The sequence below is a fragment of the Heptranchias perlo genome, chromosome 29, assembly GCF_035084215.1.
Source record: "Heptranchias perlo isolate sHepPer1 chromosome 29, sHepPer1.hap1, whole genome shotgun sequence".
NCBI lineage: Eukaryota > Metazoa > Chordata > Chondrichthyes > Hexanchiformes > Hexanchidae > Heptranchias > Heptranchias perlo.
This window is the reverse complement of record NC_090353.1, coordinates 38,830,711-38,965,612: the sequence shown is the minus strand read 5'-3', so window position 1 is coordinate 38,965,612 and position 134,902 is coordinate 38,830,711. Positions and strand designations below refer to the sequence as shown.

Here is a 134,902-nt window from a genome sequence, read left to right as displayed (position 1 = left end):
CAAGGTGCATTCATTTGGACAACAGCAACAGTCTGAGGTGCGGGCCAGAACCAAGAGGCAGACAACATAGGGAGGGCGTTTCCCCCCTCTGCCCACCATTTTAAAACCTAACTTTTGCAAGTGACGCACTAAGGACTTGGTCTGTTTGTTTGTAGCTCCCTGATGAGCCGCAAGATGGCGAAACCGGTCGGAGTGTTCCAAGAAGGAACGATGGATGGTACTTAAGGCTGGAGGACGGGACACATTCAGTAGTAGCCAAGCAGGAACTCTGGATGGTGCCTAAAGCTAAGAGCACAAGGTGCATTCATTTGGACAACAGCAACAGTCTGAGGTGCGGGCCAGAACCAAGAGGCAGACAACATAGGGAGGGCGTTTCCCCCCTCTGCCCACCATTTTAAAACCTAACTTTTGCAAGTGACGCACTAAGGACTTGGTCTGTTTGTTTGTAGCTCCCTGATGAGCCGCAAGATGGCGAAACCGGTCGGAGTGTTCCAAGAAGGAACGATGGATGGTACTTAAGGCTGGAGGACGGGACACATTCAGTAGTAGCCAAGCAGGAACTCTGGATGGTGCCTAAAGCTAAAGCACAAGGTGCATTCATTTGGACAACAGCAACAGTCTGAGGTGCGGGCCAGAACCAAGAGGCAGACAACATAGGGAGGGCGTTTCCCCCCTCTGCCCACCATTTTAAAACCTAACTTTTGCAAGTGACGCACTAAGGACTTGGTCTGTTTGTTTGTAGCTCCCTGATGAGCCGCAAGATGGCGAAACCGGTCGGAGTGTTCCAAGAAGGAACGATGGATGGTACTTAAGGCTGGAGGACGGGACACATTCAGTAGTAGCCAAGCAGGAACTCTGGATGGTGCCTAAAGCTAAAGCACAAGGTGCATTCATTTGGACAACAGCAACAGTCTGAGGTGCGGGCCAGAACCAAGAGGCAGACAACATAGGGAGGGCGTTTCCCCCCTCTGCCCACCATTTTAAAACCTAACTTTTGCAAGTGACGCACTAAGGACTTGGTCTGTTTGTTTGTAGCTCCCTGATGAGCCGCAAGATGGCGAAACCGGTCGGAGTGTTCCAAGAAGGAACGATGGATGGTACTTAAGGCTGGAGGACGGGACACATTCAGTAGTAGCCAAGCAGGAACTCTGGATGGTGCCTAAAGCTAAAGCACAAGGTGCATTCATTTGGACAACAGCAACAGTCTGAGGTGCGGGCCAGAACCAAGAGGCAGACAACATAGGGAGGGCGTTTCCCCCCTCTGCCCACCATTTTAAAACCTAACTTTTGCAAGTGACGCACTAAGGACTTGGTCTGTTTGTTTGTAGCTCCCTGATGAGCCGCAAGATGGCGAAACCGGTCGGAGTGTTCCAAGAAGGAACGATGGATGGTACTTAAGGCTGGAGGACGGGACACATTCAGTAGTAGCCAAGCAGGAACTCTGGATGGTGCCTAAAGCTAAAGCACAAGGTGCATTCATTTGGACAACAGCAACAGTCTGAGGTGCGGGCCAGAACCAAGAGGCAGACAACATAGGGAGGGCGTTTCCCCCCTCTGCCCACCATTTTAAAACCTAACTTTTGCAAGTGACGCACTAAGGACTTGGTCTGTTTGTTTGTAGCTCCCTGATGAGCCGCAAGATGGCGAAACCGGTCGGAGTGTTCCAAGAAGGAACGATGGATGGTACTTAAGGCTGGAGGACGGGACACATTCAGTAGTAGCCAAGCAGGAACTCTGGATGGTGCCTAAAGCTAAAGCACAAGGTGCATTCATTTGGACAACAGCAACAGTCTGAGGTGCGGGCCAGAACCAAGAGGCAGACAACATAGGGAGGGCGTTTCCCCCCTCTGCCCACCATTTTAAAACCTAACTTTTGCAAGTGACGCACTAAGGACTTGGTCTGTTTGTTTGTAGCTCCCTGATGAGCCGCAAGATGGCGAAACCGGTCGGAGTGTTCCAAGAAGGAACGATGGATGGTACTTAAGGCTGGAGGACGGGACACATTCAGTAGTAGCCAAGCAGGAACTCTGGATGGTGCCTAAAGCTAAAGCACAAGGTGCATTCATTTGGACAACAGCAACAGTCTGAGGTGCGGGCCAGAACCAAGAGGCAGACAACATAGGGAGGGCGTTTTCCCCCCTCTGCCCACCATTTTAAAACCTAACTTTTGCAAGTGACGCACTAAGGACTTGGTCTGTTTGTTTGTAGCTCCCTGATGAGCCGCAAGATGGCGAAACCGGTCGGAGTGTTCCAAGAAGGAACGATGGATGGTACTTAAGGCTGGAGGACGGGACACATTCAGTAGTAGCCAAGCAGGAACTCTGGATGGTGCCTAAAGCTAAAGCACAAGGTGCATTCATTTGGACAACAGCAACAGTCTGAGGTGCGGGCCAGAACCAAGAGGCAGACAACATAGGGAGGGCGTTTCCCCCCTCTGCCCACCATTTTAAAACCTAACTTTTGCAAGTGACGCACTAAGGACTTGGTCTGTTTGTTTGTAGCTCCCTGATGAGCCGCAAGATGGCGAAACCGGTCGGAGTGTTCCAAGAAGGAACGATGGATGGTACTTAAGGCTGGAGGACGGGACACATTCAGTAGTAGCCAAGCAGGAACTCTGGATGGTGCCTAAAGCTAAAGCACAAGGTGCATTCATTTGGACAACAGCAACAGTCTGAGGTGCGGGCCAGAACCAAGAGGCAGACAACATAGGGAGGGCGTTTCCCCCCTCTGCCCACCATTTTAAAACCTAACTTTTGCAAGTGACGCACTAAGGACTTGGTCTGTTTGTTTGTAGCTCCCTGATGAGCCGCAAGATGGCGAAACCGGTCGGAGTGTTCCAAGAAGGAACGATGGATGGTACTTAAGGCTGGAGGACGGGACACATTCAGTAGTAGCCAAGCAGGAACTCTGGATGGTGCCTAAAGCTAAAGCACAAGGTGCATTCATTTGTAAAGCTAAAGCACAAGGTGCATTCATTTGGACAACAGCAACAGTCTGAGGTGCGGGCCAGAACCAAGAGGCAGACAACATAGGGAGGGCGTTTCCCCCCTCTGCCCACCATTTTAAAACCTAACTTTTGCAAGTGACGCACTAAGGACTTGGTCTGTTTGTTTGTAGCTCCCTGATGAGCCGCAAGATGGCGAAACCGGTCGGAGTGTTCCAAGAAGGAACGATGGATGGTACTTAAGGCTGGAGGACGGGACACATTCAGTAGTAGCCAAGCAGGAACTCTGGATGGTGCCTAAAGCTAAAGCACAAGGTGCATTCATTTGGACAACAGCAACAGTCTGAGGTGCGGGCCAGAACCAAGAGGCAGACAACATAGGGAGGGCGTTTCCCCCCTCTGCCCACCATTTTAAAACCTAACTTTTGCAAGTGACGCACTAAGGACTTGGTCTGTTTGTTTGTAGCTCCCTGATGAGCCGCAAGATGGCGAAACCGGTCGGAGTGTTCCAAGAAGGAACGATGGATGGTACTTAAGGCTGGAGGACGGGACACATTCAGTAGTAGCCAAGCAGGAACTCTGGATGGTGCCTAAAGCTAAAGCACAAGGTGCATTCATTTGGACAACAGCAACAGTCTGAGGTGCGGGCCAGAACCAAGAGGCAGACAACATAGGGAGGGCGTTTCCCCCCTCTGCCCACCATTTTAAAACCTAACTTTTGCAAGTGACGCACTAAGGACTTGGTCTGTTTGTTTGTAGCTCCCTGATGAGCCGCAAGATGGCGAAACCGGTCGGAGTGTTCCAAGAAGGAACGATGGATGGTACTTAAGGCTGGAGGACGGGACACATTCAGTAGTAGCCAAGCAGGAACTCTGGATGGTGCCTAAAGCTAAAGCACAAGGTGCATTCATTTGGACAACAGCAACAGTCTGAGGTGCGGGCCAGAACCAAGAGGCAGACAACATAGGGAGGGCGTTTCCCCCCTCTGCCCACCATTTTAAAACCTAACTTTTGCAAGTGACGCACTAAGGACTTGGTCTGTTTGTTTGTAGCTCCCTGATGAGCCGCAAGATGGCGAAACCGGTCGGAGTGTTCCAAGAAGGAACGATGGATGGTACTTAAGGCTGGAGGACGGGACACATTCAGTAGTAGCCAAGCAGGAACTCTGGATGGTGCCTAAAGCTAAAGCACAAGGTGCATTCATTTGGACAACAGCAACAGTCTGAGGTGCGGGCCAGAACCAAGAGGCAGACAACATAGGGAGGGCGTTTCCCCCCTCTGCCCACCATTTTAAAACCTAACCCTAACCCTAACCCTAACCCTAACCCTAACCCTAACCCTAACCCTAACCCTAACCCTAACCCTAACCCTAACCCTAACCCTAACCCTAACCCTAACCCTAACCCTAACCCTAACCCTAACCCTAACCCTAACCCTAACCCTAACCCTAACCCTAACCCTAACCCTAACCCTAACCCTAACCCTAACCCTAACCCTAACCCTAACCCTAACCCTAACCCTAACCCTAACCCTAACCCTAACCCTAACCCTAACCCTAACCCTAACCCTAACCCTAACCCTAACCCTAACCCTAACCCTAACCCTAACCCTAACCCTAACCCTAACCCTAACCCTAACCCTAACCCTAACCCTAACCCTAACCCTAACCCTAACCCTAACCCTAACCCTAACCCTAACCCTAACCCTAACCCTAACCCTAACCCTAACCCTAACCCTAACCCTAACCCTAACCCTAACCCTAACCCTAACCCTAACCCTAACCCTAACCCTAACCCTAACCCTAACCCTAACCCTAACCCTAACCCTAACCCTAACCCTAACCCTAACCCTAACCCTAACCCTAACCCTAACCCTAACCCTAACCCTAACCCTAACCCTAACCCTAACCCTAACCCTAACCCTAACCCTAACCCTAACCCTAACCCTAACCCTAACCCTAACCCTAACCCTAACCCTAACCCTAACCCTAACCCTAACCCTAACCCTAACCCTAACCCTAACCCTAACCCTAACCCTAACCCTAACCCTAACCCTAACCCTAACCCTAACCCTAACCCTAACCCTAACCCTAACCCTAACCCTAACCCTAACCCTAACCCTAACCCTAACCCTAACCCTAACCCTAACCCTAACCCTAACCCTAACCCTAACCCTAACCCTAACCCTAACCCTAACCCTAACCCTAACCCTAACCCTAACCCTAACCCTAACCCTAACCCTAACCCTAACCCTAACCCTAACCCTAACCCTAACCCTAACCCTAACCCTAACCCTAACCCTAACCCTAACCCTAACCCTAACCCTAACCCTAACCCTAACCCTAACCCTAACCCTAACCCTAACCCTAACCCTAACCCTAACCCTAACCCTAACCCTAACCCTAACCCTAACCCTAACCCTAACCCTAACCCTAACCCTAACCCTAACCCTAACCCTAACCCTAACCCTAACCCTAACCCTAACCCTAACCCTAACCCTAACCCTAACCCTAACCCTAACCCTAACCCTAACCCTAACCCTAACCCTAACCCTAACCCTAACCCTAACCCTAACCCTAACCCTAACCCTAACCCTAACCCTAACCCTAACCCTAACCCTAACCCTAACCCTAACCCTAACCCTAACCCTAACCCTAACCCTAACCCTAACCCTAACCCTAACCCTAACCCTAACCCTAACCCTAACCCTAACCCTAACCCTAACCCTAACCCTAACCCTAACCCTAACCCTAACCCTAACCCTAACCCTAACCCTAACCCTAACCCTAACCCTAACCCTAACCCTAACCCTAACCCTAACCCTAACCCTAACCCTAACCCTAACCCTAACCCTAACCCTAACCCTAACCCTAACCCTAACCCTAACCCTAACCCTAACCCTAACCCTAACCCTAACCCTAACCCTAACCCTAACCCTAACCCTAACCCTAACCCTAACCCTAACCCTAACCCTAACCCTAACCCTAACCCTAACCCTAACCCTAACCCTAACCCTAACCCTAACCCTAACCCTAACCCTAACCCTAACCCTAACCCTAACCCTAACCCTAACCCTAACCCTAACCCTAACCCTAACCCTAACCCTAACCCTAACCCTAACCCTAACCCTAACCCTAACCCTAACCCTAACCCTAACCCTAACCCTAACCCTAACCCTAACCCTAACCCTAACCCTAATGCAGCGTAACCCTAACCCTAACCCTAACCCTAACCCTAACCCTAACCCTAACCCTAACCCTAACCCTAACCCTAACCCTAACCCTAACCCTAACCCTAACCCTAACCCTAACCCTAACCCTAACCCTAACCCTAACCCTAACCCTAACCCTAACCCTAACCCTAACCCTAACCCTAACCCTAACCCTAACCCTAACCCTAACCCTAACCCTAACCCTAACCCTAACCCTAACCCTAACCCTAACCCTAACCCTAACCCTAACCCTAACCCTAATGCACTAACCCTAACCCTAACCCTAACCCTAACCCTAACCCTAACCCTAACCCTAACCCTAACCCTAACCCTAACCCTAACCCTAACCCTAACCCTAACCCTAACCCTAACCCTAACCCTGATGCACCCAACCCTACCCCTAAAACATAACCCTAACCCCACCCCACCCCTAAACACCTAACCCTAACCCTGATGCACCCCAACCTAACCCCAATATAGCCCTGAACCTAACTGCGACCCTGACCCTCACCTAACCCCAACACTAACCCCAGTGCAGCAACCCTAACCCTAACCTGAACCCCCCAACCTCAATACAACATAACCCTAACACTACGTAAAATAAAGGGTAGAGTTCCAACACCAATAATAATAACTAAATACGACATAGAGGCCATAAATTGGCAAAACCCAGGAACTGATTATAACCCCAGAGGGGGATCAAAGGATTACGGATCAAGAAATTACTAAGAAGCGATCGGCAAGAAAAAGAAGCCAGGTGGTAAGGTAAAGCGTGGGCCAACCAAAAGTGGCAGGTATAAGTGACAAGAAGCTCAAGGGATGAGTGAGAATACGAACACAAGAGGGTGTAACTACCCTCCTGCCCACACCATACAACCTAACATTCAGGAGTGACACGCTTTACATTACCACAGACAAAAAAAGATATAAATGCCAAGAAAAGAAAACCCAGAGAATATATCTTGCAAATACCTTAAATCTAAACTTGATCAGTGAGGTAGATGGTTAAATAACTTTTTGTTCCCCTTTTGCCCCCCCCCACAAAAAAAGCAGCAAGCAACTTATAAAAATAGGGAGCACCAAGGAGGTTTTTTTAAATTTTAAAATCTAAAATATTTAAAAGGTGCACTTAAAATAAAGCATGGCTGGAAATGTGGGTCTGACAGACATGGAACTCATCTTCCCAAACCCCCCCCCCCCCCCACGAGGTTTGGGACAGCAATAAGGGCACAAAAGATTACATATTTTTAAAAAAAGTTGTAGTTCCCATAGACACGGTCTCTGGACATGGATGCGGGGACGGCCCCTTTAAGAGATGCCTGGTGCTGCGGGGACGGCCCCTTTAAGAGATGCCTGGTGCTGCGGGGAACGCGACAGCAGGGAGCTGCTGGATATCGACCTCGGTTTTTTTAAAAGAAACCCTTTCCCCGGGGATCTGGAGGAGTTGGGGACACGGGTGAGAATCCGATAACTTTATCTAGTCTTTAGATTTTGAGCGTTCACCGGGTGATTTTTATCTTTGAAATCGGGTTTTTTTCTCAGCGACTGAAAAGCGAGCGCCGCGTGAGGCATTCTGGGATATGGAGTTCTCTCGGGTCAAACACGAGGGCAAGACCCGTAAATAAAAGGGTTTACTTGGTCTCTCTGGGGCTGGGGGACCTTTCTTTCCCCCTCCTCTCCCCCCGGGGGGCGGGTGGCAGCGGTTACGGGAGTTTTTATGGGGAATCGGACCTTGGAAATCAAAATTGTGTTCCACGCGGCCGCTGAAAAGCGAGCGCCGCGTGAGGCATTCTGGGATATGGAGTTCTCTCGGGTCAAACACGAGGGCAACGCTCTTAAATAAAAGGGTTTACTCTGGTTTTTTGGGGCTGGGGGACCTTTCTTTCCCCCTCCTCTCCCCCCGGGGGGCGTGGGTGGCGGCGGATTCGGGAGTTTTTTTTTTTTGGGGAATCGGACCTTGGAAATCGGTTTTTTTCTGCGCGGCCGCTGAAAAGCGAGCGACGCGTGAGGCATTCTGGGAGATTGAGTTTCGTTTAACGAGCGACCGGGTTTAAAAAGGAGGAAATCGGTGGGAAGTTTAATTAATTGTTTAAAATACCCTCATAATTAAAAGGCATAGCCGGAGGTGGGGGTTTGGAGAAGTAGCTTCATGTTTTTATTTAAAAAATGAGGTGAGGCGGACAGGTAATCAAGCCCCGGGGTCAGCAGACAGTCAGACTCCGTGGCGCCAGAATGACCTGGAGCATTAAAACAGATTCAAAGGTTAAAAAGCAATATTTTTAAAAACATTACCTCAAAAAAAATAACCACAAACATCTAAGATAAACTAAAGGAACATTAAAACATTAGGTTAAAAAAATATAATTTAAAAATAACGAACACGTGGAGCGAAGGGGGCGGGGCCAGCCCTGCATGAGACAGGACTCATTACATACAGGACAGAAATTCTAACCAATCCCAGGTCAAGGCTAGCCTGCTTGTGGGCGGGAACAAAACTTCAGCCAACAGTAGCACACAGGGGAGGGGCCAGTCCAAGGCTCCGTACTTATAAACAACTGTAAACAAAGTTAAAATCCTTTCTCCCTGATGAAGCTTAAGGATAAGCGAAACGTCGGAGAAAAAAAGATTCCAGGCCGGAGAACTTACTGAACGAAAGAGTTTTTGGATAGTACTGTTGCAGGCAGAGAACCATCGAAGCCAGAGAGCCACCGGAGGGGAGGTGAGACCGGTGGAAAAAGAGCCTTTCCAGGCGGGACAGCCGGCTGAGCTGGGGAGTGTTTGGAGGACGCAGTCCCAGGCAGGAGACCATCTGAGCCAGGGAGCCACCGTGGGGTGAGATTACAGTTACTAGCGGGGACCTCTATTACCAAATAGAAGCTAGTAACATCTTTTAAAACCTTTTGCACCTTTCTACACCCAGGGAATGGCTAACACTATGCGGAACACATGCAGGTTGTCTGACAACCGTACGCATATGAGGTCGGACCCTGGTACACATAGGTGTCTCCCCGTAGCCAGGGATGAATTTGCTACAACAGTGAGAATAATTTATAGAATTTTCCAGACAATCCACCATCTAATATTCTTAAAGGGCCAGAATCAGCCCCCTAAGGGCATCTTAAAACAAGCTGATAAACTAACATGCTTTATAAAACCGGCAAAACCGTCACAGGAAACCCTAACCAAATTGGCTTTGAATTCAGAAAATTGGGCAAAACAGACCAGACAGATTCTAATTGAGCACTATACAACAAACCTGGAAGAATTAGAAAATGAATTTGCTCAGGCTGCAGTGACAGAGCGCCTGGAAGAAATGATGGCGAAAGCCACTAATTGGATTAAAAAGAGTCTTAGACATAAATTCAAAATTCAATCAATTGATGAGGCAAAGAGACATGTGGTGGGATTAGCATCACGGTGGACAGAGCAAGGGACCAGCACACAATTGAGGACAGAACAGCGGACCGGCATACGGACTAGGACGCCCCCACGCCATAGGCCAAATACCTGGGCAGCCTTGTTCCACCAGCCTGCGATCACAGCCCCCTCATGCCGCAGACGGACTGAAAACCCCCCCCCACCCCGTGGGCCAGCTGCCACGACTTTGTCACGCCACCGACGGACACCCCCACCCCGTGAGCCAACTGCCACAACCTCGTCAAGCCACCGACACACCCCCCCACCCTTTGAGCCAGCTGCCATGACTTCAGCACGCCACCGGCAGACCCCCCCACCCCTTGCACCAGTTGCCACGACTTCGTCACACCACCAACACACCCCCCCACCCTTGGAGCCAGCTGCCATGACTTCGTCATGCCACCGATGGACCCCCCCACCCCTTGCACCAGTTGCCACGACTTCGTCACACCACCAACACACACCCCCACCCTTTGAGCCAGCTGCCATGACTTCGTCACGCCACCGACAGACCCCCCCACCCCGTGGGCCAGCGACCCCGACTTCATCACACCACCAGCAGACCACTGAAACCCCCCCTTCCTTGCGGTCCAGGGCAGTGACCCCCCCTTCCCCGCCATCCAGGGCGGCGACTAGCCCTACCCCACCCCACAGGCCAAGGACCAGGATTTCCAATGTGGCCATCATTAGGGACCTGGACATCACACTTGGCTCTCAAGAGCCTGAGCCACGTAGACCCCAGCACTACATGGGGAACCAACATCAGACCGTATTAAACCAAATCACTAGGGATTCCTCAGACCCAAAACAAACAGAAGGGAGAACCCCTCCTACACCAGGGACAAATCCATGCACAACATTCCTGTACCCCAAAACCAGGGTCATGTACCAACCGCTCCCACAGAGACAAAAGAAAGACTGTACCAAACCAACCATCCCAAGAAATACAGCAGTTCTAGAGCCCGAGATCAGTGTCACAAAACAACCCTTTCCACAGAAACAAAGGAGCGACCAGACCGGACAGGTAAACCCAATAGACACAGAAATGAGGACAGGAACAATGAGAGCCCAGACAGACAACACAGTAGGAGAGGCAGAAATAGCTGAAGCCGAGGTAGGGAACACAATAGGGGAGGCAGGGGTAGCAGACATAGAAACAGAAAACACACCAACAGGGGCAGAACCTGACTCTGAAGGGGAAGATGCACAGAGAGTGACGAGGCACCCCAACACCAGCCGAAAAAACATTACCTGGAAATTGGAACCCAGAAAATCAATTTTAATAATAGGAGATTCCAACCTCTCCAAGATAAAAAGATGCCCAAATCCCACCACCCAAATTGATAGCTTTCCAGGAGCTAAATTCATTCATGTCACAGCAATTCTGGACAAATTGGAACCCTGTCCGGAGACCAAAAAGGTGGTGCTCTCAGTTGGCATTAATAATCGAACGCAGAGACCACTGACTGCAACCAAGCAACTGCAGTCATTACTTAAATTGGCTAAGAGCACATTCCCAAATGCTCAGATCTGGGTACCGGAAATTAACTTCAGTAACTTACTTCCAGAAACAGAGAGGGATACAATCAGAGGAATTAACCAGCATATAAAAAAACAGAATTACATACCAGCAATTAATGCTAGATCCTTTAAAGTGGGGGCTGACCACATCCATTGGACAGATAGCACTGCCCATAACATAATAAACCAGTGGATGAAGTCTTTAAACTAAAAAGGACATTAACCCAAGAGAAGGGTAGATTACACCTGGGAAAAACTGTTATTAATATTTCCCAACTCTTTAACCCCACAGAGGTACAGGAGAGGGTTTTAAACAAGGGCCTTACATTTGTTCCAACCCCAAAACATTGTAAAGTACAAATTCAGGAAGATCTGAAAAGGTTTTACAGGAGAGTAAAACTGACCGATTACTTTAGCGATTCAGAAACAGACAAGCAACCTTTTACACCACCATCAGAATGGACCCCACCAAACAATAAAATAGAGCCAGAAATCCTAAACTTTATTAAACAGACTCAATCACAAATTGAAAAAATCCCTAAACAGACAGACAAGCAAAACCTCACTGGAAGAGAGAGACGGGCAATCATAGAACTTAGAAACAATCTAGATATAATCATAAAACCAGCAGATAAGGGCAGTAGTATAGTGATCATGGATAGGCAACAGTATCTACTTGAAGCTCACAGACAGCTTAATAATACAGCCCACTACACGAAATTAGCAGGACCAATTTACCAGGACACACGAAAAGAGATTGGAAACATTTTAACAGAACTAAAGAAATCTAAACACTTGAATCAGAAACAAGTGGAATACCTAAGGGGGGAACAACCACAACCCAGAAAATTCTACATACTACCCAAAATACACAAGCACCCTGACACATGGACTGTACCAGGAGAAATACCACCAGGAAGACCCATTGTGTCAGACTGTGGTAGTGAATCCTACAGGATAGCAGAATACATTGACTCATTCCTAAACCCCTTATCACAGAAGCACCCTAGCTACATTAAAGACACTTACCACTTCATAGAAATAGTGAACTCACTGACCGTACCCCCGAACGCAATACTCTTTACCATGGACATTGAAAGCCTATACACAAACATAGAAACAGACAGAGGCATACAGGCAGTGGAAAATATCCTTAGAAAGTTTCCCCAACCCCACAGACCAGATGCAGCCATAATCCAGCTATTACACCTAGGACTAACAAAAAATGACTTTGAATTCCAGGAGCAATTCTACCTACAGATTAAGGGCACGGCTATGGGCAAGAAATTTGCCCCGGCCTACGCAAACATATACATGGCAGACTGGGAAAACACAGTCTTTGAAAAGTGTTCCAAGCTCCCGATGTGTTATTACAGATACCTGGATGACATATGGGGAGTCTGGACTCACACAGAAACAGAATTGCAAGAATTTGTAGGTATTCTCAACAGTCACCACCAATCTATTAAACTTAAAGTTACAACACATAGAGAAAGTGTGGATTTCCTGGACACCACAGTATTTAAATTACAACAGGAGAATAACAGCCACAAGCTAGCAACAAAGGTATTCTTTAAAGAAACAGACACACACACACTCCTGCACATAAACAGCCACCATCCAAAACATACCTTTCGGGGGCTGGTGAAGTCACAACTGACACGTTTTCACCGCATATGCACAAACGGAGAGGACTTTAGGGAAGCCACCACAACCCTATTTACTGCACTGAGACAGAGAGGTTACACAAAAAGGTTCCTCAGGCACCTTAAGTCTGATTTCCTGAGGGGACTGAATAGCCCACGGCCAAACAGAGAAGTAGCAAGACTACCACTGATAACGACATACGATACAATGACCAAACTAATACACGGAGTGATTAAAACCCAATTTGGGAAACTAAAAGAGGATGTTGACACACTTAGTCGATACCACATAACGTCGGCATACAAAAGAACTCGGAACCTTCGCGACATGCTGGTTCGGAGCAGGATAAGAAAACAGACAACCCAGAACTGCACAAACCCAAAATGTGGGACGTGTAAATACCTAATAATCCGCAAAATGATACAAAATAGACACACAGGAAAAGCAGCCCTAATTAAACAAAGAATTACATGTGAACAGCACAATGCTGTTTATGCAATTCGATGCAAACAATGCCACATCTTGTATGTAGGAGAAACAGGGAATAGTCTAAGGATGAGGCTCACAGGGCACCTCAGTGCTATTAGAACAAAGGATGTATACAAACCTACCTCCCGACACTTCATGGAGCATGGTCTTGAATCCCTGGAATTTATGGGGTTGGAGACCAACATGAACTGGACAACCTCACAAAGGAAGAGGAGGGAAAAACACTGGATAACAACCCTACAAACTCAGTTACCAAAGGGCTTAAATCAGATCTAAAATGGGGGAAATCCAACATCAAAAAACAAAACTGCCCCGACCTTAATTACCACAAATCCCAACCCCAACTTGATAAACCTCCCAAACCGCAACCACACCACACCCTACCCTAATCACAATAAACAGAGCTAACCCCTACTGTTTAAGCTAACCAAAACCACTAAACCCCACACTGCCCACAACAAACAGACCAAAGCCCCAACCCTAACTACAAACAGACCACATCCATATCCCAAATCCTAACTCCAAATGCACCCCACTCTACCCCTAAAGCCTAACCGTAACTCTAATACAGCAAACCTAATCTCCCACCCCACCCCTAAAATCTAAGCCTAACACACCCCACCCTACTCCTAAACCCTGACCCTCACTTAACCCTACCCCTAATGCAACCCTAACCCATAACTCCAACCCCCCAGCCCTGAATCTAATCACAACTCTCCAAATGCACCCCACTCTACCCCTAAAGCCTAACCGTAACTCTAATACAGCAAACCTAATCTCCCACCCCACCCCTAAAATCTAAGCCTAACACACCCCACCCTACTCCTAAACCCTGACCCTCACTTAACCCTACCCCTAATGCAACCCTAACCCATAACTCCAACCCCCCAGCCCTGAATCTAATCACAACTCTCCAAATGCACCCCACTCTACCCCTAAAGCCTAACCGTAACTCTAATACAGCAAACCTAATCTCCCACCCCACCCCTAAAATCTAAGCCTAACACACCCCACCCTACTCCTAAACCCTGACCCTCACTTAACCCTACCCCTAATGCAACCCTAACCCATAACTCCAACCCCCCAGCCCTGAATCTAATCACAACTCTCCAAATGCACCCCACTCTACCCCTAAAGCCTAACCGTAACTCTAATACAGCAAACCTAATCTCCCACCCCACCCCTAAAATCTAAGCCTAACACACCCCACCCTACTCCTAAACCCTGACCCTCACTTAACCCTACCCCTAATGCAACCCTAACCCATAACTCCAACCCCCCAGCCCTGAATCTAATCACAACTCTCCAAATGCACCCCACTCTACCCCTAAAGCCTAACCGTAACTCTAATACAGCAAACCTAATCTCCCACCCCACCCCTAAAATCTAAGCCTAACACACCCCACCCTACTCCTAAACCCTGACCCTCACTTAACCCTACCCCTAATGCAACCCTAACCCATATCTCCAACCCCCCAGCCCTGAATCTAATCACAACTCTGACCCTGGACCCTAACCCTGATGCACCCTACCCTACCCCTAAACACCTAACCCTAACCCTGATGCACCCTACCCTACCCCTAAACACCTAACCCTAACCCTGATGCACCCAACCCTACCCCTAAAACATAACCCTAACCCCACCCCACCCCTAAACACCTAACCCTAACCCTGATGCACCCCAACCTAACCCCAATATAGCCCTGAACCTAACTGCGACCCTGACCCTCACCTAACCCCAACACTAACCCCAGTGCAGCAACCCTAACCCTAACCTGAACCCCCCAACCTCAATACAACATAACCCTAACACTACGTAAAATAAAGGGTAGAGTTCCAACACCAATAATAATAACTAAATACGACATAGAGGCCATAAATTGGCAAAACCCAGGAACTGATTATAACCCCAGAGGGGGATCAAAGGATTACGGATCAAGAAATTACTAAGAAGCGATCGGCAAGAAAAAGAAGCCAGGTGGTAAGGTAAAGCGTGGGCCAACCAAAAGTGGCAGGTATAAGTGACAAGAAGCTCAAGGGATGAGTGAGAATACGAACACAAGAGGGTGTAACTACCCTCCTGCCCACACCATACAACCTAACATTCAGGAGTGACACGCTTTACATTACCACAGACAAAAAAAGATATAAATGCCAAGAAAAGAAAACCCAGAGAATATATCTTGCAAATACCTTAAATCTAAACTTGATCAGTGAGGTAGATGGTTAAATAACTTTTTGTTCCCCTTTTGCCCCCCCCCACAAAAAAAGCAGCAAGCAACTTATAAAAATAGGGAGCACCAAGGAGGTTTTTTTAAATTTTAAAATCTAAAATATTTAAAAGGTGCACTTAAAATAAAGCATGGCTGGAAATGTGGGTCTGACAGACATGGAACTCATCTTCCCAAACCCCCCCCCCCCCCACGAGGTTTGGGACAGCAATAAGGGCACAAAAGATTACATATTTTTAAAAAAAGTTGTAGTTCCCATAGACACGGTCTCTGGACATGGATGCGGGGACGGCCCCTTTAAGAGATGCCTGGTGCTGCGGGGACGGCCCCTTTAAGAGATGCCTGGTGCTGCGGGGAACGCGACAGCAGGGAGCTGCTGGATATCGACCTCGGTTTTTTTAAAAGAAACCCTTTCCCCGGGGATCTGGAGGAGTTGGGGACACGGGTGAGAATCCGATAACTTTATCTAGTCTTTAGATTTTGAGCGTTCACCGGGTGATTTTTATCTTTGAAATCGGGTTTTTTTCTCAGCGACTGAAAAGCGAGCGCCGCGTGAGGCATTCTGGGATATGGAGTTCTCTCGGGTCAAACACGAGGGCAAGACCCGTAAATAAAAGGGTTTACTTGGTCTCTCTGGGGCTGGGGGACCTTTCTTTCCCCCTCCTCTCCCCCCGGGGGGCGGGTGGCAGCGGTTACGGGAGTTTTTATGGGGAATCGGACCTTGGAAATCAAAATTGTGTTCCACGCGGCCGCTGAAAAGCGAGCGCCGCGTGAGGCATTCTGGGATATGGAGTTCTCTCGGGTCAAACACGAGGGCAACGCTCTTAAATAAAAGGGTTTACTCTGGTTTTTTGGGGCTGGGGGACCTTTCTTTCCCCCTCCTCTCCCCCCGGGGGGCGTGGGTGGCGGCGGATTCGGGAGTTTTTTTTTTTGGGGAATCGGACCTTGGAAATCGGTTTTTTTCTGCGCGGCCGCTGAAAAGCGAGCGACGCGTGAGGCATTCTGGGAGATTGAGTTTCGTTTAACGAGCGACCGGGTTTAAAAAGGAGGAAATCGGTGGGAAGTTTAATTAATTGTTTAAAATACCCTCATAATTAAAAGGCATAGCCGGAGGTGGGGGTTTGGAGAAGTAGCTTCATGTTTTTATTTAAAAAATGAGGTGAGGCGGACAGGTAATCAAGCCCCGGGGTCAGCAGACAGTCAGACTCCGTGGCGCCAGAATGACCTGGAGCATTAAAACAGATTCAAAGGTTAAAAAGCAATATTTTTAAAAACATTACCTCAAAAAAAATAACCACAAACATCTAAGATAAACTAAAGGAACATTAAAACATTAGGTTAAAAAAATATAATTTAAAAATAACGAACACGTGGAGCGAAGGGGGCGGGGCCAGCCCTGCATGAGACAGGACTCATTACATACAGGACAGAAATTCTAACCAATCCCAGGTCAAGGCTAGCCTGCTTGTGGGCGGGAACAAAACTTCAGCCAACAGTAGCACACAGGGGAGGGGCCAGTCCAAGGCTCCGTACTTATAAACAACTGTAAACAAAGTTAAAATCCTTTCTCCCTGATGAAGCTTAAGGATAAGCGAAACGTCGGAGAAAAAAAGATTCCAGGCCGGAGAACTTACTGAACGAAAGAGTTTTTGGATAGTACTGTTGCAGGCAGAGAACCATCGAAGCCAGAGAGCCACCGGAGGGGAGGTGAGACCGGTGGAAAAAGAGCCTTTCCAGGCGGGACAGCCGGCTGAGCTGGGGAGTGTTTGGAGGACGCAGTCCCAGGCAGGAGACCATCTGAGCCAGGGAGCCACCGTGGGGTGAGATTACAGTTACTAGCGGGGACCTCTATTACCAAATAGAAGCTAGTAACATCTTTTAAAACCTTTTGCACCTTTCTACACCCAGGGAATGGCTAACACTATGCGGAACACATGCAGGTTGTCTGACAACCGTACGCATATGAGGTCGGACCCTGGTACACATAGGTGTCTCCCCGTAGCCAGGGATGAATTTGCTACAACAGTGAGAATAATTTATAGAATTTTCCAGACAATCCACCATCTAATATTCTTAAAGGGCCAGAATCAGCCCCCTAAGGGCATCTTAAAACAAGCTGATAAACTAACATGCTTTATAAAACCGGCAAAACCGTCACAGGAAACCCTAACCAAATTGGCTTTGAATTCAGAAAATTGGGCAAAACAGACCAGACAGATTCTAATTGAGCACTATACAACAAACCTGGAAGAATTAGAAAATGAATTTGCTCAGGCTGCAGTGACAGAGCGCCTGGAAGAAATGATGGCGAAAGCCACTAATTGGATTAAAAAGAGTCTTAGACATAAATTCAAAATTCAATCAATTGATGAGGCAAAGAGACATGTGGTGGGATTAGCATCACGGTGGACAGAGCAAGGGACCAGCACACAATTGAGGACAGAACAGCGGACCGGCATACGGACTAGGACGCCCCCACGCCATAGGCCAAATACCTGGGCAGCCTTGTTCCACCAGCCTGCGATCACAGCCCCCTCATGCCGCAGACGGACTGAAAACCCCCCCCCACCCCGTGGGCCAGCTGCCACGACTTTGTCACGCCACCGACGGACACCCCCACCCCGTGAGCCAACTGCCACAACCTCGTCAAGCCACCGACACACCCCCCCACCCTTTGAGCCAGCTGCCATGACTTCAGCACGCCACCGGCAGACCCCCCCACCCCTTGCACCAGTTGCCACGACTTCGTCACACCACCAACACACCCCCCCACCCTTGGAGCCAGCTGCCATGACTTCGTCATGCCACCGATGGACCCCCCCACCCCTTGCACCAGTTGCCACGACTTCGTCACACCACCAACACACACCCCCACCCTTTGAGCCAGCTGCCATGACTTCGTCACGCCACCGACAGACCCCCCCACCCCGTGGGCCAGCGACCCCGACTTCATCACACCACCAGCAGACCACTGAAACCCCCCCTTCCTTGCGGTCCAGGGCAGTGACCCCCCCTTCCCCGCCATCCAGGGCGGCGACTAGCCCTACCCCACCCCACAGGCCAAGGACCAGGATTTCCAATGTGGCCATCATTAGGGACCTGGACATCACACTTGGCTCTCAAGAGCCTGAGCCACGTAGACCCCAGCACTACATGGGGAACCAACATCAGACCGTATTAAACCAAATCACTAGGGATTCCTCAGACCCAAAACAAACAGAAGGGAGAACCCCTCCTACACCAGGGACAAATCCATGCACAACATTCCTGTACCCCAAAACCAGGGTCATGTACCAACCGCTCCCACAGAGACAAAAGAAAGACTGTACCAAACCAACCATCCCAAGAAATACAGCAGTTCTAGAGCCCGAGATCAGTGTCACAAAACAACCCTTTCCACAGAAACAAAGGAGCGACCAGACCGGACAGGTAAACCCAATAGACACAGAAATGAGGACAGGAACAATGAGAGCCCAGACAGACAACACAGTAGGAGAGGCAGAAATAGCTGAAGCCGAGGTAGGGAACACAATAGGGGAGGCAGGGGTAGCAGACATAGAAACAGAAAACACACCAACAGGGGCAGAACCTGACTCTGAAGGGGAAGATGCACAGAGAGTGACGAGGCACCCCAACACCAGCCGAAAAAACATTACCTGGAAATTGGAACCCAGAAAATCAATTTTAATAATAGGAGATTCCAACCTCTCCAAGATAAAAAGATGCCCAAATCCCACCACCCAAATTGATAGCTTTCCAGGAGCTAAATTCATTCATGTCACAGCAATTCTGGACAAATTGGAACCCTGTCCGGAGACCAAAAAGGTGGTGCTCTCAGTTGGCATTAATAATCGAACGCAGAGACCACTGACTGCAACCAAGCAACTGCAGTCATTACTTAAATTGGCTAAGAGCACATTCCCAAATGCTCAGATCTGGGTACCGGAAATTAACTTCAGTAACTTACTTCCAGAAACAGAGAGGGATACAATCAGAGGAATTAACCAGCATATAAAAAAACAGAATTACATACCAGCAATTAATGCTAGATCCTTTAAAGTGGGGGCTGACCACATCCATTGGACAGATAGCACTGCCCATAACATAATAAACCAGTGGATGAAGTCTTTAAACTAAAAAGGACATTAACCCAAGAGAAGGGTAGATTACACCTGGGAAAAACTGTTATTAATATTTCCCAACTCTTTAACCCCACAGAGGTACAGGAGAGGGTTTTAAACAAGGGCCTTACATTTGTTCCAACCCCAAAACATTGTAAAGTACAAATTCAGGAAGATCTGAAAAGGTTTTACAGGAGAGTAAAACTGACCGATTACTTTAGCGATTCAGAAACAGACAAGCAACCTTTTACACCACCATCAGAATGGACCCCACCAAACAATAAAATAGAGCCAGAAATCCTAAACTTTATTAAACAGACTCAATCACAAATTGAAAAAATCCCTAAACAGACAGACAAGCAAAACCTCACTGGAAGAGAGAGACGGGCAATCATAGAACTTAGAAACAATCTAGATATAATCATAAAACCAGCAGATAAGGGCAGTAGTATAGTGATCATGGATAGGCAACAGTATCTACTTGAAGCTCACAGACAGCTTAATAATACAGCCCACTACACGAAATTAGCAGGACCAATTTACCAGGACACACGAAAAGAGATTGGAAACATTTTAACAGAACTAAAGAAATCTAAACACTTGAATCAGAAACAAGTGGAATACCTAAGGGGGGAACAACCACAACCCAGAAAATTCTACATACTACCCAAAATACACAAGCACCCTGACACATGGACTGTACCAGGAGAAATACCACCAGGAAGACCCATTGTGTCAGACTGTGGTAGTGAATCCTACAGGATAGCAGAATACATTGACTCATTCCTAAACCCCTTATCACAGAAGCACCCTAGCTACATTAAAGACACTTACCACTTCATAGAAATAGTGAACTCACTGACCGTACCCCCGAACGCAATACTCTTTACCATGGACATTGAAAGCCTATACACAAACATAGAAACAGACAGAGGCATACAGGCAGTGGAAAATATCCTTAGAAAGTTTCCCCAACCCCACAGACCAGATGCAGCCATAATCCAGCTATTACACCTAGGACTAACAAAAAATGACTTTGAATTCCAGGAGCAATTCTACCTACAGATTAAGGGCACGGCTATGGGCAAGAAATTTGCCCCGGCCTACGCAAACATATACATGGCAGACTGGGAAAACACAGTCTTTGAAAAGTGTTCCAAGCTCCCGATGTGTTATTACAGATACCTGGATGACATATGGGGAGTCTGGACTCACACAGAAACAGAATTGCAAGAATTTGTAGGTATTCTCAACAGTCACCACCAATCTATTAAACTTAAAGTTACAACACATAGAGAAAGTGTGGATTTCCTGGACACCACAGTATTTAAATTACAACAGGAGAATAACAGCCACAAGCTAGCAACAAAGGTATTCTTTAAAGAAACAGACACACACACACTCCTGCACATAAACAGCCACCATCCAAAACATACCTTTCGGGGGCTGGTGAAGTCACAACTGACACGTTTTCACCGCATATGCACAAACGGAGAGGACTTTAGGGAAGCCACCACAACCCTATTTACTGCACTGAGACAGAGAGGTTACACAAAAAGGTTCCTCAGGCACCTTAAGTCTGATTTCCTGAGGGGACTGAATAGCCCACGGCCAAACAGAGAAGTAGCAAGACTACCACTGATAACGACATACGATACAATGACCAAACTAATACACGGAGTGATTAAAACCCAATTTGGGAAACTAAAAGAGGATGTTGACACACTTAGTCGATACCACATAACGTCGGCATACAAAAGAACTCGGAACCTTCGCGACATGCTGGTTCGGAGCAGGATAAGAAAACAGACAACCCAGAACTGCACAAACCCAAAATGTGGGACGTGTAAATACCTAATAATCCGCAAAATGATACAAAATAGACACACAGGAAAAGCAGCCCTAATTAAACAAAGAATTACATGTGAACAGCACAATGCTGTTTATGCAATTCGATGCAAACAATGCCACATCTTGTATGTAGGAGAAACAGGGAATAGTCTAAGGATGAGGCTCACAGGGCACCTCAGTGCTATTAGAACAAAGGATGTATACAAACCTACCTCCCGACACTTCATGGAGCATGGTCTTGAATCCCTGGAATTTATGGGGTTGGAGACCAACATGAACTGGACAACCTCACAAAGGAAGAGGAGGGAAAAACACTGGATAACAACCCTACAAACTCAGTTACCAAAGGGCTTAAATCAGATCTAAAATGGGGGAAATCCAACATCAAAAAACAAAACTGCCCCGACCTTAATTACCACAAATCCCAACCCCAACTTGATAAACCTCCCAAACCGCAACCACACCACACCCTACCCTAATCACAATAAACAGAGCTAACCCCTACTGTTTAAGCTAACCAAAACCACTAAACCCCACACTGCCCACAACAAACAGACCAAAGCCCCAACCCTAACTACAAACAGACCACATCCATATCCCAAATCCTAACTCCAAATGCACCCCACTCTACCCCTAAAGCCTAACCGTAACTCTAATACAGCAAACCTAATCTCCCACCCCACCCCTAAAATCTAAGCCTAACACACCCCACCCTACTCCTAAACCCTGACCCTCACTTAACCCTACCCCTAATGCAACCCTAACCCATAACTCCAACCCCCCAGCCCTGAATCTAATCACAACTCTCCAAATGCACCCCACTCTACCCCTAAAGCCTAACCGTAACTCTAATACAGCAAACCTAATCTCCCACCCCACCCCTAAAATCTAAGCCTAACACACCCCACCCTACTCCTAAACCCTGACCCTCACTTAACCCTACCCCTAATGCAACCCTAACCCATAACTCCAACCCCCCAGCCCTGAATCTAATCACAACTCTCCAAATGCACCCCACTCTACCCCTAAAGCCTAACCGTAACTCTAATACAGCAAACCTAATCTCCCACCCCACCCCTAAAATCTAAGCCTAACACACCCCACCCTACTCCTAAACCCTGACCCTCACTTAACCCTACCCCTAATGCAACCCTAACCCATAACTCCAACCCCCCAGCCCTGAATCTAATCACAACTCTCCAAATGCACCCCACTCTACCCCTAAAGCCTAACCGTAACTCTAATACAGCAAACCTAATCTCCCACCCCACCCCTAAAATCTAAGCCTAACACACCCCACCCTACTCCTAAACCCTGACCCTCACTTAACCCTACCCCTAATGCAACCCTAACCCATAACTCCAACCCCCCAGCCCTGAATCTAATCACAACTCTCCAAATGCACCCCACTCTACCCCTAAAGCCTAACCGTAACTCTAATACAGCAAACCTAATCTCCCACCCCACCCCTAAAATCTAAGCCTAACACACCCCACCCTACTCCTAAACCCTGACCCTCACTTAACCCTACCCCTAATGCAACCCTAACCCATATCTCCAACCCCCCAGCCCTGAATCTAATCACAACTCTGACCCTGGACCCTAACCCTGATGCACCCTACCCTACCCCTAAACACCTAACCCTAACCCTGATGCACCCTACCCTACCCCTAAACACCTAACCCTAACCCTGATGCACCCAACCCTACCCCTAAAACATAACCCTAACCCCACCCCACCCCTAAACACCTAACCCTAACCCTGATGCACCCCAACCTAACCCCAATATAGCCCTGAACCTAACTGCGACCCTGACCCTCACCTAACCCCAACACTAACCCCAGTGCAGCAACCCTAACCCTAACCTGAACCCCCCAACCTCAATACAACATAACCCTAACACTACGTAAAATAAAGGGTAGAGTTCCAACACCAATAATAATAACTAAATACGACATAGAGGCCATAAATTGGCAAAACCCAGGAACTGATTATAACCCCAGAGGGGGATCAAAGGATTACGGATCAAGAAATTACTAAGAAGCGATCGGCAAGAAAAAGAAGCCAGGTGGTAAGGTAAAGCGTGGGCCAACCAAAAGTGGCAGGTATAAGTGACAAGAAGCTCAAGGGATGAGTGAGAATACGAACACAAGAGGGTGTAACTACCCTCCTGCCCACACCATACAACCTAACCCTAACCCTAACCCTAACCCTAACCCTAACCCTAACCCTAACCCTAACCCTAACCCTAACCCTAACCCTAACCCTAATGCAGCGTAACCCTAACCCTAACCCTAACCCTAACCCTAACCCTAACCCTAACCCTAACCCTAACCCTAACCCTAACCCTAACCCTAACCCTAACCCTAACCCTAACCCTAACACTAACCCTAACCCTAACCCTAACCCTAACCCTAACCCTAACCCTAACCCTAACCCTAACCCTAACCCTAATGCAGCACAAGGTGCATTCATTTGGACAACAGCAACAGTCTGAGGTGCGGGCCAGAACCAAGAGGCAGACAACATAGGGAGGGCGTTTCCCCCCTCTGCCCACCATTTTAAAACCTAACCTTTGCAAGTGACGCACTAAGGACTTGGTCTGTTTGTTTGTAGCTCCCTGATGAGCCGCAAGATGGCGAAACCGGTCGGAGTGTTCCAAGAAGGAACGATGGATGGTACTTAAGGCTGCAGGACGGGACACATTCAGTAGTAGCCAAGCAGGAACTCTGGATGGTGCCTAAAGCTAAAGCACAAGGTGCATTCATTTGGACAACAGCAACAGTCTGAGGTGCGGGCCAGAACCAAGAGGCAGACAACATAGGGAGGGCGTTTCCCCCCTCTGCCCACCATTTTAAAACCTAACCTTTGCAAGTGACGCACTAAGGACTTGGTCTGTTTGTTTGTAGCTCCCTGATGAGCCGCAAGATGGCGAAACCGGTCGGAGTGTTCCAAGAAGGAACGATGGATGGTACTTAAGGCTGCAGGACGGGACACATTCAGTAGTAGCCAAGCAGGAACTCTGGATGGTGCCTAAAGCTAAAGCACAAGGTGCATTCATTTGGACAACAGCAACAGTCTGAGGTGCGGGCCAGAACCAAGAGGCAGACAACATAGGGAGGGCGTTTCCCCCCTCTGCCCACCATTTTAAAACCTAACCTTTGCAAGTGACGCACTAAGGACTTGGTCTGTTTGTTTGTAGCTCCCTGATGAGCCGCAAGATGGCGAAACCGGTCGGAGTGTTCCAAGAAGGAACGATGGATGGTACTTAAGGCTGCAGGACGGGACACATTCAGTAGTAGCCAAGCAGGAACTCTGGATGGTGCCTAAAGCTAAAGCACAAGGTGCATTCATTTGGACAACAGCAACAGTCTGAGGTGCGGGCCAGAACCAAGAGGCAGACAACATAGGGAGGGCGTTTCCCCCCTCTGCCCACCATTTTAAAACCTAACCTTTGCAAGTGACGCACTAAGGACTTGGTCTGTTTGTTTGTAGCTCCCTGATGAGCCGCAAGATGGCGAAACCGGTCGGAGTGTTCCAAGAAGGAACGATGGATGGTACTTAAGGCTGCAGGACGGGACACATTCAGTAGTAGCCAAGCAGGAACTCTGGATGGTGCCTAAAGCTAAAGCACAAGGTGCATTCATTTGGACAACAGCAACAGTCTGAGGTGCGGGCCAGAACCAAGAGGCAGACAACATAGGGAGGGCGTTTCCCCCCTCTGCCCACCATTTTAAAACCTAACCTTTGCAAGTGACGCACTAAGGACTTGGTCTGTTTGTTTGTAGCTCCCTGATGAGCCGCAAGATGGCGAAACCGGTCGGAGTGTTCCAAGAAGGAACGATGGATGGTACTTAAGGCTGCAGGACGGGACACATTCAGTAGTAGCCAAGCAGGAACTCTGGATGGTGCCTAAAGCTAAAGCACAAGGTGCATTCATTTGGACAACAGCAACAGTCTGAGGTGCGGGCCAGAACCAAGAGGCAGACAACATAGGGAGGGCGTTTCCCCCCTCTGCCCACCATTTTAAAACCTAACCTTTGCAAGTGACGCACTAAGGACTTGGTCTGTTTGTTTGTAGCTCCCTGATGAGCCGCAAGATGGCGAAACCGGTCGGAGTGTTCCAAGAAGGAACGATGGATGGTACTTAAGGCTGCAGGACGGGACACATTCAGTAGTAGCCAAGCAGGAACTCTGGATGGTGCCTAAAGCTAAAGCACAAGGTGCATTCATTTGGACAACAGCAACAGTCTGAGGTGCGGGCCAGAACCAAGAGGCAGACAACATAGGGAGGGCGTTTCCCCCCTCTGCCCACCATTTTAAAACCTAACCCTAACCCTAACCCTAACCCTAACCCTAACCCTAACCCTAACCCTAACCCTAACCCTAACCCTAACCCTAACCCTAATGCAGACAACATAGGGAGGGCGTTTCCCCCCTCTGCCCACCATTTTAAAACCTAACTTTTGCAAGTGACGCACTAAGGACTTGGTCTGTTTGTTTGTAGCTCCCTGATGAGCCGCAAGATGGCGAAACCGGTCGGAGTGTTCCAAGAAGGAACGATGGATGGTACTTAAGGCTGCAGGACGGGACACAATTCAGTAGTAGCCAAGCAGGAACTCTGGATGGTGCCTAAAGCTAAAGCACAAGGTGCATTCATTTGGACAACAGCAACAGTCTGAGGTGCGGGCCAGAACCAAGAGGCAGACAACATAGGGAGGGCGTTTCCCCCCTCTGCCCACCATTTTAAAACCTAACTTTTGCAAGTGACGCACTAAGGACTTGGTCTGTTTGTTTGTAGCTCCCTGATGAGCCGCAAGATGGCGAAACCGGTCGGAGTGTTCCAAGAAGGAACGATGGATGGTACTTAAGGCTGCAGGACGGGACACAATTCAGTAGTAGCCAAGCAGGAACTCTGGATGGTGCCTAAAGCTAAAGCACAAGGTGCATTCATTTGGACAACAGCAACAGTCTGAGGTGCGGGCCAGAACCAAGAGGCAGACAACATAGGGAGGGCGTTTCCCCCCTCTGCCCACCATTTTAAAACCTAACCCTAACCCTAACCCTAACCCTAACCCTAACCCTAACCCTAACCCTAACCCTAACCCTAACCCTAACCCAAGAAGGAACGATGGATCGTACTTAAGGCTGCAGGACGGGACACATTCAGTAGTAGCCAAGCAGGAACTCTGGATGGTGCCTAAAGCTAAAGCACAAGGTGCATTCATTTGGACAACAGCAACAGTCTGAGGTGCGGGCCAGAACCAAGAGGCAGACAACATAGGGAGGGCGTTTCCCCCCTCTGCCCACCATTTTAAAACCTAACTTTTGCAAGTGACGCACTAAGGACTTGGTCTGTTTGTTTGTAGCTCCCTGATGAGCCGCAAGATGGCGAAACCGGTCGGAGTGTTCCAAGAAGGAACGATGGATCGTACTTAAGGCTGCAGGACGGGACACATTCAGTAGTAGCCAAGCAGGAACTCTGGATGGTGCCTAAAGCTAAAGCACAAGGTGCATTCATTTGGACAACAGCAACAGTCTGAGGTGCGGGCCAGAACCAAGAGGCAGACAACATAGGGAGGGCGTTTCCCCCCTCTGCCCACCATTTTAAAACCTAACTTTTGCAAGTGACGCACTAAGGACTTGGTCTGTTTGTTTGTAGCTCCCTGATGAGCCGCAAGATGGCGAAACCGGTCGGAGTGTTCCAAGAAGGAACGATGGATCGTACTTAAGGCTGCAGGACGGGACACATTCAGTAGTAGCCAAGCAGGAACTCTGGATGGTGCCTAAAGCTAAAGCACAAGGTGCATTCATTTGGACAACAGCAACAGTCTGAGGTGCGGGCCAGAACCAAGAGGCAGACAACATAGGGAGGGCGTTTCCCCCCTCTGCCCACCATTTTAAAACCTAACCCTAACCCTAACCCTAACCCTAACCCTAACCCTAACCCTAACCCTAATGCACCCTAACCCTAACCCTAACCCTAACCCTAACCCTAACCCTAATGCAGCGTAACCCTAACCCTAACCCTAACCCTAACCCTAACCCTAACCCTAACCCTAACCCTAATGCAGCGTAACCCTAACCCTAACCCTAACCCTAACCCTAACCCTAACCCTAACCCTAATGCACTAACCCTAACCCTAACCCTAACCCTAACCCTAACCCTAACCCTAACCCTAATGCAGCGTAACCCTAACCCTAACCCTAACCCTAACCCTAACCCTAACCCTAACCCTAACCCTAACCCTAACCCTAACCCTAACCCTAACCCTAATGCAGCGTAACCCTAACCCTAACCCTAACCCTAACCCTAACCCTAACCCTAACCCTAACCCTAACCCTAACCCTAACCCTAACCCTAACCCTAACCCTAACCCTAACCCTAACACTAACCCTAACCCTAACCCTAACCCTAACCCTAACCCTAACCCTAACCCTAACCCTAACCCTAACCCTAACCCTAATGCAGCACAAGGTGCATTCATTTGGACAACAGCAACAGTCTGAGGTGCGGGCCAGAACCAAGAGGCAGACAACATAGGGAGGGCGTTTCCCCCCTCTGCCCACCATTTTAAAACCTAACCTTTGCAAGTGACGCACTAAGGACTTGGTCTGTTTGTTTGTAGCTCCCTGATGAGCCGCAAGATGGCGAAACCGGTCGGAGTGTTCCAAGAAGGAACGATGGATGGTACTTAAGGCTGCAGGACGGGACACATTCAGTAGTAGCCAAGCAGGAACTCTGGATGGTGCCTAAAGCTAAAGCACAAGGTGCATTCATTTGGACAACAGCAACAGTCTGAGGTGCGGGCCAGAACCAAGAGGCAGACAACATAGGGAGGGCGTTTCCCCCCTCTGCCCACCATTTTAAAACCTAACCTTTGCAAGTGACGCACTAAGGACTTGGTCTGTTTGTTTGTAGCTCCCTGATGAGCCGCAAGATGGCGAAACCGGTCGGAGTGTTCCAAGAAGGAACGATGGATGGTACTTAAGGCTGCAGGACGGGACACATTCAGTAGTAGCCAAGCAGGAACTCTGGATGGTGCCTAAAGCTAAAGCACAAGGTGCATTCATTTGGACAACAGCAACAGTCTGAGGTGCGGGCCAGAACCAAGAGGCAGACAACATAGGGAGGGCGTTTCCCCCCTCTGCCCACCATTTTAAAACCTAACCTTTGCAAGTGACGCACTAAGGACTTGGTCTGTTTGTTTGTAGCTCCCTGATGAGCCGCAAGATGGCGAAACCGGTCGGAGTGTTCCAAGAAGGAACGATGGATGGTACTTAAGGCTGCAGGACGGGACACATTCAGTAGTAGCCAAGCAGGAACTCTGGATGGTGCCTAAAGCTAAAGCACAAGGTGCATTCATTTGGACAACAGCAACAGTCTGAGGTGCGGGCCAGAACCAAGAGGCAGACAACATAGGGAGGGCGTTTCCCCCCTCTGCCCACCATTTTAAAACCTAACCTTTGCAAGTGACGCACTAAGGACTTGGTCTGTTTGTTTGTAGCTCCCTGATGAGCCGCAAGATGGCGAAACCGGTCGGAGTGTTCCAAGAAGGAACGATGGATGGTACTTAAGGCTGCAGGACGGGACACATTCAGTAGTAGCCAAGCAGGAACTCTGGATGGTGCCTAAAGCTAAAGCACAAGGTGCATTCATTTGGACAACAGCAACAGTCTGAGGTGCGGGCCAGAACCAAGAGGCAGACAACATAGGGAGGGCGTTTCCCCCCTCTGCCCACCATTTTAAAACCTAACCCTAACCCTAACCCTAACCCTAACCCTAACCCTAACCCTAACCCTAACCCTAACCCTAACCCTAACCCTAACCCTAATGCAGACAACATAGGGAGGGCGTTTCCCCCCTCTGCCCACCATTTTAAAACCTAACTTTTGCAAGTGACGCACTAAGGACTTGGTCTGTTTGTTTGTAGCTCCCTGATGAGCCGCAAGATGGCGAAACCGGTCGGAGTGTTCCAAGAAGGAACGATGGATGGTACTTAAGGCTGCAGGACGGGACACAATTCAGTAGTAGCCAAGCAGGAACTCTGGATGGTGCCTAAAGCTAAAGCACAAGGTGCATTCATTTGGACAACAGCAACAGTCTGAGGTGCGGGCCAGAACCAAGAGGCAGACAACATAGGGAGGGCGTTTCCCCCCTCTGCCCACCATTTTAAAACCTAACTTTTGCAAGTGACGCACTAAGGACTTGGTCTGTTTGTTTGTAGCTCCCTGATGAGCCGCAAGATGGCGAAACCGGTCGGAGTGTTCCAAGAAGGAACGATGGATGGTACTTAAGGCTGCAGGACGGGACACAATTCAGTAGTAGCCAAGCAGGAACTCTGGATGGTGCCTAAAGCTAAAGCACAAGGTGCATTCATTTGGACAACAGCAACAGTCTGAGGTGCGGGCCAGAACCAAGAGGCAGACAACATAGGGAGGGCGTTTCCCCCCTCTGCCCACCATTTTAAAACCTAACCCTAACCCTAACCCTAACCCTAACCCTAACCCTAACCCTAACCCTAACCCTAACCCTAACCCAAGAAGGAACGATGGATCGTACTTAAGGCTGCAGGACGGGACACATTCAGTAGTAGCCAAGCAGGAACTCTGGATGGTGCCTAAAGCTAAAGCACAAGGTGCATTCATTTGGACAACAGCAACAGTCTGAGGTGCGGGCCAGAACCAAGAGGCAGACAACATAGGGAGGGCGTTTCCCCCCTCTGCCCACCATTTTAAAACCTAACTTTTGCAAGTGACGCACTAAGGACTTGGTCTGTTTGTTTGTAGCTCCCTGATGAGCCGCAAGATGGCGAAACCGGTCGGAGTGTTCCAAGAAGGAACGATGGATCGTACTTAAGGCTGCAGGACGGGACACATTCAGTAGTAGCCAAGCAGGAACTCTGGATGGTGCCTAAAGCTAAAGCACAAGGTGCATTCATTTGGACAACAGCAACAGTCTGAGGTGCGGGCCAGAACCAAGAGGCAGACAACATAGGGAGGGCGTTTCCCCCCTCTGCCCACCATTTTAAAACCTAACTTTTGCAAGTGACGCACTAAGGACTTGGTCTGTTTGTTTGTAGCTCCCTGATGAGCCGCAAGATGGCGAAACCGGTCGGAGTGTTCCAAGAAGGAACGATGGATCGTACTTAAGGCTGCAGGACGGGACACATTCAGTAGTAGCCAAGCAGGAACTCTGGATGGTGCCTAAAGCTAAAGCACAAGGTGCATTCATTTGGACAACAGCAACAGTCTGAGGTGCGGGCCAGAACCAAGAGGCAGACAACATAGGGAGGGCGTTTCCCCCCTCTGCCCACCATTTTAAAACCTAACCCTAACCCTAACCCTAACCCTAACCCTAACCCTAATGCACCCTAACCCTAACCCTAACCCTAACCCTAACCCTAACCCTAACCCTAACCCTAATGCAGCGTAACCCTAACCCTAACCCTAACCCTAACCCTAACCCTAACCCTAACCCTAACCCTAATGCAGCGTAACCCTAACCCTAACCCTAACCCTAACCCTAACCCTAACCCTAACCCTAACCCTAATGCACTAACCCTAACCCTAACCCTAACCCTAACCCTAACCCTAACCCTAACCCTAATGCAGCGTAACCCTAACCCTAACCCTAACCCTAACCCTAACCCTAACCCTAACCCTAACCCTAACGCACTAACCCTAACCCTAACCCTAACCCTAACCCTAACCCTAATGCCCTAACCCTAACCCTAACCCTAACCCTAACCCTAACCCTAACCCTAACCCTAACGCACTAACCCTAACCCTAACCCTAACCCTAACCCTAACCCTAATGCCCTAACCCTAACCCTAACCCTAACCCTAACCCTAACCCTAACCCTAACCCTAACGCACTAACCCTAACCCTAACCCTAACCCTAACCCTAACCCTAATGCACTAACCCTAACCCTAACCCTAACCCTAACCCTAACCCTAACCCTAACCCTAACCCTAACCCTAATGCAGCGTAACCCTAACCCTAACCCTAACCCTAACCCTAACCCTAACCCTAACCCTAACCCTAACCCTAACCCTAACGCACTAACCCTAACCCTAACCCTAACCCTAACCCTAACCCTAATGCACTAACCCTAACCCTAACCCTAACCCTAACCCTAACCCTAACCCTAACCCTAACCCTAACCCTAACCCAGCGTAACCCTAACCCTAACCCTAACCCTAACCCTAACCCTAACCCTAACCCTAACCCTAACCCTAACCCTAACCCTAACCCTAACCCTAACCCTAACCCTAACCAAGCAGGAACTCTGGATGGTGCCTAAAGCTAAAGCACAAGGTGCATTCATTTGGACAACAGCAACAGTCTGAGGTGCGGGCCAGAACCAAGAGGCAGACAACATAGGGAGGGCGTTTCCCCCCTCTGCCCACCATTTTAAAACCTAACCTTTGCAAGTGACGCACTAAGGACTTGGTCTGTTTGTTTGTAGCTCCCTGATGAGCCGCAAGATGGCGAAACCGGTCGGAGTGTTCCAAGAAGGAACGATGGATGGTACTTAAGGCTGCAGGACGGGACACATTCAGTAGTAGCCAAGCAGGAACTCTGGATGGTGCCTAAAGCTAAAGCACAAGGTGCATTCATTTGGACAACAGCAACAGTCTGAGGTGCGGGCCAGAACCAAGAGGCAGACAACATAGGGAGGGCGTTTCCCCCCTCTGCCCACCATTTTAAAACCTAACCTTTGCAAGTGACGCACTAAGGACTTGGTCTGTTTGTTTGTAGCTCCCTGATGAGCCGCAAGATGGCGAAACCGGTCGGAGTGTTCCAAGAAGGAACGATGGATGGTACTTAAGGCTGCAGGACGGGACACATTCAGTAGTAGCCAAGCAGGAACTCTGGATGGTGCCTAAAGCTAAAGCACAAGGTGCATTCATTTGGACAACAGCAACAGTCTGAGGTGCGGGCCAGAACCAAGAGGCAGACAACATAGGGAGGGCGTTTCCCCCCTCTGCCCACCATTTTAAAACCTAACCTTTGCAAGTGACGCACTAAGGACTTGGTCTGTTTGTTTGTAGCTCCCTGATGAGCCGCAAGATGGCGAAACCGGTCGGAGTGTTCCAAGAAGGAACGATGGATGGTACTTAAGGCTGCAGGACGGGACACATTCAGTAGTAGCCAAGCAGGAACTCTGGATGGTGCCTAAAGCTAAAGCACAAGGTGCATTCATTTGGACAACAGCAACAGTCTGAGGTGCGGGCCAGAACCAAGAGGCAGACAACATAGGGAGGGCGTTTCCCCCCTCTGCCCACCATTTTAAAACCTAACCTTTGCAAGTGACGCACTAAGGACTTGGTCTGTTTGTTTGTAGCTCCCTGATGAGCCGCAAGATGGCGAAACCGGTCGGAGTGTTCCAAGAAGGAACGATGGATGGTACTTAAGGCTGCAGGACGGGACACATTCAGTAGTAGCCAAGCAGGAACTCTGGATGGTGCCTAAAGCTAAAGCACAAGGTGCATTCATTTGGACAACAGCAACAGTCTGAGGTGCGGGCCAGAACCAAGAGGCAGACAACATAGGGAGGGCGTTTCCCCCCTCTGCCCACCATTTTAAAACCTAACCTTTGCAAGTGACGCACTAAGGACTTGGTCTGTTTGTTTGTAGCTCCCTGATGAGCCGCAAGATGGCGAAACCGGTCGGAGTGTTCCAAGAAGGAACGATGGATGGTACTTAAGGCTGCAGGACGGGACACATTCAGTAGTAGCCAAGCAGGAACTCTGGATGGTGCCTAAAGCTAAAGCACAAGGTGCATTCATTTGGACAACAGCAACAGTCTGAGGTGCGGGCCAGAACCAAGAGGCAGACAACATAGGGAGGGCGTTTCCCCCCTCTGCCCACCATTTTAAAACCTAACCTTTGCAAGTGACGCACTAAGGACTTGGTCTGTTTGTTTGTAGCTCCCTGATGAGCCGCAAGATGGCGAAACCGGTCGGAGTGTTCCAAGAAGGAACGATGGATGGTACTTAAGGCTGCAGGACGGGACACATTCAGTAGTAGCCAAGCAGGAACTCTGGATGGTGCCTAAAGCTAAAGCACAAGGTGCATTCATTTGGACAACAGCAACAGTCTGAGGTGCGGGCCAGAACCAAGAGGCAGACAACATAGGGAGGGCGTTTCCCCCCTCTGCCCACCATTTTAAAACCTAACCTTTGCAAGTGACGCACTAAGGACTTGGTCTGTTTGTTTGTAGCTCCCTGATGAGCCGCAAGATGGCGAAACCGGTCGGAGTGTTCCAAGAAGGAACGATGGATGGTACTTAAGGCTGCAGGACGGGACACATTCAGTAGTAGCCAAGCAGGAACTCTGGATGGTGCCTAAAGCTAAAGCACAAGGTGCATTCATTTGGACAACAGCAACAGTCTGAGGTGCGGGCCAGAACCAAGAGGCAGACAACATAGGGAGGGCGTTTTCCCCCCTCTGCCCACCATTTTAAAACCTAACCTTTGCAAGTGACGCACTAAGGACTTGGTCTGTTTGTTTGTAGCTCCCTGATGAGCCGCAAGATGGCGAAACCGGTCGGAGTGTTCCAAGAAGGAACGATGGATGGTACTTAAGGCTGCAGGACGGGACACATTCAGTAGTAGCCAAGCAGGAACTCTGGATGGTGCCTAAAGCTAAAGCACAAGGTGCATTCATTTGGACAACAGCAACAGTCTGAGGTGCGGGCCAGAACCAAGAGGCAGACAACATAGGGAGGGCGTTTCCCCCCTCTGCCCACCATTTTAAAACCTAACCTTTGCAAGTGACGCACTAAGGACTTGGTCTGTTTGTTTGTAGCTCCCTGATGAGCCGCAAGATGGCGAAACCGGTCGGAGTGTTCCAAGAAGGAACGATGGATGGTACTTAAGGCTGCAGGACGGGACACATTCAGTAGTAGCCAAGCAGGAACTCTGGATGGTGCCTAAAGCTAAAGCACAAGGTGCATTCATTTGGACAACAGCAACAGTCTGAGGTGCGGGCCAGAACCAAGAGGCAGACAACATAGGGAGGGCGTTTCCCCCCTCTGCCCACCATTTTAAAACCTAACCTTTGCAAGTGACGCACTAAGGACTTGGTCTGTTTGTTTGTAGCTCCCTGATGAGCCGCAAGATGGCGAAACCGGTCGGAGTGTTCCAAGAAGGAACGATGGATGGTACTTAAGGCTGCAGGACGGGACACATTCAGTAGTAGCCAAGCAGGAACTCTGGATGGTGCCTAAAGCTAAAGCACAAGGTGCATTCATTTGGACAACAGCAACAGTCTGAGGTGCGGGCCAGAACCAAGAGGCAGACAACATAGGGAGGGCGTTTCCCCCCTCTGCCCACCATTTTAAAACCTAACCTTTGCAAGTGACGCACTAAGGACTTGGTCTGTTTGTTTGTAGCTCCCTGATGAGCCGCAAGATGGCGAAACCGGTCGGAGTGTTCCAAGAAGGAACGATGGATGGTACTTAAGGCTGCAGGACGGGACACATTCAGTAGTAGCCAAGCAGGAACTCTGGATGGTGCCTAAAGCTAAAGCACAAGGTGCATTCATTTGGACAACAGCAACAGTCTGAGGTGCGGGCCAGAACCAAGAGGCAGACAACATAGGGAGGGCGTTTCCCCCCTCTGCCCACCATTTTAAAACCTAACCTTTGCAAGTGACGCACTAAGGACTTGGTCTGTTTGTTTGTAGCTCCCTGATGAGCCGCAAGATGGCGAAACCGGTCGGAGTGTTCCAAGAAGGAACGATGGATGGTACTTAAGGCTGCAGGACGGGACACATTCAGTAGTAGCCAAGCAGGAACTCTGGATGGTGCCTAAAGCTAAAGCACAAGGTGCATTCATTTGGACAACAGCAACAGTCTGAGGTGCGGGCCAGAACCAAGAGGCAGACAACATAGGGAGGGCGTTTCCCCCCTCTGCCCACCATTTTAAAACCTAACCTTTGCAAGTGACGCACTAAGGACTTGGTCTGTTTGTTTGTAGCTCCCTGATGAGCCGCAAGATGGCGAAACCGGTCGGAGTGTTCCAAGAAGGAACGATGGATGGTACTTAAGGCTGCAGGACGGGACACATTCAGTAGTAGCCAAGCAGGAACTCTGGATGGTGCCTAAAGCTAAAGCACAAGGTGCATTCATTTGGACAACAGCAACAGTCTGAGGTGCGGGCCAGAACCAAGAGGCAGACAACATAGGGAGGGCGTTTCCCCCCTCTGCCCACCATTTTAAAACCTAACCTTTGCAAGTGACGCACTAAGGACTTGGTCTGTTTGTTTGTAGCTCCCTGATGAGCCGCAAGATGGCGAAACCGGTCGGAGTGTTCCAAGAAGGAACGATGGATGGTACTTAAGGCTGCAGGACGGGACACATTCAGTAGTAGCCAAGCAGGAACTCTGGATGGTGCCTAAAGCTAAAGCACAAGGTGCATTCATTTGGACAACAGCAACAGTCTGAGGTGCGGGCCAGAACCAAGAGGCAGACAACATAGGGAGGGCGTTTCCCCCCTCTGCCCACCATTTTAAAACCTAACCCTAACCCTAACCCTAATGCACTAACCCTAACCCTAACCCTAACCCTAACCCTAACCCTAACCCTAACCCTAACCCTAACCCAGAACCAAGAGGCAGACAACATAGGGAGGGCGTTTCCCCCCTCTGCCCACCATTTTAAAACCTAACTTTTGCAAGTGACGCACTAAGGACTTGGTCTGTTTGTTTGTAGCTCCCTGATGAGCCGTGAGATGGCGAAACCGGTCGGAGTGTTCCAAGAAGGAACGATGGATGGTACTTAAGGCTGGAGGACGGGACACATTCAGTAGTAGCCAAGCAGGAACTCTGGATGGTGCCTAAAGCTAAAGCACAAGGTGCATTCATTTGGACAACAGCAACAGTCTGAGGTGCGGGCCAGAACCAAGAGGCAGACAACATAGGGAGGGCGTTTCCCCCCTCTGCCCACCATTTTAAAACCTAACTTTTGCAAGTGACGCACTAAGGACTTGGTCTGTTTGTTTGTAGCTCCCTGATGAGCCGTGAGATGGCGAAACCGGTCGGAGTGTTCCAAGAAGGAACGATGGATGGTACTTAAGGCTGGAGGACGGGACACATTCAGTAGTAGCCAAGCAGGAACTCTGGATGGTGCCTAAAGCTAAAGCACAAGGTGCATTCATTTGGACAACAGCAACAGTCTGAGGTGCGGGCCAGAACCAAGAGGCAGACAACATAGGGAGGGCGTTTCCCCCCTCTGCCCACCATTTTAAAACCTAACTTTTGCAAGTGACGCACTAAGGACTTGGTCTGTTTGTTTGTAGCTCCCTGATGAGCCGTGAGATGGCGAAACCGGTCGGAGTGTTCCAAGAAGGAACGATGGATGGTACTTAAGGCTGGAGGACGGGACACATTCAGTAGTAGCCAAGCAGGAACTCTGGATGGTGCCTAAAGCTAAAGCACAAGGTGCATTCATTTGGACAACAGCAACAGTCTGAGGTGCGGGCCAGAACCAAGAGGCAGACAACATAGGGAGGGCGTTTCCCCCCTCTGCCCACCATTTTAAAACCTAACTTTTGCAAGTGACGCACTAAGGACTTGGTCTGTTTGTTTGTAGCTCCCTGATGAGCCGTGAGATGGCGAAACCGGTCGGAGTGTTCCAAGAAGGAACGATGGATGGTACTTAAGGCTGGAGGACGGGACACATTCAGTAGTAGCCAAGCAGGAACTCTGGATGGTGCCTAAAGCTAAAGCACAAGGTGCATTCATTTGGACAACAGCAACAGTCTGAGGTGCGGGCCAGAACCAAGAGGCAGACAACATAGGGAGGGCGTTTCCCCCCTCTGCCCACCATTTTAAAACCTAACTTTTGCAAGTGACGCACTAAGGACTTGGTCTGTTTGTTTGTAGCTCCCTGATGAGCCGTGAGATGGCGAAACCGGTCGGAGTGTTCCAAGAAGGAACGATGGATGGTACTTAAGGCTGGAGGACGGGACACATTCAGTAGTAGCCAAGCAGGAACTCTGGATGGTGCCTAAAGCTAAAGCACAAGGTGCATTCATTTGGACAACAGCAACAGTCTGAGGTGCGGGCCAGAACCAAGAGGCAGACAACATAGGGAGGGCGTTTCCCCCCTCTGCCCACCATTTTAAAACCTAACTTTTGCAAGTGACGCACTAAGGACTTGGTCTGTTTGTTTGTAGCTCCCTGATGAGCCGTGAGATGGCGAAACCGGTCGGAGTGTTCCAAGAAGGAACGATGGATGGTACTTAAGGCTGGAGGACGGGACACATTCAGTAGTAGCCAAGCAGGAACTCTGGATGGTGCCTAAAGCTAAAGCACAAGGTGCATTCATTTGGACAACAGCAACAGTCTGAGGTGCGGGCCAGAACCAAGAGGCAGACAACATAGGGAGGGCGTTTCCCCCCTCTGCCCACCATTTTAAAACCTAACCCTAACCCTAACCCTAACCCTAACCCTAACCCTAATTCACTAACCCTAACCCTAACCCTAATGCAGCGTAACCCTAACCCTAACCCTAACCCTAACCCTAACCCTAATGCAGCGTAACCCTAACCCTAACCCTAACCCTAACCCTAACCCTAACCCTAACCCTAATGCAGCACTAACCCTAACCCCTAACCCTAACCCTAACCCTAACCCTAACCCTAACCCTAACCCTAATGCAGCGTAACCCTAACCCTAACCCTAACCCTAACCCTAACCCTAACCCTAACCCTAATGCAGCGTAACCCTAATGCAGCGTAACCCTAACCCTAACCCTAACCCTAATGCAGCGTTACCCTAACCCTAACCCTAACCCTAACCCTAACCCTAACCCTAATGCACTAACCCTAACCCTAACCCTAACCCTAACCCTAACCCTAACCCTAACCCTAACCCTAATGCAGCGTAACCCTAACCCTAACCCTAACCCTAACCCTAACCCTAACCCTAACCCTAATGCACTAACCCTAACCCTAACCCTAACCCTAACCCTAACCCTAACCCTAATGCAGCGTAACCCTAACCCTAACCCTAACCCTAACCCTAATTCACTAACCCTAACCCTAACCCTAACCCTAACCCTAACCCTAACCCTAACCCTAATGCAGCGTAACCCTAACCCTAACCCTAACCCTAACCCTAACCCTAACCCTAATGCAGCGTAACCCTAACCCTAACCCTAACCCTAACCCTAACCCTAATGCAGCGTAACCCTAACCCTAACCCTAACCCTAACCCTAACCCTAACCCTAACCCTAACCCTAATGCAGCGTAACCCTAACCCTAACCCTAACCCTAACCCTAACCCTAACCCTAACCCTAACCCTAATTCACTAACCCTAACCCTAACCCTAACCCTGACCCTGACCCTGACCCTGACCCTGACCCTAACCCTAACCCTGACCCTGACCCTGACCCTGACCCTAACCCTAACCCTAACCCTAACCCTAACCCTAACTAACCCTAACCCTAATGCAGCACTAACCCTAACCCTAACCCTAACCCTAATGCACTAACCCTAACCCTAACCCTAACCCTAACCCTAATGCAGCGTAACCCTAACCCTAACCCTAACCCTAACCCTAACCCTAACCCTAATGCAGCGGTGCGGGCCAGAACCAAGAGGCAGACAACATAGGGAGGGCGTTTCCCCCCTCTGCCCACCATTTTAAAACCTAACCTTTGCAAGTGACGCACTAAGGACTTGGTCTGTTTGTTTGTAGCTCCCTGATGAGCCGTAAGATGGCGAAACCGGTCGGAGTGTTCCAAGAAGGAACGATGGATGGTACTTAAGGCTGGAGGACGGGACACATTCAGTAGTAGCCAAGCAGGAACTCTGGATGGTGCCTAAAGCTAAAGCACAAGGTGCATTCATTTGGACAACAGCAACAGTCTGAGGTGCGGGCCAGAACCAAGAGGCAGACAACATAGGGAGGGCGTTTCCCCCCTCTGCCCACCATTTTAAAACCTAACCTTTGCAAGTGACGCACTAAGGACTTGGTCTGTTTGTTTGTAGCTCCCTGATGAGCCGCAAGATGGCGAAACCGGTCGGAGTGTTCCAAGAAGGAACGATGGATGGTACTTAAGGCTGGAGGACGGGACACATTCAGTAGTAGCCAAGCAGGAACTCTGGATGGTGCCTAAAGCTAAAGCACAAGGTGCATTCATTTGGACAACAGCAACAGTCTGAGGTGCGGGCCAGAACCAAGAGGCAGACAACATAGGGAGGGCGTTTCCCCCCTCTGCCCACCATTTTAAAACCTAACCTTTGCAAGTGACGCACTAAGGACTTGGTCTGTTTGTTTGTAGCTCCCTGATGAGCCGCAAGATGGCGAAACCGGTCGGAGTGTTCCAAGAAGGAACGATGGATGGTACTTAAGGCTGGAGGACGGGACACATTCAGTAGTAGCCAAGCAGGAACTCTGGATGGTGCCTAAAGCTAAAGCACAAGGTGCATTCATTTGGACAACAGCAACAGTCTGAGGTGCGGGCCAGAACCAAGAGGCAGACAACATAGGGAGGGCGTTTCCCCCCTCTGCCCACCATTTTAAAACCTAACCTTTGCAAGTGACGCACTAAGGACTTGGTCTGTTTGTTTGTAGCTCCCTGATGAGCCGCAAGATGGCGAAACCGGTCGGAGTGTTCCAAGAAGGAACGATGGATGGTACTTAAGGCTGGAGGACGGGACACATTCAGTAGTAGCCAAGCAGGAACTCTGGATGGTGCCTAAAGCTAAAGCACAAGGTGCATTCATTTGGACAACAGCAACAGTCTGAGGTGCGGGCCAGAACCAAGAGGCAGACAACATAGGGAGGGCGTTTCCCCCCTCTGCCCACCATTTTAAAACCTAACCCTAACCCTAACCCTAACCCTAACCCTAATGCAGCTCCCTGATGAGCCGTAAGATGGCGAAACCGGTCGGAGTGTTCCAAGAAGGAACGATGGATGGTACTTAAGGCTGGAGGACGGGACACATTCAGTAGTAGCCAAGCAGGAACTCTGGATGGTGCCTAAAGCTAAAGCACAAGGTGCATTCATTTGGACAACAGCAACAGTCTGAGGTGCGGGCCAGAACCAAGAGGCAGACAACATAGGGAGGGCGTTTCCCCCCTCTGCCCACCATTTTAAAACCTAACCTTTGCAAGTGACGCACTAAGGACTTGGTCTGTTTGTTTGTAGCTCCCTGATGAGCCGTAAGATGGCGAAACCGGTCGGAGTGTTCCAAGAAGGAACGATGGATGGTACTTAAGGCTGGAGGACGGGACACATTCAGTAGTAGCCAAGCAGGAACTCTGGATGGTGCCTAAAGCTAAAGCACAAGGTGCATTCATTTGGACAACAGCAACAGTCTGAGGTGCGGGCCAGAACCAAGAGGCAGACAACATAGGGAGGGCGTTTCCCCCCTCTGCCCACCATTTTAAAACCTAACCTTTGCAAGTGACGCACTAAGGACTTGGTCTGTTTGTTTGTAGCTCCCTGATGAGCCGTAAGATGGCGAAACCGGTCGGAGTGTTCCAAGAAGGAACGATGGATGGTACTTAAGGCTGGAGGACGGGACACATTCAGTAGTAGCCAAGCAGGAACTCTGGATGGTGCCTAAAGCTAAAGCACAAGGTGCATTCATTTGGACAACAGCAACAGTCTGAGGTGCGGGCCAGAACCAAGAGGCAGACAACATAGGGAGGGCGTTTCCCCCCTCTGCCCACCATTTTAAAACCTAACCCTAACCCTAACCCTAACCCTAACCCTAATGCACTAACCCTAACCCTAACCCTAACCCTAACCCTAATGTACCCTAACCCTAACCCTAACCCTAACCCTAATGCAGCCTAACCCTAACCCGAACCCTAACCCTAATGCAGCGTAACCCTAACCCTAACCCTAACCCTAATGCAGCGTAACCCTAACCCTAACCCTAACCCTAATGCAGCGTAACCCTAACCCTAACCCTAACCCTAATGCAGCGTAACCCTAACCCTAACCCTAACCCTAACCCTAACCCCTCTGCCCACCATTTTAAAACCTAACTTTTGCAAGTGACGCACTAAGGACTTGGTCTGTTTGTTTGTAGCTCCCTGATGAGCCGCAAGATGGCGAAACCGGTCGGAGTGTTCCAAGAAGGAACGATGGATGGTACTTAAGGCTGGAGGACGAGACACATTCAGTAGTAGCCAAGCAGGAACTCTGGATGGTGCCTAAAGCTAAAGCACAAGGTGCATTCATTTGGACAACAGCAACAGTCTGAGGTGCGGGCCAGAACCAAGAGGCAGACAACATAGGGAGGGCGTTTCCCCCCTCTGCCCACCATTTTAAAACCTAACTTTTGCAAGTGACGCACTAAGGACTTGGTCTGTTTGTTTGTAGCTCCCTGATGAGCCGCAAGATGGCGAAACCGGTCGGAGTGTTCCAAGAAGGAACGATGGATGGTACTTAAGGCTGGAGGACGAGACACATTCAGTAGTAGCCAAGCAGGAACTCTGGATGGTGCCTAAAGCTAAAGCACAAGGTGCATTCATTTGGACAACAGCAACAGTCTGAGGTGCGGGCCAGAACCAAGAGGCAGACAACATAGGGAGGGCGTTTCCCCCCTCTGCCCACCATTTTAAAACCTAACTTTTGCAAGTGACGCACTAAGGACTTGGTCTGTTTGTTTGTAGCTCCCTGATGAGCCGCAAGATGGCGAAACCGGTCGGAGTGTTCCAAGAAGGAACGATGGATGGTACTTAAGGCTGGAGGACGAGACACATTCAGTAGTAGCCAAGCAGGAACTCTGGATGGTGCCTAAAGCTAAAGCACAAGGTGCATTCATTTGGACAACAGCAACAGTCTGAGGTGCGGGCCAGAACCAAGAGGCAGACAACATAGGGAGGGCGTTTCCCCCCTCTGCCCACCATTTTAAAACCTAACTTTTGCAAGTGACGCACTAAGGACTTGGTCTGTTTGTTTATAGCTCCCTGATGAGCCGCAAGATGGCGAAACCGGTCGGAGTGTTCCAAGAAGGAACGATGGATGGTACTTAAGGCTGGAGGACGGGACACATTCAGTAGTAGCCAAGCAGGAACTCTGGATGGTGCCTAAAGCTAAAGCACAAGGTGCATTCATTTGGACAACAGCAATAGTCTGAGGTGCGGGCCAGAACCAAGAGGCAGACAACATAGGGAGGGCGTTTCCCCCCTCTGCCCACCATTTTAAAACCTAACTTTTGCAAGTGACGCACTAAGGACTTGGTCTGTTTGTTTATAGCTCCCTGATGAGCCGCAAGATGGCGAAACCGGTCGGAGTGTTCCAAGAAGGAACGATGGATGGTACTTAAGGCTGGAGGACGGGACACATTCAGTAGTAGCCAAGCAGGAACTCTGGATGGTGCCTAAAGCTAAAGCACAAGGTGCATTCATTTGGACAACAGCAATAGTCTGAGGTGCGGGCCAGAACCAAGAGGCAGACAACATAGGGAGGGCGTTTCCCCCCTCTGCCCACCATTTTAAAACCTAACCCTAACCCTAACCCTAACCCTAACCCTAACCCTAACCCTAACCCTAATGCAGCGGTGCGGGCCAGAACCAAGAGGCAGACAACATAGGGAGGGCGTTTCCCCCCTCTGCCCACCATTTTAAAACCTAACCTTTGCAAGTGACGCACTAAGGACTTGGTCTGTTTGTTTGTAGCTCCCTGATGAGCCGCAAGATGGCGAAACCGGTCGGAGTGTTCCAAGAAGGAACGATGGATGGTACTTAAGGCTGGAGGACGGGACACATTCAGTAGTAGCCAAGCAGGAACTCTGGATGGTGCCTAAAGCTAAAGCACAAGGTGCATTCATTTGGACAACAGCAACAGTCTGAGGTGCGGGCCAGAACCAAGAGGCAGACAACATAGGGAGGGCGTTTCCCCCCTCTGCCCACCATTTTAAAACCTAACCTTTGCAAGTGACGCACTAAGGACTTGGTCTGTTTGTTTGTAGCTCCCTGATGAGCCTCAAGATGGCGAAACCGGTCGGAGTGTTCCAAGAAGGAACGATGGATGGTACTTAAGGCTGGAGGACGGGACACATTCAGTTGTAGCCAAGCAGGAACTCTGGATGGTGCCTAAAGCTAAAGCACAAGGTGCATTCATTTGGACAACAGCAACAGTCTGAGGTGCGGGCCAGAACCAAGAGGCAGACAACATAGGGAGGGCGTTTCCCCCCTCTGCCCACCATTTTAAAACCTAACTTTTGCAAGTGACGCACTAAGGACTTGGTCTGTTTGTTTGTAGCTCCCTGATGAGCCGCAAGATGGCGAAACCGGTCGGAGTGTTCCAAGAAGGAACGATGGATGGTACTTAAGGCTGGAGGACGAGACACATTCAGTAGTAGCCAAGCAGGAACTCTGGATGGTGCCTAAAGCTAAAGCACAAGGTGCATTCATTTGGACAACAGCAACAGTCTGAGGTGCGGGCCAGAACCAAGAGGCAGACAACATAGGGAGGGCGTTTCCCCCCTCTGCCCACCATTTTAAAACCTAACTTTTGCAAGTGACGCACTAAGGACTTGGTCTGTTTGTTTGTAGCTCCCTGATGAGCCGCAAGATGGCGAAACCGGTCGGAGTGTTCCAAGAAGGAACGATGGATGGTACTTAAGGCTGGAGGACGAGACACATTCAGTAGTAGCCAAGCAGGAACTCTGGATGGTGCCTAAAGCTAAAGCACAAGGTGCATTCATTTGGACAACAGCAACAGTCTGAGGTGCGGGCCAGAACCAAGAGGCAGACAACATAGGGAGGGCGTTTCCCCCCTCTGCCCACCATTTTAAAACCTAACTTTTGCAAGTGACGCACTAAGGACTTGGTCTGTTTGTTTGTAGCTCCCTGATGAGCCGCAAGATGGCGAAACCGGTCGGAGTGTTCCAAGAAGGAACGATGGATGGTACTTAAGGCTGGAGGACGAGACACATTCAGTAGTAGCCAAGCAGGAACTCTGGATGGTGCCTAAAGCTAAAGCACAAGGTGCATTCATTTGGACAACAGCAACAGTCTGAGGTGCGGGCCAGAACCAAGAGGCAGACAACATAGGGAGGGCGTTTCCCCCCTCTGCCCACCATTTTAAAACCTAACTTTTGCAAGTGACGCACTAAGGACTTGGTCTGTTTGTTTGTAGCTCCCTGATGAGCCGCAAGATGGCGAAACCGGTCGGAGTGTTCCAAGAAGGAACGATGGATGGTACTTAAGGCTGGAGGACGAGACACATTCAGTAGTAGCCAAGCAGGAACTCTGGATGGTGCCTAAAGCTAAAGCACAAGGTGCATTCATTTGGACAACAGCAACAGTCTGAGGTGCGGGCCAGAACCAAGAGGCAGACAACATAGGGAGGGCGTTTCCCCCCTCTGCCCACCATTTTAAAACCTAACTTTTGCAAGTGACGCACTAAGGACTTGGTCTGTTTGTTTGTAGCTCCCTGATGAGCCGCAAGATGGCGAAACCGGTCGGAGTGTTCCAAGAAGGAACGATGGATGGTACTTAAGGCTGGAGGACGAGACACATTCAGTAGTAGCCAAGCAGGAACTCTGGATGGTGCCTAAAGCTAAAGCACAAGGTGCATTCATTTGGACAACAGCAACAGTCTGAGGTGCGGGCCAGAACCAAGAGGCAGACAACATAGGGAGGGCGTTTCCCCCCTCTGCCCACCATTTTAAAACCTAACTTTTGCAAGTGACGCACTAAGGACTTGGTCTGTTTGTTTGTAGCTCCCTGATGAGCCGCAAGATGGCGAAACCGGTCGGAGTGTTCCAAGAAGGAACGATGGATGGTACTTAAGGCTGGAGGACGAGACACATTCAGTAGTAGCCAAGCAGGAACTCTGGATGGTGCCTAAAGCTAAAGCACAAGGTGCATTCATTTGGACAACAGCAACAGTCTGAGGTGCGGGCCAGAACCAAGAGGCAGACAACATAGGGAGGGCGTTTCCCCCCTCTGCCCACCATTTTAAAACCTAACCCTAACCCTAACCCTAACCCTAACCCTAACCCTAACCCTAACTAACCCTAACCCTAATGCAGCACTAACCCTAACCCTAACCCTAACCCTAACCCTAATGCACTAACCCTAACCCTAACCCTAACCCTAACCCTAACCCTAATGCAGCGTAACCCTAACCCTAACCCTAACCCTAACCCTAACCCTAACCCTAACCCTAATGCAGCGGTGCGGGCCAGAACCAAGAGGCAGACAACATAGGGAGGGCGTTTCCCCCCTCTGCCCACCATTTTAAAACCTAACCTTTGCAAGTGACGCACTAAGGACTTGGTCTGTTTGTTTGTAGCTCCCTGATGAGCCGTAAGATGGCGAAACCGGTCGGAGTGTTCCAAGAAGGAACGATGGATGGTACTTAAGGCTGGAGGACGGGACACATTCAGTAGTAGCCAAGCAGGAACTCTGGATGGTGCCTAAAGCTAAAGCACAAGGTGCATTCATTTGGACAACAGCAACAGTCTGAGGTGCGGGCCAGAACCAAGAGGCAGACAACATAGGGAGGGCGTTTCCCCCCTCTGCCCACCATTTTAAAACCTAACCTTTGCAAGTGACGCACTAAGGACTTGGTCTGTTTGTTTGTAGCTCCCTGATGAGCCGCAAGATGGCGAAACCGGTCGGAGTGTTCCAAGAAGGAACGATGGATGGTACTTAAGGCTGGAGGACGGGACACATTCAGTAGTAGCCAAGCAGGAACTCTGGATGGTGCCTAAAGCTAAAGCACAAGGTGCATTCATTTGGACAACAGCAACAGTCTGAGGTGCGGGCCAGAACCAAGAGGCAGACAACATAGGGAGGGCGTTTCCCCCCTCTGCCCACCATTTTAAAACCTAACCTTTGCAAGTGACGCACTAAGGACTTGGTCTGTTTGTTTGTAGCTCCCTGATGAGCCGCAAGATGGCGAAACCGGTCGGAGTGTTCCAAGAAGGAACGATGGATGGTACTTAAGGCTGGAGGACGGGACACATTCAGTAGTAGCCAAGCAGGAACTCTGGATGGTGCCTAAAGCTAAAGCACAAGGTGCATTCATTTGGACAACAGCAACAGTCTGAGGTGCGGGCCAGAACCAAGAGGCAGACAACATAGGGAGGGCGTTTCCCCCCTCTGCCCACCATTTTAAAACCTAACCTTTGCAAGTGACGCACTAAGGACTTGGTCTGTTTGTTTGTAGCTCCCTGATGAGCCGCAAGATGGCGAAACCGGTCGGAGTGTTCCAAGAAGGAACGATGGATGGTACTTAAGGCTGGAGGACGGGACACATTCAGTAGTAGCCAAGCAGGAACTCTGGATGGTGCCTAAAGCTAAAGCACAAGGTGCATTCATTTGGACAACAGCAACAGTCTGAGGTGCGGGCCAGAACCAAGAGGCAGACAACATAGGGAGGGCGTTTCCCCCCTCTGCCCACCATTTTAAAACCTAACCTTTGCAAGTGACGCACTAAGGACTTGGTCTGTTTGTTTGTAGCTCCCTGATGAGCCGCAAGATGGCGAAACCGGTCGGAGTGTTCCAAGAAGGAACGATGGATGGTACTTAAGGCTGGAGGACGGGACACATTCAGTAGTAGCCAAGCAGGAACTCTGGATGGTGCCTAAAGCTAAAGCACAAGGTGCATTCATTTGGACAACAGCAACAGTCTGAGGTGCGGGCCAGAACCAAGAGGCAGACAACATAGGGAGGGCGTTTCCCCCCTCTGCCCACCATTTTAAAACCTAACCCTAACCCTAACCCTAACCCTAACCCTAATGCAGCTCCCTGATGAGCCGTAAGATGGCGAAACCGGTCGGAGTGTTCCAAGAAGGAACGATGGATGGTACTTAAGGCTGGAGGACGGGACACATTCAGTAGTAGCCAAGCAGGAACTCTGGATGGTGCCTAAAGCTAAAGCACAAGGTGCATTCATTTGGACAACAGCAACAGTCTGAGGTGCGGGCCAGAACCAAGAGGCAGACAACATAGGGAGGGCGTTTCCCCCCTCTGCCCACCATTTTAAAACCTAACCTTTGCAAGTGACGCACTAAGGACTTGGTCTGTTTGTTTGTAGCTCCCTGATGAGCCGTAAGATGGCGAAACCGGTCGGAGTGTTCCAAGAAGGAACGATGGATGGTACTTAAGGCTGGAGGACGGGACACATTCAGTAGTAGCCAAGCAGGAACTCTGGATGGTGCCTAAAGCTAAAGCACAAGGTGCATTCATTTGGACAACAGCAACAGTCTGAGGTGCGGGCCAGAACCAAGAGGCAGACAACATAGGGAGGGCGTTTCCCCCCTCTGCCCACCATTTTAAAACCTAACCTTTGCAAGTGACGCACTAAGGACTTGGTCTGTTTGTTTGTAGCTCCCTGATGAGCCGTAAGATGGCGAAACCGGTCGGAGTGTTCCAAGAAGGAACGATGGATGGTACTTAAGGCTGGAGGACGGGACACATTCAGTAGTAGCCAAGCAGGAACTCTGGATGGTGCCTAAAGCTAAAGCACAAGGTGCATTCATTTGGACAACAGCAACAGTCTGAGGTGCGGGCCAGAACCAAGAGGCAGACAACATAGGGAGGGCGTTTCCCCCCTCTGCCCACCATTTTAAAACCTAACCCTAACCCTAACCCTAACCCTAATGCACTAACCCTAACCCTAACCCTAACCCTAACCCTAACCCTAATGTACCCTAACCCTAACCCTAACCCTAACCCTAATGCAGCCTAACCCTAACCCTAACCCTAACCCTAATGCAGCGTAACCCTAACCCTAACCCTAACCCTAATGCAGCGTAACCCTAACCCTAACCCTAACCCTAATGCAGCGTAACCCTAACCCTAACCCTAACCCTAATGCAGCGTAACCCTAACCCTAACCCTAACCCTAACCCTAACCCTAACCCCTCTGCCCACCATTTTAAAACCTAACTTTTGCAAGTGACGCACTAAGGACTGGGTCTGTTTGTTTGTAGCTCCCTGATGAGCCGCAAGATGGCGAAACCGGTCGGAGTGTTCCAAGAAGGAACGATGGATGGTACTTAAGGCTGGAGGACGGGACACATTCAGTAGTAGCCAAGCAGGAACTCTGGATGGTGCCTAAAGCTAAAGCACAAGGTGCATTCATTTGGACAACAGCAACAGTCTGAGGTGCGGGCCAGAACCAAGAGGCAGACAACATAGGGAGGGCGTTTCCCCCCTCTGCCCACCATTTTAAAACCTAACTTTTGCAAGTGACGCACTAAGGACTGGGTCTGTTTGTTTGTAGCTCCCTGATGAGCCGCAAGATGGCGAAACCGGTCGGAGTGTTCCAAGAAGGAACGATGGATGGTACTTAAGGCTGGAGGACGGGACACATTCAGTAGTAGCCAAGCAGGAACTCTGGATGGTGCCTAAAGCTAAAGCACAAGGTGCATTCATTTGGACAACAGCAATAGTCTGAGGTGCGGGCCAGAACCAAGAGGCAGACAACATAGGGAGGGCGTTTCCCCCCTCTGCCCACCATTTTAAAACCTAACTTTTGCAAGTGACGCACTAAGGACTTGGTCTGTTTGTTTATAGCTCCCTGATGAGCCGCAAGATGGCGAAACCGGTCGGAGTGTTCCAAGAAGGAACGATGGATGGTACTTAAGGCTGGAGGACGGGACACATTCAGTAGTAGCCAAGCAGGAACTCTGGATGGTGCCTAAAGCTAAAGCACAAGGTGCATTCATTTGGACAACAGCAATAGTCTGAGGTGCGGGCCAGAACCAAGAGGCAGACAACATAGGGAGGGCGTTTCCCCCCTCTGCCCACCATTTTAAAACCTAACTTTTGCAAGTGACGCACTAAGGACTTGGTCTGTTTGTTTATAGCTCCCTGATGAGCCGCAAGATGGCGAAACCGGTCGGAGTGTTCCAAGAAGGAACGATGGATGGTACTTAAGGCTGGAGGACGGGACACATTCAGTAGTAGCCAAGCAGGAACTCTGGATGGTGCCTAAAGCTAAAGCACAAGGTGCATTCATTTGGACAACAGCAATAGTCTGAGGTGCGGGCCAGAACCAAGAGGCAGACAACATAGGGAGGGCGTTTCCCCCCTCTGCCCACCATTTTAAAACCTAACTTTTGCAAGTGACGCACTAAGGACTTGGTCTGTTTGTTTATAGCTCCCTGATGAGCCGCAAGATGGCGAAACCGGTCGGAGTGTTCCAAGAAGGAACGATGGATGGTACTTAAGGCTGGAGGACGGGACACATTCAGTAGTAGCCAAGCAGGAACTCTGGATGGTGCCTAAAGCTAAAGCACAAGGTGCATTCATTTGGACAACAGCAATAGTCTGAGGTGCGGGCCAGAACCAAGAGGCAGACAACATAGGGAGGGCGTTTCCCCCCTCTGCCCACCATTTTAAAACCTAACTTTTGCAAGTGACGCACTAAGGACTTGGTCTGTTTGTTTATAGCTCCCTGATGAGCCGCAAGATGGCGAAACCGGTCGGAGTGTTCCAAGAAGGAACGATGGATGGTACTTAAGGCTGGAGGACGGGACACATTCAGTAGTAGCCAAGCAGGAACTCTGGATGGTGCCTAAAGCTAAAGCACAAGGTGCATTCATTTGGACAACAGCAATAGTCTGAGGTGCGGGCCAGAACCAAGAGGCAGACAACATAGGGAGGGCGTTTCCCCCCTCTGCCCACCATTTTAAAACCTAACTTTTGCAAGTGACGCACTAAGGACTTGGTCTGTTTGTTTATAGCTCCCTGATGAGCCGCAAGATGGCGAAACCGGTCGGAGTGTTCCAAGAAGGAACGATGGATGGTACTTAAGGCTGGAGGACGGGACACATTCAGTAGTAGCCAAGCAGGAACTCTGGATGGTGCCTAAAGCTAAAGCACAAGGTGCATTCATTTGGACAACAGCAATAGTCTGAGGTGCGGGCCAGAACCAAGAGGCAGACAACATAGGGAGGGCGTTTCCCCCCTCTGCCCACCATTTTAAAACCTAACTTTTGCAAGTGACGCACTAAGGACTTGGTCTGTTTGTTTATAGCTCCCTGATGAGCCGCAAGATGGCGAAACCGGTCGGAGTGTTCCAAGAAGGAACGATGGATGGTACTTAAGGCTGGAGGACGGGACACATTCAGTAGTAGCCAAGCAGGAACTCTGGATGGTGCCTAAAGCTAAAGCACAAGGTGCATTCATTTGGACAACAGCAATAGTCTGAGGTGCGGGCCAGAACCAAGAGGCAGACAACATAGGGAGGGCGTTTCCCCCCTCTGCCCACCATTTTAAAACCTAACTTTTGCAAGTGACGCACTAAGGACTTGGTCTGTTTGTTTATAGCTCCCTGATGAGCCGCAAGATGGCGAAACCGGTCGGAGTGTTCCAAGAAGGAACGATGGATGGTACTTAAGGCTGGAGGACGGGACACATTCAGTAGTAGCCAAGCAGGAACTCTGGATGGTGCCTAAAGCTAAAGCACAAGGTGCATTCATTTGGACAACAGCAATAGTCTGAGGTGCGGGCCAGAACCAAGAGGCAGACAACATAGGGAGGGCGTTTCCCCCCTCTGCCCACCATTTTAAAACCTAACTTTTGCAAGTGACGCACTAAGGACTTGGTCTGTTTGTTTATAGCTCCCTGATGAGCCGCAAGATGGCGAAACCGGTCGGAGTGTTCCAAGAAGGAACGATGGATGGTACTTAAGGCTGGAGGACGGGACACATTCAGTAGTAGCCAAGCAGGAACTCTGGATGGTGCCTAAAGCTAAAGCACAAGGTGCATTCATTTGGACAACAGCAATAGTCTGAGGTGCGGGCCAGAACCAAGAGGCAGACAACATAGGGAGGGCGTTTCCCCCCTCTGCCCACCATTTTAAAACCTAACTTTTGCAAGTGACGCACTAAGGACTTGGTCTGTTTGTTTATAGCTCCCTGATGAGCCGCAAGATGGCGAAACCGGTCGGAGTGTTCCAAGAAGGAACGATGGATGGTACTTAAGGCTGGAGGACGGGACACATTCAGTAGTAGCCAAGCAGGAACTCTGGATGGTGCCTAAAGCTAAAGCACAAGGTGCATTCATTTGGACAACAGCAATAGTCTGAGGTGCGGGCCAGAACCAAGAGGCAGACAACATAGGGAGGGCGTTTCCCCCCTCTGCCCACCATTTTAAAACCTAACCCTAATGCACTAACCCTAACCCTAACCCTAACCCTAACCCTAACCCTAACCCTAATGCAGCGGTGCGGGCCAGAACCAAGAGGCAGACAACATAGGGAGGGCGTTTCCCCCCTCTGCCCACCATTTTAAAACCTAACCTTTGCAAGTGACGCACTAAGGACTTGGTCTGTTTGTTTGTAGCTCCCTGATGAGCCGCAAGATGGCGAAACCGGTCGGAGTGTTCCAAGAAGGAACGATGGATGGTACTTAAGGCTGGAGGACGGGACACATTCAGTAGTAGCCAAGCAGGAACTCTGGATGGTGCCTAAAGCTAAAGCACAAGGTGCATTCATTTGGACAACAGCAACAGTCTGAGGTGCGGGCCAGAACCAAGAGGCAGACAACATAGGGAGGGCGTTTCCCCCCTCTGCCCACCATTTTAAAACCTAACCTTTGCAAGTGACGCACTAAGGACTTGGTCTGTTTGTTTGTAGCTCCCTGATGAGCCGTAAGATGGCGAAACCGGTCGGAGTGTTCCAAGAAGGAACGATGGATGGTACTTAAGGCTGGAGGACGGGACACATTCAGTAGTAGCCAAGCAGGAACTCTGGATGGTGCCTAAAGCTAAAGCACAAGGTGCATTCATTTGGACAACAGCAACAGTCTGAGGTGCGGGCCAGAACCAAGAGGCAGACAACATAGGGAGGGCGTTTCCCCCCTCTGCCCACCATTTTAAAACCTAACCTTTGCAAGTGACGCACTAAGGACTTGGTCTGTTTGTTTGTAGCTCCCTGATGAGCCGCAAGATGGCGAAACCGGTCGGAGTGTTCCAAGAAGGAACGATGGATGGTACTTAAGGCTGGAGGACGGGACACATTCAGTAGTAGCCAAGCAGGAACTCTGGATGGTGCCTAAAGCTAAAGCACAAGGTGCATTCATTTGGACAACAGCAACAGTCTGAGGTGCGGGCCAGAACCAAGAGGCAGACAACATAGGGAGGGCGTTTCCCCCCTCTGCCCACCATTTTAAAACCTAACCTTTGCAAGTGACGCACTAAGGACTTGGTCTGTTTGTTTGTAGCTCCCTGATGAGCCGCAAGATGGCGAAACCGGTCGGAGTGTTCCAAGAAGGAACGATGGATGGTACTTAAGGCTGGAGGACGGGACACATTCAGTAGTAGCCAAGCAGGAACTCTGGATGGTGCCTAAAGCTAAAGCACAAGGTGCATTCATTTGGACAACAGCAACAGTCTGAGGTGCGGGCCAGAACCAAGAGGCAGACAACATAGGGAGGGCGTTTCCCCCCTCTGCCCACCATTTTAAAACCTAACCTTTGCAAGTGACGCACTAAGGACTTGGTCTGTTTGTTTGTAGCTCCCTGATGAGCCGCAAGATGGCGAAACCGGTCGGAGTGTTCCAAGAAGGAACGATGGATGGTACTTAAGGCTGGAGGACGGGACACATTCAGTAGTAGCCAAGCAGGAACTCTGGATGGTGCCTAAAGCTAAAGCACAAGGTGCATTCATTTGGACAACAGCAACAGTCTGAGGTGCGGGCCAGAACCAAGAGGCAGACAACATAGGGAGGGCGTTTCCCCCCTCTGCCCACCATTTTAAAACCTAACCTTTGCAAGTGACGCACTAAGGACTTGGTCTGTTTGTTTGTAGCTCCCTGATGAGCCGCAAGATGGCGAAACCGGTCGGAGTGTTCCAAGAAGGAACGATGGATGGTACTTAAGGCTGGAGGACGGGACACATTCAGTAGTAGCCAAGCAGGAACTCTGGATGGTGCCTAAAGCTAAAGCACAAGGTGCATTCATTTGGACAACAGCAACAGTCTGAGGTGCGGGCCAGAACCAAGAGGCAGACAACATAGGGAGGGCGTTTCCCCCCTCTGCCCACCATTTTAAAACCTAACCCTAACCCTAACCCTAACCCTAACCCTAATGCAGCTCCCTGATGAGCCGTAAGATGGCGAAACCGGTCGGAGTGTTCCAAGAAGGAACGATGGATGGTACTTAAGGCTGGAGGACGGGACACATTCAGTAGTAGCCAAGCAGGAACTCTGGATGGTGCCTAAAGCTAAAGCACAAGGTGCATTCATTTGGACAACAGCAACAGTCTGAGGTGCGGGCCAGAACCAAGAGGCAGACAACATAGGGAGGGCGTTTCCCCCCTCTGCCCACCATTTTAAAACCTAACCTTTGCAAGTGACGCACTAAGGACTTGGTCTGTTTGTTTGTAGCTCCCTGATGAGCCGTAAGATGGCGAAACCGGTCGGAGTGTTCCAAGAAGGAACGATGGATGGTACTTAAGGCTGGAGGACGGGACACATTCAGTAGTAGCCAAGCAGGAACTCTGGATGGTGCCTAAAGCTAAAGCACAAGGTGCATTCATTTGGACAACAGCAACAGTCTGAGGTGCGGGCCAGAACCAAGAGGCAGACAACATAGGGAGGGCGTTTCCCCCCTCTGCCCACCATTTTAAAACCTAACCTTTGCAAGTGACGCACTAAGGACTTGGTCTGTTTGTTTGTAGCTCCCTGATGAGCCGTAAGATGGCGAAACCGGTCGGAGTGTTCCAAGAAGGAACGATGGATGGTACTTAAGGCTGGAGGACGGGACACATTCAGTAGTAGCCAAGCAGGAACTCTGGATGGTGCCTAAAGCTAAAGCACAAGGTGCATTCATTTGGACAACAGCAACAGTCTGAGGTGCGGGCCAGAACCAAGAGGCAGACAACATAGGGAGGGCGTTTCCCCCCTCTGCCCACCATTTTAAAACCTAACCCTAACCCTAACCCTAACCCTAACCCTAACCCTAATGCACTAACCCTAACCCTAACCCTAACCCTAACCCTAACCCTAATGTACCCTAACCCTAACCCTAACCCTAACCCTAATGCAGCCTAACCCTAACCCTAACCCTAATGCAGCGTAACCCTAACCCTAACCCTAACCCTAATGCAGCGTAACCCTAACCCTAACCCTAACCCTAATGCAGCGTAACCCTAACCCTAACCCTAACCCTAACCCTAACCCTAACCCCTCTGCCCACCATTTTAAAACCTAACTTTTGCAAGTGACGCACTAAGGACTGGGTCTGTTTGTTTGTAGCTCCCTGATGAGCCGCAAGATGGCGAAACCGGTCGGAGTGTTCCAAGAAGGAACGATGGATGGTACTTAAGGCTGGAGGACGGGACACATTCAGTAGTAGCCAAGCAGGAACTCTGGATGGTGCCTAAAGCTAAAGCACAAGGTGCATTCATTTGGACAACAGCAACAGTCTGAGGTGCGGGCCAGAACCAAGAGGCAGACAACATAGGGAGGGCGTTTCCCCCCTCTGCCCACCATTTTAAAACCTAACTTTTGCAAGTGACGCACTAAGGACTGGGTCTGTTTGTTTGTAGCTCCCTGATGAGCCGCAAGATGGCGAAACCGGTCGGAGTGTTCCAAGAAGGAACGATGGATGGTACTTAAGGCTGGAGGACGGGACACATTCAGTAGTAGCCAAGCAGGAACTCTGGATGGTGCCTAAAGCTAAAGCACAAGGTGCATTCATTTGGACAACAGCAATAGTCTGAGGTGCGGGCCAGAACCAAGAGGCAGACAACATAGGGAGGGCGTTTCCCCCCTCTGCCCACCATTTTAAAACCTAACTTTTGCAAGTGACGCACTAAGGACTTGGTCTGTTTGTTTATAGCTCCCTGATGAGCCGCAAGATGGCGAAACCGGTCGGAGTGTTCCAAGAAGGAACGATGGATGGTACTTAAGGCTGGAGGACGGGACACATTCAGTAGTAGCCAAGCAGGAACTCTGGATGGTGCCTAAAGCTAAAGCACAAGGTGCATTCATTTGGACAACAGCAATAGTCTGAGGTGCGGGCCAGAACCAAGAGGCAGACAACATAGGGAGGGCGTTTCCCCCCTCTGCCCACCATTTTAAAACCTAACTTTTGCAAGTGACGCACTAAGGACTTGGTCTGTTTGTTTATAGCTCCCTGATGAGCCGCAAGATGGCGAAACCGGTCGGAGTGTTCCAAGAAGGAACGATGGATGGTACTTAAGGCTGGAGGACGGGACACATTCAGTAGTAGCCAAGCAGGAACTCTGGATGGTGCCTAAAGCTAAAGCACAAGGTGCATTCATTTGGACAACAGCAATAGTCTGAGGTGCGGGCCAGAACCAAGAGGCAGACAACATAGGGAGGGCGTTTCCCCCCTCTGCCCACCATTTTAAAACCTAACTTTTGCAAGTGACGCACTAAGGACTTGGTCTGTTTGTTTATAGCTCCCTGATGAGCCGCAAGATGGCGAAACCGGTCGGAGTGTTCCAAGAAGGAACGATGGATGGTACTTAAGGCTGGAGGACGGGACACATTCAGTAGTAGCCAAGCAGGAACTCTGGATGGTGCCTAAAGCTAAAGCACAAGGTGCATTCATTTGGACAACAGCAATAGTCTGAGGTGCGGGCCAGAACCAAGAGGCAGACAACATAGGGAGGGCGTTTCCCCCCTCTGCCCACCATTTTAAAACCTAACTTTTGCAAGTGACGCACTAAGGACTTGGTCTGTTTGTTTATAGCTCCCTGATGAGCCGCAAGATGGCGAAACCGGTCGGAGTGTTCCAAGAAGGAACGATGGATGGTACTTAAGGCTGGAGGACGGGACACATTCAGTAGTAGCCAAGCAGGAACTCTGGATGGTGCCTAAAGCTAAAGCACAAGGTGCATTCATTTGGACAACAGCAATAGTCTGAGGTGCGGGCCAGAACCAAGAGGCAGACAACATAGGGAGGGCGTTTCCCCCCTCTGCCCACCATTTTAAAACCTAACTTTTGCAAGTGACGCACTAAGGACTTGGTCTGTTTGTTTATAGCTCCCTGATGAGCCGCAAGATGGCGAAACCGGTCGGAGTGTTCCAAGAAGGAACGATGGATGGTACTTAAGGCTGGAGGACGGGACACATTCAGTAGTAGCCAAGCAGGAACTCTGGATGGTGCCTAAAGCTAAAGCACAAGGTGCATTCATTTGGACAACAGCAATAGTCTGAGGTGCGGGCCAGAACCAAGAGGCAGACAACATAGGGAGGGCGTTTCCCCCCTCTGCCCACCATTTTAAAACCTAACTTTTGCAAGTGACGCACTAAGGACTTGGTCTGTTTGTTTATAGCTCCCTGATGAGCCGCAAGATGGCGAAACCGGTCGGAGTGTTCCAAGAAGGAACGATGGATGGTACTTAAGGCTGGAGGACGGGACACATTCAGTAGTAGCCAAGCAGGAACTCTGGATGGTGCCTAAAGCTAAAGCACAAGGTGCATTCATTTGGACAACAGCAATAGTCTGAGGTGCGGGCCAGAACCAAGAGGCAGACAACATAGGGAGGGCGTTTCCCCCCTCTGCCCACCATTTTAAAACCTAACTTTTGCAAGTGACGCACTAAGGACTTGGTCTGTTTGTTTATAGCTCCCTGATGAGCCGCAAGATGGCGAAACCGGTCGGAGTGTTCCAAGAAGGAACGATGGATGGTACTTAAGGCTGGAGGACGGGACACATTCAGTAGTAGCCAAGCAGGAACTCTGGATGGTGCCTAAAGCTAAAGCACAAGGTGCATTCATTTGGACAACAGCAATAGTCTGAGGTGCGGGCCAGAACCAAGAGGCAGACAACATAGGGAGGGCGTTTCCCCCCTCTGCCCACCATTTTAAAACCTAACTTTTGCAAGTGACGCACTAAGGACTTGGTCTGTTTGTTTATAGCTCCCTGATGAGCCGCAAGATGGCGAAACCGGTCGGAGTGTTCCAAGAAGGAACGATGGATGGTACTTAAGGCTGGAGGACGGGACACATTCAGTAGTAGCCAAGCAGGAACTCTGGATGGTGCCTAAAGCTAAAGCACAAGGTGCATTCATTTGGACAACAGCAATAGTCTGAGGTGCGGGCCAGAACCAAGAGGCAGACAACATAGGGAGGGCGTTTCCCCCCTCTGCCCACCATTTTAAAACCTAACTTTTGCAAGTGACGCACTAAGGACTTGGTCTGTTTGTTTATAGCTCCCTGATGAGCCGCAAGATGGCGAAACCGGTCGGAGTGTTCCAAGAAGGAACGATGGATGGTACTTAAGGCTGGAGGACGGGACACATTCAGTAGTAGCCAAGCAGGAACTCTGGATGGTGCCTAAAGCTAAAGCACAAGGTGCATTCATTTGGACAACAGCAATAGTCTGAGGTGCGGGCCAGAACCAAGAGGCAGACAACATAGGGAGGGCGTTTCCCCCCTCTGCCCACCATTTTAAAACCTAACTTTTGCAAGTGACGCACTAAGGACTTGGTCTGTTTGTTTATAGCTCCCTGATGAGCCGCAAGATGGCGAAACCGGTCGGAGTGTTCCAAGAAGGAACGATGGATGGTACTTAAGGCTGGAGGACGGGACACATTCAGTAGTAGCCAAGCAGGAACTCTGGATGGTGCCTAAAGCTAAAGCACAAGGTGCATTCATTTGGACAACAGCAATAGTCTGAGGTGCGGGCCAGAACCAAGAGGCAGACAACATAGGGAGGGCGTTTCCCCCCTCTGCCCACCATTTTAAAACCTAACTTTTGCAAGTGACGCACTAAGGACTTGGTCTGTTTGTTTATAGCTCCCTGATGAGCCGCAAGATGGCGAAACCGGTCGGAGTGTTCCAAGAAGGAACGATGGATGGTACTTAAGGCTGGAGGACGGGACACATTCAGTAGTAGCCAAGCAGGAACTCTGGATGGTGCCTAAAGCTAAAGCACAAGGTGCATTCATTTGGACAACAGCAATAGTCTGAGGTGCGGGCCAGAACCAAGAGGCAGACAACATAGGGAGGGCGTTTCCCCCCTCTGCCCACCATTTTAAAACCTAACCCTAATGCACTAACCCTAACCCTAACCCTAACCCTAACCCTAACCCTAATGCAGCGGTGCGGGCCAGAACCAAGAGGCAGACAACATAGGGAGGGCGTTTCCCCCCTCTGCCCACCATTTTAAAACCTAACCTTTGCAAGTGACGCACTAAGGACTTGGTCTGTTTGTTTGTAGCTCCCTGATGAGCCTCAAGATGGCGAAACCGGTCGGAGTGTTCCAAGAAGGAACGATGGATGGTACTTAAGGCTGGAGGACGGGACACATTCAGTAGTAGCCAAGCAGGAACTCTGGATGGTGCCTAAAGCTAAAGCACAAGGTGCATTCATTTGGACAACAGCAACAGTCTGAGGTGCGGGCCAGAACCAAGAGGCAGACAACATAGGGAGGGCGTTTCCCCCCTCTGCCCACCATTTTAAAACCTAACCTTTGCAAGTGACGCACTAAGGACTTGGTCTGTTTGTTTGTAGCTCCCTGATGAGCCTCAAGATGGCGAAACCGGTCGGAGTGTTCCAAGAAGGAACGATGGATGGTACTTAAGGCTGGAGGACGGGACACATTCAGTAGTAGCCAAGCAGGAACTCTGGATGGTGCCTAAAGCTAAAGCACAAGGTGCATTCATTTGGACAACAGCAACAGTCTGAGGTGCGGGCCAGAACCAAGAGGCAGACAACATAGGGAGGGCGTTTCCCCCCTCTGCCCACCATTTTAAAACCTAACCTTTGCAAGTGACGCACTAAGGACTTGGTCTGTTTGTTTGTAGCTCCCTGATGAGCCTCAAGATGGCGAAACCGGTCGGAGTGTTCCAAGAAGGAACGATGGATGGTACTTAAGGCTGGAGGACGGGACACATTCAGTAGTAGCCAAGCAGGAACTCTGGATGGTGCCTAAAGCTAAAGCACAAGGTGCATTCATTTGGACAACAGCAACAGTCTGAGGTGCGGGCCAGAACCAAGAGGCAGACAACATAGGGAGGGCGTTTCCCCCCTCTGCCCACCATTTTAAAACCTAACCTTTGCAAGTGACGCACTAAGGACTTGGTCTGTTTGTTTGTAGCTCCCTGATGAGCCTCAAGATGGCGAAACCGGTCGGAGTGTTCCAAGAAGGAACGATGGATGGTACTTAAGGCTGGAGGACGGGACACATTCAGTAGTAGCCAAGCAGGAACTCTGGATGGTGCCTAAAGCTAAAGCACAAGGTGCATTCATTTGGACAACAGCAACAGTCTGAGGTGCGGGCCAGAACCAAGAGGCAGACAACATAGGGAGGGCGTTTCCCCCCTCTGCCCACCATTTTAAAACCTAACCTTTGCAAGTGACGCACTAAGGACTTGGTCTGTTTGTTTGTAGCTCCCTGATGAGCCTCAAGATGGCGAAACCGGTCGGAGTGTTCCAAGAAGGAACGATGGATGGTACTTAAGGCTGGAGGACGGGACACATTCAGTAGTAGCCAAGCAGGAACTCTGGATGGTGCCTAAAGCTAAAGCACAAGGTGCATTCATTTGGACAACAGCAACAGTCTGAGGTGCGGGCCAGAACCAAGAGGCAGACAACATAGGGAGGGCGTTTCCCCCCTCTGCCCACCATTTTAAAACCTAACCTTTGCAAGTGACGCACTAAGGACTTGGTCTGTTTGTTTGTAGCTCCCTGATGAGCCTCAAGATGGCGAAACCGGTCGGAGTGTTCCAAGAAGGAACGATGGATGGTACTTAAGGCTGGAGGACGGGACACATTCAGTAGTAGCCAAGCAGGAACTCTGGATGGTGCCTAAAGCTAAAGCACAAGGTGCATTCATTTGGACAACAGCAACAGTCTGAGGTGCGGGCCAGAACCAAGAGGCAGACAACATAGGGAGGGCGTTTCCCCCCTCTGCCCACCATTTTAAAACCTAACCTTTGCAAGTGACGCACTAAGGACTTGGTCTGTTTGTTTGTAGCTCCCTGATGAGCCTCAAGATGGCGAAACCGGTCGGAGTGTTCCAAGAAGGAACGATGGATGGTACTTAAGGCTGGAGGACGGGACACATTCAGTAGTAGCCAAGCAGGAACTCTGGATGGTGCCTAAAGCTAAAGCACAAGGTGCATTCATTTGGACAACAGCAACAGTCTGAGGTGCGGGCCAGAACCAAGAGGCAGACAACATAGGGAGGGCGTTTCCCCCCTCTGCCCACCATTTTAAAACCTAACCTTTGCAAGTGACGCACTAAGGACTTGGTCTGTTTGTTTGTAGCTCCCTGATGAGCCTCAAGATGGCGAAACCGGTCGGAGTGTTCCAAGAAGGAACGATGGATGGTACTTAAGGCTGGAGGACGGGACACATTCAGTAGTAGCCAAGCAGGAACTCTGGATGGTGCCTAAAGCTAAAGCACAAGGTGCATTCATTTGGACAACAGCAACAGTCTGAGGTGCGGGCCAGAACCAAGAGGCAGACAACATAGGGAGGGCGTTTCCCCCCTCTGCCCACCATTTTAAAACCTAACCTTTGCAAGTGACGCACTAAGGACTTGGTCTGTTTGTTTGTAGCTCCCTGATGAGCCTCAAGATGGCGAAACCGGTCGGAGTGTTCCAAGAAGGAACGATGGATGGTACTTAAGGCTGGAGGACGGGACACATTCAGTAGTAGCCAAGCAGGAACTCTGGATGGTGCCTAAAGCTAAAGCACAAGGTGCATTCATTTGGACAACAGCAACAGTCTGAGGTGCGGGCCAGAACCAAGAGGCAGACAACATAGGGAGGGCGTTTCCCCCCTCTGCCCACCATTTTAAAACCTAACCTTTGCAAGTGACGCACTAAGGACTTGGTCTGTTTGTTTGTAGCTCCCTGATGAGCCTCAAGATGGCGAAACCGGTCGGAGTGTTCCAAGAAGGAACGATGGATGGTACTTAAGGCTGGAGGACGGGACACATTCAGTAGTAGCCAAGCAGGAACTCTGGATGGTGCCTAAAGCTAAAGCACAAGGTGCATTCATTTGGACAACAGCAACAGTCTGAGGTGCGGGCCAGAACCAAGAGGCAGACAACATAGGGAGGGCGTTTCCCCCCTCTGCCCACCATTTTAAAACCTAACCTTTGCAAGTGACGCACTAAGGACTTGGTCTGTTTGTTTGTAGCTCCCTGATGAGCCTCAAGATGGCGAAACCGGTCGGAGTGTTCCAAGAAGGAACGATGGATGGTACTTAAGGCTGGAGGACGGGACACATTCAGTAGTAGCCAAGCAGGAACTCTGGATGGTGCCTAAAGCTAAAGCACAAGGTGCATTCATTTGGACAACAGCAACAGTCTGAGGTGCGGGCCAGAACCAAGAGGCAGACAACATAGGGAGGGCGTTTCCCCCCTCTGCCCACCATTTTAAAACCTAACCCTAACCCTAACCCTAACCCTAACCCTAATGCAGCGTAACCCTAACCCTAACCCTAACCCTAACCCTAATGCAGCGTAACCCTAACCCTAACCCTAACCCTAACCCTAACCCTAATGCACCCTAACCCTAACCCTAACCCTAACCCTAATGCAGCGTAACCCTAACCCTAACCCTAACCCTAATGCACTAACCCTAACCCTAACCCTAACCCCAACCCTAATGCAGCGTAACCCTAACCCTAACCCTAACCCTAACCCTAATGCAGCGTAACCCTAACCCTAACCCTAACCCTAACCCTAATGCAGCGTAACCCTAACCCTAACCCTAACCCTAACCCTAATGCAGCGTAACCCTAACCCTAACCCTAACCCTAACCCTAATGCAGCGTAACCCTAACCCTAACCCTAACCCTAACCCTAATGCAGCGTAACCCTAACCCTAACCCTAATGCAGCGTAACCCTAACCCTAACCCTAACCCTAATGCAGCGTACCCTAACCCTAACCCTAACCCTAACCCTAACCCTAATGCAGCGTAACCCTAACCCTAACCCTAACCCTAACCCTAACCCTAATGCAGCGTAACCCTAACCCTAACCCTAACCCTAACCCTAATGCAGCGTAACCCTAACCCTAACCCTAACCCTAACCCTAATGCAGCGTAACCCTAACCCTAACCCTAACCCTAACCCTAATGCAACCCTAACCCTAACCCTAACCCTAACCCTAACCCTAATGCAGCGTAACCCTAACCCTAACCCTAACCCTAACCCTAACCCTAATGCAGCGTAACCCTAACCCTAACCCTAACCCTAACCCTAACCCTAATGCAGCGTAACCCTAACCCTAACCCTAACCCTAATGCAGCGTAACCCTAACCCTAACCCTAACCCTAACCCTAACCTAACCCTAACCCTAACCCTAACCCTAACCCTAATGCAGCGTAACCCTAACCCTAACCCTAACCCTAACCCTAATGCACTAACCCTAACCCTAACCCTAACCCTAACCCTAATGCAGCGTAACCCTAACCCTAACCCTAACCCTAACCCTAATGCAGCGTAACCCTAACCCTAACCCTAACCCTAACCCTAACCCTAATGCAGCGTAACCCTAACCCTAACCCTAACCCTAACCCTAATGCACTAGCACTAACCCTAACCCTAACCCTAACCCTAACCCTAATGCAGCCTAACCCTAACCCTAACCCTAACCCTAACCCTAATGCAGCGTAACCCTAACCCTAACCCTAACCCTAACCCTAATGCAGCGTAACCCTAACCCTAACCCTAACCCTAACCCTAATGCAGCGTAACCCTAACCCTAACCCTAACCCTAACCCTAATGCAGCGTAACCCTAACCCTAACCCTAACCCTAACCCTAATGCACTAACCCTAACCCTAACCCTAACCCTAACCCTAATGCAGCGTTTTCACTAACCCTAACCCTAACCCTAATGTACCCTAACCCTAACCCTAACCCTAACCCTAATGCACTAACCCTAACCCTAACCCTAACCCTAATGCAGCACTAACCCTGACCCTGACCCTAACCCTAACCCTAACCCTAACCCTAATGCATTCACTAACCCTAACCCTAACCCTAATGCAGCGTAACCCTAACCCTAACCCTACCCTAACCCTAACCCTAACCCTAATGCAGCGTACCCTAACCCTAACCCTAATGCAGCGTAACCCTAACCCTAACCCTAACCCTAATGCAGCGTAACCCTAACCCTAACCTTAATGCAGCGTAACCCTAACCCTAACCCTAACCCTAATGCAGCGTAACCCTAACCCTAACCCTAATGCAGCGTAACCCTAACCCTAACCCTAATGCAGCGTAAACCTAACCCTAACCCTAACCCTAATGCAGCGTAACCCTAACCCTAATCCTAACCCTAATGCATGCAACCCTAACCCTAACCCTAACCCTAACCTAACCCTAACCCTAACCCTAATGCAGCGTAACCCTAACCCTAACACTAACCCTAATGCAGCGTAACCCTAACCCTAACCTTAACCCTAACCCTAATGCAGCGTAACCCTAACCCTAACCCTAATGCAGCGTAACCCTAACCCTAACCCTACCCTAACCCTAACCCTAATGCAATAACCCTAACCCTAACTCTAACCTAACCTTAACCCTAACCCTAATGCAGCGTAACCCTAACCCTAACGATAACCCTACCCCTAATGCAGCGTAACCCTAACCCTAACCCTAACCCTAATGCAGCGTAACCCTAACCCTAACCCTAATGCAGCGTAACCCTAACCCTAACCCTAACGCAGCGTAACCCTAACCCTAATGCAGCGTAACCCTAACCCTAACCCTAATGCAGCATAACCCTAACCCTAACCCTCATTCACTAACCCTAACCCTAACCCTAATGCAACGTAACCCTAACCCTAACCCTAACCCTAATGCAGCGTAAACCTAACCCTAACCCTAATGCACTAACCCTAACCCTAACCCTAACCCTAATGCAGCGTAAACCTAACCCTAACCCTAATCCTAATGCATGCAACCCTAACCCTAACCCTAACCCTAACCTAACCCTAACCCTAACCCTAACCCTAATGCAGCGTAACCCTAACCCTAACCCTAACACTAACCCTAATGCAGCGTAACCCTAACCCTAACCCTAACCCTAATGCAGCGTAACCCTAACCCTAATGCAGCGTAACCCTAACCCTAACCCTACCCTAACCCTAACCCTAATGCAATAACCCTAACCCTAACTCTAACCTAACCTTAACCCTAACCCTAATGCAGCGTAACCCTAACCCTAACCCTAATGCAGCGTAAACCTAACCCTAACCCTAACCCTAATGCAGCGTAACCCTAACCCTAACCCTAACGCAGCGTGACCCTAACCCTAATGCAGCGTAACCCTAACCCTATCCCTAATGCAGCGTAACCCTAACCCTAATTCTAATGCAGCGTAACCCTAACCCTAAACCTAATGCACAAACCTTAACCCTAAGTCACTAACACTAACCCTAATGCAGCGTCACTACCCTAACCCTAACCCTAATGCAGCATAACCCTAACCTTACCCCGAATTCAGTGGACCCTAACCCTAATGCAGCATAACCCTAACCCTAATGCCCAAAACTACAGGTCAATGTACATTCATTTGGACAGCAGGAACAATCCAAATGTGGGCCAGCAGTCCCAAGTGGCAGACAACAAAGGGCGGGCCTGTTCCCCCCTCTGCCCAAAATGCTAAACCTAACACTAAGAGTGACACAGTTTGGATTCAGCTTGCTCTTGTCTCTCCCTGACGAGCCGCGAGGGCGGCGAAACCGGTTGGAGCAGTTCCAAGAAGGAACACACCGGTTGGAGCAGTTCCAAGAAGGAACAATGGATGATGCCTAAAACTACATGTCAAGGTACATTCATTTGGACAGCAGGAACAATCCAAAGTGTGGGCGAGCAGTCCCAAGTGGCAGACAACACAGGGCGGGCCTGTTCCCCCCTCTGCCCAAAATGCTGAACATAACGGTAACCCTAATGCAGCATAATCCTAGCCCTGACCTGAACCCCAACCCCAACCCCAAATCTTAACTCCTAACCCTAATGTAGCGTAACGCTAACCCTAATCCTAACCCAACTAAACAACTGTAGTCACTACTTAGAACCGGGTGCCTGAAATTAATTTTAGCAATTCACTTTCAGAAATGGAAATGAATACAATTAGAGATATTAACCAGTGTAAAAGAAAACAGAATTACATTCCGGCAATTAATGCCAGATCCTTTAAAGCAGGGGCTGACCACATCCATTGGATAGATGGTACTGCCCATAATATAATAAGCCAGTGGATGAAGTATTTAAACAGCAAAGTACATTAACCAAAGAAAAGGGGAAACTAAATTTGGGAAAAACTGTTGTTAATATTCCCCACAGAAATACAGGAACGGGTTTTAAACAAGGGCCTCACATTTGTACTAACCCCAAAACATTGTAAGGTACAAATTCAGGAGATCTGAAAAGGTTTTACAGGAGGATAAAATTGACGGATTACTTTAGTGACTCAGTAACAGACAAACAACCTTTTACACCACCGTCAGAATGGACCCCACCAAACAACAAGATAGAGCCAGAAATACTAAACTTTATTAAACAAACTCAATCACAAATTGAAAATATCCCAAAACAAAAAGACAAACAAAACCTCAATGGAAAAGAGAGAAGGGCAATCATAGAACTTAAAAACAACCTGGATATTATCATGAAACCAGCAGATAAGGGCAGTAGTTTTGTTATCATGGACAGGCAACAGTTATTATTTGAAGCTCACAGAGAACTAAATAATACTAACCACTACACTAAATTAACAAAACCAATATATGAGGAAACACAAAAAGAAATTGGAAACATTTTAACAGGACTGAAGAAATCCAAACACATTAATCAGAAACAAGTGGAATACCTAAGAGGGGTACCACCACAACCCAAAAAATTCTACATACCACCAAAAATACACAAGCACCCTGACACATGGACAGTACCAGGAGAAATACCACCAGGAAGACCTATTGTGTCATAAGGACATAAGAACATAAGAAATAGGAGCAGGAGTAGGCCAATCGGCCCCTCGAGCCTGCTCCGCCATTTAATAAGATCAGGGCTGATCTGATCCTAACCTCAAATCTAAATTCATGTCCAATTTCCTGCCCGCTCCCCATAACCCCTAATTCCCTTTACTTCTAGGAAACTGTCTATTTCTGTTTTAAATTTATTCAATGATGTAGCTTCCACAGCTTCCTGGGGCAGCAAATTCCACAGACGTACTACCCTCTGAGTGAAGAAGTTGCTCCTCATCTCAGTTTTGAAAGAGCTGCCCCTTATTCTAAGATTATGCCCCCTAGTTCTAGTTTCACCCATCCTTGGGAACATCTTTACCACATCCACCCGATCAAGCCCCTTCACAATCTTATATGTTTCAATAAGATCGCCTCTCATTCTTCTGAACTAAAATGAGTAGAGTCCCAATCTACTCAACCTCTCCTCATACGTCCACCCCCTCATCCCCGGGATTAACCGAGTGAACCTTCTTTGTACTGCCGCGAGAGCAAGTATGTCTTTTCTTAAGTATGGACACCAAAACTGTATGCAGTATTCCAGGTGCGGTCTCACCAATACCTTATATAACTGCAGCAATACCTCCCTGTTTTTATATTCTATCCCCCTAGCAATAAAAGCCAACATTCCGTTCGCCTTCTTGATCACCTGCTGCACCTGCATACTAACTTTTTGCTCTTCTTGCACTAGGACCCCCAGATCCCTTTGTACTGCAGTACTTTCCAGTTTCTCGCCATTAAGATAATAACTTGCACTCTGATTTTTCCTGCTAAAGTGCATAACCTCACATTTTCCAATATTGTATTGCATCTGCCAAATCTCCGCCCACTCACCCAGCCTGTCTATATCCCCTTGTACGTTTATGATGTCCTCCTCACTCTCTGCTTTCCCTCCCATCTTTGTATCATCTGCAAACTTTGATATGTTATACTCGGTCCCCTCCTCCAAATCGTTAATATAGATTGTAAAGAGTTGGGGACCCAGCACCGACCCCTGCGGAACACCACTGGCTACTGGATGCCAGTCCAAGAATGAACCATTTATCCCAACTCTCTGCTTCCTGTTAGATAACCAATCCTCCACCCATGCCAGAATATTACCCCCAATCCCGTGATTCTTTATCTTGAGCAATAATCTTTTATGTGGCACCTTGTCGAATGCCTTCTGGAAGTCTAAATACACTACGTCCACTGGTTCCCCTTTATCCACCCTGTACGTTATGTCCTCAAAGAACTCAAGCAAATTTGTCAGACATGACTTCCCCTTCATAAAGCCATGCTGACTTTGTCCTATTAAATTATGTTTATCCAAATGTTCCGCTGTTGTCTCCTTAATAACATTGTGTCAGACTGTGGTTGTGAATCCTATGGGATAGCAGAATACATTGACTCATTCTTAAACCCCTTATCACTGAAGCAACCTAGCTACATTAAAGACACTTACCACTTTATAGAATTAGTGAGACCGTACCCCCAAATGCAATACTCTTTACCATGGACATTGAAATCCTATACACAAACATAGAAACAGACAGAGGCATACAGGCAGTGGAAAATATCCTTAGAAAGTTCCCCCAACCCCACAGACCTGATGCAGCCATAATCCAGTTATTACACCTGAGACTAACAAAAAATGACTTTGAATTTCAAGAGGAATTTTACCTCCAGATTAAGGGCATGGCCATGGGCAAAATATTTGGCTGGGCCTACGCAAATATATACATGGCAGACTGGAAAAACACGGTCTTTGAAAAGTGTCCCACGCTCCCGATGTGTTATTACAGATACCTGGATGACATATGGGGAGTCTGCACTAACACAGAAACAGAATTGGAAGAATTTGTAAATATTCTCAACAACGACTACCCATCCATTAAATGTAAAGTTACAACACACAGAGAAAGCATGGATTTCCTGGACACCACAATATTTAAATTAGCACAGGAAAATAACAACCACACGTTAGCAACAAAGGTATTTTTTTAAAGAAACAGACACACACACACTCCTGCACATAAACAGCCACCATCCAAAACATACCTTTCGGGGACTGGTGAAGTCACAACTGACACGCTTCCACCACATATGCACAAACAGAGAGGACTTTAGGGAAGCCACCACAACCCTATTTACTGCACTGAGACAGAGAGGTTACAGAAAAAGGTTCCTCAGACACATTAGGTCAGATTTCTTGAGGGGACTGAATAGCCCACGGCCAAACAGAGAAGCAGCAAGACTACCACTGATAACGACATACGATACAATGACCAAACTAATACATGGAGTGATTAAAACCCAATTTGGAAAACTAAAAGAGGATGTCGACACACTTAGCCGATACAACATAACATCAGCATACAAAAGAGGTAAAAACCTACGGGACCTACTGGTCTGGAGTAGAGTAAGAAAACAGACAACCCAGAACTGTACAAACCCAAAATGTGGGACATGTAAATACCTAATTATCCGCAAAATGATACAAAATAGACACACAGGAAAAGTAGCCCTAATAAAACAAAGAATTACATGTGAACAGCACAATGCTGTCTATGCAATTCAATGCAAACAATGCCACATCTTGTAGGAGAAACAGGGAATAGTCTAAGGATGAGGCTCACAGGACACCTCAGGGCTATTAGAATGAAGGATGTATACAAACCTACCTCCCGACACTTCATGGAGCATGGTCTTGAATCCCTGGAATTCATGGGGTTGGAGACAAACATGAACTGGACAACCTCAAAAAGGAAAAGGAGAAACATTGGATTACAACACTACAAATTCAGTTACCAAAGGGTTTAAATCAGATGTAAATCAGGGAAAATCGAAAATTAAAACACAAAACTACCCCGACCCTAATTACCACAAATCCCAACCCCATCCTGCTAAACCTCTCAAACTGCAACCACACCCCACCCTAACCACAACAAACAGACCTAACCCCTACCACTAAACCTAACCAAAAGCCTAACCCTAATACCCTAACCCCTAACCCTGATCACCCAATCAGACCCTGGCCATCCAACCCCTAACCCCTACCTTTAAAACCTAACCCCTAACCAAAATCCTAACCCTAATACCCTACTACACCCCATCCTGCCCACAACAAACAGACCTAATTCCTACCCCTAACCTTAAATCTAATGCACCCCATCCGGCCCACAACAAACAGACCTAACCTTAATCCATCCATAGTCCTAAACCACAACCACATCCCACCTTGCCCACAACAGACCTAACCTTAATACCCTACCACACCCCATAACAAACTGACCCAACCCATACCCCTAAACCTATTGCTATTGCACCCAATCCTACTCCTAAAACCTAACCCTAACGCAGCACTAACCATAATGCATGCACTAACTCTAACTCTAACCCAAACCCTATTGCATGCACTAACCCTAACCCCTAATCCTAATGCTAACTCTTAACCCCACCCACAACAAAAACCTAAGCCCTAACCAAAACCCTAATACCCTACCACACCCGCCCAGCCCACAACAGACCTAACCCCTATCCCTAACCCTAACCCTGATGCAGCCCACCCTGCCCACAACAAACAGACTTAACCCCAATACCCTAACCCCAACCCACTCAGACCCTGGCCACCCAATTGGATCCTGGTCACCCACAGTCATGTAATCTTCCAAGAAAAAATACCCTGGAGGGTTCCTCTCCGACCCCCTCAGGCAATTAAAACTAGCCCGGGAGATCAGATTGACCATGTGCTCAATATCTGCCCCAACCAAGAGTGGTCCAGCTTCACCACACTATCCTGCCCTTTAATTATTGGATGTACATTCAAGCTCACACTACTCTAAATAAACCAAAGGGTATGATTCCAACACCAATAACAAAACACAAAATATGCAAGTAAGCAGATAACTACTACATAGAGGCCACAAGTTGGCAAAGCCCAGGAACTGATTATAACCCCAGAGAGGGATCAAAGGATTATTGATTAAGAAGCTACTAAGAAGAGGAGATAGGCAAGAAAAATAAGACAGGTGGTAAGGTAAAGTGTGGGCCAACCAAAAGTGGCAGGCATAAGTGACAAGAAGCTCAAGGGCTGAGCGAGAACATGAACACAAGAGGGTGTAACTACCCTCCTGCCTGCACTAAACAATCTAATCTTAACCCTAATGTAGCATGCCCTAACCCTAACACAGCGTAACCCTAACCCGAATCCCTAACCCTAAACCCATTCCCCCCTGCCCAAAATGCTAACCCTAACCTAGCATAACCCTAACCCCTAACCCCAACATTAAGAGTGACACACTTTGGATTTGGCTTGTTTTCGTCTCTTCCTGACGAGCCACAGGAGCGGCGAGACCGGTCCGAGCAGTTCCAAGAAGGAACAATGGATGATGCCTAAAACTACAAGTCAAGGTACATTTATTTGGACAGCAGGAACAATCCAAAGTGTGGGCCAGCAGTCCTAAGTGGCAGACAACACAGGGAGGGCTTGTTCCCCCACTGCCTAACATGCTTACCCTAACCCCTAACCCATCCATAATGCAGCATTACCCTAACAAAAGAGATTAACCCTTTAAACTCCCAAGTTGCTCACTCTGTGCCCGCTGCACTCAGTGCCAGTTGCACTCACAGGCCCCTGTATTTATACTGTTTGTGACTCAGATGAGTCAGCCCTGCTCGGCTACTGTTTCAGGAACCAGTTTAATCTAGCTAACTAATTATTAACTACAGCAGCTTTCCAGTAGGAGAGCTTGCTTGTTTGTCTCTGCTTAAGCCTGACAGAAATTTTAAAAAATTAAAGTTTAAAATTTAACTTAAACAGTTGATCTTACTTAAAGGCTAATAGCAATTAACAATAGCTAATAGCAACAGGGAGGGCCTGTTCCCCCCCTCTGCCCAAAATGCTAACTCTAACATTAAGAGTGACACAATTTGGATTCGGCTTGCTTTTGTCTCTCCCTGACGAGCCGCAAGGGCGGCAAAACCGGTCGGAGCAGTTCCAAGAGGGAACAATGGATGATGCCTAAAACTACAAGTCAAGGTACATTCATTTGGACAGTAGGAACAATCTAAAGTGTGGGCCAGCAGTCCCAAGCGGCAGACAACAAAGGGAGGGCCTGTTCCCCCCCTCTGCCCAAAACATTAACCCTAACCCTAATGTAGCATAACCCTAAACCTAAGAGTGTCAGACCCTAATAGTGTCAGACGCTAATACTAAAAGTGTCAGAACCTAATAATTAAGGTTTGACACTCTTAGGGTCTAACACTGTGTTACGGTCTGACACTGTTAGAGTTCTGACACTTAGTTGTAGGATCTGACACAGTGTAAGGGCCTGGCACTGTGTTCGGGCCTGATGCTTTTAGTATTAGCGAATGACACTATTATGGTCTGACACGGTGTTAGGGTCTGACACTGTTAGTGTTAATGTCTGACATTGTGTCAGGGTCGGACTCTGGGTTAGGGTTAGGGTCAGGGTCATCCCCCTGGTGCTTACCATTTCAACCCTTCTCCAGTCTCAGCTCTTAGATTCCTGGGCCTCAACCAACTTTCTATCTATGATGCAACATTTTCTCTTATATCAGAAGCCTGACATTTTCTAACAAGTATTGATCCAATTCCCTTTTGAAAGTTTCTATTGCATCTGCTTCCACCATTCCTTCAGGCAGTGCATTCCAGATCATAACAACTCACTGCTTAAAAGATGTTTCCTCATGTTGCCTCTGGCTCTTTTGCTGATCACCTTAAATCTGTGTCCTCTGGTTACCGACTCTTCTGCCACTGGAAAGAGTTTATCCCTATTTACTCTATCAAAACTGTTCATGATTTTGAACACCTCTATCAAATCTCTTCTGCAACCTCTATATGATCGTGACATCCTTCCAAAAGTGTGGTGCCCAGAATTGAACACAATGCTCCAGCTGAGGCCTAACCAGTGATTTATAAAGGTTTAGCATAACTTCCTTTCTATTGTACTCTATTCGTCTATTAATAAAACCAAGGATCCCATATGCTTTTTTAACAGCCTTCCCAACTTGTCCTGCCACCTTCTTCTTGAACAAGGGTGTTGCATCTGCCACTCTCCAGTCCCATGGTTAGACCACAATTGGAGTGGTACAAGGATGATACTAGAACTGAGAGGGTATAACTATCAGGAAGGCTGAACAGATTGGGACTCTTTTCTCCATAAGAGAAAGCTGAAGGGTGACCTAATTATGAAAGGTGGCAGGACAAGTCTTTAAAATTATGAAAGGGTTTGATAGGATAGATGTAAAGAAAATGTTTCCACTTGTGACTGTAAATATAAGATAGTCACTAATAAATCCAATAAGGAATTCAGGAGAACCTTCTTTACCCAGAGAGTGGTTAGAATGTGGAACTTGTCGTTGAGTTGAATAGCATAGATGCATTTAAGGGGAAGTGAGATAAGCACATGAGGGTGAAAGGAACAGCAGGATATGTTGATAGGGTGAGATGAGTAGGGTGGGAGGAGACTCACGTGGAGCATAAACGCCGGCATAGACCAGTTGGGCCAAATGGCCTATTTCTGTGCTGTACATTCTATGTAATTCTATGGCACAATTTGCATATTTAAGGAGCTGTGACCAGGACCTTTGCTATCTCCTCTCTGACTCCTTTCATCTGGTTCTGCCACCAGGGCCCAGTGGCTCTTCAGTAAAATGATACTGGAGCAATCTGAGCAAAATGATTTCAGGGTTAATGTGGTTTATATCAATAACTGGTGGAGTGATCATTATCTACATTTAAATAGATATCAGTCACATGCTGAGAATCGTATAAAAAGAGATCGGAATCTTGTGCTGGACTAGATTTGCAGGATGAAGTTTCTGGTGAAGCTGGTCGTTCTGTCTCTTTGGGCTGTGAGTAGATTTTTTTAACCAGTTTGTAACTATGCTTCTGTTCTGTGCGCCGTTGAAGTCAGAAATTTTGGTGATAGTTTCCACAACCTGCTACATGCCGGGTAGCAGGAGACATGACACAGTTACTGAACTCCCTGCAATGGATTTCCCAGGCCTATAATCAGGAGCGCAGTGTCTTTAGATTTGGGGTCAGGATTATACACTGCCTCTGTGTGGAATAAATCACACACCCTTGTAACCCCAATGCAGAACCTCATCGGGTCTTATCCTTATTTTGTCCTCTAGGTTGAGAGCAGGTGTACAATTGCTGAGACCAAGTTACCTTCACCCGTGCAGATCAGCTTATTCTATGAGACTCTCTGCTCCGACTGCCGAACATTCGTGGTAAATCATCTCTGCCCAACGTGGCTGCAGCTACAGGAGATTCTGAACGTAACGCTGATTCCATTCGGCAATGCTGAGGTAGCGCCGCACAATGTAGTTAGTGTAAAACATCCAGTCACCTGACAACCACTAACACCTGCAGTGAGGGATCCGTCTCTTTCTACAATAAAGAAATCTGTCAGCATTACACGATGTGCTACGACTATAGAAGATGATTTGTTGGTTTCAGATCATGAAAGTAGCTTTAAATATCATTTCTGTAAGAACAAACTGCAACGAAACACCAAACATTAAGAAATATGGAGATACAGATTCCCGGGATGAGTTACAGGCTGGAATCTAATCGAGGGGTTCGGGGGGTTTATATATAGAATAACAGATACCCGGGAGTGAGTTACAGGCTGGAATCTAATTGAGGGGTTCGGGGGGTTTATATATAGAATAACAGATACCCGGGAGTGAGTTACAGACTGGAATCTAATCGAGGGGTTCGGGGGGTTTATATACAGAATAACAGATACCCGGGAGTGAGTTACAGGCTGGAATCTAATCGAGGGGTTCGGGGGGTTTATATACAGAATAACAGATACCCGGGAGTGAGTTACAGGCTGGAATCTAATCGAGGGGTTCGGGGGGTTTATATATGAAATAACAGATACCCAGGAGTGAGTTACAGGCTGGAATCTAATCGAGGGGTTCGGGGGGTTTATATATGAAATAACAGATACCCGGGAGTGAGTTACAGGCTGGAATCTAATCGAGGGGTTCGGGGGTTTTATATATGAAATAACAGATACCCGGGAGTGAGTTACAGGCTGGAATCTAATCGAGGGGTTCGGGGGGGTTTATATACAGAATAACAGATACCCGGGAGTGAGTTACAGACTGGAATCTAATCGAGGGGTTAGAATCATAGAATCTCACAACACAGAAGGAGGTTATTCGGCCAATCACGCCTGTGCTGACTCTTTGAAAGAGCTCTCCAATTGGCCCACTCCCCTGCCCTTTCCCCATAGTCCAGTTGATTTTCCTTTTCAATTCAATTCTCTTTTGAAAGTTACTAATGAATCTGGTCCCACCATTCTTTGAGACAGTGCAATCCAGATCATAGTAACTCGCTGTGTAAAAAAAATTCTCTTCATCTCCCCTCTGGTTCTTTTGCCAATTATCTTAATTCCGTGTCCTCTGGTTACCCAACCCCCTACCAGTGGGAACAATTTCCCCCTATTTACTCCATCGAACCCTTCATAATCTTGAACATGTCTATTAAATTTCCGCTTAACCTTCTCTGCTCTGAGGAGAAAAATCCCAGCTTCTCTAATCCCTTCATATAACTGAAGTCCCACATCCCTCGTACCATTCTAGTAAATTTCCTCTGCACCCTCTCCAAGGCCTTAACATCTTTCCAAAGGTGCCGTGCCCAGAATTGGACCAAATACTCCAGCTGATGCCTTACCAATGATTTATAAAGGTTTAGATAACTTCCTTGCTTTTGTACTGTATGTCTCTATTTATAAAGCCCAGGATCCTGTATGCTTTTTTAACTGTCTTATCAACTTGTCCTGCCACCTTTGAAGGTTTGTGTACGTACAACCCCAGATCTCCATGTTCCTGCACCCCCTTTAAAATTGTACCATTTAGCTTATATTGCCTCTCCTCATTCTTCCTACCAAAATGCATGGCTTCACACTAAGCAGAATTAAATTTCATCTGCCATGTGTTTGCCCATTTCACCTGTCTGTCTATGTCCTCCACGTTGTATACTACATTTCCAAGTTTCGCCCCATCAGCAAACTTTGAAATTATGCCCTCAATACGCAAGTCCAGGTCATTAATATATATCATAAAGAGCAGTGGTCTCCAGAAGTTTCCCCATCAGTGACATTAGGCTGACTGGCCTGTAGTTGCTGGGTTTATCCCTCTCACCGTTTTTGAACAGGGGTGTAACATTGGCAATCCTCCAGTCCTCTGGCACCACTCCCATATCGAAGGAGACTGAAAGATTGTGGCCAGAGTCTCTGCAATTTCCATCCTTACTTCCCTCAGTAACTTAGGATGTATCTCATCTGGTCTGGGTGACTTCTACTTTGAGCACTGCCAACTTTTTAAGTACCTCTTTATCTATTTTCATCCTATCCAATTTCTCTACTACCTCTTCCTTTACTGTAACATCCTCTTCTCTAGTGATGCAAAGTATTCATTTAGTACCTCAGCCATGCTCTCTGCCTCCACAAGAAGATCTCCTTTTGGTCCCTGATCGGCCCTGCCTTTCCTTTGACTATCCTTTTACTCTTTATATATTTATAAAATACTTTAATGCTCTTTTTTATGTTAACTGCTAATCTTTTTTGATACACTCTCTTTGCCCCTCTTATTTCCTTTTTCAGCTCTCCTCTGCACTTTCTGTATTCTGCTTGGTTCCCTACTGTATTATGAACCTCTCATTTGTCATAAGCCTCCTTTTTCTGTTTCATTTTATTCTCAATATCTTCAGTCACCCAGGGAGTTCTAGCTTTGGATGGCCTTCCTCTCCCCTCGTGGGAATGTGTTTAGTCTGTACCTGAACTATCTCCTCTTTAAAGGCCTCCATTGGTCATTTACTGTTTTATCTGTCGATCTTTGCTTCCAATCCACCTGGGCAAGATCCCTTTTTAACTCACTGAAATTAGCCCTCCTCCAGTTGAGTATCTTCACCTTTGATTGTTCCTCGTCCTTTTCCATAACTACTCTAAACCAAGATGGTTTGGCAAATGATTAATATGTGGAAGAACATATACATGTGCTCCATGTCCCACATCACATTCTCTTAATTATAATTAGTCTCCTTACCTAAGGAGGTATTTGCCTTAGAAGGCATGCAACAAAGGTTCACCAGATTGATTCCTGGGATAAGAGGGTTGCCCTATGAGGAGAGATTGAGAAGAATGGGCCTATATTCTCTGGAGTTTAGAAGAAGTAGAGGTGATCTCATTGAAACGTATAAAATTCTTAGAGGGCTTGACAGGGTAGATGCTGAGAGGATGTTTCCCCTGGCTAGAGAGTCTAGGACTAGAGATCATAGTCTCAAGATAAGGGGTCGGCCATTTAAGACCAAGATGAGGAAATATTTCTTCGCTTAGAGGGTTGTGAATCTTTGGAATTCTTGACCCCAGAGGGCCATGGAAGCTCAGTTATTGAGTATATTCAAGACTGAGCTTGATATGAATGGAATTAAGGGATATGGGGATAGGGCGGGAAAGTGGAGTTGAGGTAGAAGATCAGCCATGATCGTATTGAACGGCAGAGCAGGATCGAGGGGCCATATGTCCTACTCCTGCTTCTATTTCTTATGTTCTTACGTTCTTTACTTTGGTTTTATTTCTCTCTCAGCTGCTGCTCGATTAGCAGTTTGTCCTTTTCTAGTCAAGACTACAAGTTGCAGTTTGATCAATAATATAAGGTTATGATGATATAATCTGTTTGGTGTCGACCCTCGCCTTTTTATGAGAACTTAGTCCAGCTCAGAATTGCAACAAATAGCAGTACCAGCATTGTGTGCTGGAGAGAGGTCAAGTTGACACTACCAGCAATGTTTGCCGACCTTTGATAAACAAACCTCAGGCGGTGCAAGTTACAAGGTTTATTTTCTGGATGTTAAAGAGCTGTTTCCCAAGATCAAACGCTACAAACTAAATCCAACATTTCTTGCCTCACCATCAGTGTTTTTATGTTAAAACATGGTGAGAAACAATTTGAAGTTTAACAATTTACTTGGGCCAGGGACCGAGGGTCGGGGGGGTTGGCAGAGGGGAGACGAGGGGAGGGAGAAGGGAAGGGGGACTGGGGGAGGGGGAAACGTGGGGCCGGGGGAAGGGGAATGGGGGACTGGATGGGGGGAGAGGAGGGACCTAGGGACCGGGGGACCCGGAGGAGCGAGATGGGGGACTGGGGGAAGAGTGCAAGGAAGGAACGAGGGGGATGGGGGACCGAGGGGCTGGGCAGAGGGAGGGGAGAAGGATCTCTGATCTGGCTGGGTGCTGATCTAAACCTTTATTTTTATTCGTTCATGGGATGTGGGCGTCGCTGGCGAGGCCGGCATTTATTGCCCATCCCTAATTGCCTTTGAGAAGGTGGTGCTGAGCCGCCTTCTTGAACCGCTGCAGTCCGCATGGTGAAGGTTCTCCCACAGTGCTGTTCGGAAGGGAGTGCCAGGATTTTGACCCAGCGACGATGAAGGAACGGCGATATATTTCCAAGTCGGGATGGTGTGTGATTTGGAGGGGAACGTGCAGGTGGTGTTGTTCCAATGTACCTGCTGCTCTTCTCCTTCTAGGTGGTAGAGGTCGCGGGTTTGGGAGGTGCTGTCGAAGAAGCCTTGGTGAGTTGCTTCAGTGCATCCTGTGGATGGTACACACTGCAGCCACTGTGCGCCGGTAGTGAAGGGAGTGAATGTTTAGGATGGTGGATGGGGTGCCAATCAAGCGGGCTGCTTTGTCCTGGATGATGTCGAGCTTCTTGAGTGTTGTTGGAGCTACACTCATCCAGGCAAGTGGAGAGTATTCCATCACACTCCTGACTTGTGCCTTGTCGATGGTGGAAAGGCTTTGGGGAATCAGGAGGTGAGTCACTTGCCGCAGAATACTCAGCCTCTGACCTGCTCTTTTGGCCACAGTATTTATATGGCTGGTCCAGTTAAGTTTCTGGTCAATGGTGACCCCCAGGATGTTGATGGTGGGGGATTAGGCGACGGTAATGCCGTTGAATGTCAAGGGGAGGTGGTTAGACACTCTCTTGTTGGAGATGGTCATTGCCTGGCACTTGTCTGGCACAAATGTTACTTGCCACTTATCAGCCCAAGCCTGGATGTTGTCCAGGTCTTGCTGCATGCGGGCTCGGACTGCTTCATTATCTGAGGGGTTGCGAATGGAACCGAACACTGTGCAATAATCTGCAAACATCCCCATTTCTGACCTTATGATGGAGGGAAGGTCATTGATGAAGCAGCTGAAGATGGTTGGGCTGAGGACACTGCCTTGAGGAACTCTTGCAGCAATGTCCTGGGGCTGAGATGATTGGCCTCCAACAACCAGTATCATCTTCCTTTGTGCTAGGTATGATTCCAGCCACTGGAGAGTTTTCCCGCTGATTCCCTTTGATTTCAATTTTACTCGGGCCCCTTGGTGCCACACTTGGTCAAATGCTGCCTTGATGTCAAGGGCAGTCACTCTCACCTCACCTCTGGAATTCAGCTCTTTTGTCCACGTTTGGACCAAGGCTGTAATAAGGTCTGGAGCCGAGTGGTCCTGGCGGAACTCCAAACTGAGCATCGGTGAGCAGGTTATTGGTGAGTAAGTGCCACTTGATAGCACTGTCGACGACACCTTCCGTCACTTTGCTGATGATTGAGAGTAGGCTGATGGGGCGGTAATTGGCCGGATTGGATTTGTCCTGCCTTTTGTGGACAGGACATACCTGGGCAATTTTCCACATTGTCGGGTAGATGCCAGTGTTGTAGCTGTACTGGAACAGCTTGGCTAGAGGCGCAGCTAGTTCTGGAGCACAAGACTTCAGCACTACAGCCGGGATGTTGTTGGGGCCCATCGCCTTTGCTGTATCCAATGCACTCAGCCGTTTCTTGATATCACGTGGAGTGAATCGAATTGACTGAAGACTGGCTTCTGTGATGGTGGGGATATCGGGAGGAGGCCGAGATGGATCATCCACTCGGCACTTCTGGCTGAAGATGGTTGCAAACACTTCAGCCTTGTCTTTTGCACTCATGTGCTGGACTCCACCATCATTGGGGATGGGGATGTTTGCAGAGCCTCCTCCTCCCGTTAGTTGTTTAATTGTCCACCACCATTCATGACTGGATGTGGCAGGACTGCGGAGCTTTGGATCTGATCCGTTGGTTGTGGAATCGCTTAGCCCTGTCTATAGCATGTTGCTTCCGCTATTTAGCATGCATGTAGTCCTGAGTTGTAGCTTCACCAGGTTGGCACCTCATTTTTAGGTACTCCTGGTGCTGCTCCTGGCATGCTCGTCTACACTCCTCGTTGAACCAGTGTTGATCCCCTGGCTTGTTGGTAATGGTAGAGTGAGGAATATGCCGGGCCATGAGGTTACAGATTGTGCTGGAATACAATTCTGCTGCTGCTGATGGCCCACAGCGCCTCATGGATGCCCAGTTTTGAGCTGCTAGATCTGTTCTGAATCTATCCCATTTAGCACAGTGGTAGTGCCACACAACACGTTGGATGGTGTCCTCAGTGCGAAGACGGGACTTCATCTCTACGAGGTCTGTGCGGTGGCCACTGGTGGTCACTCCAACCAATACTGTCATGGACAGATGCATTTGCGACAGGTAGATTGGTGAGGACGAGGTCAAGTAAGTTTTTCCCTTGTGTTGGTTCGGTCACCACCTGCCGCATGCCCAGTCTAGCAGTTATGTCCTTTAGGACTCGGCCAGCTCGGTCAGTAGTGGTGCTACTGAGCCACTCTTGGTGATGGACATTGAAGTCCCCCACCCAGAGTACATTCTGTGCCCTTGCTACCCTCAGTGCTTCCTCAACATGGAGGAGGACTGATTCATCAGCCAAGGGAGGGCGGTAGGTGGTAATCAGCAGGAGGTTTCCTTGCCCATGTTTGACCTGATGCCATGAGATTTCATTAGGTCCAGAGTCAATGTTGAGGACTCCCAGCGCCACTCCCTCCTGACTGTCGAGCACTGTACCGCCACCACTGGTGGGTCTGTCCTGCCGGTGGGACAGGACATACCCAGGGATGGTGATGGAAGAGTCTGGGACAGTGGCTGAAAGGTATGATTCTGTGAGTATGGCTATGTCAGGCTGTTGCTTGACTAGTCTGTGGGACAGCTCGCCCAATTTTGGCACAAGTCCCCAGATGTTAATGAGGAGGACTTTGCAGGATCGACTGGGCTTGGTTTGCCTTTGTCGTGTCCGGTGTCTAGTGGTCCGTCCGGTTTTATTCTTATTTTTGACTTTTTTTAAGCGAGATTTTACAACTGAGTGGCTTGCTGGGCCATTTCAGAGGGCAATTAAGAATCAACCACATTGCTGTGGGTCTGGAGTCACATATGGGCCAGACCGGGTAAGGACGGCAGGTTTCCTTCCCTGAAGGGTTTTTACGACAATCCGGTAGTTTCATGGCCACCATTACTGATACTAGTATTTTAATTCCAGATTTTATTTAATTAATTGAATTTAAATTCCCCAGCTGTCATGGCGGGATTTAAACTTATGACTCTGAATTATTGGTTCAGGCCTCTGGATTACTTATCCAGTAACATAACCACTATGCTACCATGCCCGTGGTCATATTTATATGGCTGGTCCAGTTAAGTTTCTGGTCAATGGTGACCCCCAGGATGTTGATGGTGGGGGTTTCGGCGATGGTAATGCTGTTGAATGTCAAGGCGAGGTGGTTAGACCCTCTGTTGTTGGAGATGGTCATTGCCTGGCACTTGTAACATAGAAATATAGAAAATAGGAGCAAAAGTAGGCCATTCGGCCCTCCGGGCCTGCTCCGCCATTCAAAATGATCATGGCTGATCGTTTAACTCAGTACCCTGTTCCTGCTTTTTTCCCATATCCCTTGATCCCTTTAGCATTAAGAAATATATCTATCTCCTTCTTGAATGCATCTAATGACTTGGCCTCCACTGCCTTCTGTGGTAGAGAATTCCACAGGTTCACCACCCTCTGAGTGAAGAAATTACTCCTCATCTTGGTTCTAAATGGCACACCCCGTATCCTGAGACTGTGACCCCTGGTTCTGGACTCCCCAGCCATTGGGAACATCCTCCCTGCATCTAGTCTGTCTAGTCCTGTTAGAATTTTATATGTTTCGATGAGATCACCTCTCATTCTTCTAAACTCTAGTGAATATAGGCCTAGTCGACCCAATCTCTCCTCATACATCAGTCCTGCCCTCTCAGGAATCAGTCTGGTAAACCTTCGTTGCACTCCCTCCATGGCAAGGACAACCTTCCTCAGATAAGGATACCAAAACTGCACACAATACTCCAGATGTGGTCTCACCAAGGCCCTGGACAACTGCAGTGAGACATGCCTGCTCCTGCACTCAAATCCTCTTGCAATGAAGGCCAACATACCATTCGCCTTCCTAACTGCTTGCTGCACCTGAATGCTCGCTTTCAGTGACTGGTGTACAAGGACACCCAGGTCTCGTTGCACCTCCCCTTTTCCCAATCTATCACCATTCAGATAATAATCTTTCTGTTTTTACAACCAAAGTGGATAACCTCACATCTATCCATGTTATACTGCATCTGCCATGTTCTTGCCCACTCACCCAACTTGTCTAAATCACATTGGAGCCTCTTTGCATCCTCCTCACAGCTCACATTCCACCTCAGCTTTGTGTCGTCTGCAAACTTGGAAATGTTACATTCCGTTCCTTCATCCAAATCATTGATAAATATTGTGAATAGCTGGAGCCCAAGCACTGATCCCTGCGGTACCCCACTAGTCACTGCCTGCCACCTGGAAAAAGACCCGTTTATTCCTACTCTCTGTTTCCTGTCTGTCAACCAATTCTCAATCCATGCCAGTATATTCCCCCCAATCCCATGTGCTTTAATTTTGCACACTAACCTCTTGTGTGGGATCTTTCAAAAGCCTTCTGAAAATCCAAATACACCACATCCACTGGTTCTCCCCTATCTATTCCACTAGTTACATCCTCAAAAAACTCCAGTAGATTTGTTAAGCATGATTTCCCTTTCATAAACCCATGCTGACTTTGTCCAATCCCGTTAATGCCTTCCAAGTGTTCTGTTATCACATCCTTTATAATAGACTCTAGCATTTTCCCCACTACTGATGTTAGGCTAACTGGTCTGTAATTCCCTGTTTTTTCTCTCCCTCTTTTTTTAAATAGTGGGATTACATTTGCCACCCTCCAATCTGTAGGAACTGCTCCAGAGTCTATAGAATTTTGGAAGATGATCACCAATGCATCCACTATTTCCAGGGCCACTTCCTTTAGTACTCTGGGATGTGGATTATCAGGCCCTGGGGATTTGTCAGCCTTTAGCTCCATTAATTTCCCAAGCACTTTTTTTACTAATACTGATTTCCTTCAGTTCCTCCCTCTCACTAGGCCCTTGGTTCCCTAACATTTCTGGCAGGTTATTTGTGTCCTCCTTTGTGAAGACAGAACCAAAGTATGTGTTTAATTGTTCTGCCATTTCTTTGTTCCCCATTATAATTTCCCCCATTTCTGACTGTAAGGGACCTACATTTGTCTTCACTAATCTTTTTCTCTTGACATATTTATAGAAGCTTTTACAGTCAGTTTTTATGTTCCCTGCTAGTTTACTCTCATACTCTATTTTTCCCATTTAATCAATTTCTTTGTCCTCCTTTGCTGAATTCTAAACTGCTTCCAATCCTCAGGCTTGCCGCTTTTTCTGGCAATTTTATATGTCTCCTCTTTGGACCTAATACTATCCCTAATTTCTTTTGTAAGCCACGGTTGAGCCACCTTTCCTGTTTTATTTTTGCGCCAGACAGGAATGAATAATTGTTGTAATTCCTGCACACGTTCTTTAAATATTAGCCATTGCCTATCCACCATCATCCCTTTTGGTAAAGTTCCCCAATCTATCCTAGCCAACCCACATCTCATACTTTCGTAATTTCCTTTATTTAGATTCAGGACCCTAGTTTCGGATTCGACTACTTCACTCTCCATCTTAATGAGGAATTCTATCATGTTATGGTCGCTCTTCCCTAATCAGGGAGAGCCAGCATGGATTTGTGAAAGGTAGGTCGTGCCTGACAAACCTGATTGAATTTTTTGAAGAGGTGACTAAAGTAGTGGACAGGGGAATGTCAATGGATGTTATTTATATGGACTTCCAGAAGGCATATGATAAGGTCCCACATAAGAGACTGTTAGCTAAGTTAGAAGCCCATGGAATCGAGAGAAAAGTACGGACTTGGTTAGGAAATTGGCTGAGCTAAAGGCGACAGACAGTAGGGATAATGGGTAAGTATTCACATTGGCAGGATGTGACTCGTGGAATCCCACAGGGATCTGTCTTGGGGCCTCAATTATTCACAATATTTATTAACGACTTAGATGAAGGCATAGAAAGTCTCATATCTAAGTTTGCCGATGACACAAAGATTGGTGGCATTGTAAGCAGTGTAGATGAAAACATAAAATTACAAAGGGATATTGATAGATTAGGTGAATGGGCAAAACTGTGGCAAATGGAATTCAATGTAGACAAATGTGAGTTCATCCACTTTGGATCAAAAAAGTATAGAACAGGGTACTTTCTAAATGGTAAAAAGTTAAAAACTGTGGATGTCCAAAGGGACTTAGGGGTACAGGTACATAGATCATTGAAGTGTCATGAACAGGTGCAGAAAATAATCAAGAAGGCTAATGGAATGCTGGCCTTTATATCTGGAGGACTGGAGTACAAGGGGGCAGAAGTTATGCTGCAGCTATACAAAACGCTGGTTAGACCACACCTGGAGTACTGTGAGCAGTTCTGGGCACCGCACCTTTGGAAGGACACATTGGCCTTGGAGGGACTGCAGCGTAGGTTTACTAGAATGATACCCGGACTTCAAGGGTTAAATTACGAGGAGAGATTACACAAATTGGGGTCGTATTCTCTAGAGTTTAGAAGGTTAAGGGGTGATTTGATCGAAGTTTATAAGGTATTAAGGGGAACGAATAGGGTGGATAGAGAGAAACTATTTCCGCTGGTTGGGGATTTTAGGAGTAGGGGGCACAGTCGAAAAATTAGAACCAGACCTTTCAGGAGCGAGATTAGAAAACACTTCTACACACAAAGGGTGGTAGAAGTTTGGAACTCTCTTCCGCAAACGGCAATTGATACTAGCTCAATTGCTAAATTTAAATCTGAGATAGATAGCTTTTTGGTAACCAAAGGTATTAAGAGATATGGGCCAAAGGCCAGTATATGGAGCGAGATCACAGATCAGCCATGATCTTATCAAATGGTGGAGCAGCCACGAGGGGCTGAATGGCCTCCTCCTGTTCCTATGTTCCTATGACCCTGCACAACAAGATTGTTAATTAATCCTTTCTCATTGCACAATACCCAGTCTGGCGCGAATGTTACTTGCCACTTATCAGCCCAAGCCTGGATATTGTCCAGGTCTTGCTGCATGCGGGCACGGACTGCTTCATTATCTGAGGGGTTGCGAATGGAACTGAACACTGTGCCATCATCAGCGAACATCCCCATTTCTGACCTTATGATGGAGGGAAGGTCATTGATGAAGCAGCTGAAGATGGTTGGGCCTAGGACACTGCCCTGAGGAACTCCTGCAGCAATGTTTTGGGGCTGAGATGATTGGCCTCCAACAACCACTGCCATCTTCCTTTGTGCTAGGTATGACTCCAGCCACTGGAGAGTTTTCCCCCTGATTCCCATTGACTTCAATTTTACTAGGGCTCCTTGGTGCCACACTCGCTCAAATGCTGCCTTGATGTCAAGGACAGTCACTCTCACCTCACCTCTGGAATTCAGCTCTTTTGTCCATGCTTGGACCAAGGCTGTAATGAGGTCTGGAGCCGAGAGGTCCTGGCGGAACCCAAACTGAGCATCGTTGAGCAGGTTATTGGTGAGTAAGTGCCGCTCGATAGCATTGTCGACGACCCCTTCCATCACTTTGCTGATGATTGAGAGTAGACTGATGGGGCGGTAATTGGCCGGATTGGATTTGTCCTGCTTTTTGTGGACAGGACATACCTGGGCAATTTTCCACATTGTCAGGTAGATCCCACTCTTGTACCTGTACTAGAACAGTTTGGCAAGAGGCGTGGCAAGTTTTGGAGCACAAGACTTCACCACTACAGCCGGGATGTTGTCGGGGTCCGTAGCCTTTGCTGTATCCAGTGCACTCAGCCTTTTATTGATATCACGTGGAGTGAATCGATGGTGGGGATATCGGGAGGAGGCCGAGATGGATCATCCACTCGGCACTTCTGGCTGAAGATGGTCGCAGACACTTCAGCCTTGTCTTTTGCACTAACGTGCTGGACTCCGCCATCATTGAAGATGGGGATGTTTACAGAGCCTCCTCCTCTGTTAGTTGTTTAATTGTCCACCACCATTCATGACTGGATGTGGCAGGACTGCAGAGCTTTGATCTTATCCATTGGTTGTGGAATCGCTTAGCTCTGACTGTAGCATGTTGCTTCCGCTGTTTAGCATGCATGTAATCCTGTGTTGTAGCTTCACCAGGTTGGCACCTCATTTTTAGGTAGCTGCTCTTTTGAGCAGGCAAGCGGGACACCTGCAGTAAGGAAGCAGGGTCCTACTATTTTAGTTTGAGGCCTGAATGGGGGAAGGGAGGATGGGGTGTGGGGGTAAGGGGGAGGAGCGAGGGAGAAGGGAATGGAGGGGCAGCGGTGGGTAGGGTGCATGGGGAGTGGTGGATGGGGAGTGGGATTGGTATTGGGGGGAGGGGATGTGGGGGAGGGAGGAGGGGGGATAGCGGGAACAGGGGAGCGGAGATGGGGAGATGGAGGACGGGGAGAGGGGATGTGGGGAGTGAGGGTGGGCGGAGAGGGGTTGGGAGGCAGGGGGAGCAGGGGTGGGGTAACGAAGCAGGGGGAATGGGGTGCGGGAGGGGGAGCGAGTGAGGGGGAGTGGGGGTGGGGAGAGGGAGGAGGGGGTCAGGGGAGTGGGAACGGGGTTAGGGGGAGGGGGTACAGGGACGGGTGATGGGGAGGTGCAGCGGGGGCGGGGTGATGGGGAGCGGAGGAGGTTGAGGTGAGGGGTGTGCAGGGTTGATGGGAAGGGGTTGAGGAGTGGGAGTGGGGTGAGGGGTGTGCAGGGGTGGTGGGAAACCACATCAACTGCATTGCCCTCATCAACCCTCTCTGTTACCTCATCAAAAATCTCAATCAAGTTAGTTAAACACAATTTGCCTTTAACAAATCCATGCTAGCTTTACTTAATTAACCCACACTTATCCAAGTGACTGTTAATTCTGTCCCGGATTATCGTTTCTAAAAGTTTCCTCACCAGTGAGGTTAAACTGACTAGCCGGTAGTTGCCGGGTTTATCCTTACACCCTTTTTTGAACAAGGATGTAATATTTGGAATTCTCCAGTCCTCTGGCACCACCCCTGTATCCAAGGATGATTGGAAGATTATGGTCAGTACCTCCGCAATTTCCACCCTTACTTCTCTCAGCAAGCTAGGATGCATCCCATCCGGACCTGGTGTCTTATCTACTTTAAGTGCAGCTAGCCTTTCTAGTACCTCCTCTTTATCATTTTTAACCCATCCAGGATCTCAACTACCTCCACTTTTACTGTGACTTTGGCAGCATCTTCTTCCTTGGTAAAAACAGATGCAAAGTACTCATTTAGTACCTCAGCCATGCCCTCTGCCTTTATGTGTAGGTCTCCTATTTGGTCCCTAATAGGCCCCACCCTTCCTCTTACTACCCGGTTACTATTTATATGGCTATAGAAGACTTCTGAATTCCCTTTTATGTTAGTTGCCAGTCTATTCTCATACTCTCTTTTTGCCCTTCTTATTTCTTTTTGCACTTCCCCTCTGAACTTTCTATATTTCAGCCTCGTTCTCACTTGTATTATCAACCTAACATCTGTCATATGCCCCCTTTTTCTGCTTCATCTTACTCTCTATCTCTTTTGTCAACCAGGCTGTGGTTGCCTTAGCTTTCCTCCTCATGGGAATGTACCTAGACTGTACATGAACCATCTCCTCTTTAAAGGCCATGATGTGGAGATGCCGGTGATGGACAGGGGTGGACAAATGTAAGGACTTGCACAACACCAGGTTCTAGTCCAACAGTTTTATTTTAAATCACAAGCTTTCGGAGCTTACCTCCTTCGTCAAGTGAGTGAAGGGTTCTAAAAACGCATAGCTATTGTTCGATTACAGTTTTGCCTGCCAATCTTTGATTCCAATTTGCCCAGGCCAGATCCGCTCTCAACCCACTGAAATTCGACCTCCTTCAATTAAGCATTTTTATTGTAGATTGCACCTTGTGCTTTTCCATAGCTAATCTAAACTTTATGATACATGATCACTGTTCCCTAAATGTTCCCCTACAGACACCTGCTCCACTTGACCCACCTCATTCCCCAGAACCAGATCCAGCAATCCCTCCTTCCATGTTGGGCCGGAAACGTACTGATCAAGAAAGTTCTCCCGAACACACTTCAGAAATTGTTCCCCCTCTCTGCCGTTTACACTATTACTATCTCAGTCTATATTGGGATAATTGAAGTCCCCCATTATCGCTACTCTATGGCTCTTGTAACTCTCTGTAATTTCCCTGCAAACTTGTTTCTCTATATCCTTCCCACTAGTTGGTGGCCTATAGAATACACCCAGTAGTGTAATGGCACCTCTATTGTTTCTTTACTCTAACCAAATAGATTCTGTCCTTGACCCCCCCCCAGGACATCCTCTCTCTCCAGCACTACAATAATCTCCTTAATCAATACTGCCACCCCACCCTCCTTTCTTTCCTTCCCTATCTTTCCTGAACACCTTATATCCAGGAATATTTAGTACCCAATCCTGCCCTTTTTTGTACCAGGCCTCCATTATCGCCACAACATCATAATCCCATGAGGCTACTTGCGTCTGCAGCAATCCAACCTTGTTTACTACGCTTCATGCATTTACACACATGTAAATCTATCTTAGACCTTCTTGTATTCTCTCTTAGTCTGATTCCACCTAATACTGTACTATTTCTTACTCTAATGCTTTCTGTCTCTCCCAATCCTTTGTGCACCTTGTTTCTCCTTTCCAATGCTACATCCTGGTGCCCATCCCCCTGCCAAATTAGTTTAAACCCTCCTCCACAGCACTAGTGAACCTCCCCGTGAGGACATTGGTCCCAGCTCTGTTGAGGTGTAAACCATCCAGGCCTGTACAGGTCCCACCTCCCCCAGAACCAGTCCCAATGCCCCGGGAATCTAAAGCCCTCCCTCCTGCACCATCTCTCCAGCCACACATTCATCTGCTCTATCCTCCTATTTCTATACTAGCACTAGCACGTGGCACCAGGAGTAATCCGGAGATTACTACCTTTTGAAGTTCTTCTTATTAATCTCTTTCCTAGCTCCCTGAAATTGGCCTGCAGGACCTCATCCCTCTTTCTATTATGTCATTGGTACCAATATGGACCATGACCTCTGGCTGTTCACCCTCCCCCTTCAGAATGTTCTGCAGTCGCTCAGTGACATCCTTGACCCTGGCACCAGGGAGGCAACACACCATCCTGGAATCACGTCTGCAGTTGCAGAAAGGCCTGTATGTTCCCCTGACTATAGAATCCCCTATCACTATCGCTTTCCCACTCTTCCTCCTCTTCCCACCGCCCCCCCCCCCCCACTGTACAGTTGAGCCACCCATGGTGCCGTGGACTTGGCTCTGGCTGTACTCCCCAGAGGAACCTTCGCCCTCACCAATACCAGTTAGAGAGTGAGATGCACTCAGCAGACTCCTGCATTACCTGCCTGGTCCTCCTTGTCTGTCTGGCAGTCACCCAGTCCCTCTCTGCCTGAACTTTCTTAAGCTGTGGGGTGACTACCTCCTGAAACGTGCTGCACACATAGCTCTCAGCCGCGTAGATGCACTGCAGTGACGCCAGCTGCTGCTCAAGCTCCGAAACCTGGAGCTCGAGCTCCTCCAGCTGACGACATTTCCTGCACCTGTGGTTGTCCAGGACATGGGAAGCGTCCTAGAGTTACCACATGGCACAAGATGTGCATTCGACGGGACTAAGGTGCTCTGCCATGTCTCTATTTATTAGATTACCAACTCAACTTAAAAGAAATTAACGAAACACTTTAAAAAAAACACTCACCAGCTACTCATCAGTCAGCTCCTTCCTTTGTGCTGATTTCACTTTAGTTTTTTTTTACCTCGCTCCCTGACATCCTTGCTCTTAATTCTCTCCCGAGCTCTGCTGCTCTGCCCCCATACTCCTTCAGGTCCGCGCTGCTTACCTCTGGGTTCTCCGATTCCTCTCCTGATCCCTCTCCCAATTCCTGCTCCTGATCCCTCTCCCAATTCCTGCTTCTGATCCCTCTTCCAATTTCATAAGAACATAAGAACATAAGAAATTGGAGCAGGAGTAGGCCAATCGGCCCCTCGAGCCTGCTCCGCCATTCAATAAGATCATGGCTGATCTGATCCCAACCACAAATCTAAAGAACACAAGAAGTAGGAGCAGGACCCGGCCACACAGCCCCTGGGCCCTCTGCGCCACCCACAGGGCATTGACCGATCCGAACTCAGCTTCATGTCCAATTTCCTGCCCGCTCCCCATAACCCCTAATTCCCTTTACTTCTAGAAAACTGTCTATTTCTGTTTTAAATTTATCTAATGATGTAGCTTCCACAGCTTCCTGGGGCAGCAAATTCCACAGACCTACCACCCTCTGAGTGAAGAAGTTTCTCCTCATCTCAGTTTTGAAAGAGCAGCCCCTTATTCTAAGATTATGCCCCCTAGTTCTAGTTTCACCCATCTTTGGGAACATCCTTACTGCATCCACCCGATCAAGCCCCTTCACAATCTTATATGTTTCAATAAGATCGCCTCTCATTCTTCTGAACTCCAATGAGTAGAGTCCCAATCTACTCAACCTCTCCTCATATGTCCGCCCCCTCATCCCCGGGATTAACCGAGTGAACCTTCTTTGTACTGCCTCGAGAGCAAGTATGTCTTTTCTTAAGTATGGAGACCAAAACTGTATGCAGTATTCCAGGTGCGGTCTCACCAATACCCTATATAACTGCAGCAATACCTCCCTGTTTTTATATTCTATCCCCCTAGCAATAAAAGCCAACATTCCGTTGGCTTTCTTGATCACCTGCTGCACCTGCATACCAACTTTTTGATTTTCTTGCACTAGGACCCCCAGATCCCTTTGTACTGCAGTACTTTCCAGTCTCTCGCCATTAAGAAAATAACTTGCTCTCTGATTTTTCCTGCCAAAGTGCATAACCTCACATTTTCCAATATTATATTGCATCTGCCAAATCTCCGCCCACTCACCCAGCCTGTCTATATCCCCTTGCAGGTTTTTTATGTCCTCCTCACTCTCTACTTTCCCTCCCATCTTTGTATCATCTGCAAATTTTGATATGTTGCACTCGGTCCCCTCCTCCAAATCGTTAATATAGATTGTAAAGAGTTGGGGACCCAGCACCGACCCCTGTGGAACACCACTGGTTACTGGTTGCCAGTCCGAAAATGAACCATTTATCCCAACTCTCTGCTTCCTGTTCGATAACCAATCCTCCACCCATGCCAGAATATTACCCCCAATCCCGTGATTTTTTATCTTAAGTAATAATCTTTTATGTGGCACCTTGTCGAATGCCTTCTGGAAGTCTAAATACACTATGTCCACTGGTTCCCCTTTATCCACCCTGTACGTTATATCCTCACAGAACTCAAGCAAATTTGTCAGACATGACTTCCCCTTCATAAAGCCATGCTGACTTTGTCCTATTAAATTATGCTTATCTAAATGTTCCGTTACTGTCTCCTTAATAATAGACTCCAAAATTTTACCCACCACAGATGTTAAGCTAACTGGTCTATAATTTCCAGCCTTCTGCCTACTACCCTTTTTAAATAACGGTGTTCCTAGAATCATAGAATCATAGAAAGGTTACAGCACGGAAGGAGGCCATTCGACCAATCGAGTCCGCGCCGGCTCTATGCAACTGCAATCCAGCTAGTCTCGCTCCCCCGCCCTACCCCGTAGCCCTGCAAATGTTTTCCTTTCAAGTACTTATCTAGTTCCCTTTTGAAGGCCATGATTAAATCTGCCTCCACCACCCCCTCGGGCAGTGCATTCCAGATCCTAACCAGTCTCTGTGTAAAAACGTTTTTCCTCATGTCCCCTTTGGTTCTTTTGCCAATCACCTTAAATCTATGTCCTCTGGTTCTTGACCCTTCCGCCAATGGGAACAGTTTCTCTCTATCTACTCTGTCTAGACCCTTCATGATTTTGAACACCTCGATCAAATCTCCTCGCAACCATCTCTGTTCCAAGGAGAACAATCCCAGCTTCTCCAGTGTATCTACATAATTAAAGTCCGTCATCCCTGGAATCATTCTAGTAAATCTCTTCTGAACCCTCTCTAAGGCCTTCACATCTTTCCTAAAGTGCGGTGCCCAGAACTGGACACAATACTGCAGTTGTGACCAAACCAGTGTTTTATAAAGGTTCATCATGACTTTCATACTTTTGTACCTCTATGCCTCCCATATGCTTTTTTAACTACTTTCTCAACCACCCTGCCACCTTCAACGATTTGTGCACATATACCCCCAGATCTCTCTGTTCCTGTACCCCTTTTAGAGTTGTGCCCTCTAGTTTAAATTGCCTCTCCTTGTTCTTCCTACCGAAATGTATCACTTCGCATTTTTCTGTGTTAAATTTCATCTGCAATGTGTCTGCCCATGCCACCAGCCTGTCTATATCCTCTTGAAGTCTATCACTGTCCTCCTCACTGTTTACTACACTTCCAACTTTTATGTTATCTGCAAATTTTGAAATTGTGCCCAGTACTCTGTAGGGTGTTTTGGGGTTGTTCTCACCCTATTGATTGGTGCAGATATCTGGTCCCCGGTCTAGCCAAGGAACACTATACCTCACAGATCGGGGGTTCAGGAAAATGGGACTTATGCTAACGCACCCGGTGATGGATCACGTAGTCGAATAGCACAGAGAACACACAAACTCGGTGTTTGAATTGAATTGGAATGTTGGTTTTATTATACCATCAACACGAAGAAAATAACGATAAAAATGGTCCTACACAGTACATTGAGTTACACACACCCACTACAGTACTTTATCCCGCTAAACTAAGAGGTTGGTGGGGACCCTGGAGACACCTATCACACACACACACGTATGGTCGAGGCTCACCAATCCTTTGCACTTGTAAGTTTGGCTGACCGGTTCTCTCACGTAGGGTTCGTTGGTTTCGCTGGTAGCTGCTCTCCTCCCTGGAGAGCTCGGGTGAAAGAAAAGAAACAAGCAGGAACTAAGAGGAAGAGAGAGAAAGAGAGAGAGAGAGTCAGAGCTGGAAAAGAGATGAGAGCTAAGAAGCAAGAGAGCAAGAACCAGAGACAGTAAAAGCAAGAGAGCAAAACAAGAGAGAGAGGGGTTTCGAGCTTCCACTTATATACCGCTCTCTTACAATAGTTTTCGTCGTTAAATGAGGCACTTCCTGTCTATTTAAACAGTTCTTACAAAGTCCTTAAGAGTACTTGATGGCTTTTGATGGTCTCTCATCATGTTGCAATTGCTTCTCTCAATGGGCCATTGTTCTACGAATTCATTCCGATTTGTTGAGCACTTGCCACACAAGGCTCCCTTTTCATCCCACCTAGGTGTCGATTGACTTTGCATCAAAACCCATGTCTGGGTTTTGATGCAAACCCACGACTGCCTCTCGAATTAGTGCTGACTGTTGACCACCTGCTGTAGGTTTTGCATTAAAACAGAGACATGTCTGAAGCAGTAATTCTCCCACCTTCCACTGTGTGCATTGTTGATTCGTCTGGTGACCTCTCACCTATCCTTCCATCTTAGGATTTTGGTCAATGGCCAAAGTTTTACATACTCAGGGAAAAGGTGGAATTCCCAGAATTCTTACAATCGCCCCTACGAGGAAGCGAGTCCCTCAAAGGACGTGGATTCCTTGAAAAGTACTTTTCCCTGGTTGATGCTTCTTGGTGTGGCGCGTGTGTGAGTCGGCCCCCCCCAGCGATTCCAACCAAGCTCTCCCACCCACCGTTGCACTAACTCGGGGAGGCATTGCCTCGTCCATTCCGCCCTCTCAGTTACGTACACATTTTCAAAATCAACTTAACTGTACATGTGAAACATTACATCACAAACACCGGCATCTGACCTTACGTTACAGAAGATGCCCTTTGGTCAAACTTTTGTCTACAGAGGATTGTACAAGCTTTTGAATTTTTCATTACAGAGAACTAAAAACCTTTAATTGCAGAGTTTAAAACAACTCATCATAGCTTGTCGTGCATCTCATGGGCTGTATATCGGGGCCCCGGAGGGTCTTTCCAGCAACCGGTCCCATCTGTGCCGGAGAATGTCTCGATTCCCCGCACAAGCTTTTCGTATCAGGTACAGAACCATGAGAAGCTGTAACATAACTAGAACATGTGAAATTATTCGGATCCAGGGTGGGATCTCTATATTTAAACCAAAGTCCCACCACGGTGGCGATACCACATCCAGGATCGCTGTCCCGATCTCTCTACTGTGCTGTTCCAGTTTGTAAAAATGAGTCTGAACCAGTTCCACTGCTTTAACCAAGGCTGTGAGGCGATCAGGCAGAGGTGGGATGTCGTACCCAAACGTGGCCAGATACCTCTGCAAGTCCCCCACAGAATCATTGATTTCTAACCGTAACTGCTTCCCTGCGATCGGAAGCAGTTGCTCATTCCCAATCTGTACTTTGGTGCTTTCAGTCCCAGGACACCACGTGTCCTCGTGAACCCTGTACCTGTCCACCCCCTGAGGCGATACGTGATCCCCACCCATCGCCTCCATGGTACAACGGCTCAGTTCCCTCTGATTTAAACCCACACACGGGTTGATCAAACGGGTTCAGATGCTGAGGGCACAAGACATGGTGTTCCCCATGCATCTGACATCCCTGCAGATCACTCCCACCCAGACCGTGCTCCCACTGAATCACGTATTCTGGGACCCCCCAACGTCGCACATGGATCACCGTTCCTTATTACCCCAATGTTCTCAACTCAGTATACCGGCGCAGGCCTCTGACCCCTGCTGAGGACTGGTAACCGTAACACTATCCCCATAATTGTGTGGTTTGACTGGCCGCAGTCCATCGGAACTGGGAACGCTTCCGAGGCCGACCGAAGCTGACACAAACTCAACTCATTGTGGTACGAACTGATCGCTGCGAGGTGCCTGTTCGTGACCCATGGAGGGACGCGACCTTCCCTAAGGTCTTCCAAATTACTGCGTCCTTCATTTAACAGCCAGGCACCGTAAAACACGCAGCGTCGTTCCGCGCCACCTGAGCAGAGGCATTCTTATCTACCATCATTAAAGTGTTTATGGTACTAGCATGAGACTCAAGCTGGGCGATCACTTCACGCAAGTGGATGGTCATTGCTTGGTCCTCATGCAACTCATTCGTAACAATCTCGTTCCCGTCCCCCAGGACCTTTCGCAACTGGTTCCTGAGGGTGTTTATCTGCACCTGTAACTCAGCATTATCCAGACTGTTAATCACCGATGTTCCCGTACTGAACGCAGTCGCCGCATTGTTTATCAGTCCACGCTTGGACCTACTAGAACCGGCACCTTCCCTGGAGCTTCTCTCAACATTTGAGTGATCCTCACCGTATCTTAATTCATAGAACTGATGGTACATGGTTCTGAGCAATGTCTCGTACAATTGCTCCGTCTCTACCGGGCACCATGATGGTAACTGGACTTGCGTGAGGTTCAGAATCACTGAGGCGATCTGATGGAGTACCTCGTGGTATAATACCCTTCCCGTGGGGACTAACACGAACCCATTCCCGGGACCCAGTGTGGTGTGCGGACAACCTATCTCATCTTCCCTAACCGGTCGGGGTGTTGGCGGGGGCCTCTTCTCCTGTGTCACAATCTCGGTGGCATTTATTGTGTTGTAGGGATCCAGAGACACACAAGAAATGTGACTCCCGTACCATCCCATACCTGTCCCTTCGTCCTGCCATTGCCTCTGGAAGGCAATCAATACACCCTTCGGACAGACCCACAACGATCCCCACACACACAAATAAATCTCTTGTTCCTCCTTCCACCACTTGTTCCAACACACTTCTACACCCCCTTGTTTCCCTGTGATAGTCCGGTAGGTGTCGTTCCCTAGCCTCTCCCAGGCTGCTGTGGCGTTGCCCATGTCCTGATCTAACTTCCTCAACCACCACCATATTCCCAGGGAATTGTGTCCCGCGCATCTGAGGCAGACGCTCTTGCCTTCAGCTACCCTGACCCTGTTGGCGACTATCCGAGTCCGGAGACATGGCACAGATGCTTCCCCGAAGGTATACCCAGTCTCATTCAGGTAGTGCGTCAAATTCGACCCTACCCACCCAGGCCACCTCCCCACATGGGAATACTGACCCTGTCCGTGCACTGTCCCCCCGCCCCCTTTAATCACCGTCGGTCCGAGTCCTCCAGTACATCCGTACACGAAGGATGCTACGGTAACTCCCCCCTTCGCGCTCCCGGTCTGGAGCATTCCCAGGATGGATGCCATTGTCAATATGGCGCCGTGTGCTGCCCTTTTCCGCGGGGCCTTCATGCTCTCCCAAAAACCCAAAAAACAAACAAACTCCACCATAATCCTCGGTGGAGGTGACTACCTCCACAGGTCCATGATTATAGAACAAACATTATTGTGAAACTGTACAACACAAACTGAAACTGTTATATACATGGTTATCGACAAAGCCAGTGCAGGTCTGGAGCTAACACTACCCACTGTGTCCCTCCTTTGTCTCGAACCGCCCCTACCGGGCCTATCGGATAGGGGTCCCATACTTCTCCCTCTCTGGCCCCCTTCTTGGCCAGCTCATCTGCCCTAGAATTCCCCTTCCCTCGGGGCTCATTCTTTGAGTGGGCCTTAACCCTATGGATATAAAACCCTTCCTTCCTCTCAACGGCGCTCAGGATTCTCCTCAATAATGGTGCTGTTACTGGGGGTTTCCCATCCACCGCTCTGAAACCACGGCCGCTCCAGATCGCCAGATACTCAGTACACAGTTACACGTGAACATGGAGTCTGAGCAAATGGTGTAAGGAGGGGGAAACAGCGCAGGGTGCGTGACCACGTCCGCTACCGCCGCGAGTTCGGCTTGTTGGGCGCTCAACTTTGCCGGGAGTTTAATCGCCCTTTCCACCTGGTTCTCAGGGTCATAAATCCCGCAACCTGTGAGCCTCTCGCACTTCACCACCGAACTGGACCCATCAACATAGATATCCCGGCCGGTAGGACAAATACCGGCCTTGAAACCTATGTCCTGGTCCCAAACCCCCTCGACCGAGCACCTATGGGGCTCTCCCGTATACAGGAGGTTCAGCGCCAAGCGGGGGCTCCGTGAGTCCCTGCACTTTCAGATTTAGCTGAAACAGAAGCAAGGTCTAGCGCGCAATGCGAGCACTGCTCACTGTGCCGTCCTTGATCCTGCCGTCCAGCAGCATCTGAGTGGGGGTGTGATGGGTTAATAGCGTTATCTGGAAGCGCTTCACGGTCCAATGAGTGGCCAAGAGGTGCCGCTCGCAGTTGGAGTCCCCCCGCTCTACATTCGTGAGGACTCGGGAGGCGTACACTACGGGCCTCAGCTTGCCATGCCGCTCCTGCAGCAGCACGGCCCCCAAGCTGTCCTCGCCCGCAGCCACCTCCAGTGAGAAGTCCTCCCACCCATTCACAGCCCCTAGTGCTGGCGCTGTCAGGAGATCCCTTTTGAGGCGCTCAAACGTTGCCTTGCAGTTGGAATCCCACTCCCGTTCGACTCCCATGTGGAGGAGCCAAAGTAGAGGGGCTGCTGTGGCGGCGTAGCCCTCAATAAAGTCTCGGCAGTACCCGGTGAGTCCCAGAAAAGACCTTACCCCCGTAATGCCCCTTGGCTCTGGCAACTCCCGCACCGCCTCCCTCCTTGCCTCATCTATCGCTCTCTCTCCTGCCCGTATGGTCAGACCCAGGAACTTGACCTCCTCCTGACCAATCTGGGCCTTTTTGGGGTTAACCTTCAACCCCGCCTCCCTGAGCAACCCAAGTAACTCGTCTAATAGGGCCCCATGCTCCTCCTCCCCTTCTGAGAAAAGCAAGAGGTCATCTACATACTGTACCAACTGGTGGGGCTGGCTGAACGCCTTCTGGGCTTCAGCCATGCTCTGATGGAAAATGGAGGGGCTATTGTGAAATCCCTGGGATAGGCACGTCCACGTGTACTGCTGTCCCTTGACCGTGAACGCGAACTTATACTGGTCCTCCCTTTTCAGGGTATGGACCAGAACCCATTGGAAATGTCCAGCACCGTAAACCCTGTAGCGGTGGCTGGAATTCCCCCTATCAACTCGGCTACGGCTGCGACCGTGGGCGCGCACGCTGGGATATTTTTGTTGAGGACGCGATAGTCCACCACGGCTCGCCATGACCCGTCCGGTTTCTTAACCGGCCACAATGGCGAGTTCACGTGGGCTGCTATCGTTCTCAACGCCCTTGACAAGGGATCCCAGCGCTGTCTCCAGGTCCGCTTCGGCTTCCTTCGGGAAGCCATACTGCTTCTGTGGCCGTGACATCGGGTCCCCCTCGACCCGGACTTTCATTCCCGTTATTCGGCCACAATTATGCTTGTGCGAGGCGAACGCTGCCGAGTTTGCCTGCACAATCCCTTGGAACGGGGCCGGGTGCTTGCGGCCAGATCCTCCAGGTCGTAGCTCCCATTCTGCCGCAAGGTGCAGCACCCCTCGCTATCCCTGGCCCCTGGGATAATTAACACTTCCTCCACCTTCTCGGATCCCCCTGCTCCCCACAAGCAGTGGTTCCGGAGATCCACTATTATCCGGTGGGTTAACATGAAGTCAGCCCCTAGGACTCCTGACTCTGGCTGTTCCCATTTTATTAGGACGCATTTCCACCTGGTGTGGAGGGATCCTAACTCTATGGCCAGGGGTTTTGAGATTGCCCCAGCCTGCTCATTCCCCATGAACCCCACGAGACTGAATTGGGCCTTGCTAGACCATGGTGAACTGATCGGGTCGCTTGCATGGATCACCGTGCTCGAAGCTCCAGTTTTCCCTTGTACTGTTTCCACCCCCATCTTCACACAAGGTCCACCCCACTCATCGTACGTGAGTGGACACAGGTCCTCAGGCTGGGCGCGCGCTGGTCAGGGTGATGGGCATACGGGAGCGGTCAGGATCACACTGCTCACGGCAGCGTCTACCCTCCCTTTCTCCTGCACAAAAACCGTGCGCAGGGCGGTTACCAGAACATCAAACGGATCACCGGTTGCCCCCTTCGCTTCGACGGCTTGTGGCCTCTGCATTGGAGGTTCCCCTCGCCTGGCCCTTTCTTCTGGGCCGGGCACTCTCGCCTCCAGTGTCCCGTCTTCCCACACTGAAACATGTCCTGGACTTGTTAATACTAACCCCTTCCTGTCACCATTCCTTCCTATTACTCTCACTGGCTTTCATTTCATGGACCCTCCCCTTTGGTTTGACCTCCTCCCCTGAACCGGCCTTAAAGGTCAGGTTCATCTTACGGAGCGCGCTGGCCTCCATATTCGCGAGGTCCTCGGAGTCAAACCAGGCTTCTGCCTTAGCCCTTACTTTTGGCAAACTGTTTGCCACGAGGGTCCTGAGCCAGTGAGTCCTGGGCTCCCCTTGCAACTGTAGTCTGTCCAGCACCCCACCCATGGCCTTTTCATATACAGGCCATAGCCTGTCTGCGAATGCCTGAGGTGCTTCGCCCACCAGCTGCAGCGTTCTCTCCACTCGAGGGAACGGACTACCCTGGGTATGCCCCATGGCTCTCAGGATTTCTTCCTTTAAACCTTCCGTGGTTCCCTGTCCCGGCCTAGTGGCTACGGACAGGGCCTGATACAACTGTCCGTCCAGGGAAAACAGTAACAGCTTGTGAACCTCTCCCTCACTACACCCATTGATCCCCCCGACTTGCTCTACTTCCATGAAGTGAACGGAGGGGTCCCCTTCCTTCTTGAGCTTGGGCACGCTCGCGATCATAGCCTGCAGTTATGGGGTGGTGAATGAGACCAGGTAATCGCTCTGCAGCGGACCCTGCGCACCGTCTGGTGCGGGTGGACCGTTACTTTTGCTGCCGCAGAGATCACATCGGTCCCGGTGGCGCTTCCGACGCCGGCCGGGCCTCCCGATCCCGGACCCAATCCTCAGTCTCCAGTCCCTCGTTTTCCCGGTCCACCCGAGCTTCCCCCGGGGTAACTAAGCTAACCATCCCTCTGGCTTTGGACAGGGCCTGTTTTAAACTGTGGATCTTTTCCTCGCCGGGTCCGTGGTTTAAATCCTCGTTCCCCCTGCTTCTGGCCACCCTGTAGGCTATTCTCATGTCTTTCAGCTGACCCTCCAACCCGTCAACTTCATCCGTTAAACGTGCATTTTCTTTCCTTACAGCCTGTTCATTGAGCTGGTCCTCGGTGACCTGGCATTGCAGGTACTCCCTGGTGTTACGGGAGGTTTCTTCTTGTGCACATCTTTCCTGCCTTTCCTCGTGCAATTCCTCTCCCAACCTGTTACACACTATCCCCCTCTCGTCTGACTTTTCTTGACTCCTTGAGCTCGGCCTGCAGCTTTCCAACCTGCTCCCTGAGCAGCTGGACCTGTTTCTGCCGGCACAGAAGCCAAATTGCCTTTTCTTTGGACCTTTTATGGTCTTCGGACGCCGTCCACGCTGCCGCACTCTGTTGTGGGCAGCTGGAGTGTACCGAGTCCAGAACCCACTGCTTAGCCACATTAATCTTCATGTAGGCATAGCCGTTAATCCGCCTTTCCATCCCTTCCAATTCTACTGTGCTATGACTCAGTGATCCAACGGGCACACTGCCTGTTTCTCCTGCCTCACTCGCCATTTTCTGTCGGGTGTTTTGGGGTTGTTCTCACCCTATTGATCGGTGCAGATATCTGGTCCCCGGTCTAGCCAAGGAACACTTATACCTCACAGATCGGGGGTTCAGGAAAACGGGACTTATGCTAATGCACCCGGTGATGGATCACGTAGCCGAATAGCACAGAGACCACACAAACTCAGTGTTTGAATTGAATTGGAATGTTGGTTTTATTATACCATCAACACGAAGAAAATAACGATAAAAATGGTCCTACACAGTACATTGAGTTACACACACCCACTACAGTACTTTATCCCGCTAAACTAAGAGGTTGGTGGGGACCCTGGAGACACCTATCACACACACACACGTATGGTCGAGGCTCACCAATCCTTTGCACTTGCAGGTCTGGCTGACCGGTTGTCTCCCGTAGGGTTCGTTGGTTTCGCTGGAAGCTGTTCTCCTCCCTGCAGAGTTCGGGTGAATGCCTCCCATTGCTCTGACACTGATTTACCTTCAAGTAGCTGTTTCCAGTCCATTTTTGCTAAATCACTTGTCAGCTTAGTAAAATTGGCTTTTCCCCAATTGAACTTTTACTCCTGTTCTATCTTTGTCCTTTTCCATAACTATGCTAAATCTAACTGAATTATGATCACTACCACCAAAATGCTCCCGCACTGATACTCCTTCCACCTGCCCAGCTTCATTTCCTAAAACTAAATCCAGAACTGCCTCCTCTCTTGTTGGGCTTGCGACGTACTGGCTAAAAAAGTTCTCCTGAATGCAATTTAGGAATTTTATTCTCGCCTTCTCGCCTCCTTTCGTGTGGCATGAAGGAGAAGGCCCAGGAATCCCAGCCCCCAGGGTTTGAAATTGCAAAATCTTTCAAAATGGAAGCCCGATGCTTCCTTGAAAGTTTCTAGTGACCAACCCGCATCCTGGGAGCAGGTTGGTTGTCTGTCCCTTGTCCCGCCCCGGTTAAAACTGGAAATGGGCAGGTTGGGGGCGGGTTGGAGGTGGGTCTGAAATTGTTCCGCTTTTCAATGCCCCCCGCCCCTCACCCACCCGATTTTCACTGTTAAAATTCTGCCCATTGAATTACATAGAATTTTACAGCACAGGACCGGGCCATTCAGCCCAACTGGTCTATGCTGCTGTTTATGCTCCACAAGAGCCTCCGCCCACCTTACTTCATCAAATCTTATCAATGTATCCTGCTATTCCTTTCTCCCTCAAATACTTATCTAGCTTCCCCTTAAATGCATCCATGCTAATTGCCTCAACCACTCCTTGTGGTAGCAAGTTCCACATTCTCACCACTCTCTGAGTAAAGAAGTTTCTTCTGAATTCCCTTTTGGATTTATTAGTGACTGTCATGTTTATGGCCTCTAGTTTTGGACTGCCCCACAAGTGGAAACATCGGGGGAAAAATTAGATAGGGGCTGTTTTTGGGTGCAGGTAGCGTGATGTGCTATTACCCCATGCTCAATGACCCCTGCGCAGGCAGGATGCAAGTTTCAGCCCATCCGAGGACTTACCTGCAATCAGCATTCCATTGCAGGCCTTGCACATGGAATCAGTGCAATTTTCACTTTCCACCACCAGAGGGAGCGCCATCTCTTAAAGAGAGGATGTTTCTTAGAAATCTCTTAAAGGTAGCTGGTACCTGTTATTTGCTGAAAATAACAGTCTACTGTCTGCACAGAGTCTGAACAGAGATCAGTCATCGCACACGTAAAACACAGATGCAGGTCCCATCCCTATGTTTACACACTGATGAGTTATGTTAAAACATTGACTAAAGGTTGTGCACTACTAAATCCATGATGTGGAGATGCCGGTGATGGACTGGGGTTGACAAATGTAAAGAATCTTACAACACCAGGTTATAGTCCAACAATTTTATTTGAAAATCACAAGCTTTCGGAGATTATCTCCTTCGTCAGGTGAGCGTGGGATTCCTTGAACGTTTCGCATTTATAGTCAGAGAACAATACCTGGTGATTACAGATAATCTTTCCAACTGCCCGTTGTCAAGGCAATCAAAGTGTTCAGACAGAGAGGTGTTACCTACAGGACCACCAAATATACCAACGGCCAGAACACAAGACAAAGAGAGAGAGGGAGAAACATCCGAAAGGAAGAGAAAGACAGAGAATGACCCGTTGTATTAAAAACAGATAACTTTTTCTCGCTGGTGGGGTTACGTGTAGCGTGACATGAACCCAAGAGGCCGTCCTCATGGGTGCGGAACTTGGCGATCAATTTCTGCTCGACGATTTTGCGTTGTCATGTGTCTCGAAGGCCGCCTTGGAGAACGCTTACCCGAAGATCGGTGGCTGAATGTCCTTGACTGCTGAAGTGTTCCCCGACTGGGAGGGAACCCTCCTGTCTGGCGATTGTTGCATTCGTTCATCCGTTGTCGCAGTGTCTGCATGGTCTCGCCAATGTACCATGCTCCTAAACTACTAAATCCCACATCCTCCAATCTGCACGCTAGATCACACCAATCTGCCGATCTGAGTTGGTACCAAGCCTGCGAGAGTGCATGCACCAAGGTTCTCTGTTGATGCACTGGAGACCTTGGTGCAAGAGGTGGACAGAAGGAGGGACATCCTATATCCACAGGAGGTGGGGGTGGGGGTGGGGGTGGTGGGCACGAGGCCCTCCAGACATATATCCAAAAGGCAGTGGGAGGCATCGGGGGATGAAGTCAATGACAGGCGCACATGGATGCAGTGCAGAAAGGAGTTTAATGCTTTGACATGAGTGGTCAAGGTGAGTGAGGTCAACTGTCAAGTGATGTCTCCTACCAACTGCTCCACGCACTACACCCCATCCCCCACATACCAACAAACTCTTTCCATCAGTACTCAACTCTTCCAACCAGATGCTTCCTCTCACCCTTACACATTACTACTGTTTCAAGCCGCCCATCCACAACTCACAGGCCACACACACTGGCAGCTATTCAACCATATCAGGCACATCACCCAGACACACGTCAGGCTTTTTTGCAGGAGAAGGTGGCGCATATCAAGAGGCAGCAAGTGGCAGTGGCATTTAGCCTCTCGAGCCTGTTCCGCCATTCAATGAGATCATGGTGGACCTGTGACCTAACTCCATATACCCACCTTAGTCCCATATCCCTTAATACGCTTGGTTCACAGAAATCTATCAATCTCAGAATTAACTTTCACAAATGAGCTAGCATCAACTGCCGTCTGCAGAAGAGCATTCCAAACGTCTCCTACCCTTTGCATGTATAAGCATTTCCTAACTTCACTCCTGCACGTCCTGGCTCTAAATGTTAGGCTATGTCCCCGCGTCCTAGTATTCAAGTGTAGGAGGCCTCCAAAAACAGTTACAAATGTCTCGGCAGCCAGAAGCAATAATCCAGCCACTAACCTGTAAATCCTGCATGGTCCCTTTAAATAGCACCGGTGGGGGGGTCCTCCAGGCACTCCAAGACACGTTCAGCTGGCCGAGGTTAAGAGTGTGCGTTGAGTTGAGCGTTAAGTCCCAAAATGGTGTCTATCACTTTAAATTAGCGTTGCACACTGATTGAAGCCATTTTCTCCCCACTTTACACAATTCCAGCGTTCGTTATCTGTGCCTGCGCTAACTCCTATACCAAGATAGCATCTGGCTCACGCCGCACTGGAAACGTGTATGTGCATCCAAGACGCCATCTTGGATGTTCGATAGGGTAGACGTCTTCTCTACGTCTACCCTATCGAACTCTTTCATAACTTTAAAGACTTCTCAGACTTCTCTTTTCGAGAGAAAAAAGCCCCAGCCTGTTCAGTTTTTCCTGCTAGTTATACCCTCTCAGTTCTGGTACCATCTTTTGAAATCTTTTTTGCACTTTCTCCAGTGTTTCTATACCCTTTTTGTAATTATGGAGACCAAAACTGTGCACAGTACCATAATGTCTCTGATTTTGAATTCTATCCCTCTAGAAATGAACCCCAGTGCTTTGTTTGCATTTTTTACGGCCTTGTCAACCTGCGTTGTTAATTTTAATGATTTGTGTAATCTGTTCCCCGCGATTCTTTTGCACCTCTACCCCTTTTAAACTCTTATTTTCCAAGGAGTATGTGGCCTCCTTATTCCTCCTACCAAAATGCACCACTTCACCTTATCTATATTAAAATTCATTTGCCATTTACACGCCCATTCTGCAAGTTTGTGAATGTTGCATATTTTGTCACGTTATACATATTACAGCATATTACATCGAATATTTTGTCACAGTGCTACTCAGTGTTAACTACACCCCCTAATTTGGTATAATCTGCAAATTTTGATATTGTACTTCCGACTCCTGAGTCCAAATCATTTATGTAAATTGTGAACAACTGTGGTCCCAGCACCGATTCCTGAGGAACTCCACTTCCCACCTTACGCCAGTCTGAGTAACTACCTTTTACATAGAATTACATAGAACGTACAGCACAGAAACAGCATTCGGTCCAACTGGTCTATGCCGGTGTTTATGCTCTACATGAGCTTCCTCCCTCTTTCATCTTACCCTATCAATATATCCTTCTATTCCTTTCTCCCTCATGTTTATCTAGCTTTCGCTTAAATGCATCTATGCTATTCGCTTCAACTACTCCTTGTGGTAGCAAGTTCCACATTCCAACCACTCTCTGGGTAAAGAAGTTTCTCCTGAATTCCCGATTGGATTTATTAATGACTATCTTATATTTATGGTCCCAGTTCTGGTCTCCCCACAAGTGGAAACATCTTCATCTACGTCGACCCTATCAAACCTTTTCATAATTTTAAAGACCTCTATCAGGTCACCTCTCACTTTTCTCTTTTCTAGAGAAAAGAGCCCCAGCCTGTTCAGCCTTTCTGATAGTTGTACCCTTTCAGTTCTGGTATCACCTCAGTAAATCTTTTTGCACCTTTTTCAGTGCCTCTATACCCTTTTTTATAATATGGAGACCAGAACTGTGCACAACTCCAAGTGTAGTCTAGCCAAGGTTCAATACAAGTTAACATAACATCTCTGCTTTTCAATTCTATCCCTCTAGAAATGAACCCCAGTGCTTGGTTTGCTTTTTTTATGGCCTTATTAACATGCGTCGCTACTTTTAGTGATTTGTGTATCTGTACCCCCAGATCCCTCTGCTCCTCTACCCCATTTAGACTCTTATTATACAAGCAGAATGTGGCCCTCTTATTCTTCCTACCAAAATGTAATATCTCATACTCATCTATATTGAAATTCATTTGCCAATTACATGGCCATTCTGCAAGTTTATTAATGTCCTCTTGTATTTTGTCGCAGTCCTCCTTGGTATTAACTCTATCCCCCAATTTGATGATGTTTGCACATTTTGAAATTGTACTTCCGATTCCCGAGTCCAAATAATTGTAAACAATTTTACAACACCAAGTTATAGTCCAACAATTTTATTTTAAAATCCACAAGCTTTCGGAGGCTTCCTCCTTCCTCAGGTGAATGTGGAATTTTTGTAGCCAGCTTGCTATCCATTCTGCTACTGCTCCCCTGACTCCACAGGCTCTGACCTTAGTCATGAGTCTACTATCCGGTACCGTATTGAAGGTCTTTTGAAAGTCCATGTATATTACACCGACTGTATTACCCTTATCTATTCTTTCTGTTACTACTTCAACAAATGCAATAAGGTTGGTCAAGCATGATCTTCCCTTTTGAAATCCGTGCTGGCTATTCTTTACTATATTTTCAGTTTCTAGATGTTTTTCTATTACATCTTTGAGTAAAGATTCCAATATTGGCCCAGATTTTGCTGTAGCAGGGCATCTAATGGCATCTGCCATTAGTTAGACTTATCCTTGCACGTTTAGGTTTTAACATTTTTTAAGAACATAAGAACATAAGAAATAGGAGCAGAAGTAGGCCAATCGGCCCCTCGAGCCTGCTCCGCCATTCAATAAGATCATGGCTGATCTGATCCTAACCTCAAATCTAAATTCATGTCCAATTTCCTGCCCGCTCCCCGTAACCCCGAATTCCCTTCACTTCTTGGAAACTGTCTATTTCTGTTTTAAATTTATTTAATGGTGTAGCTTCCACAGCTTCCTGGGGCAGCAAATTCCACAGACCTACTACCCTCTGAGTGAAGAAGTTTCTCCTCATCTCAGTTTTGAAAGAGCAGCCCCTTATTCTAAGATTATGCCCCCTAGTTCTAGTTTCACCCATCCTTGGGAACATCCTTACTGCATCCACCCGATCAAGCCCCTTCACAATCTTATATGTTTCAATAAGATCGCCTCTCATTCTTCTGAACTCCAATGAGTAGAGTCCCAATCTACTCAACCTCTCCTCATATGTCCACCCCCTCGTCCCCGGGATTAACCGAGTGAACCTTCTTTGTACTGCCTCGAGAGCAAGTATGTCTTTTCTTAAGTATGGACACCAAAACTGGATGCAGTATTCCAGGTGCGGTCTCACCAATACCCTATATAACTGCAGCAATACCTCCCTGTTTTTATATTCCATCCCCCTAGCAATAAAAGCCAACATTCCGTTCGCCTTCTTGATCACCTGCTGCACCTGCAAACTAACTTTTTGATTTTCTTGCACTCGGACCCCCAGATCCCTTTGTACTGCAGTACTTTCCAGTTTCTCACCATTAAGATAATAACCTGCTCTCCGATTTTTCCTGCCAAAGTGCATAACCTCACATTTTCCAATATTGTATTGCATCTGCCAAATCTCCGCCCACTCACCCAGCCTGTCTATATCCCCTTGTAGGTTTTTTATGTCCTCCTCACTCTCTACTTTCCCTCCCATCTTTGTATCATCTGCAAACTTTGATATGTTACACTCGGTCCCCTCCTCCAAATCGTTAATATAGATTGTAAAGAGTTGGGGACCCAGCACCGACCCCTGCGGAACACCACTGGCTACAGGTTGCCAGTCCGAGAATGTACCATTTATCCCAACTGTCTGCTTCCTGTTAGATAACCAATCCTCCACCCATGCCAGAATATTACCCCCAATCCAGTGATTCTTTATCTTGAGCAATAATCTTTTATGTGGCACCTTGTCGAATGCCTTCTGGAAGTCCAAATACACTACGTCCACTGGTTCCCCTTTATCCACTCTGTACGTTATATCCTCAAAGAACTCAAGCAAATTTGTCAGACGTGACTTCCCCTTCGTAAAGCCATGCTGACTTTGTCCTATTAAATTATGTTTTTGTGTGGCAAGTTGTTGAAAATGTGAGCTGATGAAGGGAAACAGGGCATCTGAGACCGGAGTGAACAAGGCAAGCAATTGGGTATCTCCTTAACCAATCAGATTGAAGGATTGTGAAACTAACAGCAAGGAATGAGACGGAAATGTAAATTAGAATAGTGAATTCAATGTCAAATCAGGTTCAGAAAGACAAATAGAGAGGGAAAGCAAGATTGGATTAAGAGAGAGAGACAAAAGAGACAGAAAGGAAAAGTAACAAAAAAGTTAATTTAACATTTTATATTTTGATATCTCCAAGAACAATTAAAACCTGAAGGAATGAGACTCCACACTTGTAATAGTTAACTTTCAATACCAGAGAGGTTGATTGGCAGTAATTAACACTTATCATGTCATTAAAAGGGCACTTAGACTGGAATGGACAAGATTTAACTTTCTGTGATGAGCTTAGGTTGTATCTACCGCACAAATATAGCAACTTCATGCTGATCAGTGCATTTGAATGTTGAGGCAGAAAGCGAGATGCTTTTATCACACAGCTAACGGTGGAGCGGCGCATCTCAGACAGCACCTTTTGAATATTTGAGTTTAACCATGCATCTGCCCTCGCCTGAAGTTGCTGTACCATTTGCGCATAAATAACGGCGAGCGCCATTAGCTTTATTGTTATTTTGACAGCAGAATCTGGGTCAATATCTCTCCTACCACCGACGTTAAGCTAACTGGTTTATTGTTCCCTGGATTTGTTCTATCTCCCTTTTTAAATATAGGAATCACATTAGCTGTCTGCTAGTCCTCTGGCACTATTCATAGAATCATAGAAAATTTACAGCACAGAAGGAGGCCATTCGGTCCATCGTGTCCGCGCCGGCTGAGAAACAAGCCACCCAGCCTAATCCCACTTTCCTGTATTTGGTCTGTAGCCCTGCAGGTCACTGCTCTTCAGGGGCACATCCAGGTATCTTTTAAATGAGTTGAGGGTTTCTGCCTCTACCACCCTCTCAGGTAGTGAGTTCCAGACCCCCACCACCTTCTGGGTGAAAACATTTTTCCTAATTTCTGCTCTAATCCTTCTACCAATTATTTTCCTTTTTTTTAATGAATTTTCATACATTTGTAATAGTGCCTCTTCTGTCTCTTCCAGAACTTCTTTTAATATTCGTGGGTGCAATCCATATGGGCCAGGGGTCTTTTCATCTCTAAGTTCTTCTAGTGTATCAATTATCTCCCACCTTTCTATCTTAAATGTCTTGATATCCTTTTTGATCTCTTCTTCTAATTTCATGCCCACCATGTCCATCTCCCTGATAAAAACTGAGGCAATGTAACTACTCAATATTTCTGCCATCTCACTATCATTACCTGTGAGTTTATCTTGAGCAGATCCCTTAGTAGCCCTATTCCTATCCTGATTTTCCTTTTGTTATTTATGTGCTTGTAGAATACTTTATGATTTATTTTTATCTTGGGTCCTGGGCTTTATAGAGGCATAAAGTACAAAAGCAAGGAAGTTATGTTGAACCTTTATAAACATTGATTCAGCATCGGCTGGAGTATTGTGTCCAATTCTGGGCACTTTAGGAAGGATGTGAAGGCTTTAGAGAGGGTGCAGAAAAAATTTACTAGAATGGTTCCAGGGATGAGGGACTTCAGTTATGTGGATAGACTGGAGAAGCTGGGGTTGTTCTCCTTAGAACAGAGAAGGTTGAGAGGAGATTTGATAGAGGTGTTCAAAATCATGAAGGGTTTAGATGAAGTAAATAAAGAGAAACTGTTCCCATTGGCAGAAGGGTCAAGAACCAGAGGGCACAGATTTAAGTTAATTGGCAAAAGAACCAAAGACAACACAAGGAAAAACTTTTTTACGCAGCGAGTAATTATGCTCTGGAATGTGCTGCCTGAAAGGATGGTGGAATCAGATTCAATTGTGGCTTTCAAAAAGGAATCGGATAAATACTTGAAGGGAAAGAAATTGCAGTGCTACGGGGGAAAGAGCGGGGGAATGGGACTAACTGCATTACTCTTACAAAGAGACGGCACAAGTTCGATGGGCCAAATGGCCTCCTTCTGTGCTGTAACCATTCTTTGATTCTATAATTCTATTCTTTGATAATTTCATTTTGCAGGGCCTCTTTGCTTTCCTAATTGTTTTTTGACTTCTTTCCTAACCCTTTTGTATTTCCCTTTGTCATCCTCTCCTTTATTGTCTATGGACTTAGAATATGCCTTTTTCTTTAGTTTCAATTTTACCTGTATCTCTTTATTTATCCATGGTGCCTCAATATTGGCTAGTTTGTTCTTGTTTTTTTTTAGCAGAATATATTTCTCCTGAACTCTATTGATCACCTTTTAAAATATTTCCCATTGCTGTTCTATCTCTTTGTCTGTCAATATTTTTTCCAAGTTTACCTTCCCGAGTTCCATTCTCATCCCCATAAAATTAGTTTTTTTTCCAAACCATTACTTTGGTCTTTGCCTTACTTATGTCTTTCTCAATCATTATCGTAAACCTTATTATGGTGTGATCGCTATTGCCTAGATGCTCCCCTACGCTTTCTTCTCTTATCTGCGCTGGTTCATTTCTTATTACTAGATCCAGCTGTGATTTCTCTCTTGTTGGGCTTCTCACATACTGAGTAAGAAAGGAGTCCTGTACACACTGTAAAAACTCCATCCCCTTTTCCCCTTTCCTGACCTCTTTTTGCCAGTTTATTTGGGGGTATTTGAAATCTCCCATAATAATTATTCTATATCTTTTACTCATTTCTTAGATTTGCCTACATATTTCTCCCTCCACTTCCCTTCCACTATTAGGTGGTTTGTAGAATACCCCCATTAACGTGGTCAATCCCTTCTTATTGTTTGTCTCAATCCATACGAATTAGGTTTCTATCTTAATGTTAGTTATGTCCTTTTTTTCATTATGTTGTCTCTGATTAGTACAGCTACCTCGCCCCCTTCCTCCTTCCTTATCCTTTCTAGATATGTTATATCGAACTATATCTATGCAATATTTAGCTGCCAGTCCTGTTCTTTTATGTAGTCATGTTTCAGTTATCCCTACCACATTTGGCTCCTCACTATGAATAAATGCCTCCAGTTCCCCCATTTTGTTTCGGATGCTGTGCACATTGCTGGACAGGCAATTTAATTTGTTTTTATTAATTGTTCCCCTCATTTTATTTTTAACAGTTATTTTATACTTATGTTCTATAAATTTATCAGTTCCCTGACCATTTATGTTCCCCTTATTCCTTCCTTTTTGTTAGCGGCTGAGAGGGAAGCACCGGGGGTAATTTTAACCCCCCCCAGGATTGGCGGGATGAGGAGGCAGGGCCATTGTCTCATTGTTACTGATGCACCCTGGCAGATTGTGCACATTGTACATACTTCAGTTAAAAGAGTTACCGCTTTGGGCAAAATTATCAAGTCCAAGTCCAGGCTTTTGGGAGAGGCTGAGGCCTTCGAGGAAAAACTTTAACAAAGATTTTAAAAGACACAAATATAATTCAATTGATACATTTAATCATATTCCTGTGAAATGTTTTTTTTTACTTTGCATCAAACCTTACATTAGAAATGTGTGACTCAGGAAGTAAGATCAATCGATGATGTTACAGTTGTTTTTGTACTTTTCCTGTCTCATAATCTCCTCACATACATACATTTTTTTTTCACAGGAGATTCCAAAAGGCCAGAAATGGCAGTTCACGTGTCAGCATGGACAGCAAGAATGCTGGTGGAACACCATCCAGGTCCTTGTGACTTCTTATTGCAATTGATCCAGTCATTTTAATCATTCAGGCCTATAAATTCAGAGTTCAGGCTTTGGGGTCAGTAGGTGATGATTCGGTGCTGTGAGTTAGAACATAAGAACATAAGAAATAGGAGCAGGAGTAGGCCAATCGGCCCCTCGAGCCTGCTCCGCCATTCAATAAGATCATGGCTGATCTGATCCTAACCTCAAATCTAAATTCATGTCCAATTTCCTGCCCGCTCCCCATAACCCCTAATTCCCTTTACTTCTAGGAAACTGTCTATTTCTGTTTTAAATTTATTTAATGATGTAGCTTCCACAGCTTCCTGGGGCAGCAAATTCCACAGACCCACTACCCTCTGAGTGAAGAAGTTTCTCCTCATCTCAGTTTTGAAAGAGCAGCCCCTTATTCTAAGATTATGCCCCCTAGTTCTAGTTTCACCCATCCTTGGGAACATCCTTACCGCATCCACCCGATCAAGCCCCTTCACAATCTTATATGTTTCAATAAGATCGCCTCTCATTCTTCTGAACTCCAATGAGTAGAGTCCCAATCTACTCAACCTCTCCTCATATGTCCGCCCCCTCATCCCCGGGATTAACCGAGTGAACCGTCTTTGTACTGCCTCGAGAGCAAGTATGTCTTTTCTTAAGTACGGAGACCAAAACTGTAAGCAGTATTCCAGGTGCGGTCTCACCAATACCTTATATAACTGCAGCAATACTTCCCTGTTTTTATATTCTATCCCCCTAGCAATAAAAGCCAACATTCCGTTGGCCTTCTTGATCACCTGCTGCACCTGCATACTAACTTTTTGATTTTCTTGCACTTGGACCCCCAGATCCCTTTGTACAGACGTTGGGGTCAGTAAGTGATGATTCGGTGCTGTGAGTTCAGAAGTTGTGGACAGCACATGATGTGTTGGCCCCACAAAAATCTTCCCATCCCTGCTGATTCTTTATGCCCCCTTGCCCCCCCAGGATTGTCTCCCTCTTCTTTAGGGCTCCACGTCCGGCCTATAGGAACATGGGAACAGGAGGAAGCCATTCAGCTTCTCGAGCCTGTTACACAGAAACAGGAGGAGGCCATTCACCCCCCGTGCCTATTCTGCCACTCAGTTAGATCATGACCAATCTGTACCTTAAGTTCATTTAGCCGTCTTTGCTCCATTTCCCTTGATACCCTTACGCAACAAAAATCTATCGATCTCAGTCTTCACATTTTCAATTGATGTCCAGCATCCGCAACGATTTGTGGGACAGTTCCAGATTTCCACTACCCTTTGTGTGAAAAGGTCCTTCCTGATTTCACTCCTGAACGGCCTAGCTTTAATATTAAGATTGTGCCCCCTTGTTTTGGATTCCCTCATCAGAGAAAATAGTTTCTCTGTATCTACTCTGTTGAATTCCTTTTATCATTTTAAACTCTTCTATCAGATCACCCCTCAACCTTCTAACTCAAGGGAATACAACCCAAGTTTATGTAGCTTGGCCTCATAATTTAACCCTCTAAGCCCTGGTATCATTCTGGTGAATCTGCACTGCACCCCCTCCAAGGCCAACATATCTTTGCTCGGCTCTTGATTTCTTGTCTAGCCCCATCGTTTATTCAAATGTGGCCCCACCATGAAAATGGTTGGGTCCTTGTACTGATTCCATCAGGTGGGAGGAGGCTTGCAGTGTCTTCCTTCTGCCTGTTTTAATCAAATACATGAAAATTTACCTCATTTTACAAGAGAGAGGAAATTCTCAATGGTATTGTTATACTGATGCCGGGAATTATGAGTCTATCTGGGTTTCCCCTGATCTTCCACCAAAGTTACAGTGGCTGATCAGGAGATCCCCGAGGAATTTCCCAGCATGAGTTTTATGCACCAGTAAGAACAGCATCGGCTTCAAGTTGTCATTGACTTGACCAAACCTGGAAATTGCCTTACACCTACTGATGTTGCAGTTCTGCCTTGCACCTACTGCTGCTGCAGTTCTGCCTTGCACCTACTGCTGCTGCAGTTCTGCCTTGCACCTACTGCTGCAGGCCTGGCATGCACCTATTTTTTATTATTCTTGGGATGTGGGCATCACTGGCAAGTCTGGCATTTTATTGCCCATCCCCAGTTGTCCTTTGAGAAGGTGGTGGTGGGCCTTCTTCTTGAACCGCTGCTGTGTGGTGAAGATGCTCCCACAGTGCTGTTAGGTTCGGAGTTCCAAGATTTTGACCCAGTGACGATGAAGGAACAGCCGATATATGCTCAAGTCAGAATGGTGTGTGACTTGGAGAGGATCTTGGAGGTGACGGTGTTCCCATGCACCTTGTCCTTTAGGTGGTGGAGGTTGTGGGTTTGGCAAGTTGCTGCAGTGCATCCTGTAGATAGTACACACTGCAGACATGGTGCACCGCTGGTGGCAGAGGCAGTGAACGATTAAGGTGGTGGATGGGCTGGCGATCAAGCGGACTGCTTTGTCCTGGATGTTGTCAAGCTTCTCGAGTGTTGTTGCAGCTGCACCATCCAGGCAAGCGGAGACTATTCCATCACACTCCTGATTTGTGCCTTGTAGATGGTGGAGAGGTTTTGGGGAGTCAGGAGATGGGTCAGTTGCCTCTGACCTGCTCTAGTAGCCATGGCATTTGTGTGGCTGGTCCAGAATGAACATACATACGAACATACAAATTAAGAGCAGGAGTAGGCCATTCGGCCCCTTGAGCTTGCTCTGCCATTTGATAAGATCTGATTGTGACCTCAACCCTACTTTCCCGTCTACCTACTATAACCTTTGACTCCCTTGATAATCAGGAATCTATCCAACTCAGCCTTAAAAATATTCAATGACCCACCCTCCACTGGTCACTGGGGAAGGGACTTCCACAGACTCACGACCCTCTGAGAGAAAAAAATTCTCCTCATCTCCGTCTTAAATGGGAGACCCCTTATTTTTAAATTGTGGCCCCTAGTTCTAGTCTCTCCCACAAGGGGAAACATCCTCTCAGCATCTACCCCTTCTAGTCCCCTCAGGATCTTATATGTTTCAATAAGATCATCTCTCATTCTTCTAATCTCCAGTGTATACAGGCCCAACTTGTCCAACCTTTCCTCATAAGATAACCCCCTCATTCCAGGGATCAGTCGAGTGAACCTTCTCTGAACTGCCTCCAAAGCAATTTCTTAAATAATTGGTGGTGGAGGCAGGGACCTCAACTCTTTTAAAAAGTTCCTGGACCTGCGCCTAAAGTGCTGTAAGCTGCAGGGCTATGGACCAGGTGCTGGAAGGTGGGATTAGAATGGGCACCTGGTTGTTCTTTGAGCTGGCACGGACACCATGGGCCGAATGGCCCACTTCTGTGCTGTATCTTTTCTATGGTTCTATGGTTCTAGGAGACCAAAACCACACACAGTATTCTAGATGTGGTCTCACCAATGCCCTGTACAACTGTAGCAAAGCATCTCTACTTTTATATTCCATTCCCTTTGCAATAAATAACAACATTTCATCTTTTTTTATTCATTCATGGGATGTGGGCGTCGCTGGCGAGGCCGGCATTTATTGCCCATCCCTAATTGCCCTTGAGAAGGTGGTGGTGAGCCGCCGCCTTGAACCGTTGCAGTCCATGTGGTGAAGGTTCTCCCACAATGCTGTTAGGTAGGGAGTTCCAGGATTTTGACCCAGCGACGATGAAGGAACGATGATATATTTCCAAGTCGGGATGGTGTGTGACTTGGAGGGGAACGCGCAGGTGGTGTTCTCACGTGCCTGCTGCCCTTGTCCTTCTAGATGGTAGAGGTCGCGGGTTTGGAAGGTGCTGTCAAAGAAGCCTTGGCGAGTTGCTGCAGTGCATCCTGTGGACGGTACACACTGCAGCCACAGTGTGCCAGTGATGAAGGGAGTGAATGTTTAGGGTGGTGGATGGGGTGCCAATCAAGCGGGCTGCTTTGTTCTGGATGGTGTCGAGCTTCTTGAGTGTTGTTGGAGCTGCTCTCATCCAGGCAAGTGGAGAGTATTCCATTACACTCCTGACTTGTGCCTTGTAGATGGTGGAAAGGCTTTGGGGAGTCAGGCGGTTTGCCTTCCAAATCACTTGTTGTACCTGCAGACTAACTTTTTGTGATTCATGTACTAGGACACCCAGATCCCTCTGTACCTCAGAGTTCTGCAATCTCTCTCCATTTAAATAATATACTGCTTTTCTATTCCTCCTGCCAAAGTGGACAAGTTCACATTTTCCCACATTGTACTCCATCTGCCAAATTTTTGCCCATTCACTTAACCTATCTATATCTCTTTGCAGACTCCTTATGTCCTTTTCACAACTTACTTTCCTACCTACCTTTGTGTCATCAGCAAATTTAGCAACCATACATTCGTTCCCTTCATCCAAGTCATTGATATAGATTGTAAATAGTTGCGTTTCTGTTCAATAGTGAGCCCCAGGATGTTGATGGTGGGGCAATAGTAATGCCATTGAATGTCAAGGGGAGGTGGTAGACTCTCTCTGACATTAGAATGATCCATGGCTCAGTGAGTAACACTCTTGCCTTTGAGGTCAGAAAATTGTGGGTTCAAGACCCACTCCTGTAATTTGAGTATAAAATCTCACCTGACACTGCAGTGCAGTACTGAAAAAGTGTTGCACTGTCAGAGATAAGAAATAGGAGCAGGAGAAGGCCAATTGGCCCCTCAAGCCTGCTCTGCCATTCAATAAGATCATGGCTGATCTGATCCTAACCTCAAATCTAAATTCATGTCCAATTTCCTGCCTGCTCCCCGTAACCCCTAATTCCCTTCACTTCTAGGAAACTATCTATTTCTGTTTTAAATTTATTTAATGATGTAGCTTCCACAGCTTCCTGGGGCAGCAAATTCCACAGACCCACTCTGAGTGAAGAAGTTTCTCCTCATCTCAGTTTTGAAAGAGCAGCCCCTTATTCTAAGATTATGCCCCCTAGTTCTAGTTTCACCCATCCTTGGGAACATCCTTACAGCATCCAGCCGATCAAGCCCTTTCACAATCTTATATGTTTCAATAAGATCGCCTCTCATTCTTCTGAACTCCAATGAGTTGAGTCCCAATCTACTCAACCTCTCCTCATATGTCCACCCGCTCATCCCCGGGATTAACCGAGTGAACCTTCTTTGTACTGCCTCGAGAGCAAGTATGTCTTTTCTTAAGTATGGACACCAAAACTGTATGCAGTATTCCAGGTGCGGTCTCACCAATACCTTATATAACTGCAGCAATACCTCCCTGTTTTTATATTCTATCCCCCTGGCAATAAAAGCCAACATTCCATTGGCCTTCTTGATCACCTGCTGCACCTGCATACTAACTTTTTGATTTTCTTGCACTCGGACCCCCAGATCCCTTTGTACTGCAGTACTTTCCAGTTTCTCACCATTAAGATAATAACTTGCTCTCTGATTTTTCCTGCCAAAGTGCATAACCTCACATTTTCCAATATTGTATTGCATCTGCCAAATCTCTGCCCACTCACCCAGGCTGTCCTATATCCCCTTGTACGTTTTTTATGTCCTCCTCACTCTCTACTTTCCCTCCCATCTTTGTATCATCTGCAAACTTTGATATGTTACACTCGGTCCTCTCCTCCAAATCGTTAATATAGATTGTAAAGAGTTGGGGACCCAGCACCGACCCCTGCGGAACACCACTGGCTACTGGTTGCCAGTCCATGAATGAACCATTTATCCCAACTCTCTGCTTCCTGTTAGATAACCAATCCTCCACCCATGCCAGAATATTACCCCAATCCCATGATTCTTTATCTTGAGCAATAATCTTTTATGTGGCACCTTGTTGAATGCCTTCTGGAAGTCTAAATACACTACATCCACTGGTTCCCCTTTATCCACCCTGTACGTTATGTCCTCAAAGAACTCAAGCAAATTTGTCAGACATGACTTCCCCTTCATAAAGCCATGCTGACTTTGTCCTATTAAATTATGTTTATCCAAATGTTCCGTTACTGTCTCCTTAATAATAGACTCCAAAATTTTACCCACCACAGATGTTAAGCTAACTGGCCTATAATTTCCAGCCTTCTGCCTACTACCCTTTTTAAATAAGGGTGTTACATTAGCAGTTTTCCAATCTGCTGGGACCTTTGCTGAGTCAAGAGAATTTTGGAAAATTATTACCAAAGCATCCACAATCCCTACTGCCACTTCCCTCAAGACCCTCGGATGTAAGCCATCAGGTCCAGGGGATTTATCCGCCTTGAGTCCCATTAATTTACTGAGTACCAATTCCTTAATGATTTTAATCGTATTTAGCTCCTCCCCCCCCCCAGAGCCCCCTGTTTGTCCAGTGTTGGGATATTCTTAGTGTCCTCTACCGTAAAGACTGAAACAAAATATTTGTTCAGCATGTTTGCCATCTCCATGTTTCCCACCATTAATTTCCCGGTCTCCTCCTCTAAGGGACATAAGAACATAAGAACATAAGAAATTGGAGCAGGAGTAGGCCAATCGGCCCCTCGAGCCTGCTCCGCCATTCAATAAGATCATGGCTGATCCGATCCCAACCACAAATCTAAAGAACACAAGAAGTCGGAGCAGGACCCGGCCACATAGCCCCTGGGTCCTCTCCGCCACCCACAGGGCATTGACCGATCCGAACTCAGCTTCATGTCCAATTTCCTGCCCGCTCCCCATAACCCCTAATTCCCTTTACTTCTAGGAAACTGTCTATTTCTGTTTTAAATTTATCTAATGATGTAGCTTCCACAGCTTCCTGGGGCAGCAAATTCCACAGACCTACCACCCTCTGAGTGAAGAAGTTTCTCCTCATCTCAGTTTTGAAAGAGCAGCCCCTTATTCTAAGATTATGCCCCCTAGTTCTAGTTTCACCCATCTTTGGGAACATCCTTACTGCATCCACCCGATCAAGCCCCTTCACAATCTTATATGTTTCAATAAGATCGCCTCTCATTCTTCTGAACTCCAATGAGTAGAGTCCCAATCTACTCAACCTCTCCTCATATGTCCGCCCCCTCATCCCCGGGATTAACCGAGTGAACCTTCTTTGTACTGCCTCGAGAGCAAGTATGTCTTTTCTTAAGTATGGAGACCAAAACTGTATGCAGTATTCCAGGTGCGGTCTCACCAATACCTTATATAACTGCAGCAATACCTCCTTGTTTTTATATTCTATCCCCCTAGCAATAAAAGCCAACATTCCGTTGGCTTTCTTGATCACCTGCTGCACCTGCATACCAACTTTTTGATTTTCTTGCACTAGGACCCCCAGATCCCTTTGTACTGCAGTACTTTCCAGTCTCTCGCCATTAAGAAAATAACTTGCTCTCTGATTTTTCCTGCCAAAGTGCATAACCTCACATTTTCCAATATTATATTGCATCTGCCAAATCTCCGCCCACTCACCCAGCCTGTCTATATCCCCTTGCAGGTTTTTTATGTCCTCCTCACTCTCTACTTTCCCTCCCATCTTTGTATCATCTGCAAATTTTGATATGTTGCACTCGGTCCCCTCCTCCAAATCGTTAATATAGATTGTAAAGAGTTGGGGACCCAGCACTGACCCCTGTGGAACACCACTGGTTACTGGTTGCCAGTCCGAAAATGAACCATTTATCCCAACTCTCTGCTTCCTGTTCGATAACCAATCCTCCACCCATGCCAGAATATTACCCCCAATCCCGTGATTTTTTATCTTAAGTAATAATCTTTTATGTGGCACCTTGTCGAATGCCTTCTGGAAGTCTAAATACACTATGTCCACTGGTTCCCCTTTATCCACCCTATACGTTATATCCTCGAAGAACTCAAGCAAATTTGTCAGACATGACTTCCCCTTCATAAAGCCATGCTGACTTTGTCCTATTAAATTATGCTTATCTAAATGTTCCGTTACTGTCTCCTTAATAATAGACTCCAAAATTTTACCCACCACAGATGTTAAGCTAACTGGCCTATAATTTCCAGCCTTCTGCCTACTACCCTTTTTAAATAACGGTGTTACATTAGCAGTTTTCCAATCTGCCGGGACCTCTCCTGAGTCCAGGGAATTTTGGAAAACTATCACCAAAGCATCCACAATCCCTACTGCCACTTCCCTCAAGACCCTAGGATGGAAGCCATCAGGTCCAGGGGATTTATCCGCCTTGAGTCCCATTATTTTACCTACGTTTGCCTTAGCCACCCTTTTTCTTTTTATATAACTAAAGAAACTCTTGCTATCTGTTTTTATATTTTTTGCTAATTTATTTTCATAATCTATCTTCCCTTTCTTAATCAATCCTTTAGTTACTTTTTGCTGTCTTTTGAAGACTTCCCAATCTTCTATCCTCCCACTAAGTTTGGCGACCTTATATGTCCTTGTTTTTAGTCGGATACTATCCTTAATTTCTTTACTTAGCCACGGATGGCTGTCATTTCTTTTACACCCTTTTTTCCTCAGTGGAATATATTTTTTTTGAAAGTTGTAAAATAACTCCTTAAATGAACACCCCTGCTCATGTACCGTCTTACCCTTTAATCTATTTTCCCAGTCCACTTTAATCAATTCCGCTCTCATACCATCATAGTCTCCTTTATTCAAGCTCAGTACGCTTGTTTGAGAACCAACCTTCTCACCCTCTAATTGGATATGGAATGTAACCATGTTATGGTCACTCATTCCAAGGGGATCCTTAACTAGGACATTATTAATTAATCCTGGCTCATTACACAGGACCAGGTCCAAGGTTGCCTGCCCCCTTGTAGGATCAGTTACATACTGCTCAAGAAATCCATCCCTAACACACTCAATAAACTCTCCCTCAAGGCTGCCCTGCCCAATTTGATTTGTCCAGTTAATATGATAGTTAAAATCCCCCATAATTATAGCTGTTCCCTTATTACATGCCCCGACTATTTCCTGATTAATACTTCTTCCAGCAGAGTTGCAACTATTAGGAGGCCTATATACTACGCCCACTAGTGTTTTTTTCCTCTTATTATTCCTTATCTCTACCCAAACTGTTTCATTGTCCTGATCCTTTGTCCCAATATCATTTCTCAGTATTACAGTGATTCCTTCCTTTATTAACATAGCCACCCCACCTCCCCTTCCTTCCTGCCTGTCCTTCCTGATTGTTAAATACCCTGGCATATTTAATTCCCAGTCGTTGTCACCCTGCAGCCATGTTTCTGTAATGGCCACAAGATCATACCCATATGTAGTTATTTGTGCCGTTAACTCGTCCATTTGTGGTGTGATTGTAACTTGCCACTTATCAGCCCAAGCCTAGATATTGTCCAGGTCTTGCTGCATGCGATGTCCTGGGACTGAGGTGATTGGCCTTCAACAACCACAACCGTCTTCCTTTGTGCTCGATTTGACTCCAGCCACTGGAGAGCTTTCCCCCTGATCCCCATTGCCCAGGTTTACTGGGGCTCTGCGTTGCCATACTCGGTCAAATGCTATCTTGATGTCAAGGGCAGTCACTCTCTCCTTACCTCTGGAATTCAGCTTGTGTCCATGTTTGGACCAAGGGCTGTAATGAGATCTGGAAACGAATGGTCCTGGTGGAACCCAAACTAAGCATCCATGAGCAGGTTATTGGTGAGGAATAAATGAGTCACTTTTGGGTTGGCAGGCTGTAACTAGCGGAGTGCCGCAAGGATCAGTACTTGGGCCTCAGTTGTTTATAATATATATCAATGCCTTAGATGAGGGGACCGAGTGTATCCAAGTTTGCTGATGATACAAAGCTAGAAGGGAAAGTAAGCTGTGAGGAGGACGCAAAGAGGCTGCAAAGGCACATAGACAGGTTAAGTGATTGGGGAGAAGGTTGCAGATGGAGTATAATGTGGGGAAATGTGAAATTATCCTCTTTGGTAGGAAGAATAGAAAAGCAGAATATTCTTAAAAATATGAGAGGCTAAGAAATGTTGGTGGTCAGAGATTTGGGTGTCCTTGTACATGAATCACAGCAAGCAATTAGGAAGGCAAATGGTATGTTAGCCTTTATTGCAAGGGGGTTGGAGTATAAGAGGAAGGAGGTCTTGCTGCAATTGTACAGGGCTTTGGTGAGACCACACCTGGAGTACTATGTACAGTTTTGGTCTCCTTTTCTAAGAAAGAATATACTTGCCTTAGAGGCGGTGCAACGAAGGTTCAATAGATTGATTCCTGGGATGAGAGGGCTGTCCTATGAGGAGGGATTGAGTAGAATGGGCCTATACTCTCTGGAGTTTAGAAGAACGAGAGGTGATCTCATTGTAACATATAAAATTCTTAGAGGCTTGACAGGGTAGATGCTGAGAGGATGTTTCCCCTGGCTGGAGAGTCTAGAACTATGGGTCATAGTCTCAAGATAAGGGGTCAGCCATTTAGGACCAAGATGAGGAAAAATTTCTTCACTCAGAGGGTTGTGAATTTTTGGAATCCTCTACCCTAGAGCGTTGTGGATTCTCAGTCATTGAGTATATTCAAGACTGAGATTGATAGATTTTTTGGACACCAAGGGAATCAAGGGATTATGGGGATAGGGTGGGAAAGTGGAGTTGATGTAAAAGATCAGCCATGATCTTATTGAATAGTGGAGCAGGCTCGAGGGGCTTATGTGATGCTTGAAGATTTAATCAACGACTCCTTCCATCACTTTAAGAACATAAGAAATAGGTGCAGGAGTAGGCCATACGGCCCCTCGAGCCTGCTCCACCATTCAATATGATCATGGCTGGTCTTCTACCTCAACTCCACATTCCTGCCCGATCTCCATATCCCTTGATTCCCTTAGTGTCCAAAAATTTATCGATCTCAGTCTTGAATATACTCAACGACTGAGCATCCACAGCCCTCTGGGGTAGGCAATTCCAAAGATTCACAATCCTCTGAGTGAATATTGCCTCCTCTTATTTTGTCTCCGTGTTCACAAAGGAAAGGGATGATCTGGACGTAGTAGTTAAAGAGGAGAGGTGTGAAATATTGGATAAGGTAAACATAACGAGAGAGGAAGTACTAGTGGGACTGAAATCCTTGAAAGTTGATAAGTCACCAGGGCCGGATGGATTGTTTCCTAGGCTATTGAAAGAAGCCAGGGAGGTACCTTCAGGTACCTGTACTGCTACCTGAAGGTGGCAGTACAGGTAGATAAGGTTGTGAAGAAGGCATATGGAATGGTCTCTGTTATTAGCCGAGGTATAGAATACAAAACCACAGATGTAATGATGGAACTGTATAAAACACTGGTAAGGCCACAGCTGGAGTATTGTGCGCAGTTCTGGTCGCCACATTACAGGAAGGACGTAATTGCTCTGGAGAGAGTGCAGAGAAGATTTACAAGAATATTGCCAGGGCTTGAAAATTGCAGCTACGGGGAGATATTGGATAGGCTGGGGTTGTTTTCCTTGGAGGAGAGGAGGCTGAGGGGAGACTTGATTGAGGTGTACAAAATTATGAGGGGCCCAGATAGAGTAGACAGGAAGTACCTGTTTCCCCTAGCGGAGAGTTCAAGAACTAGTGGACATAGATTTAAGCTGATTGGCGGAAGGATTAGAGGGGACAGGAGGAAAAACTTTTTTACCCAGAGGGTGGTGGGTGTATGGAATTCGCTGCCCGAATTGGTGGTAGAGGCAGGTTCTCTTTTAAAAAGTACCTGGACCTGCACCTAAAGTGCTGTAAACGACAGGGCTATGGTCCGGGTGCTGGAAGGTGGGATTAGAATGGGCACCTGGTTGTTCTTTGAGCCGACGTGGACACGATGGGCCGAATGGCCCCCTTCTGTGCTGTATCTTTTCTATAGTTCTATGGTTTCTAAATCAGAAAGTACAGAGGAGAGCTAAAAAAGGGAATAAAAGGGGCAAATGGAGATTATGAGAATAGATTAATGACTAACATAAAAGGGAACCCAAAAGTCTTTTATAAACATATAAATAGTTAAAGGAAGTGTGGGACCGATTAGGAAAAAAAAGGAGATCTTCTTGTGGAGGCAGAGGGCATGGCTGAGGTACTGAATGAATACTTCACATTGGTCTTCACTAACGAAGAGGATACGGCCAGTGTAGCAGTAAAGGAGGAGGTTGCTGCATTATTGATTCGGATAAAAATAGATAAAGAGGAGGTTCTTAAAAGATTGGCAGTACTCAAAGTAGAAAAGTCGCCTGGTCCAGATGGGATGCATCCTAGGTTACTGAGGGAAGTAAGGGTGGAAATTGCGGAGGATCTGACCACAATCTTCCGATCCTCCTTAAATATGGGAGTGGTGGCAGAGGACTGGAGGATTGCAAATGTTACACCCCTGTGGAAAAAAGGGGAGACGGATAAACCTCTCTTTTATCTCTTTGACAACCTGCCAAAATCTCTTAAAGGTAGTTATTTGCTAAAAATAACAGTCTGCTGTATGCATGGAGTCTGAACGGAGATCAGATATTGCACACGTAAAACACAGATGCAGGTCCTGTTTCTATGTTTACAAACTGATGAGTTATGTTAAAACATCGAATAAAGGTTGTGCACTACTAAATCCCACATTCTCCAATCTGCATGCCAGGCCTCACCAATCTGCCGATCAGAGTTGGTACCAGGCCTGCGAGAGTGCGTGCACCAAGGTTCTCTGCTCGTGCACTAGAGGCCTTGAGCAAGAGGTGGACAGAAGGAGGGGCACCCTATATCCGCGGGAGGGGGGCGGGGGGGCGCAAGAGGCCCTCCAGACATATGCCCAAGAGGCAGTGGGAGGCAGCGGGAGACGAAGTCAATGCCAGGCGCATAGCACCATGAATGTGGATGCAGTGCAGGCAGAAGTTTAATGCTTTGAAACGAGTGGTCAAGGTGAGAGAGGTCAACTGTCAAGTGGCATCTCCTACCAACTGCACCACTAGCCACATCCACTGCTCCACGGAGTACAACCCCCATCACCCACATAACCAACAACTCTTTCCATCAGTACTCAACTCTTCTAATCAGCCTCACACATTACCATTGTTACAAGCTGCCCATCCACAACTCACAGGCCACACAAACTGGCAGCTTTTCAACCTTGAGGCACATCACCTAGACACATGTCCAGTTTTCTTGCAGGAGAAGGTGGTGCATTACAGGAGGCAGCAAGTGGCAGTGGCATTTAACCCTTTGAGCCTGTTCCGTCATTCAATGAGATCATGGTTGATCTGTGACCTAACTCCATGTACCCGCCTTAGCCCCATATCCCTTAATACCCTTGGTTCACAGAAATCTATCAATCTCAGATTTAAAATTCACAACTGCCGACTGCAGCAGAGCGTTCCAAACTTCTCCCATCCTTTGCATGTAGAAGCGCTTCCTGACTTCACTCCTGCACGTCCTGGCTCCAAATGTTCAGCTATGTCCCCTCGTCCTAGTATTGTATTATAGGAGACCTCCAAAACAGTTACAAATGCATCAGCAGTCAGAAGCAATAACCCAGCAAATAACCTGCATGGTTCCTTTATATAGTGCTGGTGGAGGGGGTCCTCCAGGCACTCTAAGACATGTTCAGATGGTCGTGGTTACAACAGTGTGTTGAGTCGGGCATTAAGTCCCAAAATGGTGTCTATCACTTTAATCACTCTGATCGATTACATTTCCTCCTTACTTTACATGCTGCCGGTGTTCGTTATTTCCGTATGCGCTAAACCCTTTACCAAGATGGTGTCGGCGCACGTCACGCTAGATGGATGTATGCGCATATAAGATGCCATCTTGGATGTTCAGGAGGCCATGTAGCACCAAAACGATGGGCAATAGACGGCCCAATTTCTAGCCCAACAAATTAATTGGCATGTGGAAAAGTCTGGGCTAATAAATGAAAGTCAGCATGGATTTGTTAAAGGAAAATCGTGTTTGACTTATTTGATTGAGTTCTTTGATAAAGCAAGGAAGTTATGCTAAACTTTTATAAAACACTGGTTAGGCTCCAGCTGGAGTATTATGTTCAATTCTGGGCACCACACTTTAGGAAGGATTTCAATGCCTTAGAGATGGTGCAGAGGAGATTTACTAGAATGGTGTCAGGGATGAGGGACTTCAGTTATGTGGAGAGATTGGAGAAGCTGGGATTGTTCTCCTTAGAACAGAGAAGGTTAAGGGGAGTTTTGATAGAAGAGTTCAAAATCACGTTTTGACAGAGTAAATAAGGAGAAATTATTTCCAGTGGCAGAAGGGTCAGTAAACAGAGGACACAAATTAAAGGTGATCGGCAAAAGAGCCAGAGGCGAAATGAGGAAACATGTTTTTACGTAGAGAGTTGTAATGATCTGGAATGTGCTGCCTGAAAGGATGGTGGAAGCAGATTCAATAGTAACTTTCAAAAGGGAATTGGATAAATACTTGAAGGGAAAAAATTTACAGGACTATGGGGAAAGAACAGGGGAATGGGACTAAATGGATAGCTCTTTCACAGAGCCGGCACAGGCACGATGGGCCGAATGGCCTCCTCCTGTTCTGTACCTACTATGATACTATGAAGTAAGGGGGAGGGTTGATGAGGGTAGTGCAGTTGATATTGTGTATATGGACTTTCAAAAGACATTTGATAAAGTACCAAATAATAGACTTGTTAGCAAAGTTAAAGCCCATGGGATTAAAGGGACAGTGGCAGCGTGGCTACAAAATTGGCTCAGGGACAGAAAGCAGAGAGTAGTGATGAACGGTTGTTTTTCAGACTGGAGGGAAGTATACAGTGTTGTTCCCCAGGAACCAGTGGAGGCAGCACAGGCACGATGGGCCAAATGGTCTCCTCCTGTGCTGTACCTACTATGATACAATGATAAGGCAATTATCTGCTCTGGTTGTTTGACTGAGAGAGCATTTCTCTGATTGCTCAGTATCATTTTCTGTGTGAGGTACTTTTGGAAACTTATTTAATTGATTAAAAGTAGATAAGGAGAAATTCCACTCAAAGGGTTAGTACTGCAGAGATGTACTTATTTCCTGTAATCTTCATTTCATATGTTTGTCCTTGCTCAGACCTGCATAATGCATTACCTTAAGAACGCTACACGTTATCTGCCAGTGATTTGCTGCATGGAATCTGCCTCTACAGTGCTCTCCGAAGCCCAGCAGGTGAGTAACATTACCCAGACTCAATGCTACTCCCCACTACAAATGATAAGGGTTTGCAAAAGCAAAGGTAAAGAGCCAATTAAAGAAAACTCTACTATTAACTCCCATTAATGCCAGCTACAATGATTCACTGTAATATATCTCGCCTTCGTGCAAGTATCTTTATGCTGGGAAACCATTCACTCTTCACAGTGTTTGCAAATACATGCTCCGACAGTGTCCTGGGACACCATCATCAGCTGCGTGAATGGAGATCAGGGAAATGAACTGATGCATCAAAATGCTCAAATGACCAATGAACTGGAACCATCACATAATTACGTCCCGTGGGTTCTAATCAATGGGGTAAGGGATGTTATGGAACATTATTATATTTTTTGTGTGAGAACTGTACATATAGCGAACCTCCTGTGGTGCTGCTCGTGAAGTCACCAGATGTGTTGTTTTATGAGGCCAGTAAGATTATATCATGCCTTATGTTTTTGAGTTTTTATTCAGGCATTTTCTCCATGCTCAGCACCAAAGACTCTCAACAGTTAGCACAACTTTTAAAAAACTTTTAAATCATTCTCCTTCGGATACAAAAAAATTAAAAGATGCAACATATTCTTAACTCTACTGCTACTATACCTGGATCAGCATCCATAATATAACTTATATTTGGGTTTTGTTGGATTCAAGAGACTCCATCCCTGCCCACTTTTCACCCTCTTAAAGCAATACTCATGCTACTAACCCTTCAGACTAGTTATGACGGAATTGATGAAGTATTTGCATGCATCAATCTTTTCTCTTTAGATTCTGATGGATTTGCAGTGTATCTCCAGCATTTTATGTTTTTATTACATTTCTACAGCAGTTTCAGTTTTTCTTTTCTCAATCTAGTCTTAATGAGTTTTGCAAATGAAATAGTTGCATGGGAAGAATATCCTGTCTATCCAAATGAGCACAAAAACCATGGATCATTTCGGCACTGTCTTGTGTACTTTGTAAACAATTTTACAACACCAAATTATAGTCCAGCAATTTTATTTTAAATTCACAAGCTTTCGGAGGCTTCCTCCTTCGTCAGGTAAATGTTCAGGAGCTCCTTGAAGCCTACGCATTTATACTTCACAGAACAATACATGGTGTTTACAGACTGCCCCTGCAACTGCCCGTTGCCAAGGCAATCACCGTGTTCAGACAGAGAGGTGTCACCTGCAGAACCCCCGAATACACATTCAACAAAAAAACAAACAGGAAAAAAAAACAGAGAGAGGCAGAAACATCCGGAAGGCAGAGAAAGCCAGCAAATGACCCATTATATTAAAAACAGATAACATTTGTTCGCTGGTGGGGTAACGTGTAGCGTGACATGAACCCAAGATCCCGGTTGAGGCCGTCCTCATGGGTGCGGAACTTGGCTATCAATTTCTGCTCGACGATTTTGCGTTGTCGTGTGTCTCGAAGGCCGCCTTGGAGTACGCTTACCCGAAGGTCGGTGGATGAATGTCCATGACTGCTGAAGTGTTCCCCGACTGGGAGGGAACCCTCCTGTTTGGCGATTGTTGCGCGGTGTCCGTTCATCCGTTGTCGCAGCGTCTGCATGGTCTCGCCAATGTACCATGCTCTGGGGCATCCTTTCCTGCAACGTATGAGGTAGACAACGTTGGCCGAGTCACAGGAGTATGAACCATGCACCTGGTGGGTGGTGTCCTCTCGTGTGATGGTGGTATCTGTGTCGATGATCTGGCATGTCTTGCAGAGGTTACCGTGGCAGGGTTGTGTGGTGTCGTGGACGCTGTTCTCTTGAAAGCTAGGTAATTTGCTGCGAACGATGGTCTGTTTGAGGTTGGGTGGCTGTTTAAAGGCGAGTAGTGGAGGTGTGGGGATGGCCATAGCGAGGTGTTTGTCCTCATTGATGACATGTTGAAGGCTGCGGAGAACATGGCGTAGTTTCTCCGCTCCGGGGAAGTACTGGACGACAAAGGGTACTCTGTTGGTTGCGTCCCGTGTTGGTCTCCTGAGGAGGTCTATGCGATTAACTGATTCTGAGGACTACTCCTCAGAATCAGTTTCTTTCTTGGACACACGAATCTCCATCAAAGACGGGCACCTCAGCACCTCACTCTACCGCAAGCCCACGGACAACCTCACGATGCTCCACTTTTCCAGCTTCCACCCTAACCACGTCAAAGAGGCCATCCCCTATGGACAGGCCCTGCGAATACACAGGGTCTGCTCAGACGAGGAGGAACGCGATGGACACCTACAGACGCTGAAAGACGCCCTAGTAAGAACGGGATATGACGCTCGACTCATCGATCGACAGTTCCGACGGGCCACAGCAAAAAATCGCATAGACCTCCTCAGGAGACCAACACGGGACGCAACCAACAGAGTACCCTTTGTCGTCCAGTACTTCCCCGGAGCGGAGAAACTACGCCATGTTCTCCGCAGCCTTCAACATGTCATCAATGAGGACAAACACCTCGCTATGGCCATCCCCACACCTCCACTACTCGCCTTTAAACAGCCACCCAACCTCAAACAGACCATCGTTCGCAGCAAATTACCTAGCTTTCAAGAGAACAGCGTCCACGGCACCACACAACCCTGCCACGGTAACCTCTGCAAGACATGCCAGATCATCGACACAGATACCACCATCACACGAGAGGACACCACCCACCAGGTGCACGGTTCATACTCCTGTGACTCGGCCAACGTTGTCTACCTCATACGTTGCAGGAAAGGATGCCCCAGAGCATGGTACATTGGCGAGACCATGCAGACGCTGCGACAACGGATGAACGGACACCGCGCAACAATCGCCAAACAGGAGGGTTCCCTCCCAGTCGGGGAACACTTCAGCAGTCATGGACATTCATCCACCGACCTTCGGGTAAACGTACTCCAAGGCGGCCTTCGAGACACACGACAACGCAAAATCGTCGAGCAGAAATTGATAGCCAAGTTCCGCACCCATGAGGACGGCCTCAACCGGGATCTTGGGTTCATGTCACGCTACACGTTACCCCACCAGCAAACAAATGTTATCTGTTTTTAATATAATGGGTCATTTGCTGTCTTTCTCTGCCTTCCGGATGTTTCTGCCTCTCTCTGTTTTTTTTTCCTGTTTGTTTTTTTGTTGAATGTGTATTCGGGGGTTCTGCAGGTGACACCTCTCTGTCTGAACACGGTGATTGCCTTGGCAACGGGCAGTTGCAGGGGCAGTCTGTAAACACCATGTATTGTTCTGTGAAGTATAAATGCGTAGGCTTCAAGGAGCTCCTGAACATTTACCTGACGAAGGAGGAAGCCTCCGAAAGCTTGTGAATTTAAAATAAAATTGCTGGACTATAACTTGGTGTTGTAAAATTGTTTACAATTGTCAACCCCAGTCCATGACCGGCATCTCCACATCTTGTGTACTTTGAACTAACTACTGAGCATGGCAGTGACCAAGATTTAAAGTGACTGTTGGTTTAATAGAGATTCGGGTCAATGTTCCGATGAGGGGGTTATCTTATGAGGAAAGGTTGGGCAAGTTGGGCCTGTATACACTGGAGTTTAGAAGAATGAGAGGTGATCTTATTGAAACATATAAGTGCCCGAGGGGACTAGAAGGGGTAGATGCTGAGGGGATGTTTCCCCATGTGGGAGAGACTGGAACTAGGGGCCACAGTTTAAAAATAAGGGGTCTCCCATTTAAAACAGAGATGAGGAGAAATTTTTTCTCTCAGAGGGTCGTGAGTCTGTGGAACTCCCTTCCCCAGAGAGCAGTGGAGGCAGGGTCATTGAATATTTTTAAGGCTGAGTTAGATAGATTCCTGATTAACAAGGGAGTCAAAGGTAGATGGGAAAGTAGGGTTGAGGTCACAATCAGATCAGCCATGATCTTATCAAATGGCAGAGCAGGCTCGAGGGGCCGAGTGGCCTACTCCTGCTCTTAATTCGTATGTTCGTATGTTCCTCTCCCACTGGTGTCTAGGAGCAATCTGGGAGCACATCAAATCCATTTTTGAATGCTATGATTTAGATGTCAGTTATTATCACATTTATTTAAAGGTACAATCCCCTATGAATTAATTCATGCTGCAGCTGGAATCTTCCCCTGACCTGCTCTCAAATACAAAGCAATATAAACTATATGCAAATTAATGTCAGATGGATTTTCACGCAGCTTTCCTCTAATAAGATTGGGTACAGATCAGGGACATAAAAACCTGTTGCTACTGCTTCCTGAGCTACCATTCGACATTATCTATCTTTACCTTAGATTACCTAGATTAAAAGGTATGGCAGTAGATAAGCAATGGCAAACATTTAAAGAAATATTTCATAATTCTCAATGAATATACATTCCATTGAAAAATAAAAACTGCACGGGAAAAGTGATTCATCCGTGGCTAACTAAAGAAGTTAAGGATAGTATTAGATTAAAATCTTTGAGGATAAAGGGGAACCAGTGGAATTTCAAAAGGCATTTGCTTAGGTGCCACATAAAAGGTTGCTATGCAAGATAAGGGCTCATGGGGTCGAGGGTAATATATTAGCATGGGTGGAGGATTGATTAACGGACAGTAAACAGAAAATAGGGATAAACGGGTCATTTTCAGGTTGGCAGGCTGTAACTAGTGGAGTGCTGCAAGGATCAATGCTTGGGCCTCAGCTATATACAATCTATTTTAATGACTTAGAGGAAGGGGCCGAGTGTAATGTGTCCAAGTTTGGTGACGATACAAAGCTAGGTGGGAAAGTAAGCTGCGAGGAGGACACAAAGTGCCTGCAAAGGGATATAGACAGGTTAAGTGAATGGGTAAGAAGGTGGCAGATGGAGTATAATGTGGGGAAATGTGAGGTTATTTACTTTGGTAGGAAGAATAGAAAAACAGAATATTTTTAAATGGTGAGAAATTATTAAATGTTGGTGTTCAGAGAGATCTGGGTGTCCTCGCACAAGAAAGACAGAAAGTTAACATGCAGGTACAGCAAGCAATTAGGAAGGCAAATAGCATGTTGGCCTTTATTGCAAGGAGGTTGGAGTACAAGAGTAAGGCAGTCTTACTACAATTGTACAGAGCTTTGGTGAGACCTCACCTGGAGTACTGCGTACAGTTTTGGTCTCCTTATCTAAGGAAGGATATACTTGCCTTAGAGGCAATGCAACGAAGGTTCACTAGATTAATTCCTGGGATGAGAGGGTTAATAAGAACATAAGAACATAAGAAATAGGAGCAGGAGTAGGCCAATCGGCCCCTCGAGCCTGCTCCGCCATTCAATAAGATCATGGCTGATCTGATCCTAACCTCAAATTTAAATTCATGTCCAATTTCCTGCCCGCTCCCCGTAACCCCTAATTCCCTTTATTTCTAGGAAACTGTCTATTTCTGTTTTAAATTTATTTAATGCTTCCTGGGGCAGCAAATTCCACAGACCCACTACCCTCTGAGTGAAGAAGTTTCTCCTCATCTCAGTTTTGAAAGAGCAGCCCCTTATTCTAAGATTATGCCCCCTAGTTCTAGTTTCACCCATCCTTGGGAACATCCTTACCACATCCACCCGATCAAGCCCCTTCACAATCTTATATGTTTCAATAAGATCGCCTCTCATTTTTCTGAACTCCAATGAGTAGAGTCCCAATCTACTCAACCTCTCCTCATATGTCCACCCGCTCATCCCCGGGATTAACCGAGTGAACCTTCTTTGTACTGCCTCGAGAGCAAGTATGTCTTTTCTTAAGTATGGACACCAAAACTGTATGCAGTATTCCAGGTGCGGTCTCACCAATACCTTATATAACTGCAGCAATACCTCCCTGTTTTTATATTCTATCCCCCTAGCAATAAAAGCCAACATTCCGTTGGCCTTCTTGATCACCTGCTGCACCTGCATACTAACTTTTTGATTTTCTTGCACTAGGACCCCCAGATCCCTTTGTACTGCAGTATTTTCCAGTTTCTCGCCATTAAGATAATAACTTGCTCTCTGATTTTTCCTGCCAAAGTGCATAACCTCACATTTTCCAATATTGTATTGCATCTGCCAAATCTCCGCCCACTCACCCAGCCTGTCCTATATCCCCTTTTATGTTTTTTATGTCCTCCTCACTCTCTGCTTTCCCTCCCATCTTTGTATCATCTGCAAACTTTGATATGTTACACTCGGTCCTCTCCTCCAAATCGTTAATATAGATTGTAAAGAGTTGGGGACCCAGCACCGACCCCTGCGGAACACCACTGGCTACTGGTTGCCAGTCCAAGAATGAACCATTTATCCCAACTCTCTGCTTCCTGTTAGATAACCAATCCTCCACCCATGCCAGAATATTACCCCCAATCCCGTGATTCTTTATCTTGAGCAATAATCTTTTATGTGGCACCTTGTCGAATGCCTTCTGGAAGTCTAAATACACTACGTCCACTGGTTCCCCTTTATCCACCCTGTACGTTATGTCCTCAAAGAACTCAAGCAAATTTGTCAGACATGACTTCCCCTTCATAAAGCCATGCTGACTTTGTCCTGTTAAATTATGTTTATCCAAATGTTCCGCTACTGTCTCCTTAATAATAGACTCCAAAATTTTACCCACCACAGATGTTAGGCTAACTGGTCTATAGTTTCCAGCCTTCTGCCTACTACCCTTTTTAAATAAGGGTGTTACAGTAGCAGTTTTCCAATCTGCCGGGACCTTTGCTGAGTCCAGAGAATTTTGGAAAATTATTACCAAAGCATCCACAATCCCTACTGCCACTTCCCTCAAGACCCTATGATGTAAGCCATCAGGTCCAGGGGATTTATCCACCTTGAGTCCCATTGATTTACTAAGTACCAATTCCTTAGTGATTTTAATCATATTTAGCTCCTCCCCCCCTAGAGCCCCCTGTTTGTCCAGTGTTGGGATATTCTTAGTGTCCTCTACCATAAAGACTGAAACAAAATATTTGTTCAGCATTTTTGCCATCTCCATGTTTCCCACCATTAATTTCCCGGTCTCATCCTCTAAGGGACCTACGTTTGCCTTAGCCACCCTTTTTCTTTTTATATAACTATAGAAACTCTTGCTATCTGTTTTTATATTTTTTGTTAATTTATTTTCATAATCTATCTTCCCTTTCTTAATCAATCCTTTAGTTACTTTTTGCTGTCTTTTGAAGACTTCCCAATCTTCTATCCTCCCACTAAGTTTGGCTACCTTATATGTCCTTGTTTTTAGTCAGATACTATCCTTAATTTCTTTACTTAGCCACGGATGGCTATCATTTCTTTTACACCCTTTTTTCCTCAGTGGAATATATTTTTTTTGAAAGTTGTAAAATAACTCCTTAAATGAACACCACTGCTCATGTACCGTCTTACCCTTTAATCTATTTTCCCAGTCCACTTTAATCAATTCCACTCTCATACCATCATAGTCTCCTTTATTCAAGCTCAGTGCGCTTGTTTGAGAACCAACCTTCTCATCCTATGTCCTATGAGGAGAGATTGAGTAGAATGGGCCTATACTTTCTGGAGTTTAGAAGAATGAGAGGTGATCTCATTGAAACATATAAGATTCTGAGGGTGTTTGACAGGGTAGATGCCGAGAGGTTGTTTCCCCGGCTGGAGAGTCTAGAACTGGGTAAAGGACATCTCGGAGCAACTGGAGAAGAACTTGGAAATGGCGGAGGAGGATCCAGTTGTTGTGGTCCATGTTGGGACCAATGACATAGGGAAGAAAAGGGAAGAGGTCTTGCTATAAGAATATCAGAAGTTAGGAACTAAATTAAAAAACAGGACATCACAGGTGGCAATGTCGGGATTGCCACCCAAGCCATGCGTTGATTGCCATAGGGATAGGCAGAACAGGAAGGTGAATGCATGGTTGAAAGACTGGTGTGGGGAGTTGGGGTTCCATTTCATGGGACATTGGCACTGGGACAGGAAGCTGCTGTCCCACTTGGACGGGCTCCACCTGAACCGGAGTGAGACCAGTGTTCTAGTGGAAAGGATAAATAGGGCTGTGGATAGGACTTTAAATTAGTAAGATGGGGGAAGGGATCTGGTAAAAATAACATGGACATGATTTTAGCCTGGAAAAATTGGTGGGTTGGGGGCGGGGTGGCATTAAAAATTGCAACAATTTCAAACCCGCCTCCAACCTGCCCGTTTCCGGTTTTCACCGGGGCGGGACGAGGGGCGGGTGGCCAACCTGCTCTCAGGAGGTGGGTTGGTCACTGAAACCTTTCAAGGAAGTTGCGGGCCTCCATTTTTTCAGGTTTTCTGATTTTAGCCTCTGGGTGCTGGGATTCCCAGACTTTCTCCTGCACACCACGTGAGAGGAGGCAAGAAGGCCCAAAACTGCCTTTATAGCACAGCTTGTCGGCACAGAGGAGCAGGAGTGCTTCCCCCAGGCCCAACAAACCTACCTGCCGTGACCCCCCCAATGACCACGACCCCCCCAATGATCACGACCACCCCCAACGATTGTGACCCCCCCAATGATTGCGACCACCCGCAACGATCGCAACCCCTGTAATAGCCCCCGATCCTGACCCCCCCCTCGTGACTGATTCCCCGATGACTGACCCCCAATCCCCCCGATGATCTCCGATACCCCTTCGATGACCTCCGATCCCCTCCAAGACCCCTCCCCCTCCCGATGACTGATCCCCCCCAATGA

At 47.7% G+C, this 134,902-nt stretch overlaps 1 protein-coding gene across 1 annotated transcript; it reads left to right on the top strand.

The window, feature by feature from the left end:
• The first annotated feature begins 72,569 nt into the window (after positions 1-72,569).
• Positions 72,570-127,146, top strand: LOC137299709 (gamma-interferon-inducible lysosomal thiol reductase-like). The gene is made up of 6 exons (XM_067968648.1): positions 72,570-73,201; positions 73,487-73,663; positions 111,145-111,219; positions 126,160-126,255; positions 126,448-126,600; positions 127,141-127,146. Exons 1-6 carry the CDS (start codon positions 73,160-73,162, stop codon positions 127,144-127,146), a joined length of 549 nt encoding a protein of 182 aa, XP_067824749.1. The 5' UTR covers positions 72,570-73,159.
• The last annotated feature ends 7,756 nt before the right edge of the window (positions 127,147-134,902 follow it).

What these genes read in the sequence shown, in the direction of transcription:
- LOC137299709 (XM_067968648.1), top strand. Translation starts at nt 73,160, where the DNA reads ATGAAGTTTCTGGTGAAGCTGGTCGTTCTGTCTCTTTGGGCT. An exon ending in GCTGGTGGAACACCATCCAG is followed by an intron (nt 111,220 to 126,159) that starts GTCCTTGTGACT and finishes GTCCTTGCTCAG; the next exon opens with ACCTGCATAATGCATTACCT. An exon ending in TGCTCTCCGAAGCCCAGCAG is followed by an intron (nt 126,256 to 126,447) that starts GTGAGTAACATT and finishes CACTCTTCACAG; the next exon opens with TGTTTGCAAATACATGCTCC.